This window comes from Barbus barbus, assembly GCF_936440315.1.
Source record: "Barbus barbus genome assembly, chromosome: 37".
NCBI lineage: Eukaryota > Metazoa > Chordata > Actinopteri > Cypriniformes > Cyprinidae > Barbus > Barbus barbus.
The window spans coordinates 2,677,898-2,822,076 of NC_136715.1; the positions used below are offsets into that span (position 1 = coordinate 2,677,898).

Here is a 144,179-nt window from a genome sequence, read left to right on the forward strand (position 1 = left end):
TTTGATCATTTTTAACTTTACAGGGGCAAGAGCATAACGTAAGTGTCTAAATGAATGTGCAGTTGAACCTACTTTACAAAGCAAACTTTCTGCTAAAATAAGAGTGCGTGGTCTTTCAATCAGATGTGTGTGGAAGTTGTTTTCATTTCTACATCAACGTTAGGTTAGCAGTTTTCTTTCAGAATCATTGACACGTAAAAAAACTAACAGATTTCTCAACTATTTACGGTAGGCCTTATTTTGAGTGTGAAAAATCCATCAAAAGAAGGAGATGTGACAAAAATCTTCTACAGCTGTACTGTCTCACTCTCCGTCTGCTTTTGACATGAAAGGATGAAAGGAAGACAGTTTTCAGGAGCAGCATCAGTTTATACACTTCAGTCAGTCAGACAAAAGAACAGAGATGCTGATCAGCCATCAAATAACAGAGTCAAACAAGAAATAAGTTAAATAGGGAATCAAACCATAATGATGTATTTAGTAGGGGAGAGTCTAAACAACAGAAATATGGAAAAATATGAGAGAAATACAGAAACACGAGCGGTTGATATCTCTGTAAAGGGTGAAAATCGTATTAAATGGAGTATTTCATTTTTCTTATTGTAGTGGAAAGGAACTGAATGAATAATGAAAAGTGGGTGATATATATCAGAATGGTGCCAGTCTCTTTGTCTGAATATGCCCACTTCACTATGTAGTAGACAAAAAACCAACAAACAAAAACAATAGGCAACATTAACATTAGTATGTCTGAATTCACAGTATTCATATATTCACAATATTAGTCAAAAAGTACTTGGATAACATACTACTACCTGCAATATTTTGAAGTAAAGGAGGATTTACTATCCCATGAGGCCTTGGGAGAGGATTCATAAATTATGATGATCCATACTATTATAGGACACATACTTTTTATTGGTCACAAACTATGGTAAGTTCTTCTTAAAATGGAGTACATTGACTCAGATGTCAGCCGAATCAAAAAGTAGAAACATTCTGATTTCGGCATCCAATGTATCAAACAAAATGACTAAAAATAATGAATGGACTATATATTTTACAAAGCTTGCAATATTCCTGTTATAAAAATGTTCCTGTTGAGTAAAATGTTTTTAATTGCTGAATTCACTGAAATTATCTGAATTTATAAAAAAAATTCAAATAACTGAAAATGGCCTGGATATTATAATGACCACAATACACTATTTCTAAACAACACTTTTGAATTGTTACAGGTTATGTGTTACTGGTTCAGAAATCATTCTATTATGCTGATTTGCTGCTCACAAAACATTTCTGACTATTATCCATGTTAAAAAATAATTGCGCTGCTTCATATTTTTGTGAAAACTGCAATTTAAATATTTGAAGTAAGATTTTAAATAATAATGATTATTCAAGGATGCATTAAATAAAAAAAAGTGACAGTAGAGACATGTATAATGTTACAAAATATTTGTATTTCAAATAAATGTCCTTCTTTTGAACTTTCTATTCTTCAAAGAATCCTGAAATATTAAACTTATACCGTTTCCAAAAAATATGAAGCCATTTTCAATGGCTTAACTGGATGCACTTTTTTTTTCTTTTTTTAACAGAACTATAATAATATTTTATATAGGAATCCATTTTATATATATTAATGACAGTGTCGGTTCATCACTGGAAGTAATTAGACAATATTCATTTATCAGTAAGTGTAGTAAAGTATATGAAGTGTAATTTTTCCTGAAGATCACTGTTATCATGTTTCCCATAAACTTCAGGGTGTTGCAGAAAGTCCCTATACATTTCTTAAGTCTAAATGTCATAGAATGCCCACTGACATTTAGAAATGCAAATACAAGCAGAAAATGTCTTCCTCTTTTTTGTTTCTTTTTTCTTTTAACCAAGTTTTTTCTTTGCCTTTTTTGGCATCTGATCGTACCAACATATGAACAACAGAACACAGAAAATTACCCTAAAATTGCCAAACTGACATGACTTTAAAACGAAATGTGTTTCATGCTCCCCCATTATACAGCTCTGGGAAAAAATAAGATACGATGATTCATTTTACTTTGATGTTCCTTTGTAAAAATGTCAACCTATTTTACTGCATGTTTACACTAAAAAACAATTAAAAAGCAGCATCAACTCCATCAGAATATTATGACTCGTCCAAAGATTTCTTATTCTTATGCATTACATCCAGACTTCATTTGTGCTGTGATGGACTCTTAAGAATAAAGGTTTTTATTGCCATTAATGGTTTAATGAGGAACCTTTAACATCTATGTGTAACGAGTGTAAAAAGCAGAAGCGGTGTAAAGAATAAATGGATGGATGGATGTTTAGATGCCGTAGCACCAAAATGCTAATTTACTAGTAATTTCTCGTCCCAGAAAACTGCAGTTTACTGGCAATATTCCAGAAATCCCCGAATGACGCAGAGAGACTAAACACTCACACCTTGAGTCTGGGAATCAAAGCAAACGCTAGTTTCGAGATGAACTGGCCTTTTCAAGATTTTGCAGGAGATCCTCTTTCAAGTAAAGAAGAGCGTGTGACTTCTGCAAACACTTTTTAAGGCTGCATGGAAAGGTTTCTCATGGAACCATTGATGCAAATAAAGAATTTTAATTTTTAAGAGTGTGTGTGTTGGATTTATTGTCAGGGTCTGAAGGGATGATCAAACTAGACTATATTTTTCAGACAGGATATGATGTGATCCTCCAGGGCTTCAGTTTTAATAAATAACAGGAACAAATAATACTAGTCATAGTTTACCTGTTCATTATACAACACTTCCGTTTGTACATTTCTTTTAAGTGACAATGGCCTCCATATGGGATGGAAAGTGATCAAGGACTTGGTCTTCAATTGAACCTACTGCAGGACTTCTCGTTTTTGGCTTTCCCTTTCAGTTGCTGCTCCATACAGTATATATAGAGAGCAGCGGTACTGAGCGAGACACAACGACACTCCACCAAAGACTTTCTGAGATTGAGAGCCCGTTGCACACAAAAATGTCAAAAGAACAACAGTTAAGCCTCCATGGACATGGTGTAAATGGTAAGTGCATTTTAATATAAAGCTTGTTGTTTTTCTACACATCTGTGTCTATTTGCACTGCATTAAAGCTGATTTGTTTTATTTGCAGATGAAGATTGTGATATACGCGCTACCAAACATTTCCACCGTGGAGATGAGGAAAGTGGTAAGTGTACTGTAATAGTTGATCTATATTACTAACACTGACTTTGCACAAACTCTACATTTTAGTGTTATTTGCTTATTTATTTTATTTTGTGTATTTATGTACTTCTTCATTTTCTGAATGGAGTTTGTTATACAGTAGCCTGTGTGTTTCTGAATATTCCCAAATGCTGAAGGTCAAAGAAAAAGATTGTTGCAGTCATTTTTCAAATAAAAACTGAAATATGTCTTTATTAAATGAAAAATATATGTAAAATTTACTATCACTAACACTCTATGAAGATGCATGCAAATCAAATCTCAGACTGAATCACACCAAATACAGAAATATTAGCTTGCAAGGTTCACTAAAAGCAACTCAGTCACATTTACAGTGTTCTAATGTTCAGCACAAAATGGCATAAATTTATATAAATCTTGTTGTTTCTCTAAACATCCATGTCTATTTGCACTGCACTGAATCTCATCTGTTTCATTTGCAGATGAAGAGAACGCTGTCATAAATGAAATCGACGAGGTTACCATAAAAAAGTCAAGGGCGCAAGATACATCAAGTGAACTCATACGCATGATTGACACGTATGACAGAGACGCGAGTGCCAAAACAGAAGGTGGTTATGCTAAACAAGGCTTTTATGCCTCAGGTTTTGAAAACAAACCAGGACAGAGGATCCCCAAGGCTGGATACATTGCAGAAGCAGGAATTGGACGAGCTCGTGCTGAAGCCAGTATATTTGAGGCAGAAGCCAAAGGCCCAAACGCCTCAGCTGCTGCTGAAGTCAGTGTGGTTAAAGTCGGAGCAATGGCTCGAGCTGAAATCGCCAGTGCATCAGCTAAAGCTGGTCCAGTTGGAGTGAAAGTGGGAGTTGGATTTGACACGGGTGCATCTGTTGGAGTGGATGGGGTGGAGGTCAAGTTCCTGGGAACTGGAATCTCAATTGGTTCAAAAACCAGTATATCTGTTCTGGGTTCAGAAGCTTCATGTTCAGTCATGTAGTCACAGACAGAGGCGTCATGCCCATTCAAAGTGATTTTTGAGCCAAATTAATTTTAATGCAGCTTCCAAAAGACAAAAACAATTGCCGAATATTTTTTATATTTGATACAATCACACCAGCGTGATTAAATCGTTCAGCGCTTCATATCATCAGCTGCTAAATTCAAATCTGCATTCATTGAGCCAGAGACAGACGCATTTTTACAACACTGCGCATTATAACCAATCACACACCATGCTGTTGAGCTTATGAATGCAATGACCAATCAGAGGCGTTCAGATGAGTCTTTGCTAAAATGCCGGTGTTTTCTTCACTCTCTCGCTGACTGAATACCTCTTTCTGGCGAATTCTCTCGTCAGAAACAAAGTGCAGATGTGCGTATGAATCTGTAAGTAAGATACTCATTTCACAGTGTAAACAGCTTCAGTGATTTTAATGGGAGTTTTTGAGAGCGCTTGAACTCCAGACTGTCAGTGAAAATGTTCTTTCAGTCATTCTTGAGACATGGGACAAAACATGTCCAGCAATTGTAACTGCTATCAGGTTTAAAAAATAAAAATATTTTCAATTGTAAATGTTATGGGGATTAATAATAGAATGTATTTAACACAGTTATCCCCTTCAATTTAATTGTATCATTATTATGTGAACTCTATGACACTTATTGGCTTCTCACTACTTCTATAACAGTGTGTCCACAGAGAAGGGTTCATATGCTATAACATGGATACAAATGTTGTTTAATGATAAAAAAGAGCTTGTTTTATCAAAAGCAGCACTTAATAATAACTCATATCAAAGCAAGGTTGTTTTTTCAGTGACACATGCATGTTTCATAAGGTTTCAAAGTTGTGTCTCCACTTTTTGTCAACAGTGTCAGACATTCATTAAAATATAATAAAATCAGGGAATATCAGGGGCAGCTGTCACTCTAAAGGACCCCCTCGACACAATACTCAGATAGACTCTGGCCAGTTTTACAGTTTTAGAATATTTTAAATCCTAATATTAATATTTCCTGGTCACAACCATGATACGTCAACACCATCTTCCAATTTCTGAGGAAATTATTGGAAATATTTAGATCATTTTATTCTCCTGAAGCAGGTTCCTTTAGCATCTATATCAACAGAAAAAAAGGCTACATGAACTCCATTTGTTTTGTGAAAGAAATATCAAATTTGTTAACACCGTCTGATTTTGTGTTCCAATAATATATCAAAATACTTAAATGTGACTCTTGAATAAAAGCTTTATAAACAATAACATACTGTTTGTTGTGTTTGTTTTAATACAGTAATTGATTGATTCAATGTATTGATAAAATACTTTGATAAAATACCGTCAGAGGAATATTTTGGTAATATTTCATTATGATATTTTATATTTGTTGAGGAATTGTTGGTCACATGTGAAAGTGTAATCTGTTGATAACATGAGAATGTGTTTTGAAATGTTAAAAATATTTTGTATGCTGTTAAAGATAAAGTTGAGATTATATTACACAGTCCAAGGTAAAAAGCACATTTGTTAAAAAAAGTGAAAAGTTGGGAGGTTGTATCAAAGCATAGCTCAGTAGCTTAGTACATATAAGATACATAAATATAGATTCATTTGTCTGAGTACAAGGTTTAAACACCCACACATTGAGTCTGGGAACCAAAGCAAACGCTGACGTGTCGATATATGAGGATGAACTGTGGCCCTTTCAATTTCATATTTTATATACACACTTCTGCAAACACACATGCCAACAGGGGCGTAGCCATCATTTCAGAAGTGAGGGGGACAGAAATTTGCTAAAAAGTCAAATACATTGATAGACAATTACAAATAATTTGTATTCTGTAATATTTTTTTTAATGGCAATCTTGAGATTTGTTTATACTACTTTTTTTTTCTTTAATTTTTTATCACAGAATAGGGTAGAAAATATATTTGATAGTTTCTATAGGCCACTGTTAAAAATGCTCTCAGTTTGCACTGCATTAATCAGATACTTTATTTATTACGTGGAGATGACATGAAAAACACACGGAAACTATATATTGTCGCAGTTGTGTATGTATTGACTTCATGTTTTTATTCAGCTTAGCTACAGCAATAGCTGGATACTTTTGTCCATATTAGGGAAAAACGTATCTAAAGAACCTGTACATGGAATTTTTTAATTCCACAAAAGGGTCTTTAGAGTGGAAAAAGTGTCTTTTTAAAAGGGTTTTTAAAAGTTCTAAGCTGTTCACTGGCATGAGCGAGATCTTAACAACCAAAACGTAGCATAAAAATGCTAATTTACTGGTAATGTTACAACTTCTCATCCCAGAAAATTGCAAGGACTGATTAAAACTGTAATTTACTGGCAATATTCCAGAAATCCCCTAATGACGCAGAGAGACTAAACACTCACACCTTGAGTCTGGGAATCAAAGCAAACGCTAGTTTCGAGATGAACTGGCCGTTTCAAGATCTTGCAGGAGATCCTCTTTCAAGTAAAGAAGAGCGTGTGACTTCTGCAAACACTTTTTAAGGCTGCATGGAAAGGTTTCTCATGGAACCATTGATGCAAATAAAGAATTTTAATTTTTAAGAGTGTGTGTGTTGGATTTATTGTCAGGGTCTGAAGGGATGATCAAACTAGACTATATTTTCAGACAGGATATGATGTGATCCTCTAGGGCTTCAGTTTTAATAAATAACAGGAACAAATAATACTAGTCATAGTTTACCTGTTCATCATACAACACTTCCGTTTGTACATTTCTTTTAAGTGACAATGGCCTCCATATGGGATGGAAAGTGATCAAGGACTTGGTCTTCAATTGAACCTACTGCAGGACTTCTCGTTTTTGGCTTTCCCTTTCAGTTGCTGCCTCATACAGTATATATAGAGAGCAGCGGTACTGAGCGAGACACAACGACACTCCACCAAAGACTTTCTGAGATTGAGAGCCCGTTGCACACAAAAATGTCAAAAGAACAACAGTTAAGCCTCCATGGACATGCTGGAAATGGTAAGTGCATTTTAATATAAAGCTTGTTGTTTTTCTACACATCTGTGTCTATTTGCACTGCATTAAAGCTGTTTTATTTGCAGATGAAGATTGTGATATACGCGCTACCAAACATTTACACCGTGGAGATGAGGAAAGTGGTAAATGTACTGTAATAGTTGGTCTATATTTACTAACACAGACTTTGCATAAACTATTTATTTTATTTAGTGTATTATGTAATTCTTCATTTTCTCAATGTAGTTTGTTATACAGTAGCCATGTATAAGTGTATTAATCATTGGTCTAAAACTCAATTCCTGGAGGGCCACAGCTCTACACAGTTTTGCTCCAACCCTAATCAAACACACCTGATCCAGCTAATCAAGGACTTCAGGATTACTAGAAACTTCCAAGCAGGTGTGAGTTGGAGTTGGTTGGAGCAAAGGAATTGAGTTTGAGACCACTGGTATAAATAGTGTGTGTTCCCCAATTATTGCCAATTATAGGCAATCCATCTCATGAACACTTGACAATAATTGGGGAACACACACTATTTATACACTTATACACTTATTTATCTAACACACATATTTAGTCTACATTTCAATTTGCACATACTGTAATATACCTGTACATACAAAACTGTCTATTGTAATAAACCTGTACATACATTTATCAATTTGTGTATTGCTATTCCCTATTTACTTGTTCTATTTTTTGGAAATTTTGAAAATTACTCCCATGTATTTTCATTTAAAGCAATCAACAATATTCTGAAATACACTGCTCTAAACTTATTTCCTTTTCTTTTACTGGGCACTTGACTGTCAATTTGACACATTTGGTCTGCTTGTCTAATCTTTTTCCTTTCATGTCTTCATCTGTTGTTCTAAATAGGTAATCAATATTGAATTAAGTACTAGTATCTAATGAACAAGAACTGCTATCTAATAAGTAGTAGTACCTTAAAGGCACTAGCGCCTGAAGAATAAGAACTAGTAGCTTGAATAAATAGGCCTAATGGAATATAGGCCTACTATTAATTAAGTAGTTCACTAGTAGCATGGAAATATATGCTAGTTCATTAAAAGTAGTGCTGTCAAACGATTAATCGCATCCAAAATAAAAGTTTTTGTTTACATTATATGTGTACTGTGTATATTTGTTATGTATATATAAATACACACACATACAATATATATTTTGAAAATATTTACTTTTATACATTTATATATTCATAATATAATATTTTATATTATATATATAAATATGTTTAATATATAAATATAACATATTTTCTTAAATATATACATGCATGTGTTTGTATTTATATGTACATAATAAATACACACAGTATACACATATATATTATGTAAGCAAAAACGTATATTTTGGATGCGATTAATCGTTTGACAGCACTAATTATAAGGAATAAATGTTAAAACAGCTTGCCATAAACACACTGCAGGTCTTCTCCCTCTTCTGTTTCACTTTCAGTTGATGGCCTAGTCTGCATAGATAGGGAGTGGCAGGAATGACCCAGACACAGCTCCTTCTTTGAAAACCCCTTGAGTGAGATAATAATCAGTAATATGAGCTATCAAGGGTGCACCATTCCATTTCCCAACATCTTTATGAGTCATGAATCTGAAACAGTATCCTCCAGTTTCACATCTACGTTCACGCTGCAGGTAAATGTGGCCCAAATCGGATTTTTATTTTGCTCATATGTGACTCACATCTGTTTTGTCATGACAGTGTGAACAGCACAAACAGCATGGAATCCGACCTTTTCAACTCTGATTTGTGCTACTTCCATATGTGGTACTAAATCCAATCCATGTCACATGTTTTGCAACGTGACCGTGTGTGTATGTAAGTTTTATTTTTCCAGTAAAAAAAAGAAAACAATTCCTGTAGATTTTTTTTTCAGTGTACATTATCATCGCTGATGAGCACACCAATCAAAGTTCTGAATAAATAGATTTGTTATGGCAATAGATAAATAAAATCAGAGTCAGGTTTGCATCAACAGAATCTTAAGAGACAGTCAAAGTAGACGAGTATTTCTGGACACGGTACCAAACAGGATATGATGTCATGCTCTAGGGCTTCTGATTTTAATGAATAACAGGATATAACAAACAATACAAGTAATAATGTGTGTTTATTGTACCATTGACACTTTTGTCTGTCCACATTGTAAATGCCTGCACAGTGGATTCAGTGTGATCAAGGTCAAAACCCAGTGCACTTTCACTTTCAGTTGGTGTCTTATTTTACATAGCCTCTATAAATAGCAGCAGAACAGACCGAGACACAAATTCCACCAAAGCCCTGTTGAGAACTTCTGACACCAAAATGTCTGAAAGACAAAATATAACCTATCCTGGACATGACACATATGGCAAGTGCCTTTACATTTTGGTCTATATTTAATCAAATTTAAAAACTATACATTTGGGGGTTATTTGTTCATTTATGTATTTTATTTGTCTATTTATTTACTTCTAACCTTTTATTTTCTAACTGTATATGTTTTATGTGTGTCCAAATATTTCCAAACACTCTGAGGGTGCAATCTCCATACATGGAATTGGTCATTGTTGTCATATTTTGAATAAATCTGATATATGTGCGGAAAAAATATATTGAGCTAAAATAAAAAAAATATTATGTAAAACATATTATTACACACATTATATCACAGAATATCACTTCACTTTTTATGAGTTCTTTTGAGCAGTTTTTGAACAGCTATTTTGTGTAGATTGTGTGGCCAAACCAAATCTCTGACTAAATCACACCAAATACAGAACTTACAGTTCGAAAGGTTGAGTAAAACTAACTTGTCAAATTCACAGTGTTTGAATGTTGAATGTAAAATGGCATAAATTTATACAAAGCTTGTTGTTTTTCTGAATGTCTGTGTCTGTTTGCATTTTATTTATCTGCAGATGAAGAAAGTGACACACTTTATACCAAGCAGCTCTGGAAAGGCAAAGAAAACACAGTGTAGACTTGAATGTTTCAAGCGACATAAGAATTTATTAAAAAACGAAACATAGAAAACTAACAAATCCAACTGCGCAACTCACATCAGCTCATGCTGATATTATAGATACCGTAAACATAATTGACACATTTGACCGACCTGCAGATGCCAATGCAGAAGGCACCTATGCTCGAGCTAGAACATATGCAGTAAGACCTGAAAATGAACCAGGAAAGAGGATCCCCAAGGCTGGAGCCTTCGCAGGAGCAGGAGTTGGACGAGCTCGTGCTGAATGCAGTGTATTTGAGGCTGAAGCCAAAGGTCCAAACGCCTCAGCTGGAGCTGAAGCCAGTTTGTCTAGATTAGGGGCCGGAGCAATTGCTTGAGCTGAAATTACCAGTGTTTCAGCTACAGCCGGTCCAGTTAGTGATAAATTGGGTCTTGGATTTGACACGGGTGCATCTATTGATGCGGGTGGGTTAGAGGCCAAAATACTTGGAACTGGAATCTCAATTGGTCCAAAAACCAGCATTTCTCTTCTGGGTTCAGAAGTGTCATGTTCAGTCATGTAGCCATGGAGGTACGTATTACTAACAAAGACAAAAACAGAAACAGGAAAAGAAAAAAGCTTTTTTAAAGCTTTATTCAGTTTTAAAGCAGAACTGTTGTTGAGTTATAAATACACAGAATTACATTTTAACAATATTACAATATATAGTTATATTTTACATTCCTACAATTGTTGAGACTCTTGCTTTCATTTAAGAATACTTTTTTTGTTCTTGTATTTGGTTATGCAGGTGTGTTTAATTAGATTACGCCGACAGCAGTTTGGATCCAACCTTTGCAAAGATTTCAGATGACGCCAACTTTAGATCGACGTACAGAACTGTCAAATATTATCCTTATATTGTAAAACACAATGTTTCAAATGCAGTAAACAGCACAAATATTCGCTGTTTGCTATGGTGGATCGATTTGATCCATGATCGACAAGAAAGCAGCTGTGTTTGTTTTTCCATGAATTTCCTGAATATATGCATTTAAGTGGATTCGGGGGATTCAATCTGAAGAAGGTTATTCATATGAGAGAAATTAATTTTTCACAAAACTTCAAATAAACCAATTATGCTTTGGAAAGAAGAACACTTTAATTATCTAAAGGACATTTTTCTGCTATATAGAATTTAATGTAAAAGGTTCTTCATGGAACCATATAGATGCAAATAAATAACCTTTATTTTTTGAGAGTGCTTGTGTGTTAGATTTTTTATTTTTTTTGTCAGCTTTGTATCAACAGGGTCTTAAGGGACGATCATACAAGAGTTGCATATATGGCTTAAGCTGTTCCAATTCAACGCAAACCGCTTTTAATGGCCGCTTTAATTATCTGAAAGGCACTAGCACCTGAAGAATAAGCACTCGTAGCCAGTGATACTAGTACCTGATGGAATATTAGTATTCTAGTAGAAATTAAGTAGTTTACGAGTAGCATGAAAATATATATTAGTACATTTTAAGGATTTAAATGTTAAAACAGCTTGCCATAAAATGCACTGCAGATCTTTTCCCTTTTCTGTTTCACTTTCAGTTGATTCCCTATAGTCTGCATATTTAGGGAGTGGCAGTAGTGACCAGACACAGATCCTTGTCCATTAATAATATAGGCTATCAAGAGTCACTCAGGGTGTACCAGTCCATTTCCCAACATCTTTATGAGTCATGAATCTGAAACAGTATCTTTCAGTTTCACATGTAATGTTGCAGAAATGCTGTTTATCTCACTGAGCCTGAATCCTCTGACTGTATTCAGAGTCCTCAGACAGATCTGTAACATTGGTTATAATGAACAAGTTTAAATTCTGCAATCACCAACGTTATAAAACACATACATTTTACTATAAAGGAGGCTATATTGAGCTTAATTATTATAAGTAATTACACAATATTTATTTATGAACAAGTGTGTGTGTTATTTTTTTTTTTCACTATAATCAGTGTCATCTTTTGCATTGACGGTCTTAAGGGACGTTCACAGACTTGTATTTTTCAGACAATTCTGTTCAGGGCTTCTCTGTTAATACAAATAATAAAAATAATAACTAGTATCTTAAAGGCACTAGCACCTAAAGAATAAGCACTAGTAGCCAGTGATACTAGTACCTGATGGAATACTAGTATTCTAGTAGTAATTAAGTAGTTTACTAGTAGCATGAAAATATATACTAGTGCATTTTAATGATTTAAATGTTAAAACAGCTTCTCTTTTAAGCTGCATGCTCAGATATAAGGCTGGAGTATTTGTTTCAGTTGAAACCACGACACATGACAAATGTGCACTGTATATAATCTTGTAAAATGCATGAGTAAAAAATAAGTAAATAAAAAAAAGCTTTTCATAAACCTTGCTTTGTTATTTAATATAATTATTTTGACTTCACTTCACAAGATCACTAATTGAGATTTTCCATCCTCAAGTGCAGTATTCTTTGATGTGAATTATTTAATAATGAAACAGGAAGGCAGGGTGAGACATTAGTGTTTAGTTAATGTCTAGTAGTAAATAAATTTGATTTAAAATTGAACTACATCCTTCCAGCTCTTTCCCCACGACACTTCTTACTGTGAGCAATCAGCAATTGCCAATGAACTTATTCAAATCATAGCTGCCTCTATGCATACAATAATAATCTGCACCTCTCGAACATCAAAAGGAAACAAGGTTTTACCAAAATACTTACAGCAGAAAATGATTTAGCACTTTAGCATCTTCAGTATCTTGGCATTATGTTGAACACACAAAAATCAAAATGGCCTACTTCTGTAATGGAACGGGTCTGACACAGATGGTAAGTGGAGTAACAAGGTGTTTATTTACAGCGTGCAATTGTGAATAGCAAACGTGAGGAGTCTTCGGAAGTGGTGAGTGTCTCTTCGTGAGGTTTCAGGTGAGCGGAATGTCAATAGTAATCAGTCTTTCTGATCTTACAGATCCTGGGGGTTCGCCGCGGCTGAGCGGCTGAGAGATGCGGGGATCCGATCGAGCCAACGGAACAGACGAGGAAGAGGACTGGAATGGAGAAGACAGAAGGTAAGTAGGGACAGGCAAGTAATCGCAGGTAGTAATACTCAGCTTCGTAAGGTAGCAGAGATGGTCCATGTGGTAATCCGGAGATCGGACAACTGGTGACTTTGGTGACTGTGGTTATATGTGGTTGGTGATAATGAGGTGCAGGTGATTAAAATTCAGGTGAGGTGGATCGGGGTAACTGGCTCTGGGAGGAGCCTGGTCCTTCTGTTACAGTACCCCCCCCTCCACGGCCCACTCCTGGGGGCCGACCTCGGCGTCGTGGTGGTCTGCCTCGGCCTCGAGGTGCAGGATGAGCCGGATGGGAGGCGTGGAAATCATCCAGAAGGCTGGGATCGAGAACATCATCTCTGGGGATCCAGGAGCGCTCCTCAGGCCCGTACCCCTCCCAGTCCACGAGGTATTCTAGTCTCCCACCACGACGCCTGGAGTTTAGGATGTCTTGGACCTTGTAGATGGCTCCATCTTCAATGATGAGTGGGAGAGGGGGTTCCTCGGTTGGACCAGGCTCTGGGGAAACAGAAGGGTAATATGGTTTGAGTAATGATACGTGAAAAGTGGGGTGAATCTTGTATTGTGCAGGGAGCTGAAGCTTGAAAGTGACCGGGTTGACCTGTTCCAGAATGGTAAAGGGGCCAACGAACCTGGGACTCAGCTTACGGCTGGGCAGGCGTAGCCGAATGTCTCGTGTGGAGAGCCATACCTTCTGTCCAGGCAGATAGGTGGGTGTTGCTGAACGACGAGCATCGGCGGCGATCTTCTGCCTGCGTACTGCCCGTTGCAGGTGGTGATGTGCTGAGTCCCAGACTCCCTCGCTTTCTCGGAACCAGTGGTCGACCGCAGGCACATCGGAAGGTTCTCCGGACCAGGGAAATAATGGAGGCTGGAAACTGAGTACGCACTGGAAGGGAGAGAGTCCAGTAGAAGATTGACGGAGTGAGTTCTGGGCGTACTCGGCCCAGCCTAGGAACTGGTTCCAAGAATTCTGGCGGCGATGGCAGAAGGTTCTCAGGAAGCGCCCAATTTCCTGGATTTTGCGTTCAGTCTGCCCATTAGATTGAGGGTAATAACCGGAAGTCAAACTGATGGTCACACCTAGGAGAGCGAAGAAGGCCTTCCAAACACAGGAGATGAATTGTGGACCTCTGTCCGAGACTATATCTTCAGGGAGGCCGTAGTAACGGAATACATGATTAAATAATAGTTCTGCTGTTTGCATGGCAGTGGGGAGTCCAGGTAGAGGAACGAGACGGGTGAATTTAGAAAATCTGTCGATGATGACGAGAATGCAGGTATTATGGTCGGAGGGTGGAAGATCCGTGATGAAGTCCACTCCTAGGTGTGACCACGGGCGGTTGGGAATGGGTAATGGCACCAGCTTGCCGGAAGGGAGATGACGGGAACTCTTGGATATGGCGCAGTCTGGGCAGCCCTGAACGAACCTTCTCACATCCCTGGCCATGTTCGGCCACCAGAAGCGATCGCTTAGCAGCGAGAGAGTAGCGTTGGCCCCTGGGTGACCAGTACCAAGTGAAGTGTGAGAGGAGTGGATGAGGGAAGTGCGTTGTGTCCTGGGAACATACTGACGATCAGGTGGGCAGCCCGGCGGATTGGCAGGAGGAGTATCGGAGGAAACTGGTGGAGAGGACCAAGCAATGGGACTTACGATAATGTTGGAGGGCAAGATACCTTCGGGCTCCTCGAGAGAATCCTCCTTGGTGTGAAGACGAGATAAAGCGTCCGCCTTGGCGTTACGGGAACCTGGACGATAGGAGATTTGGAAATTGAAACGGGTGAAAAACAATGCCCATCTTGCTTGGCGTGGATTTAATCTTTTGGCGTCTCGTAGATATTCGAGGTTCTTGTGATCGGTAAGCACGAGAAATGGTTGAGCTGCCCCCTCCAACCAGTGTCTCCACTCCTCCAGGGCAAGCTTGATGGCCAGAAGCTCCCTGTTGCCGATGTCGTAGTTCTTCTCCGCCGGGCTGAGCTTCTTGGAGAAGAAGGCACATGGATGGAGCTTGGGAGGCTTCCCCTGCTGCTGCGATAATACCGCACCTACTCCAGTTGTTGATGCGTCCACCTCTACGACGAAGGGCAGTTCTGGATCGGGGTGGACGAGGAGTGGTGCGGTAGTGAAGGCTTCCTTGAGACGGTTGAAGGCATTGGTGGCATTCACATCCCAAGCAAGGGACTTCTTACCTCCTCGTAGGAGGTCAGTGAGGGGGCTTGTGATAGAACTATAGTTGGCAACGAATCTTCTGTAAAAGTTTGAGAAACCCAGGAAGCGCTGCAATTCCTTGATCGTGGTGGGTCGAGGCCAGGATGTAATTGCTTCCACCTTCCCCTTGTCCATGCGGATGCCACCGTGACTAATGATGTATCCAAGGAAGTGGACGGATGGTTGGTGGAATAGACATTTTTCTGCCTTGAGGTAGAGCTGGTGTTTCCGTAACTGTTGAAGGACCTCCGCAACGTGGTGGCGATGTTCGGCCAGGCTCCGGGAGTAGATCAAAATGTCATCAATGTAGACTATTACAGAGTGATGAAGAAACTCCCGGAGCACCTCATGCATGAAGCTTTGGAAGACAGAGGGGGCGTTGACAAGCCCATAGGGCATGACCCGGTACTCATAGTGCCCTGTAGGGGTTACAAAGGCGGTCTTCCACTCGTCCCCCTCTCTGATGCGGATGAGGTTGTACGCGCTGCGGAGGTCCAGTTTGGTGAATATGGTGGCACCGCGAAGCTGTTCCAACGCTGCAGGGACAAGAGGAAGTGGATAGCGATATTTAACCGTGATGAGGTTTAATTTACGATAGTCTATACATGGACGGAGTCCTCCGTCCTTCTTGGCCACGAAGAAGAAACTTGAAGCAGCAGGGGAGATGGAAGGGACGATGTAACCCTGTTTGAGTGCCTCCTCAATATACTCCTCCATCGCCTTCTGCTCGGGAAGAGAGAGGGGATAAATCTTTCCCCGTGGTACTGGTTCACCCGGAACGAGGTCGATCGCGCAGTCCCATGGCCGATGAGGTGGTAACCGCGATGCCCTCTTGGGGCAGAACACGTCCCTGAAAGCCTCGTAGTCCGGTGGAACCTCCACTGATTGTTTCTCCACAGGGCTCTCCACGGACGTGGCCTGCACAGACAAATTAACCACTGGACGTGGAGATGGTTTAGGCATATGTGGGAAACACTTCAGCACTTCTCCAGAGGCCCAGGACAAAACTGGATTGTGCTGAACCAGCCAGGGTCGACCCAAAACAATGTCTACTGTAGATTCTTCTAAAATTAGTAAATGAATACTTTCTTGATGGAGCTGCCCCATTCTCAGCACTAGGGGACCGACACACTATTTGACTAACCGACGAGTGAGTGGAGTACCTGTTATGGCTTGGATCTGGTAAGTGGTTTCGGTGGTAATGGGTGTGAGGTGGAGTTGCCGGCTGAGTTTCCCCGAGATGAAGTTCCCCGCTGATCCGGAGTCCAAGAGGACTGTGACTGGCATCAGGTGGTTTACAAGAACAATATTAGCACAAGTGGTTAAGGGGTTCAATTTAGGGATGTGAGGGTGCATACCACTCACCCAAAGCCTGGACGGACGAAGGGTGCAGGATTGAATTCGGTGGTCAGAACTCCCACAATACAGGCATAAACCATTGTTAATTCGCCTCTGTCGTTCTGTTGGTGATAGATGGAAGGTGTCAGTTTGCATCGGTTCGGAGATGGGTCTAACCTCTGGCTGGTGGCTTGGAGGAGTGTCAATGGCGGTAACGGTTGTGGTTTCTAATGTACAGGCCCGCATCCGGTTGGAGCAACGAATGGCAAGTTGAATGAACTTCTCTAGCCCAAAGGTGTCATCGTAGGCTGCCAGCTGAATTTTCAGGCGGGTATTCAAGCCTTGCCGGAAAGCAGTTATCAATGATGGTTCCTTCCATCCACTCGCGGCCGCGAGGGTGCGAAACTTCAGGGCATATTGATGAATGGTCTGATTCCCCTGACGAAGTTTATATAACTGTTCCCCCACTGAAGAATCACCTGGAGAGCTGCTAAATACCTCCTTAAAGTGAGCGAGAAATTGGGCAAACGAATGCGTGGCAGGTCCAGCTTGATTTAAAATTGTCTCCGCCCATCTTAATGCGGGTCCTGTGAGTGACGTGATCACAAAGGCGATCTTCGCCTGATCGGTCAGGAACATCTGAGGATGTAAATCAATAGTTAGGGTACATTGGAGAAGAAAGCCATTGCACTCCTCTGGATCACCTGAGTAGGGCGCTGGTCGGGCCATGGGACTGGCGTACATTATCGCCGAAGAAATGGTTGAGGCGGAAGTGACGGGTGTGGTAACAGAGGCCGGTGGTGATGGTGAAGCCGGACGGGCTAATACCCGTTTCAAGGTGTCGACCAGTTCCTGGAATGGGTCGTTTACACTCATGGTGTAGCCGTCTTGGTCCGATCTTCTGTAATGGAACGGGTCTGACACAGATGGTAAGTGGAGTAACAAGGTGTTTATTTACAGCGTGCAATTGTGAATAGCAAACGTGAGGAGTCTTCGGAAGTGGTGAGTGTCTCTTCGTGAGGTTTCAGGTGAGCGGAATGTCAATAGTAATCAGTCTTTCTGATCTTACAGGTCCTGGGGGTTCGCCGCGGCTGAGCGGCTGAGAGATGCGGGGATCCGATCGAGCCAACGGAACAGACGAGGAAGAGGACTGGAATGGAGAAGACAGAAGGCAAGTAGGGACAGGTAAGTAATCGCAGGTAGTAATACTCAGCTTCGTAAGGTAGCAGAGATGGTCCATGTGGTAATCCGGAGATCGGACAACTGGTGACTTTGGTGACTGTGGTTATATGTGGTTGGTGATAATGAGGTGCAGGTGCCGGTGATTAAAATTCAGGTGAGGTGGATCGGGGTAACTGGCTCTGGGAGGAGCCTGGTCCTTCTGTTACAACTTCCTGTTGAGTGCAGCTATAGACTTTCACTTTAACTTGATAAGAACAAAACAAGAATGACATTTTGGTACATACAGTTTGTACTGTATCATACGTACTACATATGCATTTACAATGTTTAACATAAAAGGAGGCACTACACTAATAGTCGAATGTCTATGTCTAAATACTTTTAAATAGCCATCTTCATTTTTTCATTTATATCAAAATCAGTGTGTATTATTCATGGTAAATCTCTTAAAACACATCAGCTAAGTCACACATCTCAGAGCCTGATCACAGGGATGTTGAATCCTGAACTGACAAACACAGCATCTTCAGCAGTTAGACTAAAGCTTCCTTCACTCGCATTCAATTCTACTTCCTACTGAAGCTACAATGGAGTTAATTAATGCGCAACAGACTGCAGTATTCAGTAAAACGCTTCCAGATCAGCTCTTTTATATCTGCTCCGTTAAATATGGAGACGATTTATTAAAGATGCCTTAAATAAGATACCAAAGATGATCATAACCGATGCCCATCACATATGCAGATTGATAGCCTATAAGTTTTAATCTTTTAATCTAAATCGAATAAAACTCCAATATAAACAACAACTAGCTAGGTTAGCTGATTACCTACCTTATAATTTATAGCCCATCATTATAGAGGTCCATAGAACAGATATCGCCATCAGTTCATTCTGCTGTAAAGTTTCTCTGACAAACGGATGCGATGAGACCTGTTTTCCTGAAATCGGGGACCAGGGGTCACTGTTTAGCAAATGTTCTCACGGGAGCGCGCACACATTAGAGCTGCTGATGAAGCGCAATGATCAGAGCCCACAGCTGCTTTAAACTGTTTCATGTCTTCATATAGAGAAGAAATTAAACATTAATGCTGCTATTGTTGTCTACTAATGTGTAAAATACATTTTGATGCATCTTTGTCCAACGCTGATTACAGTAGGCTTAGGGGTCAAATTTCATAGATATCAAAATACAATACTCCTCTTTAATTGTTTCATAATATCATCATCATAACATCAATTTTCACAATGTTTTATAAAGTAACTTGTGATGTGTGAGCTCCTCTTCATTCTTTAATAAAGCATATTGACTACTGTCATCTCCAGTATAGCCTATGTGTTCACAGAACTTTCTGAAGACTTTTAACTTCTCCATCAGTCCTTTATCCATTTATATTGTGCAAGAAACTGCTAACAGATTTACAGCATTATTACCTGTAATCCAGAGCCTCAGGAAAATATTTTTCTTCTTTGACATTTTTATATGGGCAGCAAACCCACTTTTGGTGCCAGACAGTTCGTTTCACTAGTTTGTTTACGTAATCACCCAATAATGATGTGAAACGTGGATGTTTTACATGTCTAAAGCATATCAAGTCAACAAACTAGTCACATTTTAGCTCTAGCTCACATTTTTACGTAAACCATGAGAAACCATAAAAACATTCCTTTGGCCCCTTCAAGTGCTCAGTTCACACACGCTCATATCAGTACAACTGTTACCTTTATTGAGCAAACAAATCAAATCCACAAAATCTGGAATTATAACTGTTAAAAGCTTTGCTACAAACAAAATACCAGACAATAGGAAGAAAAAACTGAGCGAATATATACACAACAAGCAACTAAACAAGACACGAGTGGTGAAAATGAGCAAGAAAACTAAATCTGGGTACTGGAACAAAGGAAACACGAACTAAGACTCAGGAAAACTGAAGCAAACTAAAGCTCATAAAAATGAAACTGAAACTAAACGTGACTGTGCAGTCATCCAAATTACTTTAAATTTTCATGAAATTATAATATTAAATGATATAGTTTTAGATATACAAAAATATCAATTATTAATTAGAAATGTTAACACATAGGCTACTCCTCAGATAATTATTACATGCATTCAAAACAAAAGTTTGTAAACTGCATGTGTATAAAACATGTTTAAAAAGTGCTTAATTCTGCAAACTGTTCTCTACAACTTTTTATGCCTCTGGGCTCTAGGTCTTCAAGACTGTTGATGTTGGAGCTTGTTCCACAATCACTTGAGCTGTATTCATCAAATGTTGGAAGCCACCTCAACACCTTCTCATGTGAATCTGTGAATATGAAAATGTGAGGGGAAGAAAATGTGATCTCTAATAAGAAAACTAGTTCAGGACAATTACACTATATAAAAGTTAAGAATAATGCATTCTTCAAGCAATAAATATCCAGATAAAGAAAACATATATTCTTAAAAATCTAAATTCACCCAATGATGCTTCAGGATTCTGAATGTCCATGTATGCATCCATTAAAATTAATTCCCATCTGCTTCCTTCTCTCCTTATCTTCTCCATGAGTTTCTCATCAGCTGAGACTGAAAGAGCAAAGAGTGCACAGAGAGGAAAAATTTTGCATGTCAGGAAAAAAAAACTATCAATAGCCAATCAATACACATGAGCTGTAATAAGGATGTATTGCTTGGTCCAAAATGCTGCTTACAGCTATATTATCAGTATTACACATAAATTGCAAGTTATTTTAATAGTGACTTACATTCTGGAGGCTCTGGCATGCTACTGTGACTTCTGGTCTCTAAACATCCAGTGAAATCCATCCCTAAGTGTTTTAGTTTACTTTCAACCTCCTTAAACCTGTTGATAAACTCCTGCTGTAGTAACTGCAGCACACGGTCAGCATCAGGACTTATTTCTTCATCTTGTTGTGTGTCAGCATCATGAATGTTTTCTTCTGCAGAAGATTGAGGGTTGAGGCAAAACAGACTGTTTTCTGCCACCATCTCATCAATCTTCTGGAGCAACTCTGTGACTTGATCTCGGTTATTCTTGTTTGAGTTGTCAAAGACGTGATATCTGTTCCTGCATTTCTGAATAACCCACTGGAGGGCATCTCCTTCACTCTCAATGTGCTGCTCGATTGAGATGTCTGGAAATCTGTCGGCCCATGTGAACAGAACTATGGTGTGTTTCCAGACGTCTTCTCCAAGAGTGGCCATGTACTCTTTAACGATTCTTTTCTGTTCAGTCTTGAATGAAGTTTCACCAGGAAACACTAAGATCATGGCGTGAGGGAACTGCATATGTCGTGATTGACCTACACGCTTCAGGATTGCAGCCCGTGTGTTTATTTCTGGGTCGAAGAAATACTTCCACCAGCCCGGAGTATCCAACACAGTTACTGATCTACCATTCACTACACCAGTATGGCTTGTGCACTTTCGTGTTCTTCCTATCGGAAATATTTCATGATTGAAGATGGTGTTTCCGGTTGAACTCTTCCCAGACAGAATCCAACCCAGCAGAACAATTCTCAGTTCTGAGAGCGGAGCAACAGCATCTTCAACAAGAAACAAACATATACAAATAAAAATAATATAATGATAATATAATAATAATAATAAAATAATATAAAAAGAAATAAAAGCTACAAATAATTTGTAGGTATTTGCATGTTTTCAACTCACACTACCAGTCAGAAATTGACACTTTTACTCATTCTTTATTATGACAGTCATGTAAAAAACTCTAAAAACTGTAAAAAAAAACTCTAAAATAAAATGGAAGTGTGGGAATTATGTAGTAATTAAAACGTGAGACACTCTCTTAGCTTTGAGCTTTTTTTTCTAGACTTCAACATTCATGAACCAATATACATTTAGTCCAAAGCTTTAACTGATAATACGCAAGTCTGTACGTACTTATTTCTTTCAGCAGGTTTCTTTTGTCTTGCAAACTTTTTTGTCTGGATTCTGCATTTTCTTTGTTTGTTTTTCTCTTTCTCTGAATGTCAAGCAGCCCATCATCACGTGTTTCAAAATGCTTGCCATTGTTTGCTGCCACAACATCATCAATCTTGACAAGTAGTTCTTTGACTGCATCACTTTTGTTTCTGAAATCAAAGGCATGATATCCTCCTCCACATCTCTGGATGATCAGCTGAAGATCTTCTCCTTGATTCTGTATGTGCTCCTCAGTGGATTCTTCTTTCAGTGAATCAGCTCCTGTAAAGATCACTATGGCGTGTTTCCAGATTTTCTCACCAAAGAGACCAAGGTGCTTCTCGATGCTGAGTCTGTTTTCTTCAGTAAAAGGCAAACTGAAGTTAATGACTATGAGAAAGACGTGAGGTCCTGGTTCACACAGGAAGACACTGCAAACCAGTTCCTGTTTGACAACCTCTGGTGAGTCTTTCAAACCAAAATGCTCCCACCAACATACAGTGCTGATCAGAGATATCTTCCTTCCATTCACTTCACCATCTTTCCTCACTGATTTCACAAAGTACTTGTCAGGCTCAACTTCATCACCTAAAATGCTCTTTATCACAGAGTCTTTGTCAGATTTCTGCCACCCCAAAACAACAGCTCTTATTTCTGTTTGGAAAAAAAAAACAGGACATTGAAAAGACAAACACAATTATTTTAATAAAGCAAAGTCTGAAGAGATCATTTTGCAAGTAACAATATTTTACAAAGCACACTATGTGGCTTGAAATATCATTCAAATCAGTTTTGGAAATGTGTTTTTAAACAAATCAGATTTTAAGTTGTTCTGCCGTTCTGGGCATGACATGCAAGTAACACATAAAAAAACAGTTGTGCACAAGATAAATGTTCAAAAAGTTCAGTACTCTGTCTTGCTTACAGAATACATTAAGATGGTTGTATCAATCAAAAGCAAAATACATTTGACATCTTATCAAATTGTCAGTAAGCTTTACCTTGTCCCATTTTCCTTGCTTTCTTATGGGTTATCCAATCGAAACCTTTAAGAAGGAACAACAAAAATCTAGCATGAAATAAAATAATAACAACAAAACTTACTAGACTGACACCCAGGATGAATGCATATACACTTCTGCAGGAGTATCTTAACCTGTATTTTTACAACTAGACTACAACTAGACCAGGGACGTGCACAGGGGGGTTGCTCAGGTTGCCCTGGCAACTGACCATATGCCCTTTTCGACTCAAGTTGCCCTTCCGAGAAAAAAACAACAACATCGTACAATGGATGCAGATTTTCACGTAGGCCTAGATTAATAATAATAATAAAAAATAAAAAAAATCGAAAAGCCTCATTCACTTCTATTCGGGCACCGAAAGTGAAAGTCAGTAGGGGAAGGGCAAACTTATGGGATGATATTAGACTCAAAATGATTAATAGATGCACGCACAATTATCCATGTACCGCATCAATTGTATGCATGTATCTTACTAACCACAAACAAATGTCTTTCAATTTGAGTCTGTGGAATTCAGGATTAAATGATTGTGCAGCGATTTGAACAAATAAAGACATGTTAACGTATAAAAATGTTCTGATCTGCATTAATACATCATAAATTGCTCATGCAAAAAGGAATCTGTTCATTTGTGGATCAGGTGACACACGTGCATTTATTGACATCTTGTTCACGTTAATCTTGTTCGGTTCATTTGGATTTTGAGACTTCATTTTCGCAGTTTGCAGTATTTCACGACGCACACAAACACAGCTACCAATGAACAAAGCCCAGTGCAATTCATTAATGTGTACACGATTTGAAAAATTCTCAAATGTGCGTCACTACACTTAAACAAATGCTTTTCAATCAGTGTCTACAGTTCAGTTAAGAATTACATTAATATGCAGCATTTTGTACAAATAGAGACTTATTTTTGAATACAAATGTTAGTTTGTATTAAACTATCATAATTTGTTAATGTAGAGATTAAAATGTGCATTTGTGGATCAGGCGACGCACGTGCATTCATTCACATCTCTTCTGAGTCGATTCTATTTGATTCATTTAATTTTGAGACTTTCCTTCCGCCCGTTTAGCCTTGCCCAATCCACACACACACAGCTCGCGATCCACACGCAGCTGAGCCGAAGAACATCAGCGACCACTAGATGGCACTAGCCCCAGTCACATGTGTGCATTCCATTGTGTACGCTTTTATGAATGTTACATTGTGTTTTCTTTGTTTCCTTTTGGTTTGGCTATTCTACTCTGCCCGTAGAAATATAATACAAATGTTTTATTGAACTTGTTCTAACTTAACTAGTCTTAGGACACAGAACCTTTTTTTTCTGCAATTCAACGGCACGTTGTCAGTTATTCCTTCCATGTAGTATTATTATTATTATTATTAACATCATCATCATTAAAGGGCTATTATAGTCGCTCATTTAAGCCATTAGTAATTGCACATTTATATAATTAATTAAACTATTAAATTAACTTTATTCTATACTATATTAAACCAATGAGCCTTTTATAGCCTAGGCTATAGCCTATAGGCCTACTGTGCTCAAGCGAACACATAAAGCTTGCTGGCTAAAGGAATGACAATGAATGTCTGGGGAAAAAATAACTACAACTTACTACTATATTGCCAAACGTATTGGGTCACCCCCTTCTAATGAACATGTTTGGCTACTTTAGTAATTTCTATGAGTACAAATTATTGATTCACTGACTGAATCAATCATGTCTTTTTGAACCTTGCCTTATACACAGAGGCACTGTCATGTTAGAATAGAAAAGGGTCCTATCCAAACTGTTGCTATAAACTTAGAAGCACACAATTCCATAGAGTATCTCTATATGTGTCCTGTCCTGTTGCTGTATTTCTGTTGCACTGTGGAGCTTCTGTCACTACAACAAATTCCTTGTATGTGTAAACATACTTGGCCAATAAAGCTCATCTGATTCTGATATGCTTAAACATTACAATTTTCCAAAATTGAGAATAATGCATCATCTGAAAACTGAATAAATAAGCTTTCCATTGATGTTTCTTAGGATAGGACAATATTTGGCCGATATAGAACTAGCTATTTGAAAATCTGCAATCTGAGTGTGCAAAAATCGCCTTTAAAGTTGTCCAAATTAAGTTCTTAGAAATGCATATTACTAACCAAAAATTACGTTTTGATATATTTACATAGGAAATTGACTAAATATCTTCATGGAACATGATCTTTACTTAATGTCCTAATGATTTGTGGCATAAAATTAAAATAAATAATTTTGACCCATACAATCTATTTTTGGCTATTGCTACAAAATATATCCCAGCGACTGGTTTTGTGGTCCATATTTTATTTACTTATTACTAAACTGTTTTCTGAGTCAGTGTTGGCTGCAAAGATGAAGTTGACTATGCTGATTTGCCATCTCCGCAGTACGAGAGAAACGCACCTTTCATACACTTACAGTAGCATATATAATGAGAGAGTGTTTGTTTTGGATTTGAATCAGTTCTTTTAAAGTAGACATTTCAAGCTTTCTATAACCTAGAAAGGCTATATTTCTCTTGTCTTTGAGGTAAGATAGCTTGAGTTTCTCTTCATTTTTGTTCCACGCTCCAGTTCGACCGAGACAGAACGCAGCCTGTTTTCTTTATTTTACAAAAGCACAAATTTGTTGATATTGTAAGTGCACACAAATAAAAGCAGACTATACAGTTTCGAATGGTTTGTATGACCAAAAATGTCAGCGTATTTTATTTCCGGTATTCGATTGCGCACAGTCAACAAAACATATAGATACACTAGAGTCTAGATACACTGGTTAACTAAAATAGTTCATAGTACAATCCATGCTGATAAACCTGAGCTCGGGCCAAGCATCATGTGAAAAGGATGATTTTTCCGAATGAGAGATTTTTGACAAATGAGGGAGTAAGAAAGAGGAGTGTAGGGCCAAACAATAAAAAACAAACACATCTCCAGAATAAAGTCATTATAATGCAAGACTAAACTCATTAAATATCCAAAAAAATGTTGAAATAAAATGCTGAGAATAAAAATAAAATTTCGAGAATAAAGCCGTTGTATTTCGAGAAAAACTGGCTACTTTAGGATCATTGATGGTTGTGTACGCCTCCATCCATAGAAAGGACTGTAACTGTACAGCCGTTAATGGCAATGCCGTATGGTTTTAGTGTATGACAGCAGCTATTTGCACTAAGTGAAAATAGCAATAGATGCTGTTTACACTATTATAAGTGCAAATATCCATAGATGCTTTACACTAAGTGAAAATATGATATATTCTATTTACACTAAGTAACAAAAGCAGCATTTTTAGAGATTTGTTGTTCATACTTAGTGAAAATAACCATTCTATACATGCTGTAAAAGTAGCAGATCTTTGCAATAAGTTTAATTAGACGCTATTTATAGGCTACTTATAAACAGATGACGAATCAGCATTGTCAACTTCATCTTTGCAGCCAACACTGACTCAGAAAACAGTTTAGTAATAAGTAGGCCTAAATAAAATATGTTCTATCTATTTTTCCCTAAACATTCATTGTCATTCCTTTAACCAGCAGGCTTTATGCTATAGCCTATAAAAGGCTCATTGTTTTAATATAGTACAGTTTAAGTTAATGTAATAATTTAATTAATTGAATATAAACGTGGAATTACTAATGGCTAAAAAATTAGTGACTAATAGCCCTTTAATGATAATAATAATAATAATAATAATAATAATAATAATAATAATACAAGGAAGGAATAACTGACAACGTGCCGTTGAATTACAGAAAAAAAAACGGAGTGTCTATTTACACTAAGTGCAAATAGCCCATCTTGTTGGCAAAGACTATTTACACTAACTCCGCCCACTAACGTGTGATTAGGTTAGTCAACAATAAAAAAAGAAGCTAGGTTAACATCAGTTTCAGTGGGGCAGATGGTAAGACGCGTGCTTTTTGACACGATCGACCCGAGTTTGAGTCCACCTTTTGCCAAACATTTTTTCAAATCTCATATCGCATCAGAAAGGCATTTATTTTCAATAAAAAATTTATTTTCTTAATTAAAAAGTTGAAAATAAAGTATCGGGTAGGGTTAGGGTAGGTGTAGGGAGGGCTTTATTGTCCCAATAAGGTGGCATCCATTTAAAAATTTGAATTAAAATTATAATTTACACTCAGTACGTTATTATTGCATACTGTTTTATAATGTACTACAATACTGAGGTGCAGATAATTGCCACTATTTGCAACAAGTAGTATAAATAGCAGAAAATCTTTCTATTTTAACATAGTGTAAATAGAATCTATAGCTATTTGCACTTAGTGTAAATAGCCGCTGCCAAAAAAAACCCCAAGGTACAATCACAACGTTCTTGTTTGGCAAAATTAATATAAGCTATTCTGTGTCCTAAGACTAGTTAAGTTAGAACAAGTTCAATAAAACATTTGTATTATATTTCTACGGGCAGAGTAGAATAGCCAAACCAAAAGGAAACAAAGAAAACACAATGTAACATTCATAAAAGCGTACACAATGGAATGCACACATGTGACTGGGGCTAGTGCCATCTAGTGGTCGCTGATGTTCTTAGGCTCAGCTGCGTGTGGATCGCGAGCTGTGTGTGTGTGGATTGGGCAAGGCTAAACGGGCGGAAGGAAAGTCTCAAAATTAAATGAATCAAATAGAATCGACTCAGAAGAGATGTGAATGAATGCACGTGCGTCGCCTGATCCACAAATGCACATTTTAATCTCTACATTAACAAATTATGATAGTTTAATACAAACTAACATTTGTATTCAAAAATAAGTCTCTATTTGTACAAAATGCTGCATATTAATGTAATTCTTAACTGAACTGTAGACACTGATTGAAAAGCATTTGTTTAAGTGTAGTGACGCACATTTGAGAATTTTTCAAATCGTGTACACATTAATGAATTGCACTGGGCTTTGTTCATTGGTAGCTGTGTTTGTGTGCGTCGTGAAATACTGCAAACTGCGAAAATGAAGTCTCAAAATCCAAATGAACCGAACAAGATTAACGTGAACAAGATGTCAATAAATGCACGTGTGTCACCTGATCCACAAATGAACAGATTCCTTTTTGCATGAGCAATTTATGATGTATTAATGCAGATCAGAACATTTTTATACGTTAACATGTCTTTATTTGTTCAAATCGCTGCACAATCATTTAATCCTGAATTCCACAGACTCAAATTGAAAGACATTTGTTTGTGGTTAGTAAGATACATGCATAAAATTGATGCGGTACATGGATAATTGTGCGTGCATCTATTAATCATTTTGAGTCTAATATCATCCCATACAAACTCTGCTGCAGTGCTGCACGTGACGGGCACCTGAGCTGAGCCTGCATGAGCGGGCGCGAGATTGTCGCGGTTGTCGGGTGAGGCGTCTCATATGGAGCGATTTTTGTGCCGATATTTATCAAACAAATCCAGTGTTTTGCAAATAAACACAATCTGCTTTGCAAAGAAAAACTCAACTTTCAAACAAACGCAAAGTGATTTTCAAATACAAAACTCTATTTGAGAGAAAATGCAGAGGTATGTACAAATATATGTATTGTGTGTTACAACTGTGAGACTCATTTGCCTTTTTATGAGGAAACTTGGCTTGATTTTCTCACAAATGCGACAGGCTGATTTTCTCACACGTGTGCGGGCAGATTTTCTCACATATGCAATTGAGCAAATTTCTTTTCCAAAACAGCAGATGGCGCTGTCGGTCAATTTATGCTAGTCTCCCGAGACCTGAAACACCTCTTTACCTTTTCAGACCAGTATGAGTGGGGAACAGGTGAGTTTCTGTCTTACTAGATCTATAATTAACCATTTAGATTTTCACAAAGTGACCCTACTACAGTGCCAGTGAAATTCACAACAAGTTCTGTAAAGTTGTTAACATGATTGATTAGCTCAAAAATCAGAGGTGAGGAGGCACATAGGGCAAGTAGGCCTAAGTGATGATCACCAAATATGAGATGAGAGGACCATGCTAGAAAGTATAGGGTTAAAGAGCTGCATGCTAAATAATTGTAATCTAAAAAAACAATGGCTATTTTAGAGGTCATTTCAAAGATCTTGCCTGAGCAGAACATAATGGCTATTGGCTATTTATTGTTATTTTGTTTCATTACCTGTGTCCTGTCCTGTTACTGTCTTTCTGTTGCACTGTGGAGCTTCTGTCACTACAACAAATTCCTTGTATGTGTAAACATACTTGGCCAATAAAGCTCATTCTGATAATGACTTGATAGGATATTGATGTAGGGATTTTCATGACTCAAGTCATGTTTTTCTGTGTTATTATTAGTAGTAGTTAAGGTGATTAAATGCTGTATTTCAGTGTTTTACCTCTGTGTATATATATTTTAATAAAGACCCTGTCATTCTCAGTCCTTCATATAGCCCGTGAGGGTTTTTTTTTTTGGGGGGGGGTGCCCTTTTTCCAGGTCAGAGCAACTGCCCCTCAAAATTCCTGTGCACGTCCCTGAACTAGACTACTAATGTGAAATGTGTTGAATACATGAGTAAAACAATTCTATACATTTCTACAAATGTGTGTGTGTGTACATATATATAAACATTTTACAGACCTTAATTTATGTCACTAATTTGAGTTAAGCTTTAGATTTACCGCCCCTTGAACAGTGGTTCTTTGTGAAGTAGAACAGATACTTGTTTCCTGTTTTTACCATAAATTTCACCTCATCACAAACAAACCGTTTAAAATATCAAACATTCATTCACAATTTAACATATTCAATGTTTTGGCAAATTCAACATGGTATGGCGGGAATAAAAGTAACAAGTTTGGTACATATAGGCACACACATGTGTAATGTTTATTTAAATTAAAAGGGGCACAACAGGACCCCCACCACACCCATATCTAAAAGACGACATGTTTTTCAATCAAGGAAGACCATCCAAAACATTGAAAATAATAATAATAATCCTTGAAGAACAATAGTGCTTTTTACACTTTCAGTGCCCTAATGATACAGTATCAAAAAAACTGCCATTTACAACAAATTTAAAAAATCTGATTTTAAACACTGCTTTTCTTATTTAAATGACAAGTATTGCATAATAAAGCTAAATGCTGTAAAACACATAAGTCTCACATCTCACCTGACGTGTTGAAACCTCTCCTGATACGAGCAACACAGCATCTGACGGACAGCAGCTAAACTCACTGCTTCAGAGTGAAAGTGAACTTCACTCATTACAAAATAAAAGTCATGGAAGAGAAGTGTCACTGCGTCATTTTAAAAGAAATAGTTCATCCAGAAATTAATATGATATCATCATTTCTCACCTCATGTCTTCCTTAACCATAAACAAGTCTTTTTGAAATGCCAACAATTTCTGTATTATTAAAATACAAATATATTAAATCACTAAAACACAGTTAAAGAAACCAAAAGATTCAAGGATTACAATTCATATACTTATTTATTTTTTGACACAAGACTAAATCCACGTGACTCAAAGAGCTAGAAATACAGGCTATTAAGTATTTAAATTACAGCTTATGAAATGCTTCAAAAATATATGTAAGATACTGACAGTTATGCATATTAATTTGCCACAAAGTATATAATGAGGCACATTAACAAAGCACGTATTGCTGACAACATTTCACCATTAGAAATCATCTCCAGCATAATTTTCAGGCACAATGATGTGACAGCAGTCGTTTGGGGATATAATCATTTCCTGGCACCGCAATGACAGAGAAGGAACAGGTCATGACCTGAGAAAACACACAAACAAGACAGCATCAATGAAAACACTCAGCAGCTCTCAAGTACATTATTTGTTAGGAAATATGCGTATATAGTATGTATTTTATATATTCACATTACAATAAAAATGTAAAAATTGGATTAGTTAAATTCATTTAAAGTTTTCAATAGCATGCAAATCATTTTATTTTATTAGACAATATGCAAATAGTTTATATTAGTATTTATACTAAGTGCAAACTGCATATGCCTAAAATATGTGCATAACCAGAATTTCATAGTTGTAAGAACTCTGTGAATATAGATATATCTATTTATATATTCATATTTAACTAAAATAAAAATGCAAAAAAAGCATGTAAATTCAATTCAAAATATTTTTTATATATACACACAAACACTTCACCTGGGGTGCAAACTACATACACCTAACGTATACATGCAGAACCAGAAAATTATAGATATATATACACACACTAGTACTCTTCACTCATCTAAAAATATAATTAAATGCATCACTCACAATACATAAGAAAATACCAACTCTGAACTCAAATGCATTTCTCACCTCTGCATTAGACTGTACAGCACAGTCTGTCACATTCACACTGGCGTGATTCTCGCAGACCGTCTGCGCAGCTTGTATCTGTAGCATGTATTTAACCCGTGCAGGAGGATAGAGCTGCAACAGACACAATATCATATTAGATACATCAGATTAAAGGAGCTGTATGTTATTTGTTGTATGATTAACAAGATACATGTTACCTGAGCTGTGTCTGATAAGATATCCACCACTTTAAAGGCGAACGGATAGCTACTCATGCGATTGTGGAAATCCATGGCAAAGTCTGCCACATTCATGACATTATGGTTGTAATTTAGCTCCACACTGTCTCCTGAGACAATAAAAGCTGAGAAAACGGATGCAAAAAGAGTCATTATGCAAACCATCTCGGCAGCTTGTGGATCTGTGGGAACAAAAGCAAAGGCAAAAATCATCTGGGTGTATCAGTATAAGGGTGGAAACGTTAAATTCCTGACCTTTTAACACACCTCTATTTATCTGCTGCATAAGAGCTTCTCGGGTTTCTGCATCCTGCTGACAGACAGACGCTCACGCTTCAGTTAGATTCACAGACTCATCAAAAAACTAGAAGAGATGCAAAGCTTTTCCATCGCAAACCATCCTAGAAAATCCATGTCATGTTCTTCACTGCAGCTGCATTGATGTGTTTACATCATCTGCCATGTCACATGACCAGACCAGCTGCATGCACCAGGACCCAATGCTGAGCAGTCCATAATATCTCCTGCTGAAAAAGACTTGAGGAATGATTCCTGCTGGAGAAAAAACAGCTTGCTGGTTTCTGACGGTGTAAGCTGGTTCTGAGTGCCCGCAACTAGCAATCTAGACCAATTCTGATGAGTCCAAGCGGTGTGGACACATAACATCAGGCAAGTTTGAAGAGCAGAAGAGACTGTAGATGGTTCGCACTCTGAAAAACTAGACAAAGTCTTTTACAAAAAGAATCGAATATTTTAATAGAGCAAGAGCAGACGTTTCAGCCATCCAGCTATTCTCAATTCTCATAATGAATCAACACCAGACATGCAGTCAATTAGTACTCAGTAGGTAATCAGGGAACAAGTAACATGTGCAATGGGAGGGGCTTCAGCCCAGACCCAGAGAGCAGGTAGAAACACAATCCCTTTTATAAAAAAGTTAACAATGTTTATCTCTTAAAAAGGAAATATTTACAGAAAACATGAATAGTTTATCTCTTCATTCATCCCTTTCGGGAAAAGACTGTTGAGTTCAAAAATCCAAAAAGATTCTATCTGTAACAGTTTTTTATCTAAATCACCACCTCTCCTTTTAGGCAAAACTCTTTCAATGCCCAGGAATTTCAGGTCAGAAACTGCATGCTTAGCTAGTTGAAAATGTTGGGAAACAGACGAAGTTGCATCACATCTCCTAATTGCACTCAAATGTTCCAAAATTCTCGTTCGTAAAGCCCTGATGGTTTTGCCTACATACAACAAAGGGCAAGGGCAGATCAAAATGTACACCACGTGGGTAGATTTACATGTAATCAATTGCTTGATTTTATATATCTTACATGTGTGCAGATGTGTGAAAGACTGGAGTTTAAGGTAATGTGAACAAGAAGTGCATCTTTTGCATGGGAAATTACCCTGGGCATTAGAAAGAGTACTAGAGGGAGGCGTGGCAATATCAGCATGGACCAGCCTATCTCTGTGTCACACGCTCACGCCTAAGAAGACGCGCCGAGGTCGACGAGGCAGCAAGACCAGGCTGCAAACCCATATCTATGGTGAGGAAGCAGAGCCAGAAAAAGATAACTTAATCTTCAACCTCACAGGCAACACCCTACATCCAGACGAAGTAAGCCTTCTCAATAAGGGTTTGAGTTTTGTCCCTAGTAAACCTGCTGATTCTTTTGTTACCAAAATAGAACTGTTTAAATTTTTTCGCAATCTGAGATTGAAGACCTATTATAAGGACACTACCACTACTTCTTCTCAGATTTATAACAAACAGGAGCGAGGTAAATTTAAACCAACAAGTACTTTTTGCCCTTCCACCTTTAACCCCTCATTGGATACTTTCTGTAGACTTGTTGAACGTGATGTTGAGCAGCTTTTTAGCAATCCTCATCCTCACTATGGTATTAATAATTTGACATTTTCTGAAAGACAGGCCCTTGACAAACTTTGTAAAGATAAAAACATTTGTGGTAAAGCCAGCTGATAAGGGAGGTGGTCTAGTAATTATGCCTAAAACTCTGTACGATCAGGAGGTTCTAAGACAATTACAAGATCTGACTTATTATAGAACTTTGCTCACTGATCCTACTAGTAGATTTCAAAAGGAAATAGAACTATTCCTCCAGCAAGCTCACTCCTCTTCTCTTATCTCTGAACGAGAATTCCAATACTTGTTCAATCGTACCCCAACTAGACCAGCTTTCTATATTTTGCCTAAGGTTCATAAAAATTTATCTAATCCACCAGGTCGCCCAATTGTTGCAGGTAATAATAGTCTTACTGAACCTCTTTCTAACTATGTAGACTTTATTCTCAGACCTTTGGTTACTTTACTTCCTAGTTATCTCTCAAGGACACATCTGACTTTCTTAAATGTCTGTCTCAGATTGGTCATCTAGGTCAGGATGTTTTGCTTGCTACTATGGATGTAACTTCTTTGTATACTAACATTCCTCACACTGATGGTTTGACTGCCTTAAAGTATTTTCTTGATCTTCGGACTAATGATGATGGTCTACCTACTAAATTCATTGTAGATATGTCTGAATTAGTGCTCACTAAAAACTATTTCTTGTTTGAACATCAATATTACCTTCAGATCAGTGGCACAGCTATGGGTGCCATTATGGCCCCTGACTATGCCAATCTATACCTTGTTTTTTTGGAAGAACAGTATGTGTTCAATAACAATCCTTTCTTGGAGAAGATAATTTTGTTCAAGAGATGCATTGATGACTGTTTTGTGATTTTTCATGGTTCTTTATCTGAATTTGAACTTTTTGTCTTATATACATGAATTGCTTAAGACCTTCTATTAAGTACACCTATACAGTGAGTGCCACTAGTGTGAACTTTTTAGACACCTGTATTTCTGTTATTGATGGACATATTGTTTCTTCTTTATATAGGAAAGACACAGAGAAAAACAGCTTACTTTATGCCACAAGTGCTCACCCTACATCTCTGAAACGTGGTCTGCCTTTCAGTCAGTTCACCAGATTGCATCGTATCTGCTCTGACAAAAATGACTTTGAGTTAAAAGCAAGACTTCTATACAGAGATTTTAACTCTAGGGGATATCCCAACAGTTGGCTTGATACAGCACTAAACAAAGTACGTGCCTCTGGTACACATTCGTCCAATGTGGTTTCCAAACAAAATGAGAACCGCTGCATTCTAAAACTGACCTATAGTGCTTTGAGCAGAGAAATTAGAAATATTGTTAATTCTCATTGGCATATAATTAAAAGTGATTATCAACTGAATGGGCTTTTTCAAAATTTGCCTCTTTGTGTCTTTTCTAGAAGCCCAAACCTTAGAGATAGGCTGGTCCATGCTGATATTGCCACGCCTCCCTCTAGTACTCTTTCTAATGCCCAGGGTAATTTCCCATGCAAAAGATGCACTTCTTGTTCACATTACCTTAAACTCCAGTCTTTCACACATCCGCACACATGTAAGATATATAAAATCAAGCAATTGATTACATGTAAATCTACCCACGTGGTGTACATTTTGATCTGCCCTTGCCCTTTGTTGTATGTAGGCAAAACCATCAGGGCTTTACGAACGAGAATTTTGGAACATTTGAGTGCAATTAGGAGATGTGATGCAACTTCGTCTGTTTCCCAACATTTTCAACTAGCTAAGCATGCAGTTTCTGACCTGAAATTCCTGGGCATTGAAAGAGTTTTGCCTAAAAGGAGAGGTGGTGATTTAGATAAAAAACTGTTACAGATAGAATCTTTTTGGATTTTTGAACTCAACAGTCTTTTCCCGAAAGGGATGAATGAAGAGATAAACTATTCATGTTTTCTGTAAATATTTCCTTTTTAAGAGATAAACATTGTTAACTTTTCTATAAAAGGGATTGTGTTTCTACCTGCTCTCTGGGTCTGGGCTGAAGCCCCTCCCATTGCACATGTTACTTGTTCCCTGATTACCTACTGAGTACTAATTGACTGCATGTCTGGTGTTGATTCATTATGAGAATTGAGAATAGCTGGATGGCTGAAACGTCTGCTCTTGCTCTATTAAAATATTCGATTCTTTTTGTAAAAGACTTTGTCTAGTTTTTCAGAGTGCGAACCATCTACAGTCTCTTCTTTATTGGTTTCCACGCACCTGGACTTACCATTAGCCTTCATCTGAGCGCAACAGTATTTCCTTGTCTTCTAAGTTTGAAGAGCAGGAAAATGTTCATATTTAACAGAAATTGTCCACTTTTGCATTCTGCGTTAACATAAGCTGTCTATTTTACTGTTATAGCTTGTGAAACTGAAATGCATGGCTGTTGCGTCTTTGAAAACAACTTCCTTGACTTTGCACTCAGCATTGAGAGTTTTTGTTAACCCTTTGTTGGTCATCTGATTTCCGTGAGTGGCTTATGTGCACAACATGATCATTCTTGGGACCGAGGAGCTCAAACAGGCTGAAAGCATTTTGAAGCAGAGTTTTCCCGAGTCCATCAAGGTGTGACGATTCTAGGAAGGTTTCAGAAAGTTTGAGGTTTAACCTATTGGAATACCACAGCTTTTATTTTCACTTGCTTAAGAGGAGCAGCTGGTTAATATTCACTTGTTTTCCAGGTTTATGGCTGTATATTCAACATAAACAGAGGAAAGCCTCACAATCTGGAGGTTTGTATTTAACCCGTGCAGGAGGATAGAGCTGCAACAAAGACAATACCATATTAGATACATCAGATTAAAGGAGCTGTATGTTATTTGTTGTATGATTAACAAGATATGTTGAAGCCATTTCTATGGAAGTAATAATATTTTGAGTTTATTTAGTAAAATATGAGAAAAAACCTGTGTTGCAAATGAAACGTAGAAATTGGAATGTAAGCAGTTAGCCAGTGATGTAGCATAACGTAATTTGATTGGCTGTTAGGTTTAGTATGAAAGAAATAGAACCCTGCAAAACAGTCAGAAGCCACTGGACTTTTGAGCAACACAGTCTTTTGACCTATGCAATACTGCAGTTAATTTGTAAGAAAAGTAAATATCCTAAGTTTTTTATGTTTTAAGATTTATAATTAAACAGTCAAACGAAGAACTTTGGATTCAAGACTTTTATTCACTGACGTTTTGTGTTGAGTACAAAAGAACTCTGAAGTCCTAAGCTAGTGAGTCGGCTTATTGCGCTCACAACCAAGTCAAAAGACTGCTCGACATAGTCAAAATATCGAGTGAATTCGGAAGATTGTTCGACGAAGCCGAAAGACGAGCCGCGTGAGAAGATCGCTAAAGAAAAAAGACACTCGTGATGACGGCGAGCTAATCGAACGGGCGGATCTGAGGAAAACCTGCTTGCGGCTGCTAACAAATACAATAGACCAATACGGACGGAAACTACGTTGCAGCAAAAGAATACAGAAAGAAAGCCAGAGGTAGCCTAACTGGAGTGAGTCGTCGGCTAAATGAGACATTCCCTGGCACAGGTCTGATATTTTCTTCATGACTCTATTAAGCCATCGTCTAAAAGTGACAGTAAGTGTTCACTGGATATTGCATCCTGAAAGTCATAGAGCTTGACATAGATAAATCCTGCACATCAGTGACTCTTTTAAACGAGTGTTTATAAGAAGACTAGAAGCTGAGAATTGGAGAATTGTGACAGTTTTTGTGTGAAGATTTTAAAGTTACATGACATGGCAGATGAAAGCGCAGCAGCGTGTGTTGACCAAAAGAGGGCGCCAAAGCCCACAGAAAAGGCTGTAGAGGAGAAAATACGCAGGCTGAAAGGAGAACGCAAGGGAAAGTTGGCACAAATAACCAAACAGAAGAATGATTTAGCCAAATTGAAGGAAAATGAACACAACGTTAATTTCATTAAAGATGAAGAGTTGCTACGGTTCGAAAGATGCTTAAAACAGTATGAACGGATTAATGAAGAGTTGTGTGAGTTAATAGACGAAGATGATAAGAAAGCGGATCAAGCTGCTTATGAGAACAGATTATCGGAATTTCAGCAGTTTATAGAAGACACAAACAAATGGATTGCAGATGTTCTAGAAGATGAGGAAGATGATATTAGGCCGCATGACAGTGTATCCAAAGCTAACTCTGTGGTAAGCCAGACTTCCAGGACTACTTCTACAATACTGAGAATTAAAGCTGAACGTGAAGCACTGTTAGCAAAAGCTGCAGCAATGAAAAAGAGAGAAGCAATAGAACAAGAAGAAACACGCTTGAGAATTAGAAAAGAGCAATTGGAGCTTGAAACTGAGCTTGCTGCTTCAGACGCCAAACTGAAGGTGTACGAAGAATTTGAAGATTTTCATGGATTTAAACGTGATGTATCAGAGCTACCTTCAGGACCCAGATTCGAACCCTTGATGTGTAGACAAGAAAAACACGGTGTAGACGATCATGTACGTCGTGGAGCTGGTAAGACATCCCTTAAATTCAATTCAAAGCCAGCCACTGAAGTTGGTGCTTCAGTTAGAAGAAAGTCATCGTCAAGGTTTGATGCTGTCAGCAGCACGCCACATCTTAATCATCATGATCACACTGATATTTCTACAGATAGCCTGCACGAAGTGTTACAGCGTCAAAACGAAGTCACTGAGATGCTCATTAAACAACAGAATTTGTCTCAACTCCCTCAAAGAGACATATTCACATTTACAGGAGATCCTCTGACTTATAGATCTTTTATAAGGGCATTCGAGCATGCTATTGACAGTAAAACAGACAGTCATCAGGACCGGCTGTACTACCTCGAACAGTTCACGAGTGGAGAGCCACTTGATCTCATTCGAAGCTGTGAGCACATGAAACCCGACAGAGCTTATAAAGAAGCCAGAGAACTGCTTGATCGTCACTATGGAGATGAAATGACCATCGCTACAGCTTATATCAAGAAGGCTATGGAATGGCCTCAGATAAGGCCGGAAGACAGAAAAGGATTGAACGCCTTTGCTTTGTTCTTGGTTGGATGTTGTAACACAATACATGATGTGGATTACATGGACGAAATGAACAATCCTACCAACATGAAGTCCATTTTATCCAAACTTCCATTCAAACTGAAAGAAAGATGGAGAAGTTATGCTTATGACATTCAAGAAAGAACAAGAAAAAGAGCCAGATTTCCTAATTTAGTGGAATATGTGTACAGACAAGCAAAGGTTGCCAATGACCCGCTGTTTGGAGATATCCTTGACTCCACTTCAAGTAGTCAGAACAGCTCAAAAGGGCAACCAAGCATTAGAAAAAGTGAGTCTAAAAGAAGCAGCTTTGCTGTGAATGTCTCTGCTACCGAAAATAATGTCAGTAAAAGCCAACCTGAGAAGAAACCTTTTGCAGCCAAGTCAGCAAGTGTATTTCAAAGTCCTTGTCTTTACTGTCAGAAGAATCATGCACTGAATGCATGCAACAAGATTCGAGAGCAGCCTCTGAAAGAAAGAATTCAGTTCTTGAAAACGAACGGCCTTTGTTTTGGGTGTCTGACAGCAGGTCATATGTCCAAGGACTGTAAAAAAAGGGCCTCTTGTCCAGATTGTTCATTCAAGCACCCAGCTATCTTGCATGTTGTTAAGGAAGATGCTTCATCAAAGAACAACAGTGCGGACGACAGGTCACAAAGTACGAGTGAAGTCACAAGTGCTCTTGTGTCTGCAGGGTGCAGAAAAGGTGACCATACTGGGGCCGGGAACAATCAGTGTATTCTTCCCATCGTACCTGTGCAGATAAAACACAAGAAAGACACAAAGATAATCAAGACCTATGCTTTCCTGGATCAAGGAAGTACAGCGACTTTCTGCACTGAAGAACTGGCGAAGAAGTTGAATATACGGGGCAGAAAGACAGAGTTCCTGCTTCGTACTCTTTCGCAAGAACAGAAAGTGAATAGCTGTGAACTTACAGATCTGGAGGTGTGTGGCTTAGAGGAGCAAGATTACATTCAGCTTCCCAATGTGTATACTCAGCCAGATATACCTGCAAAAAAGGCCAACATCCCACAGAAAAGAGATTTGGAGAAGTGGTCTTACCTGAGTCGAGTCCATCTCCCAACACTTGAAGCAGAAGTTGGTCTGCTCATCGGTGTCAACGCGCACAAAGCCATGGAGCCATGGGAGATTATTAATAGCCAGAACAACGGACCATATGCTGTGAAGACAGCTCTTGGCTGGGTTGTCAATGGGCCAATCAGCAGATGCCAAGAAAAGGAATCAGATGATGACAAAAGACAAAGTTTCCTTGTCAATCGTATTTCTGTGATAAGCATCGAAGACATGCTGATGAAGCACTACAATGCAGATTTTCCAGAAAGAAGATGTGACGACAGACGAGAACAGTCGCAACATGACAAACAGTTCATGCATACGGTGACAACATCAGCTCAACTCGTGGATGGTCACTTCTGCATTAAGTTGCCTTTGAAGGATGACAAGGTGAAGATGCCATGCAACCGTGGTATTGCTGAACAGAGGCTTAACTCTTTGAAGAGGAAGTTCAGTAGGAATACAGATTTCTTTCAAGAGTACAAGGCTTTTATGGACAACATACTGGAAAAAGGCTACGCAGTAAGGATTCCAGAAGAACAGTTGATTCGCAGTGATGGAAGAGTATGGTTCATTCCACACCATGGGGTTTACCATCCAAAAAAGAAGAAACTCAGAGTCGTTTTTGACTGTGCGGCAACTTACCAAGGTGTGTTGCTAAATGACCAGTTGTTGCAAGGCCCTGACTTAACTAACACCCTCATCGGAGTATTGTTGAGATTCAGACAGGAGTCTGTAGCCATGATGGCAGATATAGAGTCCATGTTTTACCAGGTGCAAATTCCAGACACGGACGCGGATATGCTACGCTTTCTCTGGTGGCCAGGTGGTAATCTGAATGTGGAAGCAGAAGAGTACAGAATGTGTGTGCATTTGTTCGGTGCTACATCATCTCCTAGTTGTGCGTCATATGCATTAAGAAGAACAGCGGAAGATGCAGCATCAAAGAGTACCCCAGAAGCCACACAGACAGTCCTCAAGAACTTCTATGTGGACGACTGTTTGAAGTCAGTAGCCACAGAAGATAAAGCCGTTGCTCTTGTGAGGGAGCTGATGACGTTGTGCGCCAGTGGTGGTTTCCATTTGACCAAGTGGGTCAGCAACAGCAGAGCCCTGCTGGGCTCCATTCCTGACCACGAACGAGCAGCTGAAGTCAAAGATCTCGTTTTGGAGCATGATGAGTTACCAGTGGAACGGGCATTAGGCATGCAGTGGTGCACAAGTTCTGACAGCTTCAGGTTCAAAATAAATCTGCCGGACAAGCCATGCACAAGACGGGGCATTTTATCTGTAGTCAGTTCGGTGTATGACCCAATGGGTTTTTTGGCACCACTCCTACTACCCATCGAGCTCATTTTAAGAGATCTCTGTCAAGAGAAGAAAGGTTGGGACGAAGAGATCCATGAAAAGGAATATCGGACATGGATGAAATGGCTGACAGACTTAGACAAGCTTTCAGAACTCCGTCTGAACAGATGTTTCAAACCTCCTGCGTTTGGTCCCACAAATGCTGCTCAGATTCACAATTTCTCAGACGCTAGTCAAGATGGATATGGCGTTGTGTCGTATCTCTTGCTGACAAATGACCGGGGTGAGAAACATGTATCATTCTTGATGGGAAAGTCCAGAGTCGCTCCACTCAAACAGATCACAATCCCGAGAATGGAGTTGACAGCAGCAATGGTTGCAGTCAAGATCGATCAGATGTTGAAAGAAGAACTTGAAGTTCCCCTGATGGAGTCGGTCTTCTGGACGGATAGTACAACAGTACTAAAGTACATTGTAAACGATGTCCTTCGTTTCAAGACATTTGTAGCCAACCGTGTCTCTTTCATTAGAGAAGCGACTACATCTTCTCAGTGGAGGTATGTCAACACCTCACAAAATCCAGCAGATCAGGCTTCCAGAGGTTTGAAGATCCAGAGCTTCATGGAAAGTAAGAGCTGGTTTCAGGGACCTAGTTTCCTGCAAAAAGAAGTTGAATGGCCGAAACAACCTGAACAGTGGCCTTACCTGACTGAAGAAGATGTTGAGGTGAAGACATCCTCTGCAGTGTCATGCACAAACTCAAATGAGTGCACAGATCCACTGAATCAGTTCTTTGAGTATTACTCCAGTTGGCATAAGTTAAAAAAGGCGGCAGCCTGGATTTTGCAATTGAGAAGGACGTTGAGGCACCTGAGCGAAAAGAGAAAAGAGTTTGAGGAGAACATACAGCAGAATGAGAATGATCCAGAGAAACGCAGATCTATTGTTGAACAGCAAATGGTGATGTACAAGAAAAACCTGGAAAAAAGAATACTTACCATGAAAGATCTATCCGAAGCTGAAATTGAACTGGTTAAATACAGTCAGAGACAAACTTACATGGAGGAGATACAAGCTTTGCAGTTGGCAGGCTCCCGTGTGAAAAAGAACAGTTCTATCTTCAAATTGGATCCATACTTGCAAGAGGATGTGTTGAGAGTAGGAGGACGTTTGAACAGATCGGCGATGCCTGAAGAGGCCAAGCATCCTGCCATTCTGCATAAACAGCACAGAATAGCTCACCTCATTCTTCACCACATTCATCAAGAGGGTGGACATGGAGGTAGGAACCACGTCTTAGCCATATTGCGACAGCGGTATTGGATACCAAGAGCCAATGCAGCAGCAAGAAAAGTGATTTCAGAGTGCAACCTCTGCAGAAGACTGCATGCCAAGGCAGGAGAACAGAAAATGGCAGATCTGCCTCAAGACCGTCTGCACCCTGACAAACCACCCTTCACCAATACGGGTGTAGACTATTTTGGACCTTTCGAGGTCAGAAGAGGATGTGCAAAGGTTAAGCGTTACGGAGTGCTCTTCACATGTTTAACTGTCAGGGCAGTGCATATAGAAGTAGCCCATTCTCTTGACACTGATTCATGTATCAATGCCATACGGCGCTTTCAAGCCAGAAGAGGTCAAGTGTCAATTATTCGTTCCGACAATGGCACCAACTTTGTCGGTGCTGAACGAGAGCTGCGTGAGGCATTGGCAAAGCTGGATCAGCCTCGCATCAATGAAGTCATGATGAGAAAGGGTGTGCAATGGATTTTTAACCCACCTGCTGCATCTCACCACGGCGGTATCTGGGAGCGGCAAATTCGTACAGTGAGAAAAGTGCTGAACTCTGTTGTGAAGCAACAGCTCTTAGGAGATGAAGGACTACACACTCTCTTATGCGAAGTTGAGAGCATCATCAATGGGAGACCTTTAACCACGAACACAGATCACCCCAATGACCTCGAGCCGCTGACGCCGAACCATCTGCTCACATTGAAAACACAGCCTAGTTTTCCACCTGGTGTGTTCACTAAGGATGATGTCTATGCTCACCGGCGCTGGAGACAAATACAATATATGGCGGATCTGTTCTGGCGAAGGTGGACTCACGAATACCTACCGCTTCTGCAAGAACGACAAAAATGGCTCAGCTTAAAGAGAAGTTTCAAGGTTGGAGATGTTGTCCTCGTCGCAGATTCGTTCCTGCCAAGAAACTCCTGGATGTTAGGCAGAATTATGAGGGTGATGCCCGACTCCAAAGGCATTGTCAGAAGTGCCGAAGTTCGGACGAAGACCAGCATCATTCAAAGACCCATAACTAAACTTTGTTTGTTGCAGGGAGAAGACTGAAGATAGAAGAGAAAGACTTGAATAGAATAGAAACTATCAGTTGAATAGTCTGTGAGAAGTATTTAGTTGTTAATACTTACCAGTTAATGTTTACCTTTAAATACTTTCCTGTGAAGAGAAGAAGGTTCTTGCTAAAAGGAATTAAGAAAGTGTTAAATGTAAGAGTGTAAATGACTTCAGGTTAAATTTAAGTTGATAATTGATATGTTAAGGCCTAGTCAATTAGGGACCGGGATATGTTGAAGCCATTTCTATGGAAGTAATAATATTTTGAGTTTATTTAGTAAAATATGAGAAAAAACCTGTGTTGCAAATGAAACGTAGAAATTGGAATGTAAGCAGTTAGCCAGTGATGTAGCATAACGTAATTTGATTGGCTGTTAGGTTTAGTATGAAAGAAATAGAACCCTGCAAAACAGTCAGAAGCCACTGGACTTTTGAGCAACACAGTCTTTTGACCTATGCAATCAGGGCCGGCGCTCCGCACACGCACATCACGCACTGCGCGTAGGGCACCAAGTGCTTGGGGGGGGGGCACCAAAAAATCTGGGTCGTGAAAATATCATCACAATATAGGCTACTAGTATAAATAACAAATAAAATATTTCTAGCATGTTAATATACAAAAGCAATACAAAAGTAATATAGGCCTAGACCAAATTAGTCGAGAAAAAGGTGAATCTCTGTGCCAGTCTCCCTCTGGTGCCCCCCCTTCCCCACCTCCCAGTGGTCTGTTCAATTATGCTTCAATCAATTTCAAATTTGGCCGACACCGACCTCAGACATGGCCTCGAAAAGGCACCAAGAGTCGGGGGCGGAAAAAAGAAAAAAGAAGAGACAGCGGGATGATGCTCGCGCGTCGCTTGCAGGTAAGACAACGTTTTAAATAAAAATGTTAGTTTTGTGCGTGTAGTATGCATGTCCAGGGGCGTCGGCGCGTCCGCGTCGCTAGTAGTGCAAAAGATCCGGGGCTTTAGCCCTGCATGTTGAGTCTTTTATTTTAACGGGGTCCGGGGGTTTCTCCCCCGGGAAATTTTGAAACTTGGGCTGTTAAAGATGCAGTTTGTTTGAGAAGGAAAGGAAGGCCAATCGTTGGGGTCCTCATCATCATATTTGAATGACAAATAAAGCTAATTTTCCCCCTAGGTAGGCTATACGTTACAGATGTGTGTGCATATAGCTATTAGTGCAGAACGTTCCCTATTGTAATTTCTTCGCTTCAATATAATGCCTATCTGCCTCTTGGTAAGGTGAACTTTAGAAAAACCCTGCAACTGAACGTGATGTGATTTTGCCAAATTAGACCGCTTAGATAAAGTTTTTTCGTTGTTGTTCTATGCGGGCATTTTCAAGAGGTTCGGCCAAGGGCGACATCTGTTGGTGAAACTGAAATTAGAAAAAAAAAAACCACAATCTCAGTGTTTGTATATTTTCATATTCACAGAGTTGTCAAATTATTAGGGCTGGGAAAAGATTAATCTCGATTAATCGCATCCAAAATAAAAGTTTGTGTCTACATGATATATGTGCGTGTACTGTGTATAATTATTTTGTATATAGAAATTATATATACAAAATTATATATACAAAATAATTATACAAATTATATAAATTATATATACAAAATAATTATACACAGTACACGCACATATATCATGTAGACACAAACTTTTATTTTGGATGTGATTAATCGCGATTAATCTTTTCCCAGCCCTACAAATTATGTACAGAATTATTATATTGTGCCTCATCAGACCTCTTTTAAAGGTAAAATTTCTTTGGTGGTTCTTTGGTGGTGGTGGGGGGGGGGGGGGCACCGCCAAGCGTTTGTGCTTAGGGCACCCAAATGGCTAGCGCCGGCCCTGTATGCAATACTGCAGTTAATTTGTAAGAAAAGTAAATATCCTAAGTTTTTTATGTTTTAAGATTTATAATTAAACAGTCAAACGAAGAACTTTGGATTCAAGACTTTTATTCACTGACGTTTTGTGTTGAGTACAAAAGAACTCTGAAGTCCTAAGCTAGTGAGTCGGCTTATTGCGCTCACAAGATACATGTTACCTGAGCTGTGTCTGATAAGATATCCACCACTTTAAAGGCAAACGGATAGCTACTCATGCGATTGTGGACATCCATGGCAAAGTCTGCCACATTCATGACATCATGGTTGTAATTTACCTCCACACTGTCTCCTGAGACAATAAAAGCTGAGAAAACGGATGCAAAAAGAGTCATTATGCAAACCATCTCGGCAGCTTGTGGATCTGTGGGAACAAAAGCAAAGGCAAAAATCATCTGGGTGTATCAGTATAAGGGTGGAAACGTTAAATTCCTGACCTTTTAACACACCTCTATTTATCTGCTGCATAAGAGCTTCTAGGGTTTCTGCATCCTGCTGACAGACAGACGCTCACGCTTCAGTTAGATTCACAGACTCATCAAAAAACTAGAAGAGATGCAAAGCTTTTCCATCGCAAACCATCCTAGAAAATCCATGTCATGTTCTCATGTTCTTCACTGCAGCTGCATTGATGTGTTTACATCATCTGCCATGTCACATGACCAGACCAGCTGCATGCACTAGGACCCAATGCTGAGCGGTCCATAATATCTCCTGCTGAAAAAGACTTGAGGAATGATTCCTGCTGGAGAAAAAATAGCTTGCTGGTTTCAGACGGTGTAAGCTTGTTCTGAGTGCCCGAAACTAGCAATCCTGACCAGTCTGATGAGTTCAAGCGGTGTGGACACATAACATCAGGCAAGTTTGAAGAGCAGGAAAATGTTCATATTTAACAGAAATTGTCCACTTTTGCATTCTGTGTTAACATAAGCTGTCTATTTTACTGTTATAGCTTTTGAAACTGAAATGCATGGCTGTTGCGTCTTTGAAAACAACTTCCTTGACTTTGCACTCAGCATTGAGAGTTTTTGTTAACCCTTTGTTGGTCATCTGATTTCCGTGAGTGGCTTATGTGCACAAAATGATCATTCTTGGGACCGAGGAGCTCAAACAGGCTGAAAGCATTTTGAAGCAGAGTTTTCCCGAGTCCATCAAGGTGTGACGATTCTAGGAAGGTTTCAGAAAGTTTGAGGTTTAACCTATTGGAATACCACAGCTTTTATTTTCACTTGCTTAAGCGGAGCAGCTGGTTAATATTCACTTGTTTTCCAGGTTTATGGCTGTATATTCAACATAAACAGAGGAAAGCCTCACAATCTGGAGGTTATTGCGGACCAGTGGCCAGATTTCACTGTCATTATTTGCAAACCCAAAGTTCAGGTAACATTATTTTACAGATCCAGACATTTATGATTTGTTTAAAAAACTAGTCAACCGTAAGCAACCGTAGTTTAACTGTAGTATTTGTAGTAAACCAAAGCATACACAAAACTATACTTTATAGATAGTGTTTAGTGCTGTTATTGTAAACTAAAACTACAAAAAATCATTTTTGTTGACTGAAATAAATCTGAAATAAAATAAAACATTAATATTAGATGAAAAACTTCATCTTAAATTAAATGAAAACTAAAATTTGGCAACAAACTGAAATAAAATTACTTAAAAAAATAAAGGTTGAATTTGAAGTAATGCAATTATTAAAAAACTAAAACTAAAAAAACAATTAAAGCTAAATATATATATATATATATATATATATATATATATATATATATATATATATATATAAACATACAACTATTATAACAAATTAAAATAACTGAAAATATACAAATAAAAGCTATTTGAAAATATTTATATACAGTACAATAACAAAAAATAAAAAATACTAGAATAACACTTATTTAGCTCTTATTTGTCTTAGTATTTTTTTAACTTTATATATTTACATATAAGTTTTACTTATGTATTTAAAAGGTCTAATGCATTCTACTTTAAAATCCAAGTGCAGATTTTATTTTATTTTTATTTTTTTTTAAACAGGGAACAAATGATCGAGAAGGAGATTTCAACATATACAGCATCTACTCAAAGAACAAAGACAGCCTGAAAAACTTTCTGGACACACCTGGTGTGATCAATAAACATGCATTCACATTATTAGCAGGTACACACTCTATCCATAATCAAATTAATTGCCTGAAATAACTAGTTTTGTGACTGTGACACAATAAAACATGCAAAGAACCTGTTGGTTGCCATAAAGGGGTTGACATCAGGCATTTAGAAGCAGTTCAGGAGTTTGCGGATCAACATGGACTTCCCTGGAAAGTTCAAGCAGTGATGAATGTGTTACTGCTGCGGGATGAAGGACAGCTGCAGTTTAAAGAGAGGTGCTATCATTATCATACTCTTAAATGTTAAATGTTAGGCTTAAAGCAACTGTATGCAATTGATTGTACCTTTAAATATCAGTGTCAAATTCCTTCTGATGATACATTGACTTCAAATAAGGCGAATGGCTTGTGTTTCTTTCACAAACGCGTAAGTTCGCCGAGCGGGTACGAAATACCGCGAAAACGGCGGATTGCTTTATGGCAGCAACAAATGCACATCTACAGCCAAAGCTGCTTTAAGATGAGGAGGATAGGTTTCACTTTGCTGAATAAACAACTTATGTTTAATGAATCTACAGCTTATTGGCTAATCTTCATAATGTCTGCCATTAAATTTTAGTTTTTGATTTATCTATTGTTAAAGCTTACACACAAAAATACGAACAATTTTCATTCATTTCTATGGTATCTAGAAACAGCTATTGACTTACGCACAACTCTGATAGAAATTGAGTGATATCAAGGATATGATATGATTGGTTATCAAAGCACACATGATCCAAAGTTGGCCTTTACTCTGCGGGTATCTCTCAATAATAAGCAGCTCTGGTACCGCAAGCACTGTTATTAAGACAGGGAATATATTTACGACAGTGAATTACACCCACTGAACTGCAGGGGGCTGCAAAAATACACAGAACTGCTACATACAGTTGCTTTAATCTTCCAAAATATGTCCATCCAGCACAAACACAAATGTTCAATTATTTATGAGTTTTGCCATTTTTGCAGGGTTTGAAAAAAAAATGAAAAACACATTTGACCTTATTTCATCTAACAAACAGGCCTACCTTCTTGAATATTCCTTGTTTTTATTATAGTTGACATTTTCTTATATTTAATGTTTTCAGTTATGCTGGACTCAGATTGGCTCCGCTCAGTGCAGCTCATGCTCATCTAGTAAACAGCACGTGGAAATATGGCGGAGACCGTAACAGCTATAACTCTGTGCTGAACTACATTACCCACAATCCTTCACTGTGCGTGATAGAGGAGGGGGGCAGCGAGCCCGTCTCCTGGCTGCTTGTGTACCAACACGCTGCTCTTGGTTTGCTCTACACGTTCCCACAACACAGACGGAAAGGTTACGCAAAGTTACTGGTGTCTATGATGGCCAAAAACCTCCTGGAGCAAGGACACCCTGTGTACTGTTTTGTGGAAAAGGAAAATGACTCTTCCTACAAACTTTTCGCATCACTTGGGTTCCAGAATTCACCAGATTACAGGGCTGTGTGGTTTGACCTGAATAAACGACAATAAATACAAATATAAATCACCTAAAAAAAACATTATGGTGTTTTTAATCACCTCGTCATTATTTGTATTTGTATATAGCCTATATATAAGCTGTATATACAGTATATAGCCTATATATAAGCTGTATATACAGTATATAGGCTATATGTGACCCTGGACCACAAAACCAGTCATAAGTGTCAATTCTTCGAAATTGAGATTTATACATTCTCTGAAAGCTGAATAAATACTCTTTCCATTGATGTATGGTTTGTTAGGATATAGGCCAATATTTGGCGGAGACTCAACTATTTGAAAATCTGGAATCTGAGGGTGCAAAAAAAATAATAATACTGAGAAAATTGCCTTTAAAGTTGTCCAAATTAAGTTCTTAGCAATGCATATTACTAATCAAAAAATAAGTTTTGATATATATATATATATATATATATATATATATATATATGGTAGGAAATTTACTAAATATCTTCATGGAACATGATCTTTACTTAATGTCCTAATGATTTTTGGCATAAAAGAAAAATCAATCATTTTGACCCATACAATGTATTTTTGGCTATTGCTACAAATATGTGAATGTGTAGGTATATATATATATATATATATAACCTAATTAAGTGATTCATATTTGCATATGTGCAGATTTGTCTGATAGAAATGTGCAAAATAAACAAAAAATACAAATAATGAAGAGATAATTAAAATGTATGTATATTTCTAGCAAAAATAAAAAATCCACCTATGTCTATATGAAAATATAAATATATAAATATAAATATTTTTATTTATTTATATGCACATTTCTAGCATACAAAAAAAATGTATGCAAATATAAATAATTTAAAAATGTCACTCTGGAGTGTTTAATCACCTCTTCATCATTTGTAATATTTTATACATTTTATTGTATATGCATATGTCTAGCACACAAAATAATCTGAATATATGCAAATAAAAATCACTTAAAATGTTATTGAGGAATTTGTAACCACCTCGTTACTTGTAATATTATATATAGTTTTAATTTTTATATTCCTAGCATACAAAAAACCCCGGAATATATGTAAACAAAAATTACTCAAAATGTTACTGGTATTTTTAAACACCACCTTCATTATTTTTTTTGTTTTGTTTTATATTTTATTTTTAGCTTAAAATAACTGATTGTATATTGTATTTTATAATATGTCACGTATAATTTTTAATCACGTCTTATTATATGCATATTTTTGGCATACAAAAATTTGAACGGATTTTTCAGGCATGTGTATTTTTGCACTTCAAATACAGGAAATGTCACAAATAACTCAGTCACAATGCATATAAATCTTAGTTTTATTAAGTCGTATCTCCTACATTAGAGTACTATAAAACAGTACAAAGTTTAATGTAGAAATCACTTCTAATATTCTAAAAAAAAAAAACTGTACAAAACCTGGATAAACAAAGTACACAAATAAAACTCATAAAGTTAATAGAATGGCACATCTCACTTGATTAGCTTGTACTTCCCTTTGTCATAAACATTAGACCTATTCTAATCTATTTATGCTGCTGTCAACATTTTTTTACTTTTTTAAGTTCCATTTAAAACAAATAAAGGCCTAAAATCATTAAAAAGCTCTTGATATGCTTCTAAAATCGAGTGTTACCTCCAAACCGCTTCAGTGAAACGATCCCGGGCTAATGTGAAAAACTGTTGCTTTTCATGTTATACCACAACTGAAGCACGTTAATGCAATAAATAAAAGTGAAGTTAGATGTTAAAACGACTGATATTCAGCACAACACACTTGTGTCCACAGCTTCAAGGCACTTTTAAAGCAAGTAGGTCTGAATGACATGGGGTTTGTAGTAACACACAACTGTAAGACCACATACTCGGCTGCATACTAAGCAGTGGTGGAAAGAGTACTGAAAAAATATACTCAAGTAAAATTACCATTACCTTCCAAAAAATGTAGTTTGGGTAGAGTAAAACTACTTGAGTAAGAGTAAAAGAGTAGCCTATTTAAAAGTACTCATGAGTATTGAGTAGTGAGTACTGAGCTGTGGATTCTACCCCTTCATAATAACCGCTGTACACTGCAATTTATACATTTGTGACCCTGGACCACAAAACCAGTCATAAGCAGCACAGGTATATTTGTAGCAATAGCCAAAAATACACTGTATGGGTCAAAATTATTGATTTTTCTTTTATGCCAAAAATCATTAGGACATTAAATAAAGATCATGTTCCATAAAGATATTTTGTAAATGTCCTACTGTAAATATATCAAAACTTAATTTTTGATTAGTAATATGCATTGCTAAGAACTTAATTTGAACAACTTTTCTCAATATTTAGATTTTTTTGCACCCTCAGATTCCAGATTTTCAAATAGTTGTATCTCAGACAAATATTGTCCTATCCTAACAAACCATACAACTATGGAAAGATTATTTATTCAGTATAGATCTCAATTTTGAAAAATTGACACGTTTTGTAGTCCATGGTCACATTTAAAAAACCGTTGTACATTCTGTAATTCACATTACCTTGTTTGTCATCCAACAGTTTTATTTGTGACTGCCAACTCTTTAAAACGCATCAAAGCAGCACAGAAGCAGTATTCCGTTCAAGAAAAGATGAAAGTTATTCTCAGTACAGTTATCACCATTTAAATCATAAAGTTTGAAAAATAGGTTTAAAATCATGTGTAAAGCCAATGAGACAGCATGCTCGTGTTGCACTTAAAATATAATAATGTTTAGAACCATACAAATACAAACACCATTAGAAACTCATAGTTCAGCATCACACACCATGATATGGATTAAAATGAGAGCCCATTTCTCTCCAAAACGGAGCCACTTTTAGCATTTTTGCAATAAAGAAATAAGAATAACTAAACTTGATAATTTATGTTACAATTTTAACATAAATGCATATTGTTCTAGAAGGATGGCATCATGCCATAACTTTTACACATTTACTCGAATTGTTATGTTAAAAAAACAATTTGTAAGGAAAAATGCATTATTATTGTCTCGACCCAAAATTTCCATGTATAGATTTGTTCAATTTATGTTTGTTTCTGTTTAAACGTTTGTCTGAATGATTTGGGGAGATGCTGGGCTGAGAAACTGCTCTATATTAAATCAAAAGCTGGGAAAACTGTTAAACACATCAGTTCTCCGAGACTGTATCGTTGCCAGCATTCTTGTCTGTCTGAGATGTTTTAGGCCATAAAACATGCTTGGAAGCCTATGTCTTTAGAATGGCTTTTAAACGCACACACATACACCACAAAAAAAAAAAAAAATTATAAAGATTATAAATAAAAAACATTAGCAAATAACGTGCAAAAGGCTAATCTAGCAGATTTGCTCTTCTCCCATCTACAAGTGAGCAGAATGGCTTGGCACAGGTACATGCCTTCATTTACTCGTTAATTATATGAGTGCTGTGTTAGCCTTTGTTATGCCTGTGGCTCTGGGTTAAAATTGCATCTTGTTGCACTGCTTTTCTTGGCAGTCTTGTTGTTTGGTTGAGTCTTTGATAGAGAGGAAAAGGGCCCAAAGGTTACTTTATTATATTTATTCCCCATCTAACTGATCCTCTTGCTTGCAATAATTACCCTGATGAATACAAATGTATTGTTCTGCGTAGCATCTCTGTAGTTAAAGTACAAAATGTCTACTGAAATTAAGAAGTGCATTTTATGGGAACACATAGCTGAAAAAATAATCAGCTTCTGAACAGGGTGCATAAAACATGAAAGTCTACAGTAGCCTTAAACCTATAGCTGTAAGGTAAAGAATATGACACTTTACATTTACATGGCAGTCCTGTCCCACAGCAGTTTAAGGAAAATGTGGCACTCTCTTTCAAGAATACACAACTTGGATTAAGCTTACACAGTGTTCTATAACCAGACACAATGCAATGCTGCAAGGTTTTCCATGTTAATCAGAGTATTGTCCTAACCTGCCTTGATGGCAATCATGATATGATATGCGACGAGTGACATAAGGTTCTTTTTTAGAAACGGTTTCTATTTCTGTCAATATCTATTTCTATTTTTGGGTCTTCCCCCAGCCAAGACAAAGAACCAGACTGAAATTCCTTCCAAACCCCTTTTGACCTTCTTATTCTCCATACAACTACACAGAGACAGAGTCTTTTCCATATGCACCAAAAATCATCTTAAAAGGACTTATGAATCATTTCTATGCAGAATCCCATATTATGTATGTAACCCACACAATAGACTATCATGTTTTAATCAAATATTATGTATTTTAATCATTATTGAATAGCTGAAGGATTCATATACGTGTTTGGTATGTATGAGTTTGAAAAATCATGCTTTAAATGTTTCTTCCAATCAATTCTTTGTCAAATGTATCATAGTCTTGTTATAGAAATCATGTTCAAAAGTATACTTTGCAAGAGCCTGTAAAGTTCGGACATGCGACTGACCAGATAACATGTTGATTTATTGATTGAGTTGAGAAACAGAGCAACACCCCTAGCTAAGATCATTTCTAATTGGTCAAGACATGCATAGGGACGTCTCAAAAAGCAGAGTTTAAAAACCCAGTACCCAGTCTCCTTTTTTTTGCTTCAACTTTTGCCTCTGCATTTTGACGCTGCTCTTTGAGCGCCACTTTAAATTGCGCCAAATTAAATCTTTTACTCTGTTATGGGTTTCGGTTTGCAAAATGCACCCGCTACCTTCCAGAGGTTAATGAATAAAGTGGTATTCAGCCTGGAAGTTTGTGCAGTGTATTTGGATGATGTGATTGTATTCAGTGACACCTGGGAACAACATTTGGTATGTCTTCATCCTTTGTTAATGCGTTTAGCGGAGGCACATCTTACAGTTAACCTAGCAAAGTGTGAGTTTGCTAAGGCTACGGTAAGATATTTGGCAAAATAAGTTGGACAAGGTGAGACGGCAGAACTAACGTTAAGCTTGATTTCTGTGTTGTTGGTATGGAAGTATATGAGAAGTCCATAAATGTCAAAACACTTCTCCACGTCATATATTTACCGCAAAATCTGTTTTTCTCAGTTGATTGCAAAAGAGAACATGTTGTAAATTCTTTTAAGGCTTAGTCATTCAAAGTTACCCACCCCCTCCAAACACACAAACACACCTTTTTTTAATGAACAGTCAAACACATATGGAAATGAAGGGGTTTGAAACTCCTGGAAATACCATTGAGAAAAATTAATCAAGCAACGGATCTGCCAAAAAAAAGAAAAAAATCTATGATCAAGTATATGTTTTATCTTTTCCTTTTTTCTATGAATATGTTCAAAAAACGTTAGAGGAAATATTAGGATCTGAGGAAACATTTTCATTTTGCACTTATTGGATAAGTCATAAATGATCTTCATTTCTCAAATACAGGGAGAAAACCAGACAGACTTTATGATCCCTTTGGTATCCTCAGTAAGGTCTAAAATGATTCTTAGTCTGAGTAAGAAATGTTGGCTAATGTGTGTGTGTGTGTGTTTGGAAACAATGTTCCTCCAAGGGCTTCAAATTCCCAAGATTTGACATGAGAAGAAGAAGGTATATCTTTCTCAGGTCTCAGAAGCCTCATGGATCCAATTTCAATCTAGTGAGGTGTCTTGGACTGAATGAAATATTGTACATTCTGAAAGCAACATATCAACCCTTCTTCTATCCAATTAAATGGGACAATCAAGCCCATTTAAATGAATGAATGAATAGTCACGTCCTGCATTTAAGTACTTCCTGTTGAAAATTTTGATCATTTTAAAATATCCATTTGGATGAAGTTCAGGTTGTAGCCTGGCAAGAGCACATTCGACAGCTTGTATATGAATCAAAGTAATCAAGACACTTTACCATATACCTTCACCTATGACATTTATATTTACACTATTAGGCAAACACTTTTATTCAAAGTAACTCATTTACTTGTATAAAATGTAGGGTGAGGACATTATCAATCCAGAAGACATTATTTGGACAAAAATTACATCACCTTTTAAGACATTTTTATGATATATTTATACATATATATATTTTTGTGTAAAAGGTAATACACAAAAATGAAAGAAAATTTGACATTTATTTAATTTTTTTCATTGGCATACATGTGAATGTGTTAAAACAGGAAACAATAATTGACAGTTCAGATTAATAAAAACAAATTAACAAAAAGAACTGTTTCAAAACCTTGCCAGTAAAGTGTTCTTTAAATGATGAACATTTTCACGTTAAGATAAGCATCACTGAGTAAAGATTACATATATCAAGTGCTCAGCACCCTGTTTGCAATTATACAACGCATTAGAAACTAATACAAAACTTGTAATTATTACATTGGAATCAAAAATTGGAATCAAATGTAAAAAGGAAAGCTGATCCCAAAACAACAGAGTTATCATGTAGATTGACTCTTAAGGTTATATTTTAGCCATAAAAGGTCAAATAAGACTTTACATATGGAAACAATTCTACACAAAATCTCAACACCAGATTTTTTGGGTCTGTCTTGCACTCGACAGTAAATGTTTCTTGGAGTTTAATGCTGAAAGACTTCTATAGTAACGGGAAAAGGGTGATTATTTTCAAAAAATTATGTACAGTCATGGCCAAAAATATCGGCACCCTTGCAGTTCTGTCAGAAAATGCAACACTTCTCTCAGAAAATTGCAAATGTTTTGGTATTCACATGCTTATTGTTTTTGTTTGCACTGCAGCAACACAAAAAAAAAAAAAAACAGAGAAGAACAGTCAAATTTCACACAGAACTCAAAAATGGACTGGACAAAATTATTGGCACCTTGTCAAAATTGTAAGAAATAATTGCTTTTCGAGCATGTGATGCTCCTGCAATTTGTAGTTAGACACACCTGTGGCAAGTAACAGGTGTGGGCAATATAGTAATCACACTTTCAACCAGTTAAAATGGAGACAAGTTGACTCAACCTTTGTGTTGTGTGTCACACTGAGCATGGAGGAAAGAAAGAAGTGTAAAGAGTTGTCTGTGGGTTTGAAAGAATTTTTTTTTTGGAAAAACATGAACAATCTCCAGGCTACAAGTCCATCTCCAGAGATCTTAATGTTCCTGTGTCCACTGTGTGCAGTATCATCAAGAGGTTTACAGCCCATGGCACTGTAGCTAACCTCCCTGGACGTGGACGGAAGAGCAAAATTAATGAAAAATTACAACAAAGGATTGGTTGAATGGTGGATAAAGAACCCCGATTAACTTCCAAACAAATTCAAGCTGATCTCCAGACACAGGGAAAAGCAGTGTCAGCTTGCACTATCCGTCGCCATCTGAATGAAAAGGGACGCCATGGTAGGAGACCCAGGAGGACACCACTGCTGACACAAAGGCATAAAAAAGCAAGACCGGAGTTTGCCAAAACTTATGTGACAAAACCACAATCCTTGCGGGAGAACGTACTGTGGACAGATGAGATAAAAGTAGATCTTTTTGGTAAAGGACATCATGGCACTGTTTACAGAAAAAGAAATGAGGCCTTCAAAGAAAAGAGCACAGTCCCTACAGTCAAACATGGTGGAGGTTAAAAGATATTTTGGGGTTGCTTTGCTACTTCTGGCACTGGAGTGTGTGAACGGTAACATGAAATCTGAATATTACCAAAGAATTTTGGGGCGCAACGTGGCCGGTGTCAGAAAGCTTCGTCTCCACCAGAGATCATGGGTCTTCCAGCAGGACAATGACCCAAAACACACTTCAAAAAGCACTCAGAAATGGGGGGATCATGTGACGCTTTCATGAGCCAAGACACACATTAGCTGAGGTCCGTGTATATAACCCGTCTTTTACTGTTGTTCGTCTTCTTTTCTTACATTTGGGGTAGTTTTTTCATTTGCCAGTTATCTGGAGATGTCACACTGTCAGAAACTTGCTTATCTTTCACCATCATCCTCGCCAAGTAAGAAGAAAACAAAACCAGCGGCCACGGCAGGCAGAGAAGACAATATGGTGATCACTATAAAGTGATTTAAGGACATTTTGAAGGCTGAATTAGCAGCAATGCGCACCGAATTCACCTCTCACATGACTACAATCCAGAATATATGCGCAAAAGTTGACTTTTTAATCGGGGAACAGAGAGAGCAGAAAAAAGTGATAGGCGAACAAACTATGCATCTGGATGCCCTCGAGCAACAAGTGACTGATTTGCAAGACCGCAGCAGACGCAGTAATCTCCGCCTGCTGGGATTACCTGAAGGGGCTGAGAAGGGGGCGACCCGATTGGCTTTCTGAAACGATCAGTGCCGATCTGGATCCCATTACTTGCGGACAGAGATATCGAGATTGAACATGTGTATCAAGTTTATTTCAGAGCTTCAACGGATCACTCCAAACCACGAGTGTTTCTCTTCAAACTGTTACGCTACAACAACAGGAATTTAATTCTGAATGAAGCAAGACGCCGCGGTCCTGTAAAAGTGGGTGACGGTGCGACGTTGAGCTTTTTCCCTGACTTCTCTCCTGCAACGGCAAAAAAGCGGAGCTCCTTCAGTACAATATGGAAGGAATTGAAAGAGGCAGGTCTGCAAACCTTTCTTCAGTATCCATCAACTCTGAAGATCGTCATGAAACACAGCAAGACCAAACTAATGCACTCACTGGACGAAGCGCGTCAATTCCTGAGCTTCATTCCTGCTCCTCATTCTCCCGGGATAGACGTGGCATAAAGGTTTGATAATACCAAGTGACTAAAATTCGAATTTACTGATCTAGAACTTCATGTGACAATCTGCTACTGGCAGTTTGTCATGTAAGCTAGGAAACTTGGTATCACTAATGTACAGTTTTCAGTGTACATAATGCATTTATTTATGTTTGTTTCCTTGTTATAGAGAGTATACATGCACTTTTTTTTTTTTTTTACCCCACTTTATTACTCGTATGAATTCGAAGTTATTCTGTTCTCTTATAAAAGGGCTAATGGCGGTATTCTAAAGAATGGTACTGGCTGTCATGTTACTGTCACTGACTAAGACAGGGGAGGGCGGCAGCCTGGGGTTTTCACCCCTGATCTGAATCCCATAGAACACCTGGGGAGAGATCTCAAAACAGCAGTTGGGAGAAGGCATCCTTCAAATCTGAATGACCTGGAGCAGTTTGCAAAAGAAGAGTGGTCCAAAATTCCAGTAGAGAGGTGTAAGAAACTCATTCATGGTTACAGGAAGCGATTGATTTCAGTTATTTTTTTTCAAAGGGGGTGCTACCAAATATTAAGTTAAGGGTGCCAATAATTTTGTCCAGTGAATTTTTTTTGAGTTCTGTGTGGAATTGTATCAGATTGGACTTTTCCTTTTTTATGTGTTGTTCCAATGCAAACAAAAAAATACACATGTGAGTACCAAAGCATTTACAACTGCAACAATTTTCTGAGAGAAGGGTTGCATTTTCTGACAGAATTGCAAGGGTGCCGATAGTTTTGGCCATGACTACATGTATGTATGTATTTATTTATTTAGAATACTGAAGATCAGTGTTGCTACATTGTGTCAAAATGTATTTCCATATAAACACCTGTCCAAATAAATTCAAAACACTGTGCTGTATCTTGTCAGGCTCTGCCTGATTAACAACAATATCTGCTTCTAGTCAGAATGATTTTTTCACAAAAAAAAAAAATGTGGATTTTATTGGCTTTAACCTCATGTTGTGGTTGAAAATTGCAATGTATCAATATTTTCACATTTTGATAAAGGATCAAAACATTTTTTTTTTTTTTTCTGTTGTAGCTTTTATTGATATTATTCAGCCAGTTATATTAAAAAGCTGTTTGTCTAAACCATCTGAAGTTTGCAATACACTGCAATCTTCTATAATCCAATTTTTTCAATTGCAGGATTGGCTTTTAGTTCTTAAGCTTTTTTGGGCAGGATTTTCCTGAGAGTGGGTTTTTGATCCTGGGCGGTGTCCTGTTGTGGATGTGGTAACTCTGGTTCAGCTTCGTGAAGCTGTTTGAAGCTTTGAACCGGCTCTTTGGTCTCACGTTTGGCCTGCCTCAAGAGACGTTTCATGTTCTTCACCTTGTCCCTAAGGTGATTGTTGGCTTTCTCCAGGACCTTTACTTTCTGAGAGAGGTTTTTGACTTTCTCTTCCTCCTCAAATAAGGCCTTCTGCACGTTGGAGCACCATAGCTGAAGGAATTGAAGTAAACATGAAGTCAATAGAGGTAAGTCAAAAATATATAAAGCGTCTGTTTGGCTCCCATTCTTGGACTAAACTGGTGTTAAACTACAGAAGAATACAGAATGTTTTGAGGCAATTTAAAGTAAGTACAAACAATCATGAACTTCTCACATTTTTTCAATAATAATTAGTTTTTACCAGAAGAAAAATGCTTTAGTATAGGGACCAATTCTGACTACTAACTACCTGCTTATTAGCATGCCTATTATTAACATGTTGGCTGATTATTAGTGCTTATAAAGCACATATTCTGCATGACCATATTATATATCCCTAATCGTACCCATTACCTAAACTTAAAAACAACCTTACTATTCACAAGCAGCAAATTAGGAGTTTATTGAAGCAAAAGTTGTAGTTAATGGTTTATTAATTATGAGAATTGGACCTTAAAATATAGTGTGACAGAAAAATGTTGCGAAACAAAATCACAGGCATTCAAAACATATCTATTTAATGTTTCATTTACAGCTATATGTTTGTGCATGTGTTTTTTTCTTTATTTTTATCTTTGCAGCTTGGTGTAAATTCCTTGCTTTGACCTACGTGAGGCATGTGGTTTAAAATATAAGGAGTATGATGTAGTGAGAAAAAGTCCCAGTTATGTATGTAACCCTCGTTCCCTGAAGGAGGATATGGAGATGTCACGTTGGTGACATTTACATTTATTCATTTAGCTTACGCTTTTATCCAAAGCGACTTACAATTGCTATATATGTCAGAGGTCGCACGCCTCTGGAGCAACTAGGGGTTAAGTGTCTTGCTCAGGGACACATTGGTGTCTCACAGTGGATTCGAACCCAGGTCTCTCACACCAAAGGCATGTGTCTTATCCACTGCGCCATCACCACCCGACATCGAGTTGCATCCAGCTGCCACTGATCACAGCACGAGTATAATTAGGCAGCAGATGCAATGCATACTCAGGTTTTTGCTGAGGAGCCGAGCCGGTGACCCGGCCATTCGGCGGTGGTACAGCAGCTCTAACGACAGGATGTGACATCTCAGCTCCCATCCTTCCCGAAGGAGGTTTCGGGAACCCTTACACATATGGATAACCATTTAGGGACATATGGATGATTTAGAGGTGGTTGTAACCCTCTTGGGAAATGGCAGAAAGTCTGCCGGGGAAACACAGGCTCTAAGCTATACCATGGAATTTACACATATGGGATCCACTTAGGTCAATACATATGGAACCCAGCCCTCTAACGGTTCTCACAGATTCATTGAGTGAGGACCTGGCGCCGGACGCTCCACCACATCTGGCTGAAAAGGGGATGGAGGAGCTTGACAGTAGTTCTGCACACAGCACCATATTAGAGGCATTGTTGTGTACAACTGCTACCCTCTTTTCTCCTGGTATCTTGTATTGCTCCATCACTTCACTGAGTCGCTCTGATATGTTGGCAGCTGTGTGGCTCACCTCCAACACTTTTGTTTCCAACACAAATTCATTCAGTCACCAGTCTTCAGAAATAAAGTGTGCAGTGAAGGTCATGTAAGCTTCCTTCTAGCTAGAGGTCCATATGTCGGTTGTGAAGCTGAGTGCTGTTCAACTTTTAATTTCCTTGAGGACAAATTATTTTGTTGTGTTGAACTTGCTTGTTATGACATGCATGACTGCTTCACATTTGGTAACACTGTAGCCAGTTTCAAGGAATATCACTTGTTTGAAACCCTCATCGCCGACTATGTTGACTGGTCTCATGTCAAGTGCAATGAAGTCAGCTATTTTGTCCGTAATGTCTCTTTTTCATTTCTCTGTAAGACGGGGTTTCATGACAAGAGTTTGCTGAGTCAGGGTCGGCTGCGAAGTTGAAGCTAACAACGCATCATCTTCGTAGTATAGCGGATAAACCTAGAGAAATGCACGTTAAGTTAAACATTTAACTTTCACACTCTGTCTGCACAAATACTTGGCTACGCGCCTATACATATTGGCGCATATTACCATTAAAATGAGTGGCTATGTTAAGTGGCTAACGTTAGCCTGCTAGTCTACTTACATGTTTTAAATGATAAGTCATGTTTGATGTCGACGAATGGTATAAAAATGTTTGCCTGCAGAGTTTGCAGACAACCTTTTTGGGGTCATCTTTTATCCTTTCAAAATGATCCCACACTTTCAAATTTCTTCCCGAAATGATTATTAGCAGGTTGATTTTCCATGCCCGCTGTGTTAACAAGCTCTCTGTCGCTGACTGCGACACTTCCTGTGGATTTTTTTTTTTTAACTAACGACCAACAAAAATTTTGTCTACCAAGCCTGTTCTGGTCAACTATTGATTAGTCGACTATTAGGGGGCAGCCCTAGTCAGGCCCCAAGAGGGTATAGAGGGAGGATTCAACCTTCTCACCCCCTAAGGAACCTGATGACCAGGTCATGCTTCCCTACCGACTTCCTTTCCATGGGGTCGTGGTTAGCAGCAACATAAACTTCAAAGGTGGAGGGAGACAACCCCTGCTGCAAAAAGGAAAGCATGACTCTGATTGGGCATCTTCGGGGGGTCTTCTCTGTGAAAAGAACACCACTCGATGAATAGGTTCTACTTCAAGGCATAAGTGTGCCTCGTAGATGGTGCTCGCGCCTAAGTATGGTGTCTTCTACCTCTTGGGGTAGGTCACCTAGAACTTCCGCGTTCCGTCCAGGGACCAGGCATGAAGTTTCCAGAGGTCTGGACGTGTCAGGGTGAGTCAGTAGATCCTTCCTCAGAGGAATCTGCCAGAGAGGGGCTGTCACAAGGAGCATTAATTCTGGGAACCAGGTCCGAGTGAGTAAGGCACCACAAGCAGGACCTGCTCCTCGTCCTCCCTGAACTTGTACAGCGTCTATGCAAAAAAGCTCACTGAGGGAAATGCATACTTGTGCAGGCTCCTCGGTCAGCTGTGTGCCAGTACGTCCGTGCTGAGTGTTCCCTCAGTCAGGGAGTAAAACAACTGGCAGTGAGAGGTCTCTGGAAAGGCAAACAGGTCTACCTGAGTGGCTCCGAATCATTTCCAAAACAGCTGGACCGTCTGGGGATGGAGTCTCCATTTTTTGGGGAGCGCAGCTCGAGACAGCTCATCGGCTGTATGGTTGTGCAGACCCAGAATATGAACAGCACGAAGCGACTTCAGATGTTTCTGACTCCAGAGGAGGAGGTGGCGGGCAAGTTACAACACGCGACTGGGGTGAAGACCACCTACGTGGCCCCCCAGCCAGTGGTAGAGGCATCAGTGTAAACCACAGCATGCCTGGAGGTCAGTGCCGCATTCGTGAAGACACGAAGAACCACAGGAATGGTCTATGGCATGGAAGGACCGAAACATGAAAGTACACGTCCTTCAGGTCGAATGCTGCAAACCAATCTCGGGGACGGATGCATCTGAACATGCATGTCTGTGTGAGCATCTTGAACGGTAGCTTGTGAAGGGCCCAGTGCAAGACATGCAAGACCAAGGTTCGTCATAACCCACCGCCTTTCTTGGGTGCAATGAAGTAAGGGCTGTAAAACCCAATCACCCAATCAAAGTGAGGTGGAATGCAGGGACCCAGCTCGGGCAGCTCGTAGGCGGACTGAAGAGGGGTCTGAGTGTGCAGTGCAATGCTTAACTGCTTCCATGGCTGCGCAGAGGGTGCGTAGGGCCTTTGCTCAATGAAAGGTGCTTATCAGAGATGGGACAGAGCAGAGCAGTGTAGAATAAAGGTAAATTATGTGAAAATATATATTTTTTTAATAATTTTTTTTTATACAAAACAAAGCATGGACACGTTTGACTGCACCCCATAAACACAATCAAGCCTAGAAAAGAAAAAAAAAATCAGTCAACCACTCCTTTAAAGAATTGTACTAGAAATAATTTGTTTAATTGTATTGAAAGAGAGAGGGAGAGAGAGCAGCATATATTTCTATTTTTTTTTTAACTTTTATGTTCCACAGGGGAAAAAAGGAATTCATAGAGGCTTGAAGAAGAGTAAATATGGTGAATTATTCATTTCAGAATTTAATTTAATTAATTGTTATTATTATTTTTTTGGTCAACTGTCTGTTAAAGACGAAAGTGTTTAAAACTTATTTTTTTTTAAACATGTTTTGTTTGAATACCTCTAAGTAATATGAACAAATCATAAAGGAGCCTTACGAATGCCTTGCACTGATTACTAATACAATTAGATATATGGCAATTATCCATTATGATTGCATTACTAGAAATTAAACATTTAATGTGAAGTTAACAAAGATCATTAAAAAGTACAGTGCACTGTAAAACAGACAATTGAAAACAATGAAATGAGTTAATTTAGTTAATTGGACTTAACTGAAAAAAAAAAAAGTTACTGTGAGCTCAAAATATCTTTGTAGTAAGCCGAACTTAAAAGGATTGAGTTTTAACTGGATATATATCAAGTTAAATATATAAACCCGATTCCAAAAAAGTTGGGACACTGTACAAATTGTGAATAAAAACAGAATGCAATGATGTGGAAGTTTCAAATTTCAATATTTTATTCAGAATACAACATAGATGACATATCAAATGTTTAAACTGAGAAAAATGTATCATTTTAAGGGAAAAATAAGTTTTTTAAATTTCATGGCATCAACACATCTCAAAAAAGTTGGGACAAAGCCATGTTTACCACTGTGTGGCATCCCCTCTTCTTTTTATAACAGTCTGCAAACGTCTGGGGACTGAGGAGACAAGTTGCTCAAGTTTAGGAATAGGAATGTTGTCCCATTCTTGTCTAATACGGGCTTCTAGTTGCTCAACTGTCTTAGGTCTTCTTTGTCGCATCTTCCTCTTTATGATGCGCCAAATGTTTTCTATGGGTGAAAGATCTGGACTGCAGGCTGGCCATTTCAGTACCGGATCCTCCTCCTACGCAGCCATGATGTTGTAATTGATGCAGTATGTGGTCTGGCATTGTCATGTTGGAAAATGCATGGTATTCCCTGAAAGAGACAACGTCTGGATGGGAGCATATGTTATTCTAGAACTTGGATATACCTTTCAGCATTGATGGTGCCTTTCCAGATGTGTAAGCTGCCCATGCCACACGCACTCATGCAACCCCATACCATCAGAGATGCAGGCTTCTGAACTGAGCGCTGATAATAACTTGGGTTGCCCTTGTCCTCTTTAGTCCGGATGACATGGCGTCCCAATTTTCCAAAAAGAACTTCAAATTTTGATTCGTCTGACCACAGAACAGTTTTCCACTTTGCCACAGTCCATTTTAAATAAGCCTTGGCCCAGAGAAAACGCCGGCGCTTCTGGATCATGTTTAGATATGGCTTCTTTTTTGACCTATAGAGTTTTAGCCGGCATCCAGTATGGTTTTCCGGCCTTGACCCTTACGCACAGAGATTGTTCCAGATTCTCTGAGTCTTTGGATGATATTATGCACTGTAGATGATGATAACTTCAAACTCTTTGCCATTTTTCTCTGAGAAACTCCTTTCTGATATTGCTCCACTATTTTGATGATCCTCTTGCCATCTTGACTTCTGAGAGACACTGCCACTCTGAGAGGCTCTTTTTATACCCAATCATGTTGCCAATTGACCTAATAAGTTGCAAATTGGTCCTCCAGCTGTTCCTTATATGTACATTTAACTTTTCTGGCCTCTTATTGCTACCTGTCCCAACTTTTTTCGAATGTGTAGCTCTCATGAAATCTAAAATGAGCCAATATTTGGCATGACATTTCAAAATGTCTCACTTTCAACATTTGATATGTTATCTATATTCTATTGTGAATAAAATATAAGTTTATGAGATTTGTAAATTATTGCATTCCTTTTTTATTCGTAATTTGTACAGTGTCCCAACTTTTTTGGAATCGGGTTTGTATATAATCCATATATACTGTATATAGTTATGGCCAGAATTATTGAACATAATCCTGCATTATTAATCCTTTTGATCTTTTATTTTTGATAAAAAAAAATCACAAAAATCGAACCTTTCATTGTGCTGAAATTACTGAAATTTGGGGAAAATCGCATTATGATATAAATGTTTTTCTCAAACACGTTTTACACATTTATTGATATCCCTAAAAATTCTTATGAGTAAAATATCTCTGAAGCATATTCCCATTCATATTTACAATTTTGAGCATTAGGATTAATGCTCAAATTATGAACATGAAATTATCCAGCCATGGCTTCCTGTTTCACAGAAATATAAATAGGAGGGAAAACAAAGTCCAAATTCCCATCACAATGAGAAAAACCAAAGAATATATTTTTGATGTGCAGCAAAAGATAACTGAGCTTCACAAATTAGTGAAGTGGCTTTACGAAAAGAGCAGTGAAAATTCCCATTTCCACCCTCAGGGCAATAATTAAGAATTTCCAATCAACAGAAAATGTTATGAATCTGCCTGGAAGAGGACATGTGTCTACATCGTCCTAAGGCACGGTGAGGAGGAGAATTTGAGTGGCCAAAGACTCTTCAAGGACCACAGATGGAGAATTGTAGAGAAAGGTTGAGTTTCGGGGTCAGAAAACCTTAAAAAAAAACTTGTCAAACAGCCCCTACATCACCACATGTTGTTCGAGAGGGTTTCAAGAAAAATTCTTCTCACTCATCCAAAAACAATCTCCAGCATATTCAGTTGTATCTACAAGTGACTGACTCTGTTAGAAATCTCATAATGGGACAAAACCAAGCTTCTGCTATGGCAATTCCAGTCCTCTGACCCGAACCCTGTAGAAAATGAGTGAGGTGAACTGAAGAGAAGAAGCACCATCACGGAGCTGTGAATCTGAATGATCTGGAGAGATTCTGGATGAAGGAATGGTCTCTGATTTTTTGTCAGGTGTTCTCTAACCTCATCAGGCATTATAGGAGAAAATTTAGAGCTGTTAAACTGACAAATGGAGGTTTCAAAAAGTATTGGATAAAAGGTTGCTGTTAATTGTGGCTAATGTGTATTAGAGAAAAACATTTATTTCATAATGATATTTCCTCCCATTTTAAATTCTTATTCTCCAATGAAAGGTTAGATTTTTGTGAATTTTTTAAAAATAAAAGATCAAAAGGATCAACAATGCATATTCATTTTCACAGCCTTCTTTGATCATATTTACCAAGGGTGCCAATAATTCTGACCACGACTATATATATATATATATATATATATATATTAAAACTATACAATCAGTAAGAATATTTTCTTAGAAATCCCTTACAACCCAATGCAGAGTTCTGATTCAAGGCTGAGAACCTCTGGTTTAGAGTTTAAACATATAACAATATAAGAAACATGTTCTCCCAAGGCAAATTCAAAAGTAAAGAAGTACAGATGTCCAGAGATGAATGTTAATATCCCAGCAATCATTTCCCTTAATTCTCTTGAGATTTGGACCCAGACATAAACTACACTTAATGGTGAGCACCAATTCACAGTAAAATATAGGTTTGAAAATGTCTGTAGGTTTAGATTCTCAAAATAGTTTTCCTACTTATTCTTGCAAGATTTCTGTGGAAGACTAGTTGATTTTTAGGCACATCTTCTGCTGCTATGTTGAATTTTGTGTTCAACATGCAATAGCCACCAAAAAAGTCCCTTATCCTTTTTTCATAAGCCAAGAGAACCACAAACAGACATGCAAGACCCAAACAAGCAAGATTTTCACACTTCTTTGCTCACTATGAAGTGTCTGCCTCACTAGTACTATCCATTATGCATATGCACACAGACAAGCACACAGCAAGCAAGGACAGTACATGATTGGAAATGAGTCATGCATCAGAGTCAGAACAGGTGGCGGTTACATCCACTGTTTATTATTATTATTATTATTGTTGTTGTTGCTGTTGTTCTTACTGTATTAATACATTAAAAGTAGCTCACTCTGTTGTCCTCCTGTACCTCCCAGTCTGGGGTGTACATGTGAACCTGTGTGCCAGCTGTGCAATTGGAAAACTGGAACAAGCTGGCAAACATGCGATGGTTCTCCGGCGTGTCAGGGAAGACGGGGTCCTGGAAGTTGACTCCGTGTGGAATGATGCTGTAGTTTTCATCCATCCTGAGAAGAAATGCAACAAAAACTACATTACTATGATAAATAATTGTTATGCCTGGAATATTATATGATTTGAACACACGCCAATAACTTCCCACATGGTCTATACTATGGACATAGATGATAAATTATCATACTTATTAAATGGTGTGGCTTACAATTGTAAGTGGATGATATATTATCCTACAATTGTATGAAGTGCATGATAAATTAGCAAAAAAAAAAAAAAAGATAAAAAATACAATTAAGGTGACATCCAAACCCCAGAATATCACAGAGCTTTGGGTGGTCTTTTGACTAATTTGAGACAGCAACCAACCAACTAGTAGAAACTACTTTCACAACCTTAGTCTAAGCCCTCCGGTTCTACTCCCCTTACTCACTCTGAGTGGCATTCGAACTGGCATTTCCAGCATAGGAAGCAGGCACACTAACAAGGACGCTAAAGACCACAGCCTCTAACATCATAGTGCACCTCTTGAAATGAGGGTAGTGAGGTTTACCTTCGCACCTCTTACCAGCTGGTCATTACATTAGCATGCTCAAAACAATTCTGAACACCTTAGGAACCTCATAACAACACCTTAGCAGAAAAATCTTACTTTATAATGTATAATTTCAGCCTGTTGTAATGTTCATGCATGCCATAGGGTGTGTATCAAACATGAGATACAATATTACCACTACAAAATCATACTACATCACAAAATTCGCACACTCGTTATGTATTTTTGTTTCTGCTGTGTGGGCCTCAGCAATGTAATAGTTCATGACCACTTGGGACACTTAATGTCAATGACCCATATATTTTTGGGCAGGCAAGCGGCCAAGGAGAGGGGAGGTACCAATAAAGGGTATGCTGGGACAGCTCTATTTGTGTTCTTTGCATGTGTGTGTTTGCATTTGGGCTGCCTTTATTTTTTTATATTTATTAAAGCATTAGCAAACATATTATGTTTAAAGAAAAATATTAAGGAGTAAAAATATATGTAATCAACATAAGAGGTTAATTTTACAGTGTGTGGTGTCTCAGGAATTATACGCATAGCTTAGTGAGGTCTATTTTTTTTCTCTTTGTTCTTTCTCTTGTCTCTGTAGCTGTGTGAGCAAAGAATTCATTACTTGTGATTGGCGTACAACGCTGTTCTTTGGCTGGTCTCTTGCTGTTTCAGCCTACAGTCTTGCAAACTTTCACACATGAGCACACACACACACAAACACACACACACACACACGCACACACACACATGTTGGTTTTTGTGGTTTATGGGGACTCTCCATAGGCGTAATGGTTTTTATACTGAACAAACTGTGTGCTATTGCCCTACACCAACCCTACACCTAAACTTAGCCCTCACAGGAGACTTTGTGCATTTTTAGATTTTCAAAAAAACACCATTTAGTATGTTTTTTAAGACTTTTGAATTACGGGGACATAGGCAGTGTCCTCATAAACCACCTTCATATTGTAATACCTCTGTCATACCCATGTCATTATACAAATTTGTGTCCTCATAAACCACATAAACATGCACACACACACACACACACACACCTCCCAGCAGAGAGGAAAAGAGGAAAGTCTGTTATCAAAGTTTTAAGGGTGGTTTTCAAAATATTAATACAAAAACCATGGTTACATTGGCACAATGTGAGGAAATGAGACACTCTCTTCATACGGACTCTCCACTACACTTCTCCTCCTACATTTGATGTTTGATTCAACCACAATCAGCCTGCAGGAAAATCTATTTTTTGCAAGCTGAATGGTTTGCAGCACTCACTTGTAATCATCAATGTATATTTTTTTAGTATATTTTAATTTTTTTTTAATTTTAGTTTGGGAAAAGAAAAACACAGTTACTCCAAACAAATGACAAGTTAATGCATGTGTGTATGTTAGCGAGCCAGAATTCCCAAGAGGCATTTGTTGCACTTTTTAACAGTTTAATGAACAGTCTGGAAAATTACTACTTGTTTGACACACACATATATATATATATATATATATATATATATATATATATAAACATATGTAAACTTTGTTCATAAGTTTGTTGGCTTCAAAACACTGTCGCTCACAGTGAGGGAGACGGTTTTGAGGTGAATAGTTTTCCACCTGGCTTCCATATCCCCTTTTCCCTGACGGAAACATTGGCTTTGGACCTTGACAGCAGAGAGTCCCTCCATCTGGATGTAATTTAGCCTCTTTAGACGGGCATCAGAAGCTCAGGGGCTTTTACAGAACCTATGCTCAATGCCAGACTTGGAATATCTAGATCCAAAAAGAGTTCCAGAATTCTCTGATGGATTTCAGCTGAGCTCCAGAATATTTGGACTCAAGTGTCTAGGTCTGGAAGGCCATTTCAACTTGAGTTTCAGCTTCAGAAAACTGGTTTGCGGTTAGTTTTCTATGAAGATATATTTTGAAGAATGTAAACGCTTTTTCATACACTGACAGTTCATAGTGACCATGGGTCTTGAGCACCGTAAAGAGCATTAAAGGCATACAAATAACTGTAATGCATTAGAAAGGCTATTATTTTGAAGCTTGACATGGTAATTGTGAACAATAGTTTAAGAGTGTGTAGATCCTTCAAATTTTCTTATTTCATATTCTTTGGTGTTTTAAGAAAGACGTGATGGTGAGAAAATGATTACGTAATTTTCATTCCTAGCAGAACTATTCCTTAAAGTAAAATGAAGGCAAGGAAAGGAGAGATTTCATTTTCTAAACACATTCCAAAAGACAGAGTGTTACACTTTTCTGAGCATCTAAAAAGAGGATCTATGAGTAAGAGATAAATATTTAGTAAACACATTCTTACTGGCAAGGCCTTGAATATTTGCTAAATGAAAATGCCTGTTTTTGTTATAACGTTCCGGTGTACTATGGGATGTGAGGTGGTATAAAGTTTGTGTAGTTTATGCAATATAATACATTTCTCAAAATGTGGTAAATGTGGTAAAAACATGTGGTAAAAAACATCTCCCTACATTTTTTTTCTTCAGAAACTCTGCTGGAAATACCATAATGCTAACTAATAACCAATAACTTCCAGATGGGTTCCTCCTTGTATCCTACACATTTTCATGCGTCTTCAGGATATAACTTTTTTAATTCACTGACCACCCTAAAATAGAGAGCCTCTCAAGGAAACCTTAATGTAGTTGTTCTGTGCGCCATATTGAATGAATTATTGTTTCCATGCAGAGTGTATCCAGTTTCTCAGGCTTTTGATGGCTTGACTGGTGAGAATTGTCTTGCCAAACTGGAACCAGCTGTCTGATTGGTTCATGGCTTAGACTCATGACATATGGGACATTAAAAGGAAGAGAAGAAAAGTTGTGCATGTGTACTGAAGCAAATTTTTCTGTTGGAACACCAAAAGAAAGCGCTTAATGTCTTAAATGTAATTTTAATACAATGAAAGTGCAATGAGTGATTTTTGAGCTTCAAAAATGATATCATAAATCATAAAAGTAACATAAACATGGTCCAAACGACTCATTAATTTAGGACTCGTGGAATATAGCCTAATTAAAATCAATAGTTGAAATGCAATTATTCATTTTCATACCCTGACACCTTGGTTTGACATTATTGACAGTGATATTTGTTCATAAGAAAAAAAGAAAAAAAAACATGATGTGCCAGTTTAAAAATGTAGAACATAACAAGATTTGTATGTAAGTTCATAACATGAATAATATCTTAAATGTTAGCCTGTTCATAGACTGTTCCTCAAACAAAGCCATTGTATTAAATGTCAGTGTTCTCTTGCAGCACTCTAAGTGGACATGTCGTGGACATGATGGAGAGTAACAGGAATAGTAACCCATGCACCCTATGTGAATATGTCCACGGAATGACATTATGGCATGTTTCAAATGTTTTACTGTAAATGTAAGAGACCAAAAAATTAGAGATAATCCAACGTCTTTAAACAGTGTTTCCGAAATCCAGATTAGTAAGAATTTAGCATCAAATTCACAAAAGCATTGGTCATCCAAGCATGGGCTCGCCACTGATAGTAATTTAAAAACAAAGCCCTGAAATGAGTTTACAATTCAATGTCAGTGACGAGATGAAACAAAGGAACAGTGGTGTAATGGAAACTGGACTAAACCTGTATCCACAAGCTCAAGCACTTTAAGATCCTGGCTAATGTAGAAACCGTTGAGGTTAGGTCAGAGCCTATACCTGCTATCAATATTTTTTTTTTTTTTTTCCGATGAATATTATTTTAGATAATAAGTGACAAAAACTGTAAGCATGTAGAGTAAGCAATTCCCAAAGACTTGATAAAATGCCAAAACAGCCTGTTAGCACTTGATTGGACCTATAACCTGCTGCCCTTAGGTCACTCGAGCACTTGGGCACTGTGTGTTCTGTGTAATTAAGTCAAATGGATGGAATTCCAGGGTTGTTTTAACTGCTCTGTCTCTGAGACTGGGAGAATTATTAGTAACCCATCTATTTGCTTTCTCATAGATTGGGAAAAGCAGCATTTTATGTTCATGTTCGGCAGCAAGATTTTTAATGAGCCAAAAATAATGCACGTCACACCTCTGTTTATCAGTTTGCACTGGCTACCAATAGCTGCTCGCATAAAATTCAAGGCATTAATATTTGCCTATAAAACCACAAAAGTTATACAATTAACAAAATAAAAAAGGCCTCTAACATTAGCTTGCTCTATTATTTTTCGATTCTGTTTTCTTTTTATTACATAATAAAAAAAATAGAAAAAACCTTGCTACGTGTACTGCATTAAGCTAAGTAAAACTTATTATAGCACTTCCATTTCATTGCTCTTTTATTGATTTAGATTGCTTCCATTGTCCACATTTGTAAGTCGCTTTGGATAAAAGTGTCTGGTAAATGACTAAATGTAAATGCAAAATGTTTATAGCACAGTACTGTCACTAAGAATAAGAAGCAGTTATTCAACTACAATTTATTATAGTGCTAGTTCACCAGAAAATGAAAATTCTGTCATTAATTACTCACCGTTACAAAAACGTACGTTGAAGACTGACGTGGAAGAGAAGAAATGGTTGAATAAAGTAAGTATTTTTGTTTTCTTTGCACCCAAAAGTATCATTGTAGCTTCATAAAATTCAGGTTGAACCACTGATGTCACATGGGCTGTTTTAACAATGTCCTTACTACCTTTCTGGGCCTTTAACGTGGTAATTGCGTTGCTGTCTATGGAGGGTCAAAAAGCTCTCGGATTTCATCAAAAATATCCTAATTTGTGTTCCAAAATTTCAACGAAGGTCTTATGGGTTTGGAACGACAGGAGTGAGTAATAAATGACAGAATTTAAATTTTTGGGTGAACTAACCCTTTAATATGGTTTATTTCATGGCATTGTTAAATTCTTTATTCTGACTAGTTGACGTATGCTTAATTTGCTATAAACTGGATGGTTATGCATTTTCAAAATTCCTAAATTCAGATGAGTGTAACTCATCCTGCGCTATTTGTGCTACAATCATTAATCATACTTATAGTCATGTGTCCTCAATTATTCTTGAATTGTTTCTTACGCTTTATGTTGGGTCATGTGACAGACATAAAAGTTATTTCCAGAGAATTAATGTCAGGTAATTTTAGAATAGCATGAAATCAATCAGCTGCCTTCACTCTTTCTTTCTGTTAATAGCTATTACTCCAGTTACACTGACCTAGTTTGACCCTATTGCCACATGTAGTTGAAGAAGAAGAAGAAAAAGACACTTTGCCATATGTTGCTGTATGCTTATTAGTGTTATCGGATAAAACTGTAAACAAACAAACAAGTAAACAAATAAATAAATTTCCCAAGCAAACAGTGCATTAATCATAAACTATTTCAGTAATTATCATGCAAAAAATTACTTATGCACTTTTACTGTCACTCAGCTGTGGTTTATTTTTTCACCATGACCAACAAATTGTGTAATTTTTAAGGAAAATGTGTGAAAATATTATTTAAAGGTGAGTGTTCATGATACATGTAATGCTATGAAAATAACCAAACACTTTTGAGTTTCAAAAGTATTTTTAAAGAGAGTTGCATTTCAAAAGAGCATAAGACCAAAAGTGCCCATAGTTCAAGAACCAACCTCATATGCCTGCTGGTTTTCTCTGTGTATATTGTTTATGTATTTTTTGTAAACTATTAGTTACAGCTGTTTCATGGTCCCAACAAGCAAGATTGCTTTGGTAAAACAGGTTATCAGGTTACATTATGCATGTGAGGTGCTGCCTATCACAGTAAACCACTTGGTCAGAAAAGTGTGATAAATCCAGTACAGCACTCTTCTTCAGTTTAACTGATCGGACCCATAGGCTGTAAAAAAAGATGGTCGACGGCGAGTATCCAATTCCTTCCACTATAGAGTGAGACAGGAAATGCAAGTAAAAAAGAAAAAGAAAAGGTCAAGAGATTTAAGCCTTGTGCTATTACTATGATTCAGTCTTTGAGAAAAAGTGAAATCACAACAATACTGAATCATATACTGAATAATCTCTATCCAAATGGGCTGTATTCTGTTGTTTGTTAACTACCTCATCCTTTGTAAATTCATCTGAAAATATGACTTCATCTCCACTATAAACACAGAAACAAAGACAAGCCAGAGCTAATTAAGTTTGACAAATGTTTTGATGATTTTATACGGGATTCATTATACACAATGTTAACCATTTTCCATTCATTATGAAAGAAAATAGAGGGATATCTTGGTTGTTTGGCACTGTACTCATTCTTTGTGAATATCCCTGGCGGACCATGCATTAGCGTAACCCAACCAAGGGCAAATAGAAGCACAATGAGCACAGATGTCAGACAGTTGTGCACAGTTGTAGCCAAGCCAATGTGCTGATAGTGAGCTCCTATGCTCATGGGAAATGCATGTTTGAAACCAGCTCATATCTACTTCCATGCCAATGTCACAAACCAACTTTTGTTAATTCAAAATTAACAACAAATCCCACAAACATTCTATGATCTAAAATGTAAAACATCATCGTTAATAAGCCAACCGATGCCATACATAAGTGCTCTCAAATAGTAGTGACTCATGTTAAACTTTATAAGTTCAACTTTAAAGTATTTTTACTAATATCACTTCACACTAAACCTGTTTATTAGTTGTGAGTGTGTGTGTACAGCATGTGAGTATATATAGGTGTGTTATGTTAATGTTATGTATGGGATCTTCAGCTCTTCATCTTAGTCCGATTCTTTATTTTATTTAGCATTTTTAACCTTATTATTATTTTTAAAGCAACATATTACTAAGTGCACCTTTAACACGAGCAAATCCTTACTGCCATTTAATCTTACCTTAAAAATAAATAGTATGAGTTGTTCTCCATGACACTGTAGGTGTAGCAGGGGAAATATCCCAACCCGCTGACATTGAACCTGGACCCGGCTGGCACTTCCAGCATGCTGCCCCATGCCTGATCGCATAGCAGCTCGATCTCCGCGGAGAAGAATAGATCCGTGTCGTACTGCCACGGCAGGTAGTTGTACACGCTGTAAGACTCCTTATGGAGAGCGAGCACCTTGGCAAAGACTATGATCTCCGCCAGCTCTGCGCGGCACGCTTCCGTCTGAGGTCTCCAGTCGTGGGGCAGTTGGCATCCCCATGATGCGCTCAGGGAGAGCGCTAATATTAATGCCAGTAGAGTGCCCATGATACCCAACCTTACCTTACTCGTGCAAACTGCCTAAACTAAAAGCAATTCCGCTCGGTTCACTCTGATATTCCTCTAGAAAAAAAGAGGCATGCAGGTCAGCGTAAAATGCAGACAAGTAATATCTAAACTCTCAAATGCAGTAAAAGATACGCGTTGATAATAAAGGCAGTTTAAAATTGTTTTTCTCTACTTTGGGTATAATTAATATCTGTGAATTTAGAGCGATCTATAGGTCTTATTCCTTTCCATTGTTCCCTGTGCGCTCTGCGCATTACGCTGCGCGGTAAATGAAGAACATGTCAGTGACGCACAGCTGTATTACATCTGCAGCAGAAAACAATCGCAAGAGCTATGATTAAATATGTTACATTATATAATGTCCATATTAAATAATTTCCACCACATAATGAACTGGAAAAATTCTTAATGTAAAGCAAATAAATATTATGAAACCATTCATATACTACATTTATTATAAAATGTTACCAGATTAAACACATACTCAGCCCTTACGTCATGCATCTTTAACTCATTCCACATCTTTAACTCATTTTGTTGCCAGTTTGGCTTTGCTGTGAGGAAACAAATAGTGACAGACACTGATATGCCAGACAGACCCATTAATCTTTCCATATTTAGCCATTTTCAAATTATCCTCATATCATTGCAAATAATCATAAACACTTGGATGGCTAAGAGATGTGTCAGTTTCAAAATGTACTGAGAGTTTTGTCAAAGGATACTGCACATTTTCTGTTCCCCCCAAATATATATATATATATTAAACTTTTGTTACATAATACATCATCTGTTTTCTAAGTATTGGCGTCGGTATTGCTGTCAGTTGAATTAGATATTGGTTGACCTCTAAAAATAGCTATGAGAACATCCACAATATAAAAGATGTTATGTATACAGTAGTCAACATTTGAAGTGGATCAAGATAGTTGTTCTAAGACAAGAACGCATTTTGGTTTTAGGTTTTAGGACAACTTTGATGAAAGGTTTTAATCCTCTTCAAATGTTGACTAGGGTATTCATTATATGAGCTTGAAGTAGTTTAATCAGATCAGTTGCACAAATATCCATATACAACTGTCTTAAAAATTATTTGCAGCATTACAATATTTTATAATCCGTTTTATATATCGCTAATAAAATAGATAAAAAAAGAAAAACTTATTCATGTCTGTTTGTTTGTTTGTTTTAAACAAATGCAATTTTGATTTTAAGTGTATTTTTGTACATATCTTGATGTACAGTTCAAGATTTGACCAAATCCAAAGAGGATTTTTGGAGCAAATGATAAAATCCCATTTTTGTTTATGTAGGAAATAGTCCTGACACACATTTAAGTCATTTGTTTACTTGCAGAAATAAGGATAATAAACCATTTTCTCATTACATGAGGTTTAAGGTTAAGAATAAATATCTGTCAGGTAAGCGTACCTTCAAGCAAATCATTAATGCATGACATGTAATGACATGCTGAACATTTATCACTCTACAGGACAGCACAAACCCAGAGGGATCACATTTCTAAATTACCCCATTAGGGCTTACTAAGGTCTGTGCTTGCAGGAACGCTGAGGAGGTGTAGATGTTTTTAACTATCAAAAAAATGTCAAATATGTAATTCCTTCTTCTAGTAGACTGTACCAATCTGTACCAAAAAAAAAAAAAAAAAGAAAAAAAAAGTGGATAATTTCTGAATGAAGAATGCATGTGATATTTCCACAAATTATCGTCTTTTTTAGTCACCTATGATGTGTTTCTAGGCTGCTTAGTATATTTTGAGACACAGCAACTGTAGGAAGTAAAGGTGTTTTGCAAGATGACCTTCAGTGTTTTAATTGACTTGTCTAGTTAGATGAAAATAAAAATTAATCTTTGTGCTAAAAATTAAAAATTGAGCATAAAGCCAAGGCCAAATAACAGTTTTTGGATAATCCACTGTTAACTCTTGTGTCACGATGGTAAAGTACATTGTTTGTTCATGTCTAATCCAATCTGCTCAGGCTCGAAAGGGATTTAGATTCCTGAAGCTCAGATCTAATGCACAAAATAGACATTCACGCTGGACCAAGATACCCAGACTTTGATCAGCCACACGGCTCATTCATCGGATCTAGCTGCAGATATACACACTGCTGTGATGCTTTTAGTTCTGTTTGAATGCACAGTCTAACTCCTGGCTGAAGGAACCAACATCATCTCAAATTATCTGCACAAAATTTCAGCACATTTGTTTTCAATTGCAAAAAAGATCTAATTTAGAAAATGACTCATTGTATTTGTGGATTTAGAATGTGGAATTATATGTTAGTGTTTATCCTGCGCTTTACTGCCACCTGTAGGTGTTTCACCATTATGTCAACCTAACAAAATTTAAAATAATGTGAAAAACAAACAAACAATATCAGTATCATTCTAACACAATGCATACTGCATAAATGTTTGTTTCACCAACCAAAAAAGTCTGGTTTATTCAGATTTTGAAGAGAGCTAGCATTCTGCTTACAACATACTGCACAGGACTATTATCACACTATTATTTAACCCTTGTACCATGCTAAAAATTATTTACCTAATTTGGTGTTTCTGGTCAAAAATAAAATGATTTGTAAATCTCTCATTATACTACACTATCACCAAATATCAGGTTCAGTCTTTTTGTCAACTTGTTTTCTTTTAATCAGCAAACGTTTTGTATGACTTGTTTTTTTTTTTTTTAATGATTGGTCAGAAGCCTCATTGATCTGAATATATGCACTTTCGATTTGGACTGAGGAAGAAAAAATAATAATAATAACTTGTGGATCATTTTGGCAATGATTAGTCAAAATCTGAGGTGCATAAACAATCCCAAAAATGAAGACAAGTACAAAAATCAGTTTTTATTATAAAAAATGTGTTGTATGTGCTGTAGTCCAATGTACGTGTATATATATATATATATATATATAGAGAGAGAGAGAGAGAGAGAGAGTACATTACACATCATGCAAGCACAACATTTTAAACAATAGTTGAATATATGTTTATAACAGACTAGCATAGAACTAGTGAACTAGTATAATTTATGTAAAAATGTCTATTTGTTAATGTTCTTATTGTCAAAAATTTTACTGCATGTAAAAATATGTTTAAATATATTTATAAGTGCAATAAACTAGAACAAGGAAAAACTAAATTAGGGATTGTGTTATTTAAATGTAAAAATGTCTAAACTTTCTTGATGTCAAAAATTTTACTGCATGCAAAATGTTTTATTATATTTATAAGAGCAATAATTTAGATTAGGGAAAATGGTACAGTGTGGTGGTTTAAAACAGACTAGCACAGACCTAACAACATTTGCACTTAATTTCTAGCGATTATCGTCAATTTGATTTCACAGATACTATTTAAACTAAACTGAGCTAGATAATGACATCTCTGAATTCAATAATGAAATGCCTTTAACTGAACATTGAGTGTTTAATCTTATTATTATATATTACTGACACTCTATCCTCCAGTTTGATACTGTTAAGTGCTTTGACACAATCTGTATTGTTAAAAGCACTATATATATAAAGGGGACTTGACTTGACTAACATGGTGGATTTACCAACATCTGTCAAACATTGTAGCATGCTTATGTTTGGAAAGCTGTACCTTCATGGGCCATTTATTGGAACAAATAGCATCCAGGTGGATTAATATTTTTATTTCAGGTTTTGCATTGTTTCTTATTTCGTAATTCACTTTACAATGTCAGAATATTGTTTTTGTATCATAAAACTATTCTTACAAACTTTTTAATTTTGTTTCTGTTTCTTCACATAGACCTAACAACCCACATCTGTTGTAGTATATACTCAATGTTTCCTTTTAGCATGTCATATTTCAGCATTTGTGTAATTTGGCAGAAGGCTAGCACACAGAAATGTCTGTGCAGAGTTTGTATTGCTCTTTTATTGGGGGCTCCAGGGTGTTCCATTTCCTCCTGAAATTCATTTATTTGGCCCCGGCTTGCCCTCCTGCCTTTTGGTTCTGTCTCCCACGGTATAGCTGACACCTCACCATGTTTACATGCCTGGCATCGCCTAGCAACCTGCCACCAGGGACGCCACACACAGTCACAGGACATGGTGTCAGGTGTGCCGAGGTACTCTAAGGTGTTCCTGTGAACGAAAAGCTTTACCTGTCGACATCCTTAAAACATTCCTACTCAGGCACGAGAAGAAAGTATCCACGTTTGTCACATAGAGCAGATAAAGATACCAAAAATGGCAATTAGCACGGCATTGCAATGGTTACCATATGAATTACAGCCAGCAGTTGACAGCAGAAACAAAGTTAATAGTAAAGTTATATCAAGATTTACATTACTGCTACATGATACATTTGATACAGTTTTTTGAATTAAATATTAAGGCAAAAACATGAACTCATGTTAGCATTTCAGCCTACTTTTGTATTGGGCCTTTGTAGATATCAAAACGAGGATAGAAAGCATGAGAATATTTCTAAGCAGTACTCTTTATTTCCATTACAATAGGACATCATATATCATCTGCATGAAAAATAAATCAAAATAAAGCAGATTTAAGAAAAGAAATCTGGTAAAATAGTCAGCATTGATTTTATTCTATACACTGTAAGAAAACCATTATCACTAATACTAGGTTGTGTTTTACGTGTTTTGACATGATCAACAACACTGACCTAAACATGAGTCTATTGGATTGCAATACCTTGGTACTATGACATATATTATGGTACAGAATGATTATCATGATCATATACCATGGTAAGGCATTTCAGAGATGATCATTGCATTGTCTTCATGGTAGTGAAAAAAAAAGAAAAATAAATATTTTTTCATGTTATACTTTATGTTATAAAGGAAGTTAAAAGATAGTTTGTGGGACTTTTTTTGCATTTGAATATAAGTTGTATGTAACATGGTAGCATTGAGGTACCTTTTGATAGTGAAGGTATATTGTGTACATTGAGGTTCATTCTTTATATTTGTGTAGTATCTAAACACTGTTCAATGTCAGTTTAGCACCATGACTATAGTGTCATAAAAGGTAAAGGCTTTCAGCAGCATTCTTTAAAAAGCACCAAAGTTGGCATCACCATCTATGTTAGAATTATATGAGAAACGTATCCATCTCAACGACTTTATATATGCAAAATTCAGCATCCAAATCACTTCAGGACTCTATTCTCTATACACACTCTATGATATTATTATAGTATCTGACATTATTCCATGTTCTGAGCACCTGTGCTTGTATCCAGTGATGCAATAGAGTGGAGTTTCCCCCAGGCTTTCTTCGTCTTTCCCACTATGTGGACTCTGACAGCCCTGAGGCCATGAACCGCAGGGCTACATACCTGAGCCCTCTCCCTGTGGCTCACTGTCAGGCCTCTGAGAGGTGGGCAAAGAGAAAAGCAAGAAGTTCAGAGAAGCCCCATAATGGATGGATTGTGTTACATTCCACTTTACATGTTAGTAATTGAGACATGTGAGCAAGCACTAGAAATACAGTACTGTCATTCTTCCAGGGAGCATTGTCCATTCTTATGGAATTGTAATGATTACATATAGCAAATAATATCAGTTACAGTAAATAGTCAAGTGCATATTTTTAGAATATTACAGCAAAAGATCACACATTACGCATTATACTTAATAAGCATTTCATCTTGTTTCCCAAAATATCTAAACGTCCTTATAGTTTGATACATTTAGATTTTAAGACTTCTTTTAAAAGAATATCTTGAATTAAGTATATTTACCAACTGCAGAAAATAAACATAATTCAAAGTATTCCTTTATTTATAGTGCACCGTGTCTGACAGATTGGAGTCTTACCGTGTGCACCTCCACTTGTGATCCAACATTAAAGAACATCTTTGAGTTGTCCTGCTCCTGATAAAAAAAATAGATCAGCAGTTTGATGAGGTGCTTTTCAGTCCCATATGCAACAAACATGTGCTTACATTATATAGCAGGTACAACAGGGTCCAAGCATTTAAGTTTATGTATAACTTAAATATATACACCTTTATTATGCTTTTAAAAGGCTTATATACAAAGTGATGCTAAATACTGTCCAAGATAGCTGCTGTGGGCTTTTGCACATTTGTACTCAACTCACGTAATCTGAGTTGGCCTCAAGTAGTTCTTCTGCCTCACTGTCTTCAGAGCTACAGCCTCCTTGTTGACATCTCACTGCCCGCCTCTCTCGCCCAGACCTCAGAAAGCCCTCTGCAGAAGACTTCCGGAGAAGTGCTAAAGTACGTTAATAAGGAAATAGTCAGTTTATCATACGGAGCCTTCTACAATCTTTGATGGAGGGAAACTAGACATGGAGTTTACTTGCATATTAAAAAATTCAGAAAAATATTTTTCACTGATTATTCTACTGATAATTAAAAAGCTAACTGTGTATGTCGTCTTTTTTGCAGTACTATTAATCATAATTAGTTTAATAAGATTGTTAATAACAATTACTGAAAGCAACAGATTAAATAGTATGGTTAATAGATTAATATTCTGCAAAAAATGTTCAAATATAATATTCAATAATCTAATATAAATAATTAATATACATTCATATATTTTATTATTAATATACATTAATAGATATACTTAATATACATAAAAAATTGCAATATAATTGTATAAAATATTATATATATACAAATCTACCATTATTAAGGAAAAAACTGTCAATTCATTATCAGTGAATGAACGAATGAAAAAGGAAAATTCAGCAGCACAAGCTTCTCATACCTGCTTCACAGATGTAGGTCATAAATGCCAGGACGAGCAGCGTTAGGATCATCTGTCTGTGTGGCCCCATGTCTGATCTCAGCTCTGAGCTCAGAGTCCTGCTGCTTTGTACTTCACCTGAGAATTAAGCCCCACCCACAGCAGCATCAGCAGCCACAGTATTCGTCTCAGAGGGGTGTGGCCTTCAGCATCTGCCCCAGCAAAACAGGAATGCACATTTACATAAACCAAAGCACTGTTGAGCCAACACTGGGCACACTGTGCATCTTAAGATGTTATCAGAAACTATGAAATGTAAACACTGGTCTCAGGCCAAGCCAGCGAGAGACAGACACAAGGTTTTATCTAAATGTGTCTCTGAATGTTATGCTGCTTACAATCTTGCAAGCAGCATAACTTGTACACTTGTGAGTTGGTAAATCAATAATATACAAATATTCCATCATATCTATTTAAATATTACATACAGGCTTAAATTGGTTTCTGTCTAGGCTTGTTTATACTGGTTATAATTGATTCAACACTTTATATGGTAGCCTACAGAGCTAGTTGTCAAATGAGGAAGTTGTCATGGGGGCTATATATATATTTTTTTAATAGCTGCTGAACAAACATGAGAATACAATAAAACCACTGAGGGATACATTAAGCCAATCCTTTGAGCTATGAGGTATGTCAGTGTTTTAAATATTATAATTTTATACATGCTTTAATTAATTATTTTCACTAGCCAGTGTGATATTTTTGTATGCTATCTTTCACATTTTTGTGTTATGGATTGTTTGTATTCATACCAGTTGTATTGCCTGTATTTTATTAAATCCTGTAATAGGCAGTTTAATGGTCCATTTTGACAGCTAGTGTGACAATATGCATTGCTATTTTTTATGGTTCCTGGGCAAACATAATGTCATGTTTTTTTTTTTTTTTTACTTACACCATTTAAACCTATAGATAGATAGATAGATAGCTAGATAGATAGTTTTTAGTTTACATGTCATATTCAATAATTCAATAATTAGTATCACATTTACACATTTACAATCACATTTTTAATTAAAACCAAATGATTCATAGCAAATGCATAGTGTGTTGGCGTGGTTTGTATTTACACCTGTAGCGTCTCCCTGAAAGGCTGTGTTCATGTTCAGGCTGTTGTGTGCCATTGTTCAGTTCAGGTTCGCAACTGCCTCACGTCAAACAATTTAGCCCTTGTTTACTAGAGCACAACAAATCGGATCCTGAAGATTCTTAGGGATTAAACAGATTAGAAGTGGATAGTGTGTTTTTGTGGACAAAGGGTCTTGTGATTCAGGGTATAGTGTTACCTGTCCCTCTAATTAAGAAGCTATCGAGAAGCTGGATGAAGGGCGAGATGGAGACTTTCCATCAGTGGAAAAAAAAACTCAGAAGACCCATTAAAGTGAAACCGAGCATGATAACCCCAAACCAGGCCCTGTGACCTCCTGTATCATCACACCACTTCACTTTTATACCTTCTACTTAAAATTCACAGCACACACACACACATTATTCTCTACTGTTTCACTTTAGAAGTTTGTGCCATTCCACAACTGGGAAGTCTGGACGCCTGGCCCTGCAGACACAGAGCTGGCAGTATCTAAATAGCACAGGGCTAAACTTGATAGCTTATTGTTAACTTATTGGTGCATGTAGATGGATCAAATGGTTTTCTTTGCATGTGTGTATTTTGCAAAAGCAGAATTTCTTGTACTGTTTTTAATAAATGAATGAATTCCAACTAATTCGTTACTGACAGGAAAATGGGGCACACAATGAAAGTAACATTAATATCTTTATTCACATGAAGCATGTGTACTTTTTCTTTATTGTGCAAGTTCTCTGTTTATAACAATCAAAAGGGTCACAGCTACAAAAAATGTAAGTAGCCAACTCTTATATTTGTTTTATGATTTTGACTGCAACAACATGAGAATTAAATTATCATTAAACTAAAGTAACACATTGATTGTTGTATTATCCAATGACTTCAGGAGCCAAAAAAGGCATGTTTCAATTTTACTTTGTGCTTTGAAAACCCAAACAATGTAAAACAGTTTTATTAGGGAACATTTCATAAAGATATGACTATGAACACAATTATATGCAACATACATTGGACCACAGTAACAGTCAGGCAGCCTATCCTGTTGCATTATTTTAACAAAGGCACTGGAGTAAGAACAAACCAGAAACGTCCCTATTTTTATACTGGTTTAACTCTATGACGAGTCAAATTATGAGCATTATCATTTTAGCCATCACTGCAATGATGATCTATGTTTAATGGTTGTTGTTGTTTTTTAATGGTTTAATGGTTGTTGTTCTTAGGAGTAAAATAAATTTTGTGTGCACACATGCAAGGTGTTATACTGCAAATCAAGGGCGATGAAAGCTGAAAATAATCATAGTTCTTATATTTTCATTTAAAAGTGACAAGTGCTGATTGTTAAGTATAAGAGACGATGTTTAAAATTAGGCAATGAACAAATATTTGGCGGTTTAATAAAAAACTATTTGCCTATAATACTGATACTGTTTATCCAATTGCCGCCTTATACATGTTCTGCCTGTCATTAGAGAGGCATAGCCTGTTTTTTTTTGTTTTGTTTTTCACTCTGAAACTAATCCCTGTACCTTGTTTTCACTTTTTCATCTAATATGGCAGAACCAGACCATAGCTGTCCAACCATGCATACACACAAACTCATAAGCATCCTGAGCAGTTAATCTTTAACCCATCAAGTCTGACCCACAGCAGAAAAAAACACTCTTTTTCTCTTTGCAGTCTCCTGAAACTTCTTAAGCATCAACCTCCTTATAATGTGAAGGTGTTGCAGAGGTCCTTTGCGTCTTGTCCTTATCTCTGACCTCTCTGAACTTCCTACAGAGAGAGGTGAGTGCATTGTTGGTGTGAGACAAGAAGTAGAGAAGCAGTGTCGTGTGGGTGGTGTTTAGGAGCTGCAGCAGCTCTATGTTACTGGCTGTGCACAAATACACATGGATCCAATCTTTGTTTACGCCCCTACACATCCTTCTCTCCAGAACTTGTAAACGATGTTCGTCTCAGGTTTTCCTTCACTTTTATGAATTCTGGAGCACTGCAGTTGTTGTCCTCCAATCTTGCTTGCTCCTTCTCCAGCTATAGAAGAACAGATATATACATTTTTTGGTGCATATTTGGTTGCTGGTTTGCCAATAAATATATGTAAGCATAATAAAATGTGTTTCCTTTGTTAGATACATGAAATAATAAAAGAGGATATTGACCCTCATTAGTTCAGGTCCGTATCACACACTCTATGATTGTATGTTCTCTACCTCCTCTAGTTTCTGCTGTCTCTTGAGAAGCTCCTGTTCCAATGGAGAGATTTTCCTCCCGGCCTCCTCCTCCTGCTTTCTTTGTTTTATCATCTGCTCTCTCTTCCGTTGCTCCAACACACGTTGCAATTCTGGCTTGGTCTCCACACCAATACCTCTGAATATAATAGAATAAAATGGATTGGTATGAGGTAATTAGATTAGAATGAAACAGGAAGAAAATGAAAACAAAACACTGAGAAATGAAACAAACAATAGAATAGAATAGAATAGAATAGACTAGACAACAGAGACTACATCACATCATTAGCAGAAGCAGTCCATCAGTCATCCAGGAGGTGGCACTATTGTCATGTTTAATCAGTAATTAAACGTCTCTGTGTGTGTGTGTGTGTGTGTGTGTGTGTGTGTGTGTGTGTGTGTACTTGTTTATGCTACATTGTGGGGAACAAATGTGCCCATAAGGATAGTAAAACCTGAAATTTTTTGACATTGTGGGGACTGGTCTGCAGTCCCCACAAGGATGTATATATATTTTTTTAAAAAAATACTAAATGATGTTTATCTGAAATGCAAATAGACTTTCTGTAAGGAGTAGGGTTAGGGTTAGGGTTGGGTAAGTGGATAGAAAATATAATATGCTCTATATAAAAGTAATAGAAGTCTATGGAAAGTCCCCACAATTGCAGAAACAAATGTGTGTGTGTGTGTGTGTGTCTGGAAATCTGTTATAGCCTGTGAAATTAGTGCTCAGTTTTTTTATGTAATGCAGAATATCCATTCGTTTCCTGTTGTTCTTATCCTTCAGTGTTATGACTTCCCATCTTAGTCATGGCTGAGGCACATCCCATTGATAATGGGCTCATTTTGACAGACAAAATAAACACACAATTCATATGTCATGGGCTAAGTGCAGTTTAACTGAATGAATATGAGCCTTCCATCTATTACCAAAAGTGGATGAGTTCTCATGACTGTTCTCAAGGTGCCAAGCTCCTGCTAACACGAGTGATAATTATTAACTATAGTGCCAGGATAGACATATGCATACACACACACACACACACACACACACACACACACACACAGAGACTGGTAATTAAATTATGTGTGAGATTGTTCTCTCCACAGGGAGGTGGCGCCACATGTGCTGAGAGAACGGAAAGGAAAGAGAAGTGTGTGTGGAGTTCAGCACATGTGGGAGTTCCAATTAGTATTCTTGCTAATTTAGATGGGGTCCTTCAAACTGAAGAGACAGCCAGACAACAACAAATAAACACAAGGGGCAGTTAATGAAGATAACAAGAGAGAGTCAGCCCCCAAACAGCTCCTGAGAGCCCTCATAATAATAGCATGCAGCTCTTTAGTCCTATCTCAGCTCTCGGCTATGAATAGTCACTTGCTAAACCTTGTTCAGATCGCTGGCATCGATCTGTTCCTGAAATGATCCATAGATGGTGTCTTTTTTCCTGTCATGGCTATCAGTGACATCTGAGACAAATTTGTCTCTCCCCCTTTAGTGTCTTCTTTTAGCATCACTTTCCTTGAGTGATGTCGTCGGCGTTTAGCGTAGCTCTTTTAGTAAAGAGTTCTGCAACATCACTGGCACATAAAAAGCTTATCTTGAAAAGGCTTGATAAAAGAGGCACTGTTCTGAGAGTGACCTATTTCCTCCGCCACCCTTGTGCCTACTGTGCCACCTTTGATGCCCACTGCTATATGTGTGCATGCGAGATCCACATCTCTTTTTCTCTCTTCCGCAGCGTCTCTGAGCACCAAAGAGGTGCAAGTGCCAACAGTGACTAAAAGATACCCGCTTAATGGCTGACAAGGCACTGTGCCAGTAAGCTCTCTGTGGCTTACAGTGTTTTGTAGTGGTACAGAGGGCACAAACTAACAAATGTACCCACACAAACAGTGTCTTCTTCTCTGCAATGAACGCCTCTAATAAATAGGCCCTCTGCTCATGCTGTCTGCAACTACAATGGTTTGTATTAGCCTCAGCACATGAGATTGAGTAATACTGGTAACTACACAGCAAAATCCCCAGAGTTAAATCAACTCTGCTCAGAGTACATATTGTCCCAATCTACAGAGTGTTAAAGTAACACTGAAGTAGAGTTAAAGTTAATGGGATAATTAAGTGATTCATTAAGTGATGAGTGAGCATTAGAAAAGAAAACCCGTTGTTAACAATGTTGAAGATGAACAACTACTGCTCTGGCTTTTAGACATGAAAATTTATCTCATAATCCTCAACAGTGGTAACTCTACTTCAGTGTTACTTTAACACTCTGTAGATTGGGACAATATGTACTCTGAGCAGAGTTGATTTAACTCTGGAGATTTTGCTGTGTACATATTGGTAAAGGTCAAGGATGTCTGGCAATCTTGCTCCTAAAGGGAAGTTCCATTCCTGGAGAGCCACACATGTAGTTTCAGCCCTAATTAAACACATTAGAACCAGCTGTACAGTATAACAATCATTAGAGTAAGAACTAAACTCTGGTAATGGTCCTGCAAGAACAGTATAGTCCTGCCATAAGGTGTCCTGTTTGTCATTTTAGATTTTAGATGGGTGCTCATGAGAATTACGTTATCTGCCCTCAGTGCACACTTCTGAGTGGCATCACATCATGAAAATGTGGACTCAGAGGAAGACCACACAAGACACTTTGATGTATCTTTGTACATTGAAATCATTAGGGAGACACCAGTAGGTAAATTTGGCTAGGATGCAGATCAAGAGGCAAAAATATAGTGCCTTTTTACAATATTATGTCCTCATCACCACATGGGCCATTAGGACCCATACAAAGCACAGGCTGGGCACCCCCTGGCCCTTAACTGAAAACAAAAAATTTGACATTCCACAATTAACTCTTAAGTCACAGTCTCTGTATTACATGTGCTGTGAGTCCCTTTGAATAAAAGTGTTTGCTAATTGACTTCTTACAGGTAAATGCTTTGTTCACAATGTTTACAGTTCAATCACTGTTGTACAATTTGCTAAATAGGACATGTTGATCCTGTAAAAACATTCCTATCAACCAATCAAGGCTTAGGAGTAAAGGATAAGTTTAGAGATGGCACTAAAATTTGAAGAACAATCATACATCTTACTTTTCCTTCTAGTTCTAGATCTATTAATAGCTAGGTTTGCAGTTGATGATATGTTGAGGACTATGTTTGTTTGACAGGACAAACATGTTGATCCTGGAATCATGGTCACCACTCAGCTACTTTGATATACAGTGCCCTCCATAAGTATTGGAACAGTAAAGACAAAATTGCTCTGTTGGCTGTGGAGTCAAGACATTTGCAAATATGATTAAAAGATGAATATGAGACAAAACTACAGAATGTCACATTTTATTATTGGCCATTTCAACACATACATGTTTTACCAAATAAAAAGAACAGCACTTTTAGAGTTCATCCCACTCATTGATGTGAGCATAAGTATTGGGACAGTTGAACATAAGGCAGATATAAAAGATTAAAAGCTATTATTTAGTTGCAGATCCCTTGCGCACAATCACAGCAGTGAGTCTGTGACCCATAGACATTATCAGACTCTTGGTCTCATCCTTTGAAATACTTTTACCAGCCTTGCAGCCAATTCCAATTGTTGTTTGTTTTGGGGAGTTTCTGCCTTTACTCTCCTCTTCAGCTGGTGAAATTCATGTTCAATCAGATTTAAATCTGGAGATTGACTTGGGCAATCTAAGACTTTCTATTTCTTTGCCCTTATAAATTCCTTGACTGAACTGGCAGGGTGTTTTTGGGTCATTGTCCTGATGCAATATGAAGCACTTCCCAATGAATCTGGTGGCATTTTCTTGAATATTGGTAGGCAAGATGGTTTTGTACCCTTCCAAATTCATTCTGCTACTGTCATCATACATTAAGTCATCAGTAAAGTTGAGAGGGCCTGTTCCAGAGACAGCCATGCATGCCCATGCCATGACACCACCTCCACCATGCTTTACAGATGAGGCTGTATGCTTGGGATCATTGCAGTTCCCTTTTTTTCTCCACATTTTTGCTTTCCCATCACTTAGATAAAGGTTCATCTTTGTCTCATCGGTCCATAAACACAGTTCCAAAACTCTTCTGGCTCACCTTTGTGCTTTTTTGCAAACTCTAATCTTTCTATTTTTGGTGCTGGTCAGAGGTTTGCATCTTGCTGTGTAGCATCTGTAATTCTGTGTCAAAGTCTCCTGAGGACAGTAGATTGTTAGAGCATCACCCCAGCTTTCTGGAAGTTGTTGGTGATTTTACAGACACGTCTTTTAGGGTTCATTTTCACAGCTTTTATGATTTGTCTGTCATCAACTACTGTTGTTTTCTCAGCTGATCAGGTAGTTGTTGGTCGCTGGTGGTTTCCAAACTCTTGATTTCTCCATGCCCTTTGTTTTTGCTATAGCTCTAATTGACTTCCTCTTTTCTTTTCTTTTAGCATCCAAATTGCTTGCTTTTCTCAAAAAAGTCAGCTCCCTCATCTTCATCCTGGTTTGTGTGTGTCATCATCGAATGCAAGATTCAGAATACAGAAGTAATGGATATAACTGATACGACACATTCCCTGCTTTTAATATCTGAAGAATTAATGCAACAGGACACAGCTGATCACTTAGAAAGACCTGTGAGGCAACTGCTCCAATACTTATGCTCACATCAGATAGAGGGATGAAACTCTAAAAGTGCTGAACTTCTTAGCTGGTAAAACATCTATGTGTTGAATCATCCAATTACTATTCACCCAATTAATAAGCACCCACTGTTTATATATATATATATAATATTTAAACACCCCCTATATAATCTCAAACTTACTAAATGTCTTTTCATGTATATGTCATTAGTATATTTATGTCTCTAAAAAGTTCCCAGCAACAATGAATCATATAAATAAACAAACAAACAAATAAACCTAAGTCTACAAAGTACTGAATGGGAAAGCTTTCAGTTTCTCCTCAAGTCCCATGCTCTCATTGCTAGTACTTTGATTAGCATTGTGCAGTTGCTTGGTAGCAACACACCACAATGCCACCCCCTTCTTCTGTCATACCAGTAAATGTGGTAAAGGTGAACACACTCTCTGTCTAAGCAAAGGGGTCTAAAGCCCTCAGGAGTGGGCAAAAGAAGCCCCTTTATCCTTACCTCTCTCTCCATTCTTTTTTTTCTCCCCTAGACACTTTAAGAGGTTTAAAATTTAAAGAATGCAAGTCTCAGCCAATAAAGACCAATTAGAGATATAGTGTTCACATCCCACTCGGGTACTGCCTTGTGTTTTCACACAAGGGATATGAGCACTTATCTAAAGTGGCCAACAATAGAGTTTTACTGTTTATGCTGCAGATCCTGTGGCACAGAACTCAAGTATGCTCTTGAGTGCACTGTCATGTCCAGCAGTGAGATTTTAGACAGAAACAGGTATGTAGTGTACAGTTATTGGAAAGTAACTAACTACAACCATGTACACATTGTGGCTAAATATGCTCTTCTTAATCTTGTTCTGTACACACAGATTTTTGTTATTCATTCAGGTGGCAACTGAATTCTACAACTCACAAACTATGAAGTATGTAGCCTAAAAGTAGTGTCTCTTATTTATAGTGCAATAAAACATCACATTGCATTGTAGTCTATCTTCAAAATTGTCTTACATCAGAGAGAGAGAGTGAGCTGTGGCAAAATTCAAACACACTATCATCCCACTTAAGTACACATTGATTCATTTTAGTATTTATTTATTTAAATTCATGTTGGCGTGATTGTATTTATTGTTGGAGTTGATTGCAAATGAAGACATCCTCCTAATTCTTAGTGGGAACCTCTTTTAGTCCCTGAATATCTCAGTTAATATCTCAGAAAAAATAAAAATGTTTGATTTATCTTGGTGTATTCTAATTGTGAATGTTCATGTGATCACTTATATTGTATACATTTTGGAATAAAGCTAGCCAGAAATATATTGAATATAAATATGAAATTGTTTATCAAATCCATTTGATCCACTTGCCAAAATCACCCGAATGCCTTCCGTATCATGGTTACAATTTCACTTAACTCTTAAGTAGGAACTTTCCAGGTAAATTTAAATGTCTTGCTTAGGAGCACAGAGATGATAACTTATGGCTCAGATTTGGTTAGGATCAAAATTGTGTTAGAAATATTTAAAGAAATGTTCCTCACTCTGAATGTGAGTATTATTTTCCATTTAGCAGATGATTTACATGGACTTGCATGTACTAAATTTACAGGAGCGTGAACAGGAAAACGCCAATCAGTCTATTTGAACTCATTACCAGATTGCAATGTATGATCACAGAAGCCATCATGGACAGTCTGCAATGCATTTGTCATCATTGCAAGATTGTTTATATGTACTGTAAACTTGTGTATCCTCATACCGTTTCTGGTTCATAAGCAGCTCCCGATGAAGCTCCTGGTGGCTTTTAGAGGCTTTCACTGGATTAATCAGCTTTTTAGGCTTGATGAGATCATCATCCCCTGTCATGTAATCAGGCTGAGGAGCATAACTGGCCAATGGGGGGATCTCACGATGAGGGTAACCAAATGGATCCCTGTCCGGGTTTCTCGGCTGATGAGGCTGTTCCCATTGGATATCTGCATATGCTGAGGCTGAGGACAGAGAGAAAACAATGTGAGAGGAAGGAAGGAAGTAGCTTTTTTTTTCCTTTTGACATCTTTTTACTGGGAGCAGAAAGGCAAAGAATGACGCAAAAGGAAAACATAATAAACAGCAGGAAGAGGGATGGTACAGCATAAACTACCCACATCAGAGAACCAGCATTTACATTTACACTACTACATACAGCTTGTCTCTGCCAAGTTTAATTGATTCCGTGTGAGCTGAAACGGGTTTCCTGAAGGTAGCAGGTGGACAGGTGTTGTTTTTAAACTAAATTTAACCTCTAACCAAGACACACAGTTAACGTGCAATGACTGCATATTTCTGACCATAATGGATCATTTTAATATAATTATCTTATAGTATATTCAGTACAACTGTTATATAGATATATTTTGAGAAATAATTTATACTAAATTGGGTTTTTGTTACCCAGTGCAATTTAATAAAGAATACATCCAGTCATTTTTCACCCCCAAAAAATAAAAAAATAAACAGTATTTATCTTAAAGGAAATTAGGCTTATTTCAGGGCTATTAAGTTGTTGTTGTTTGTTTATTTATTAGTTTGTTTGTTTGTAATGACAATTAAGCATATGCTCATGATGATTTTGTTTTTCAAATTATTATCCAGTAATTGTGAAATACAGAGGTTATGAAATACTGGTTCTGACACATTTGTACTTCATCACCAATTAAGGACAAACTTGTATCCAGATCCGTAATGAAATCCAGCCCAATTGTATCATGGATAGAGCCACTCCTCTAGGACAGATTAAAAGTGCAGTGATCTGTGCTAAAGTGACAGCAGATCAGATGTCATATGCACTGAAGCTTGCTTAGAACAATGCTATGCTTGGAGGAGGAACCAGAGACAGTCTTCACCATTAAATATTAAAAAAGCTGAGCTCAATTCTTAGCACTTCTCAATCTGAGTGCATGAGAAGAGGACAGGGATGAAATGATGATGATGATGATGATGAAAGGCAAGATGGTGAAGGGAATTCATGCATGTGAAAGTATTTGTGACCCAGGGTTTAGTATCAGAGGTTAGCACGTTCACAACACATTCCTGAGTTTTAATTAATGTGTGTGTGTGATGGCTTTCCGTGCTGATGGCCTGCACCCCAGCAGAGTCGGAGAGGAACTTCTGTCGGACAACATCTCCAGGACGCTACGCTCCATATGACTAGTAAGCCAATTCTCAAATAACTGCTATGATGACTTTTGTTCTACCCACTTAAAAGATAGAAGTACTTGCGTTGTCCAATCTATAGACTGTGTCTGTTCCCCGAATAGCGAGGTCAAAATATATATTGAATGCATGATCTAGAAAAAATCTGACCGTGATTAAACCAGAAAAGCACAAAATAAAATGAACAAAAACAATTTTTAAAGCTTGGGCTCCTAAACATTAGATCACGCGCACCCAAAGCAGTTATTGTAAATGAAATTATCACAGATACTAATTTTGATGTACTCTGTCTGACTGAAACCTGGTTTAAACTAAATGAATATTTTGGTCTAAATGAGTCTACTCCACCGAGCTACTGTTATAAACATGAGCCCCGTCAGACTGGTCGTGGCGGCGGTGTTGCAACAATATATAGTGATATTCTCAATGTTACTCAGAAAACAGGATACAGGAGGTTTAACTCATTCGAAATACTTCTGCTTAATGTTACACTGTTAGATATTCAAAATAAATCTCTCTTATCTCTTGCTCTGGCTACTGTGTATAGATCGCCAGGGCCATATACAGATTTTCTAAAAGAATTTGCAGATTTCTTCTCAGATCTATTGGTCAATGTTGATGAAGTGCTAATTGTCGGAGATTTTAACATTAACGTAATTCACATAAATACAAATGATGCGTTAGTACTTGCGTTTACTGACCTAATAAACTCTTTTGGAGTAAAGCAAAATGTCACCGGGCCCACTCATCGTTTTAATCAAACGCTATTTAATTATATCACATGGAATTGATCTTGACGATATAGATATCGTACCTCAAAGTGATGATGTTACTGATAATTTCCTTGTATCGTACATGCTGCGTACTAATGATATTAATTATATGGCTCCGCGTTATCGTCCGGGCAGAACTATTGTTCCAGCCACCAAAGACAGATTCACAAATAACCTGCCTGGTTTATCTCAACTGGTCTGTGTACCCATAAATACACATGAACTAGACGAAATGACTAGCAACATGGGCACTATCTTCTCTAATACATTAGAAGCTGTTGCACCCCTCAAATTGAAAAAGGTTAGAGAAAAACGTACTGCGCCATGGTACACCAGTTATACCCATTCTCTCAAGAAAGAAACTCGTAATCTTGAGCGCAAATGGAGAAAAACTAACTTGGAAGTTTTTAGAATTGCGTGGAAAAACAGTATGTCCAGCTATAGACAGGCTCTAAAAGCTGCCAGGGTAGAGCATATCCGCAAACTCATAGATAATAACCAAAACAATCCAAGGTTCTTATTTAGCACAGTGGCTAGACTAACAAATAAACAGACGCCACCCAATCTAAATATTCCCTCACAGTTTAATAGTAATGACTTTATGAATTTCTTTACTGATAAAATAGATAACATTGTTTCTTAAGCTTCAGTCTGGATCCAACCCTTAAATGATCTGAGATGACTGAACACCTGAGTATATAATAATAATGCCAACCCCTCAGAGGATGCCAATGCTCAGACAACATACATAATTAAATATTAAATATTAAAGTTAAATATATTAAGGTTCTGCAATATATAAATATATTGTGGAAACTTAATTCCCTGAAGAGTTGCTTTGCAACGATTTGTATCGAAAAAGCACTATACAAATACACTTGCAACTTTAACATTGCTATTATCCCTTTCCCTTGATGTGGCTCTTTGAAAGATAAACAAAATTTTGACATATGAAAATACTAAATTCATCCGAAAAATAAAGATAAGGAAATCTGTCACAGTCCACAGACCATGTTTATAAGGATAATGAATCCATGATCACTGGTTGGACAGAGTTGTGTTGTAACAAGCGGGTCAGACAGTTTACATATTGTCTTTTGAATATAAAAAATAATAGAATGTAATTAGAAATATAATTTTTGCTAAAAAAATTTTAAATAAATATAACTATGTTCATTTAAAAACAAGTCTACATATAAGTGTGTCTGTGTAAATGAGAGTTAAGTATATGCGGACACCAGGGTTAAAGTGTTTATTTCATGTTTGTATGTGCAAAGTCTTTTTTAGTAACGACAAATGAATGTGTTGCAATGCTTGCTTGCTTTTAACTGAATAAACTATGTGAGCATGTAGCCAACATGAATATTATGTGAAGGGAGAGTGTTGCATCATGGTTATGAAATACAAAAGATTTTGTGTGCTACTTCAGAGCTTACAGATATAATTCAATATGAGATAGAAGTACTTATACATACACATACACACAAGCGCCACAGTACTGTATTTTCTTAAATGGGTGTGTATAGAGTATTTACAGAGTGTTAGCTTTTAGTTTTAGTTACTTTTTCTTATTTGTAAGTCGCTTTGGATAAACGCGTCTGCTAAATGACTAAAAGTAAAGTAAGTAAGTAAGTACGTTTTGTATTGCTAATTGTAATCTGGTGCTCTGGAAGACTGTCCTTGATCTCATTGATTAGAGATCAGTAACATGGTGAAGAGCAGCAGAGGATGGACTTTGTCTGCTCTGAAAGTGAATATCCTTCTATTATGGGCATAATGTATTTATCAACATCCCCCACAAACCCAGGAGTTACACAGACAGGGAAGTCATGGGTTTCTGCCGATCAGATCTGAGCCCATTTCCAAGAATTGCAGATGATAAGCAATGAGGTTAATTAGATTTGTTTGGTGTCTGTTTGTGTTGGGCTACAGCAGGTGTTTCCTTATATACTCAGCATAACCGAAAAGGATTCAATAAGCCTATAAATAGAACGTATGCTAATATGCTTTGAGGGACAATATATGTTAACCCTTACAAAAAAGTACAGAATATGCTTCAAAGATGGTATCAGATGGTAATAGGACATTTCAGTAAGACATTTTGATATGTAATGGACCTAAAAATATAGTATATGTAAATGTAAAGTTGTCCTAAAAAGGAAGTGATACTGAAGTCACATTCAATATATCAGAATTGGACTGCTTTATATTTCAAAAGATCAAAAGAAGTGACAAATAAATGATGCTCTCAGAACTTTTCTTTTATTTGTATTTGAATTATGAAGCCCCCTCAGCTTCTCATTGAAAAAAAATATATATTTCATCATATTATCCATGCACATTTTCCATTAATGGTAGAAAAAAAACAACAACAACAAAACAAACACACGTTGTCTCTGTTTTAAAAAGCATTTGTATTATTTTAGATTTTAAAAGTAACAAACTTTCATAGTTTCAGATAAATGACATTCACACATTTTAAATGTGCTTTAAGAATCCAAATTAAAATTAAAACGTGCTATCATGAAATACATACATACATACATACATAAATAAAGGCACCTTTTTGAAAGGAAAACTAAAGCATGCTAACTTCATATTAGGTAGGACAATTTAGATTCCTCTGCGTCACTGAACTGTCCCTTTGACTACCAGGTATTCAGCATTAGAAAAAAAAAATTTGTTTATACAAAAATCCTCTGTTATATAAGAAGTTTGTTCCCAGAATGGATTGTATACAAACAGAATGCTGACAGTTGTCATGGCGATATCAGCATTCTCAGAGGATGCCCTGGGATCCCATTCTCCCATGGGTGTGTGTGTGTGTGTGTGTGGAGTGCAGTGCTATTTCCCATAATCCCCACTGAATACTGGCCCTTGGCAAGCCATAAAATTTAGGCACAGCTCTCAGACAGGGAATTTGCATTATAAAAGTGCCCAGCAAGAAGCAAAGCAGCAGTCTCTAAGGGCAATAACACAATATAACCTATTTCAAGCATAAACTAAATGTAGTCTGGATGAATAAATAAAAAGAGATTTTAACATGCAGTTTTGTAACTCTGTGTAACTAGGATCATTTATTTTTTTCCTTTGCTAGGTAGCTATTTATTGATTTATTTGATTTATTTTTAATTTTACTCATATTAGATGAATATAATAGAATAGAATAGAATATAAAATCAAGACTGCATACTTGAAAGGATAGTTTGCTTAAAACAAAAAAAAATCTACCATCAAATTTTCTTATGTAATTCCAATCCTGCATGCATTTCTTTATTTTGTAGAACAATTACAACTTAAACATTTTCAGAAAATATTTTATGTTCCAGAGAAGAAGAATGAAAAGGTTTGATTTCAAGTAAAAGATGACATAATATTATTTTTTGGTGACTATACCTTTAAGATTTAATTCACAAAGAAACTGCTTAATAGACTTCCAAGATATGTTGATGAAAGGCGTGTATGTTTAAAAGCTGGGCATTCAGAGAGGGGTGATTTAAGATAACTGTTCAAATACACAAAGCAGAGTTTATTGGTGTCGATCATGGTCAGGCAGAAATACATTGTGGACCTTGTGCTTTTCGGCTAAAACAAACACACAGATACTGCTGGTGAAACATTACAAAAAACTAAATAGTGAAAGATGATCCTGCTTGTCACTAAGATGCAAGGACTGATTTATCCTATGAAACTGACACCTAAAAATTGCTACATCTTTATCACTAGCCGACAAAAATGTATCAAGTAAATGACAATGGGTGACTTTCTAATGACTACCAAAGAGTTTTTAGAGTCTGTTGCCTCACTTTACAGCAAAACACCATGAGTAACAAGTTGGGCACTATGCCCAGAGCAAGCATGGTTCCCTGTTTCTCATTGAACTGATTTGTTCAAGTGTCTTCATTCTTTTGCCTTATTAGTTTGTCTTGTATTTGCTACAGCAACTTCTTCTCAAAAACATTATACACCTGTAATTACTACACTGTCACTGAGTTATTACATTGTAATAATACAATGTGCACTACTGAAACTGGAACTTGTTTAAATCAAATTAAAATAAATATATCCTATGATAAGAGTGAACATGTTCTAAACATTGGCATTCTAATAATACCATTGAATCTGGCAACGTTTCACTGCATAGCACGGCATCATTATATCAGCATCCTGTCATCTCAGCCGAAGTCTGTTGATTCTGTCTTACCTGACTTAACAAGCACATCTCTGGGTCTGCTGGGCTGGCCCTCAGGAGGATAAAAACTGTGTTCAACTCTCTGGTCCATTCTGCTGTTTCCTGTGTGTGCGTGTATGTGTGTGTAAGATATCCTACATGTTTATGTAAGGGCCGTTTCTCCTGAGTTTCTGCTGTTCTGAGTTCACCCACATGCCTCCTCTCTCACAGTGTAAACAGTCATGTGACCACTGGGCATCAAAGCCACACCCCTCCTGCTCCCCCCAACTTTATTTTTCACACACACACACACTCTCTCTCTTTCTCAGGGGTCTGATAGGATTAGTAGAGGGCTTAATCCCTCTCTTTTGCTCTTCTGCTAAATCTCACACTAACCATTAGACGACCAAGAAGCTTTCATCCTTCACAAATTCATACACTGAGCAATATGAAATAAATACACATACCGAGCATTATCTTATTGTCACATATTCTTCATGTCTACATTAAAGATTACATGCTGTATACAATAAAATAACATCTCTAGACATGATCATCAGGTCAGGCTCATCTGAACTTGTTTATCCGCAGAATTATTATTATTATTTTTTCTCTCTCTGGAAATAGGGCTTCTATGGGTATTTGTTGACTACATAAGACAAGAATGACACTATGACATGAACAGAATTGTATTATTATTTTATTTATTTGTTTGTTTGTTTTATTTTTTGCCATAAAGAGATACTACATAGTAAATCAGTAAATATGATTTATTTGATTTGATTATTTCTTTGCAAAATTTAACTATATCATCACCAAGCTCTTATATAATGTTGGATATATAAGCATGTCCAACCATGTCTGCATAGATACAGTATACTTGTGTAGGCAGGGCGATATATATTATGTAGCATATCTCACCTGCTTGATTGCTTGAATCGCAAAACGTAAACTATTTTATCACTCACCTCTAACCTGCTAAATTCAACTATAAGGCATAATGGTATTATGATATTATATTCAATAATATCATGATTTTCCCTTAAAGCTGCTTTGAAACAATGAAAATTGTGAAAAGCGCTATACAAGTAAATTTGACTTGACTTGATTGCAGCTCTACTGTATATTAATGCAGCAAGTTTGATGTTTCCTACCAAACAACTAAACTTTGCATTTCTTTAAGCCTAAGATTTATAAAAAAAACAAAAAAAAAACAGAATCTTTCTTGTCTTCTCAGTGATGAACATTTCATTTTTGAATCTTTTTAGGGTCAGTGGCACATGACAAATTTAAAAGCCTTTATCATTATTTCATGTCAGGAAGCATGTCTTTTTGACCCAGTCATGACGTGTCGAAAAACAAGGTCAAATACATTCTCAGGGAACAGAAGGAGCCTTGGCAACACTGCATTGTTCCCCTGCAGGACACTGGACGGCTTTCATTGTTCTCAAGGATGCGTAAGTGTAGACTTACCCACTCCATTCAGGTGCTTTCCATTTTTCACACTCTCCTGCTTAATGTTGTATGCCTTCTGCTGTGCGAGAGAAAGAGAGAGAGGAGAGAAGAAAAAAATAGGCTTATCAGCTTACAAATATTCACATCAATCTCATCAATCACAGCATTACTGACTTTCTGTCTGCTCGCACTTTTCTCCAATTGATTTAGGATGTATTATGAGAGTCTTCAGTGGTCATGAATGCTGGAAAGGTGGAGGCACATTAAATATGCTTCTGTCACTGTAACATGAAGCCAGCTGTTCCATTTCTTGCTGTGCAATGCTTGCAAGGAGAAGCATTCTATGCTCTATAAAATGAAGGCATAATCTTGGGGTCAGCAAAGAAACTTCTTCCTTGTTAACTACTATATACTTACATTTAAATTAATCACTTGGTACAATGTACTTATTACATGTTTTTACATTGTAAAAACATAAATGAATGAATGAATACATTTAATTATAATTACACTGTTGACCCATCCCGTACACCTTAACCAACCCTTAAACCTACCCATACCACCAAACCTGTCCCTAACCTTACCCGTATCCCACCTCAATAGCAGCAAAAGTATTTTGCTATACAATATGACCACAATAATACATTGTACTTATTATTATTATTATTATTTATTTATTTATTGTGTAAGTGGATAGTAGTTAAGGCCACTTAATATAAACTTTTTCTTTTTTTCTTTTGATAGTTCCTAGTTGGATTGTTCTTGAATAGTTCATCCCAAAAATAACTTGCTCATCCTTGTGCTGTTCCAAACCTACAGTATATGAATCACTTCCTTTTGTAGAACACAAAATGAGATGTTTAGCAATGTTCATGCTGCACTTTGATGTACGACAAAACCAAAGACTAGGGACTTTCCATGTCAATCAATCAAATCAATCAATTAATGAGAAATGGAGAAAAATAACCATAACATCACCATAAGTAGTCTGCAATACTTACATGCTAAATTAAATGGGTCAGTGATTTAGTGAATTCAGTGGATCCAGCCACATGACTTCCCTGACATAAAACCCTTTGTGTTCGACAGAAGAAATGTTATATAGTTTTCAGAATTCTATGAGGGTGAATTAATGTATACATATTTACATTTTTTGGATACATCAAGTTTTCTGTGTTCTTTAGATTAGCACATGGGCTTCCAAGTGCTCCGACTGATCTTAAACTTAACAAGGTTGTCCTGTTGTATCATTCCACAAAACGGATTAATATCTTTTAAAACCATTTTCAAAAGGACAGTTCACCCAAACATTACTCAACCCAAAAGACCTTTGATCAACAAACACAGATGAAGACATTTTAAATAACATTTCTGCCCCTCCAATTAAAAAATCAATTCCAACAAAATTGCAATGCTTCGGAAAATTGATAAAGACATTATAAAACATAATCCAAGTGAATTTAACAGTTATTCCACGTCTTCTGAAGAGACACCCTCTAAGTCTATATGTTAATAAATGTTTATTTGTGAAAAAAAGCCTAAATTAAATCTGTTCTTTTAGTGGAGGGAAATATATTGCATATTTCATTGAAATATCTTCATTGTGTTTCAAAGATAAACATAAGTCTTGTGAGGTTGAACAACATAAGGGTGAGTAAATTATGACAATTTCAATTTATGCATGAACAATCAGTATACAAGCACTGAATTTTGATTTGAAAATCGCTATTAGTAACAAAATCTAAAGGTGCTTTACCATATTTCCACAGAATAATCACTGCTTTCAAGTCAAACAGTTTTCATATGTAACCCCAGTATTTACACTCAGTGTGCATGAAACCACTTTGTCTCAAATGTAAAAGTTTGGAGGGAAAACAAAACCTCTCTTCTTTTAAGTGGACCTCACATCACCCAGCTTTTCTACAGCCTGCATTTACAAATTAATGCCTGAGGACTTTTCTGAGCTATATTCAAAGCAGGACACTCCAGCTGGATGAATGGATATTGTTGCTGCAGTTGCTAGGAGAGGCCTGCTCAGGCTTGGTGTCTTCACAAGAGCCTCAGTGTCTTATAGTTCACAGCGAAGACATGGAGGTCTAAGGAAGAAACAAATCTCTTTAATTTCAGCCTTACACACACCTAGAAGGAAAATCCTGAGTGTGCAATAATTTCTGTTAACTGTTCCTTACACACCCTTTGCAAACAAAACCAACAGTGGGTTTTTTTGTTCACCTGCACAAATATGAATGTTTCCTCTGAATGAGCCCTCAGGCCTGACATAAAAAGAAAGCTTTATTGAGATGTAATTAATTTGCTTGTATTTAAAGAGGATTTGTTTTCTCTCATTGGGAGAGAGGTTTTAAATAGTATTATATTCAACAAAGACTTACTTAGAGGCTGAGAGATGCAAAGCCTCCTCAAGTAACAATGGAATCAGGTTGAAGTAAGCTTATGCTCACTAAGAGTCGATCCATATTTGGAGCAGTGTTCCGTGAATGGTAGAGTGGTGTTTAATAGTATGAATGAGATCTGAATTGGATTTATTCAGCACTGAATGCTCTCCCTTAATTATGGAATGGCCCTCAGTCCATTAAGCTGTGGAACTGGGCTTCATATATCTTGATTCTGTGGTGAGATGTTTCTTAAGCCAATCAATATGTGTCAGTGTGCCTGTGATTATTCAGACAATACAGGCACAAATAAACCAATTAAATGCCAAACAATACACACAACATCTCTAGAACTGTGAATGAACAAAACAGCATACGGCAGTATGTAGTATAGTATATTATAGGACATTATAGGAGTGAGGATATCATAATGATTAGAATCACCTGAAAGCTAATAGGAATGGAAGCCCCCCCCCCTTTCATCTAAAACGCCAATGATCTTTTCGATAGGAACACTATTACTGTCTAATAGTTTACAATCTACCCAGTGGGCAAGTGATGTTGAAAAGACATTAAATTGACATCAAACTGATGTCAATAATTCAACATGACGTTGATTTGATGTAAACTGAATGTCAATCACATTGGCCTATACAATTTCAGTGTGGCAGTAACTTCCTATTTTCATCCAATTATGGAAGAAGCTGTCATGCAAACTGAATTTAAAATGTTACAGCATCTTAATCTAGTCTTGACTAATATATGACGTCAGATTGATATCAAGGTGCAGACAGTGAACTTGTCTGATGTAAATGTACAATATACTGTAGAATGAATATTAAATGTATGTGCACTTGTTTCACACAATAGCAATGTTTTATTTATAATTTATTGATTCTCTGCAATTCCTCTTTTTCATATTTTAAATGTTCCTTTCTATAACAGCCTTCCACTTATATACATTCACCCAAAGATGATCACTAATCAGGTGTTTACTGTTGCATGTTCTCTGTGCCCTGTCTGGACTTTTATGTTGAAGTGTTTCATGTGCGTTGTTTGTAGTCTGTTTGTAGTCCGTTTGTGTATAGATTCCCCATTGTAAGATTCCCCAGCTGTTTCCCATTTACCACGCTCCCTTGTTATCCAACCCGGTCTCATCCCAAGTCGTCACATATTGACGCTTTGGTTTTGGCGTCGCTTTTTGACGCTCAAGGTACCCCTTTAGCGTCACTTTTCGAAGTGAAGGGAAGCATAATTTTTCGGCGTCGATATGCTAACGCGCTATTCGGAATTTTATCGTCATAATAAGGTTGCCATTATTGCATATATGTAGAGGTGTGATTTTTGAATGTAAACAGTCAAAATAGTGACTTACCCAACCCCAACCCCTGCCCCTAAACCTACCATCTGTGAAGAAAACACAAGATATAGGAGGCAGATGCTTTAAAAATGATTAATATACGCTAAGAGTTTCCTATTTAAAAAAATTACCTTCCCTTCACGTCGAAAAGTGACGCGAAAGGGGTACCTTGAGCGTCAAAAAGCGACGCAAAAACCAAGCGTCAATATGTGACGAGTTGGGATGAGACTGTGTTACGTTATCTTGTTAAGTTTGTTCTCGTGTATAAATAGTGCATGTGTTCCACTTGTTGTTTATCAGTCAATGTTTGTTTTCATCTGTCTTTTGTGTTCCCTGGTCCTCAGTGTTCTGTATGTTTTGCAGTGTTTTCATGAAATACTCCCTGCACTTAGATCCTCGCCTCTGCCCCTTCATTCGTCTCGTAAGCGATTGACTGACCGCCATGGATCTAGCGGGAGCTAATCAGGACCCTTTAAGTGTGCTTTGCTCCCTCTCTCAAGAAGGCCAGCCCATTAAATCCTACATGGAGGAGTTCCTGAAATACAGACATCTCGTGTCCCTTGATGACGTCAGGCTGATGGACTGTTTGGTGCAGGCTGGTTCATTTCTATAATAGCTTACCATTTATATACATTCAGCCAAAGACGAGTCACTAATCAGGTGGCTACTGTTGCATGCTCTCTGTTTTTGGGGGGGCTTAATGGCAACATTGCCCAACTGATGACGGGGGGGAAATTCTGGCTGGACCCTGACACATTTACATCGACCTTGCCCTGCGACTCTGTGGATCCCCTCTAACTGTGGGGGAAGTAGAGGAGGATTCGGCGCCTAAACTTTTTTGTGGGGGAGCTATATGGCCAAAGCGCCGTTGGCTGCGGAGCCTGGCACAGTGCAAGCTGCGTCTGCAACCAGTAACAGCTTGGTCACTGGACCCATCACACGGCAGAGAGGTTTGGCATCCAGTGTGGCAGATCCGATGCTGACAACTGCCCGAGCAACCAGCATCCAAGGCCTTCGCTGGCTGCTATGCACTCTAGCCCGCTGGTCTCAGCACTCTCAAGCCTGCCGCCATCAGCTCCCTCTAGCCCACCACCCGCTACGCACTCTAGCCCACTGGTCTCGGCACTCTGAAGCCTGTCGGCTTCAGCTCTCTCTAGCCCGCCAATCGCTGCGCTCTCTAGTTTGATGGCCGCATCGCCACCTGTCTCGGAGCTTTCCATGCTCCCTATAATGGCTATGGCCATTTTGTGCGTTTGGCCTTTTCACGCCTTGCCAGTTTCTCCCGAGACAGTGACGGCTTCCTCTTCCAAACTCTCTGTGTTCCCTGTGGCCTCTATTGCGGCTGTAGACTCTCTTTCTGAACTTTCTGTGTTCCCTGATGCCACTGTTAAGGTAGTGTATGCCATTTCTGAACTTTTTGTGTTCACTGACTTCGCCATTATGACTGCTGACACTGTTTCTGAACTCTCTGTCTGCCATGTTTTTGCCAAGAAGGCCATCTATGAACTCTCTGCCAGTTTAGCCACGGCCAAGGAGGCTGCCGGTGAACCCTCTGCCTACACTGTTATGGCCGAAAAGGCCGTTGTTGACTTAGCAGTGATTTCTGCTCTCGTTCCACCTGATTTGCCTTGGTGGTCACCTGCCTCATTGGTGGTTGGTTGTTCTCTGTTCTGCTGTGGTGGTCATCTGCTCCACCGGGGGAATCTTTGCTCCCATCTGCTCTGCTGTGGTGGTCATCTGCTCCTCCGTGGGGACCTGCGGACCCGTCTGTTCTGCTGTGGTGGTCATTTGCTCCGCCCTGGTGCTCGTCAGCGCAGCCTGCTCCACCCTGGTGGTCTTCTGCTCTGCCTTGGTGCACTTCAGCTCCGCCAGTTCTGCCCTGGCCTCCCGCTCTGCATGCTCCACCCTGGCCTTTGGCTCTGCCTGCTCCACCTTGGCCTCCGGCCCTGCCGGCTCCACCCTGGCCTCCGGCTTTGACTGGTCCACCCTAGTCACTTGATCCACTTCAGTCTCCATGCCCTTTTCCACTCCATGGGCCTGGCCCACCATCCCACCCCCTGTTCCACCTCCGCTCCACCTCCCTCCTGGACTTTTTGTTCTGTTTTCTGTTTTGGAGTGTCTGGAATCCGCTCCTTAGGTGGGGGGCTATTATATGTTCTCTGTGCCCTGTCTGGACTTTTATGTTGATGTCCTGTGCGTTGTTTGTAGTCTATTTGTAGTCCGTTTGTGTATTTGTTCCCTGTGCTAATGTTCCCCAGGTGTTTCCCATTTACCACACATCCTTGTTATCTTGTTAAGTTTTTCTCGTGTGTATACATAGTGCTTGTGTTCAACTCGTGGTCATTCAGTGTTCGTGTTCATCCGTCTTTTGTGTTCCCTGGCTCCCAGTCTTCTGTATGTTTTGCCGTCTTTTCATTAAATACTCCCAACACTTAGATCCTCACCTCTGCCTGCTCATTCATCATGTAACAGCTACACAGCAATTTACCACTGGATTTACAAAAATTATTTCAGGTTTAAGAAGTATTTCAACATTGTATGAACTACTGATGAACACATTATTATTATTATTTATCACTCGGTAGATTATTTATTTTCCCGGGCCCCGCAACAATGGCTGCCCACTGCTCTGGGTGTATGTTCACTACTGTGTGTACACTTGGATGGGTTAAATGCAGAGCACAAATTCTGAGTATGGGTCACCATACTTGGCCACACACCACTTCCCTTTCCCTTCCTTAAGCATGTATTACTATGTCTTTGTTTTTAAGTTTTTATCTTTCAAACACTTTAAAATGCACAATTTAATATTTCACATTTCTTATTTACATATAATGCAGGCATTCCCAAGCATTTTTCATCTGAACCTCTTTCATCTAATATATTTACTTGAAGTTTAAAATAAATATTTTAATAATTAGGTATCACATTTGCATGTTCATGGTTCTCTGAAGTTGGTTAATGGTCACATGACATGCACAATTTTCCCAATTAAATCAATGTGATGAACAATTTTGGTCAAAAGTCATCTAAAAGTAATCAAAAAGTATAGTTTGATTATGTTTGATTATGTGCAATGTAATGGATTACATTACTAACTACAATTTTTGTCCTGTAATTTGGAATCAGTAACAGACTACAATTTATAAGCTATCTACCCAGCACTGTATATTGTTTAATGAAATATAAAGATTGTAAAATTGTAAAATATACAGGCACCAATATGCCATCTCGTAATAACAGAAAGCGTAAAACTGGGGAATCTCTGGCAACCAGTCTTTTACTGTAAATTGTATTGGACATTTTTAAAGTGAATAACATACTGAATCATGTTATGGATAAGTTTATATATGGTACAGTACTATAGTTTCATCCAGTGCAATATAATGTAGTAAGAGAACAACAATACGCTCTCTGAAATCAAAGTTGTCCTCTCGTCTATCACAAGGGACAGAATACAGGCCACAGCCAAAGCAATCTGGCATCACTAAACCTTGAGGAGAGCCAAGCGTGACCTCCTCTAGAATGCACCATTGTCCTCCAAGATGGGCTGGATGCCACGGTGCCTCACCTGCAGTGTCCAGTTACTGGCTGAAGTGATCGTTTGACCTTTCTGCTTGTGGCCCGTTCTGATCTCTCATGTTTTATTTACGCTGTTCAGAACGCGCCCCTGTACCAATGTACTGGAAAGTGATATTGCATCCTCACGCATAAGTCACAAACAAAAAGGGTGTTTTTAATAGATTTTGGCCCTGCTTTGCCACTCTGGTTTCAAGCTGAGGGTTCTCAGGTTTCCTAGACAACACAAACAATTAGCGGAGGCCATGGAGGGGAGAGGCAGCCTGCTAATTATCCACGGAACCTACTAGAGTACATGGGCATGGATCAACGCTCCAGTCTTCTGAAGGGACCTGCTGCGGCACCCAGACAAAAATTGAAACAGAATGTTTCTATCTATGATAAAACATTGTTTAATATTTTAGTATTCTGTTTACTGCATGTGACACAGTTCTTCAGATTTCCGTGGACTTGATCCATTGACTGGACCTGAATCTGAATCTAAATGTTGCAATTAAACAGGCATTTAGGGATCCCTAAAGGATTATTTCCTTACACAGTTAAACATTTTCCCTTCCCCTAATGGTCATTATGTGTTTTATTGGCAGCTAAGACCTGGTAAACTACACAAGATCAGAGTCCATCTTCTGGTTTCCTGTTGAGATGAAAGTAGGTGGAAATGGTAATAAATCTTGGGCTGCTTGGGGCCATTCTATTAAATAAGTGTATATGTGTGTAGTAAAGTGTGTGCACAGCTGCACATATAACTAGAATACGCTCATCCTTGTGCAAACCAACATCAATGGCACTTGCTCATCATAGTCATAACTCATAACAAACCAGAGCAGGTTTGAAAATATCCAAGTAGCAGTTCAGCATCTGACTTTTTCAGTTAGTGAGATTGACGAGTAAGTAATTTTTAGCTGCAATATTTTTTAGTGTGGTTTCCTAAAAAGGAACAAATTAGAGATGCAGGTAATCAGTTAAGACTTGTTGAACACTTGCAGAGAATTTGCATCTCTAAATTCATCTGTGAGTAACTGACTCTTTCATACATTTTCATTGAAAAGGACCCATTTTGAAAAGCAGTTCATTTCTTTAGCTTCGCACATCCTTAATCCAGGCTACAGCATCACTTAGCATTTACTATTTGACTGGAAATCACACTGAATATTAGCATTAGATCAACAGCTGTTAATACAGCCTGCTCATCTGTGGATTTAGAATGGATATTTTTCTATCACTTGATCATCAGGTGTGGTGATTTCTTGGCCAAATATATGTGAAATATGCACCACTGACACACAGCATGTAAACTGAATAAAAGTTTTGCCCTTCAGCCATTTATAAAATTAGCATCTTATATATTCAAACCTTATATGTTGGTCTTATGTCGTTACACAACATAGTTTTTATGGTAGACCACAGTTTTTAAATACAATTAAATATTTTTGTCCAGTATATCATATGATAGGTGTCAAATGCATTTTCACATTTGGGCTGATTGTGCCACCTGGTGAGGAATACAGTCCTACAAACAGAGCAGTACATATCCTCACATGCACAGTTTATGTCATGCCATAAATCCATTCCTTAATGGATAAAAAAAAAAAAGTCACACTTAACTACTAGGTGGCCTTAACTACTATGTACTTACATCAAAAAATAAAATTATTTTACACAAAATTTAATTGTTCTACCTTACTTTAAGTTATCGTTCTTATTTAATTTATTTTAGTTTTTGGTGCGTATTTGTGTGTCATATTCTCCCTTCTTATTTCCTGTCAAATTAAACAACTTCCAGTTCCTGTGACCTAGTGAATTCCTCTGGTTTAATGGGACGACAAGAATAATTCTTTAATAATTCCACAGTTTGTATGATGAGTGGTGAACCCTTTCCTTCACTTTTTTGTATTTGTAAAAATTCCTTCATTTGACCTAGTTTAGACACGTTGAAAGCAGAGAAAAACAGAATCTGTGATCAACACATTCTATTGCATGAATCATGTTTTTTTGTATGAAATTTTACATACCCAAAAAAACAAAAAAACAAAAAAAAAAGTTAATTCTTGGTTAATTATTTTTACATTTCATAAATAGCGTAAAGTCTAATTTAGTGAATCAAAATATCTAGTGTAAAAGCAAACATCCAAGCAGTCACTCTGTAACTTCAACATTCCAGAGTCTCAGATTAATCTCTATCTCTACCTACAGCCCACAATTTAGCCTTCAAATTGAAGTGTTGTTTCTTTTTTTCATGTTAATGGAGTGAAATGAGACCCGTACTAATACTGAAAGAGAGAGACAGTGAGAGAGAGAAGGAGAAAGGGATTTCGACTTTAAGAGTCCTGTTTAAAGTCCATTGATCAGAGACTCATTTGTTACCCAGGCTGAAGTGCACCGTGGACAGGTTCAGTTACTCGTCTCCAGGGTTCTTATACATTCTGGTGTCTGGACCCATCTTACATTGAATCTGACCCACTTTTTCTTGTACACATTCAATGTCTGACATCAGCCAACCAGTTTAACTCTGTATATTTTCAGCATAGGATCCATCTTCCATAACAAAACCAATAGTGATTTTTTAAATGAAAACACAAATTTAATAAAATTTACATTAAAATGGAACAAAAAACTAATATTAATGCTTTCCTTCATTTATGAAAACTCATATCGGGAGTATAATAGCCTACTACGATAAATAACCACAGTGTCACACAAACTTAGCAAAAAAAAAAAAAAAAGTTGTATCAGTGGAATTTACCCAGACAGGCCAGATGTGGGTTGGATCTGGGCAAAAACTATGTTGTTGTCCGGGTAATTTATCACAAAACAATTCAATCTGTCCTATAGCAAAGCATGCTGCACAATAATATTTGAGAAACATGTCATAAGTTAATAAATAATATAGCATTATATAATACTTTTTATATAGAAGTTATTATAAAATCAACCCAGTGTAACTTAAAGATGCACTAAGTAAGATTCAAAGACTATGCTCATATCAGTAGCCTACAAAAAGTAATATGTAAAGTGGGTCACCTCAGGGTACCCGCCATGTTGAGATCGCATGACCTGCCTCTCTTTTAATTGTGGAATAAATGAATAAAGGGTGACAAATACACCGTATTTGTAGGGCAATTCTACAGTGGCAGTGGTAACTGAAAACCCTTGTACTTTTGTGCTTCATCCACACCACTAGATGTCAGTCCAACATCACCACACGCAAGCAAAAATGACATTAAAAAAAGCACATTTAAACTATAAAACTAGATCAGTTTGTTGATTATAAAAACAGTAAATAGCACTTTAAATGCATTAGAGATCGGTGCTGTATCTAATAACCTTTCTGTGAATCAGAAACTGCCCATGTAGAACATAAACACCTGTTCTTTCAGAGTTGAATTCCTTCCCAGAGCATGTAATTATTTTTAGCTTGGATCATTTAGAAAGGATTTTGTCTGATTGGTCTAATCTTCCTCAGTAGGTCTCTGGCACAAGAGGCATATTAGCACAACTTGACATCCCATTTAGCAGTAGGGCAATCACATGCAAGTGTCTGCTCAGGAGTTGGCTGATGTAGCTGCATTAGTCCTGATCCTAGATCAGCTTTGTTGTTATTTATTATAATATATGAGCAGATATGTTCATCCAGTATGCATCATATTTGTTGTATACTGCATGTTTTGGCATATTAAATAGGTAAACCACGTATTCCATGCATAAATACACATACTTTTGCAATGCTAGGGCTAGTAGTGTTGTAGTATGCTATTACAAGCACTGCAAGGGTTAGCAGAGATTTCAATGGCTTGGATAGAAACCAGTCGTTCCATATTCACTCGTGATTGAGTGAGCTTTGTGCAGGTGCGTCTCATCTCACTCATGCATGAAATGCCACAGCGGAGATACACGCTCCAGTGAAATAAAGCTTGTAACAGGATGAACATGGAAATTTTTTTTAATGAAAACAATTGAGTTAACCAGACACAACAAAGCAGAGCACGGTGCTGTATTAGGTTGTATTAATAATCTCAAATGTTTGCATGATTTCCCTTACAGCTAGGCCTCAGTTCCTCAGACAATTTGAAAAAGTGAAAGAGGGGTCTTGTGATGTGAGGGTCTATAACTGCGGGGTCCAGTCGAGGTATTCAGCTCATGCTAAGTGACCCAGAAGCTGGCAAAGAGGATGAAATTACAGCTCTGACAAGCTGACATTTTCAGCCCTCTTACTGAGCACTGCTTTCTGTGCTGCACCTTAGACATTACTGAAGAACTCACATTCCAATAACTGCTGGACTATTGAAACAACAATCTGCTCAAGAGGTGTCACCGTTCTCGTTTTACTTCAAATATAAGTTGAACAGAATGAGGTGGCTGTGGACCCTAAAATAAGTCTATATTTTGAGCAATTACATGATGCTGAATTGGTCTACCAATTTGCATTTGGGACTTTTCTTGTCCTGGAGAGGAATTTGCAAGGCCATTGCAAGACTGTTACTTGTGAACCCTGTGGACATTTAGACAATTAACTACTTAATCTGAATCTGTAAGTTATATTATTATTATTATTCATTTCTGAAAGTTATGAACATTTTCATCACAGTGTCATGTCCACCACATCTCACATTATTACAGTATTTTAATTTAATTTAATTTTGACTTTAATTACTGTAAATGATACACAATAAAATGCTGTCTGCGAGTGATACTGATTTTTTTTTTCCTCCACACATCACAGGTTTCATATTTCATCTCAAGCTCAGTGAAACGGCTGTCTACTTACTATAGTAAACAAGTGTATATTACAAGAAAATTGTATTAGGGACAAAACTGCTGCTTATGGTGCAAGTTACACCAAACTGTGGGTCAGTAATTGTTAAAAAAGCCATCTATCTTCACATAAAATATTGAAATGGTTTATTATTATTTCACTCAGATTAAAAGTGTGGGTCTGGAAAATGGGAAAGACAAGACTACATTAAAGGGATATGAAAAGTAGCACAAATACTTAATACATTATATTGATAAAGTCACTTTTAAAGTGATTCTCAAACGAATGAATGAATGAATGAATGAATGAACGAACGGACAAATAAACAACTCCTGGTAACATAAAAGTGCCCAAAGATGTCGAAATACCCACAGACACAATATACCTATAACTGTTTTCTCAAGTAGAAAACAGCTGGTTATTGTACTGGATGCTCATGAGTCAATACAGTGCTAATTTACAAAACAGTTGTTCATAGCTACATGCCTATATGTCAGTGCAATACAGCACAGTTCCTTATCCATGAAGTAGATGAAAGGTTTGTTTAATTCTGACTGCGACTCCTCACCCTGATAAATCTGACACTTGATTGTGCAAGCAAATGGCTCAGACATGGGTAATCAGAAGAGGCTCCTGTATCCTATAATCCTTTAGTAACCCTCTCTACAGCAGCTGTCAGCTGTCACTAGCAGAACTGAGCAATGAGTCAACTTCAGTCACCACCACGCCCTCCATCCACACCTTCCCAGCATGCAGTTCTCCCCATAGCTCAAATATTTGTCAGTGTGACTACTCTAATACCTCACTGGATATTGCCCAAACATTCAAACACCAACAATGGGCTTTGGGGTTAATCCGAAACTTGTGGAAACTATAGCAATTGGGTTTTAAATTGTACAAAAGTTTAAAGTATACAATTTTATAAAGTATATGATGTAAAATGTCAACAGAATGTGTCCTGGATTCAAGTGCATATAACAAAATCAAACAAGTGTTAATTTAAAAGCATGAATGCTGACTTCTATAACAAAATAGCAAATGTTTCTAAAATGTGCATTCACAATTGAGTATATCTTCTGGAAAACACATGAATAATTGCATTAAAAGGTACTACTGTACATATTAAAATGGTTTAAAGGCACATCAGCAGTGCTTTGAATGTTTGGTGATGATTCTGATGTAAACGAAGCATAATGATCTCTTAAGAAGCATGTCATGTTCAAAACAAGCCATGGCCTGCGTCATCCACTCAACACTAACCCAGTTACCTAAACTGCTTAACAAAAATGACAAATGCACACTTACTTTCTTGCCATAGGACGCCCCCATGCTGACACTGTCTGTCCGCTAGGCCCAGACCCCAGAGATTTCCTTGTAATTTCCAAATTCTTCTCCTCTCCTCGACTCCGTGTACACTTCGGCTCCACCAAGGAGGGAAGGAGGGAGGGGGTGCAGACAGAAAAGCCCTCTCGCTCTCCCTAGCACCTTATCAGCTGTGGGGTAGTCCAGCAAAAGTGACTGGTCGGATTAGATTATAATAACTAAATCTCTATGAGATTCTTTGGCTTGAAAAAGGACCAGCTTGTAAGCATTAGGTAGCTATTTTGTCATCATGGGTTTCTTAGCTTTAAATAAACTGAAAACAAACTGAGCGTGTGAGTCATAGTAAACCAGACCATCCGTGGCACCTGTTACTCCGTTTTCCTTATAGGATTTATCCACTGCAATAAGATTACGCTAATTGCCAGTGACAGAGTAGGAAGTCTTGGGAAAATCTCATGGTGGGATGGCCTCAGAGTAGCTGTCAGGATTCTGATTTTTACTGGCAATATCAAGGCATGGGTGGTCTAGTTGCTGTATGTTTACTGTATATTACAGAAGAAATGTAGAGGTGAACAGTATTATGGACAGGATGTACTATGTACAATGTCCCCTACTTTGGGAGTCTGGCCACAAAAAGGACAGCTGCCTTACTTTGGCATGTGGCCCAGTCGTGATGACATCACAGTCATTTTCAGCTGATCGTCAATCACAGATGGTGAAACTATTATTTTTTTATTTGAGTTATTGAGCTATTTTTTTTAAGTGTATCTGTACAAATTTAATATTACAATGTGAGACATGCTAGAATATACATTAAATGCTGATTTTCTTTTCTTTACCCCCCCATGCAGTAAACAATAAACACACACACACACACACACACACACACACACACAATTGTATAAGCTTGACTGTTATTGTATAATATATTTTGAAATACAATTTATTCCTGTCATGGCAAAGTTACATCTTCAGCATTATTACTCCAGTCTCCAGTGTCACGTAATAGATATTATTATAATGTGTTTTTTTTTTTAATCAATGCTGATAATGTTGTTGTTTTTGTTTTTGTTGCCCAGTATCTTTTGATGATACATGATTAACCATGATACACTACCATTGAAAAGTTTGAGATAAGTAACATTAAAAATAACAATAATAATAATAATAATAATAATAATAATAATAATGTAAATAGACGAGTAGTCAAGTTCAAAGACAGCAAAACCAATGTAAACTCTGACAATTTTTCTGAAATGAGCAAACAGACAGACAGAAACATTTTTACAATTTACAGTATATAAGTTTATCTATCTAAGAACAAAAGTTCTAATCCATCTTCGACACTGCTCCTTGGGACCCACTGTCCTGCAAATTTCATTTCCAACCTTCTTCTGTACACTTGCCCAGTGATTTGTCAAGTGATCCTGAACATCTTGATTAGCTGGTTCAGGTGTGTTTGATTAGGGTGGCAGCTAATCTCTGCAGAGTGTGTCCGCAGGAGCAGGGTTGAAGATCAATGATATAAGCCAGTAATGCAAAAGGTCAAAGGTGATTTTGCCCAGTGCAAAAAACAAACGGAGCAGTACTGCCATCTGCTGGTGATGCAAAGGTTTCTATAGACAGTACTCCTAAATGTAATGTAGAAATTGTAGTTCCTCTTCAGGAACTCGAGCTGCGTCCTGAGAACGCTAGGGGAACACCTTCAGCGCGACCGGCTCTGAATACAAGTGTAATCTGTCCAAAGGATGGGCGAGACGTCACGGGCGAGGTGATGTAATGATCAGCTGGTATAAAAGCACGTGCGGTGAAACCGGCGTCAGCTTTCTGTTATTCAGCTATCGCTCTGTGTCTCAACTGTTTGTCTTATTTGGTGTTGTCTGTCGGCTCCTTTGCATTTCAGCATGTCAAAGAGCCAGTATAAGGCTAAGCACATCAAGGGTGAGAGCAGATCACAATACAAGCTGTGTGTTCCTCCCTGCAAACGCTACATGTCTGCAGGTGATTCACACAACGATACACAAAAGGCTCCCTTTTCGGAGGGCTCTTTCACCAGCGTTCCCCGCGGTGCTGGTCCTGCTGCTGCCAAGGTGGAGCGGCGTCGGCACTCGTGGGGTTCGCAGCTGGATCTGATGGAGGGATCGGAGACGAGCGAGTCTCTATCTCTGCCCTCACTCATCAGATCCGGTGACCGCTCCCTGAGATTGGAAGCCTGCCATGCGGATACTTCCCCTTCATCTCAAAAACTTGATGTATAAAGAACTTATTTTGGATGTATTTGTTGTGCATAGGTTTCATTTAGATTTGGTATGACCGCCTTCCATATTCTCAAATAAAAAAGATAAATAAACAAACAAACAAATAAATAGTTAAAAAAATAAATAAATAAATGTAATGACACATACAGTAAAACTCTGGGATATGTTTTGTAAAGATCAGTTGCAGTTTTAGGTCTATTAAAGCACATGGCTTTTAGCAGATTATATTAAGTCACCTATTTTCTCCTCTGTTCTCGCATCCCTTCTTGTCCTCAGATACATTTACAAAAGAAACAGCCCATAATTGGCTCTAACACGTCTTCGCTCCACTGATGAGCACACAAATCCTTTCCTTGCCTTTACTTTGCAACTTATGCTTGCCGCAATATGAGAAGTCTTTTGCTTTGTACTTCGGGGAGGAAAGATTTAAGAACAAACTCAAGTGCTATTTTTAACCAAAACAAGTCCTTTTAAATGAATAAAAAATAAAGTATCATTGAAAAAAGCAAAGCAAACGCACATGCATTGATTCTCCGTGTCTTTGCCAGTGAAAACGACACAAATGTTATTTTTCTCCCTAAGCAGTGTACTGCAGTTATTCATACGAGCTGCTTTTGGGATGGAAATCAAGCTAATTTATCACTCAGGGAAAAGCACAAGAATATGAGATGCACCAAGAACATGAACATCTTAAAAAATTTAAAGGCCACTAGAACATCATTCATTAATGTGTTATATCTATGAATCCTTCAGTATCCTTCGGTAATCCAGCTCAGACGAGCAGCCATCCGGACCTGCAGCCTCTCAGCGCTAATCACAGACCCGCTTGTCAGACTGCCGGTACAAAGCGGCAAAGGCGTTGGATGGTGGTTTGGGAGGTGAATGCATATCTGTATATATGTGCATATGTGTGTGTGTATGTGAGTTCGTATATTTGTAGGCCTGGAGATCCACCACGCTGATATTCAAAACAAGTTGTCACAGTCCGCAGATTGTGATAGCGACACAGCAATTGCCATGGAAACGGCCTTAATCGGAACCCAGACGAAGTCGACAATCACCAGTTGTCTCTGGGAGGGGTCAGGAAGCTAGAGCGTCTCACTGCAGTGCTCTTCCGGGGGGTTGTTTTCAGCACGACCTTGTCCGAGGCAGTTCTGGTTGTTTAGGGAAGCCGAAAGAAGATAAGATTGCAATTGTTTGGTCTTGGTGCGAGCAGCTGCATACCAATTTCACAGCTACTCTCTTTGTCCATTCTGGTCTCCAAATCCATCATTTTTTCTCAGCAAAGCCGTGAGCTTCTCCGTGATCGAATCCATATTGCGGTTGATAGTTTCAGTCTCAGTGCTGACCGCTCTGCCCACTGCTTCAATCATGATGGGCAGCCTTGTGAGGCTTTGGACAGCTGTTCCTGACTTCTGAATTCTCTGATAACCCAGGGCAAAGCCTAATCCAATCAGCAGAAAACCTGTTATCATGGTTCTGAATAGGTAGATGTCTTCAATGTCCTCCACGGAAAGAGCCGCCAGACACACGACCCGCCATCTCTCCCATGCGTCCATCGTGTAGCCAGTAGCGAACGTTCCGGCCGGACAATTGGGCTCCCCCGAACCCAGGGCTCTTGTAGAGAATTTGGTGTAAATTGCGTTGAGAGACCAGTTGATCAAATCCATGATTTTTCAGTTTGGAGAGCAGTGCAGAAGAGTCTCTCAATGTTAGACAATAGACGAGACGAGAAGCAAGCAGGGAAGATAAAGGGACCTTATAAAGAGTTCATATTTTGTTTTGCAATGCAATTCGTTTTTAGAATGCAATTAGACATCAGAAAGGCCATGACATTTGTCTGGTTTCATCTGAAGTTTTTTATTCTTCCTTTTGTAAAAGTGACTGCTCTTTACAAGTAAACTCAGTTGATCTGATCCGAGATTAATTTGATGTTCTTTGTCCTTGAACTAGCAGAAAGACAAGAAACTATATCCGTTTATCCTTTTCAGCAACCATTAATATATACTTACCTATTACACTGAAAAATGAAACACTGAGACGTACATTTTAGGTACTAACTCTCAAAATATTCAAATGCATTAGCAATTCAGTCTAAGTGTCTTCTTGAATTTGCCTGAGAATATTTGTGGTGAAATTCTTGTCATTTCCTGTTGACTTGCTGAAATAATCAGTTCCCTTGGTGCCAGCGGTGTCAGACTCACCTGGCCCTTTGAGACCATCTTAAACCTTGTACCGCTAGCAGGGCTATTTTTAACCCACTAGATAAATTCTCCTTCAAGGCTACAAGAAAAACCTTGTACACTTGGTAGCCGAACAATCCAAGAAAACTGCAGTCACACACATACGTACAGTATTTTGATTAAATGTATGTTTGGAAGACCACTAGAAATCTGAGTCCCCTTTATAACTAGTTTAACATGGTATACTGCAGATCAGGCCATTGACTCTGGTTCATCACGGTACACCGAGTGAATCAGATCTCATTAAAAATCCATCTGTTTTGCAAGTCGATGTGTTCTTAGAAGTATCTATATATCCTAGTCTTGTTGTAAAATTGTTGTTTTTCCCCCAGTCTCAGTGGTGTCTTGAATTGAACAAAGACAAAGGACTTAATATGATATTCTTCTATTTTGTCTTTCAGTACAGACATCAACAAATAAATAGGTTAGCTCAACCCAAAAATTTAAAATTTAATAAATTTTTATTCTTCTATGGAACAGAAAAGTAGTTGTTTTGTAGAACGTCTGGGCTGCTCTTTTCCATGCAGTGTAAGTGAATAGGGACTGGTGCTGTCTAGTGCAAAAAAAAAAAAAAAAAAAACTTATGAAGCTATATGCTACATTTGTGTGTGCAAATATGTTGCATCAAAGATGCATTATCAGATTTGACATCAAAGATCGGCCAAAGATATTAGAATTTTAACTTTCCCTTTAACTCACTCTCCCCTTGCTCACTACAACCCCCAACCCCGGACCCTCAACACACCCCATCAAATCCAAATAATCCTTTTTTGCAAAAAATAGGGATCAGTTAAAGTGAAAAGCTGGGATTATTGACAGGAGAATAGGATGGGGGAAATTTTAGAGTACAACAAGCCATAAATAGCCAGACAAACATAGAGGTTTTGATGGGTGCTTTCCAGATGTAATGGAAAACATCCAATCTAGAGAGGAAATAAAGCTATGAGAACCACCGTGATATGTAATTCAGCTAACAAAGCCCCTTTTCCACAGCTAGTGTGAGACACAGATATGACGCACACGAGAACAATGTGATCTCCACACATTTCCCTCAACTATCCCTTTTGTAGCATTACTGAGAATCAAAAGGAAGGCGAAATCAGGTGGGGGTTACTGGGGTTCAATGTGAAATCCAATGAAAATGTAAATGGATAATTTAAGGGCACTAACATGCTCCGCCAACCATTGTGTGCTGAATGACTTATCAGCTGGCTTGAAATGTTTGACTGAAAATGGTACTCAGTATTTTTGCTCAGAGCTGGACACAGGCCCAATTTAATCTAGCGTACCCACAGTAATTACGTGAAGATCCTCTTAGGACTCATGTGTGCGTGTGTGCGCTGATATAATGGATGGACCCTCATCACAGAGGCAGTGTGGGTAAATTAGACCATTCCCTTTGCGCTCTTTTTCACTATACTGAGAGAGAGAGAAAACAATTTGACAGTGTTTGCTAAATGTGCATTATGGTTCCTAGAACAGGAACATTTTGACAAGTCTGCCGCTTTGCTGTGCAAATCTCACCGAATCAATACGCTCCATCAACAGGCAAGGTTCAGAAGCGTCTTGATATGAACTTAAAGTGACAGGAAACTGATATGAGGACAGCAGGCTCCCAAGGTCATTACCGCTTCCTTCTTCAGGGAGCTGACATATGTTTTGAGGTCAGCCTCAGAAAGAAAAATTGCAACTGAGAACTGATGCACTCGATTCACTTGATTTGGCAAGAATGCAGAACATCTCACATTTTAGGGCCGTCATGTAATCTTTCATTCTAATACGCTGATGATTTGGTGCTCAAGAAACATTATCAATGTAAACAGCTGTGCTGCTTAATATTTTTGTGGGAAAAGTGATAATTTTCAGAACTCTTTAATGAATGAAAAAGTTCAAAAGAAAGCCATCGCTTTTGTTGTTGTAACATTACACGTTCACTTTCACTTTTGATCAATTTGATTCATCTTTGCAGAATAAAACTATTTTTGTTAGTATTTTCGTCTTGTGTTTAACAGTGCAAATATCTCAACATTATGTTTGTTTGTTTTTTCTTTCTGAATAAATGAAAGAATGTATAAATAAAAATTAATTGAAAAAATGTACCTGCTTAACTCAATTCAAAGAGAAAACAATATTGTTTTTCTTACCCCATTAGAAGATTGTCACGTGTTGATTTCTGTCTAGTTCCTGTTTGCCCTTATTTGGTTATGCTCCGGTTTCCTGTCATTAGTTATTCATCCATTCACCTGTTTTGTATTAATCATCTTGGCTGTTCCTTTGTATAAGGACAGGAAAATACCAAATAAGGACAAAACGGAACTAAATGGAAACCGACACGTGACAATATGTTCCTTGCACATTAATTTGATGGTATGGTATCAGATGGTATTCTAAACCAGATGATATTCTAACCAGAAAAAACTATGACCTTTTTTTGAAAGCAAATAAATCACTTTTTTTTTGTTTTTACCACCACCATTGAACACATCTCATAAAATGTGTTCTTTCAGAAAAAAAACTAAAACTATAACTTCTTATAACTATAACTTTACATGGACTTTGTAAAGGTGTTCTATCTGTTGCATTGGATGATAGAGGGATATAATAAAAAAAATAAAAATTGAAATGGAACACATGCTATATAAACAGACTCTCTCATTCAGTGACATAGCCTTTCACTCTCCTAAGCTGAATCTTTACATAGACATTCAGACAAATACAGAAAGAGCTAACCTTTTGTTTTCAAAAGCACATTGTGTGGGAAGCATAGCTCATGGGATGTGTAATTAGTCACATGGATAGTCATTATCAGATATTTCTCATGTGCTTGGAGCTCAGTGCATCGTCTCCCAGGAATATCCTCATTGCTTTGATGTAAAGGTTGTTCTTTCTCCATCTCCTCAGTATGCATTTCAGTCCCTCAGAAAACATGTCGAATACGTGCATGCCTATGGGCTTTACAAGTCGCTCTGAAATGGTCCAACAATTCGAATGATCCAAATGGATATCGCGTAGATTAGTCTCACATTTGTGATCAAATGTGTAATTAAAAGATAAAACCAATAAGATAAATATAGAATCTCATTTCTCACCTCCTTCTGTAATGTAATGGGTTGAGAAGGTATTTTTGGAGATGTAATTACAAAAACCACAAGTTCGAATCAGGAAGTGTGGTTCCGTGCGTTAAACTGAGAGAGTGCTGGCACTTTTGATATGCCTCAGCATTTCTAAAATATGCCTCGCTTGAACGGCAAACACATTTCTCCTGGCAAACATCGCTCTGATGATGTGTAATCTCTCACTGTCTCCTTCCCATCATGCTCTCTGTCAAAGAGGATCATTCTCACAGTCAGACACTGAAAATCCTGATGAAAATGAAGGTTTGGCTCGTTCAAAATGAATATCACGCACTGAATGTTGTTAGAAAGGTTTTTTGTTTGTTTGTTTGTTTTCAATATATATCACAAACTTATACTTTGAGATATGCATAGAAATATCCAAATTTAGCAAGTTAAAATGCAATAAAATAGTGTACAAATGTGGCCAAAAGAATGTGAATACCCCATTTGAATTGTGTTTTGTTTTGACACCTTAATTTTATTAAATAGTATTATTGTTATTATTATTAAAATTTAATTCAACCATTAAACATACATTAAAATATAATGTAAGCTACATGTCAAAAAGACGTGGACACCCCCTTTTATTTATTGCTTGATTATTCAATGGATAATTAATATTTTTATTACATATTTAATTTAAATTACATGTATATTTTAATGTAATATTAATATGGTTTATTCATGATAAATCAATATTTGAATTAAACTTCATTTAATTAGAATTTATATAATAATAATAATAAAGTCAGTGTTTAAATTTTAAGAATTATTTGGTTATTATTTGGTTAAACTTTTTTTTTTTTTTTATTATTATTATTTATTTGGTTACACTTTATTTTAAGGTACCCTTGTTACAGTGCAATTTAAGTACTGAGTAATGTTAATTAAATACATGTACTTACTAAATGGTTAAGGTTAGAATTAGGGTTTGGCTTATTGTTACCTGCATGCAATTATGCATAATTTATGGTTATCATAATAGTAAGTACATGTAACAAGGACACCTTAAAATACAGCGTTAGCATTTATTTATATGTATTATTAGTAGTAGTAGTAACAAAATCAACTACTCTGCCTGTACATCTCTATCCATTCAGCAGGGGGAGCCAATGAGCCATAATTCTCAACGCACAGCTGGAACGAGGACAAACTTCAATACAATACAAAATGATGCTTTTTGTTTCAGTCGCACTGCTGTGCTGCTCTCTCCGGTCATTTATTGAAAGCAAGGACATTAAGATGCAAAGAGATCTCTCACAACTCAGCGGCCCTTGCGGAGACACCCACACTGCTGTTCCTACACAAAAACACTATGCTAAATAACAATAGGCTGAAGAGAGGAAGAATGAATAGCAATAAGAGAAACAAATTCAGAGCGTTTGTGCTTTTTCAGACATGTCCTCTGCGACAAGTTTATTAAACAAGGTAGCAGTAAGTGGAAGTGTTAGTGTGAGTTTACACACACTGATACACGTCTCAGACGAACACGCTCTGGTGGCTCCAGAGGAGGGCTTCTCTCAGCATTAGGCATTGTGAGGAGATAACAGAATTCCCGCCACAGATAATAGTTCCTGCTGCAGCATTTTTAGAACATTTGAACCCTTGTGTAGCCGCCTGAGGCAGATTATAATTCATGGTGAGCTGAAAGCACCTGACGCTGAAAGAGAATACTTTCTGCCTTTGTAGACACAGGTAGAGACAGGCTCCTCATAAAGAAGCAAATGGGGTATTTATATCACACCGAAGCTCTGAAGCCTGAAGCCTCCCAGAAAGAGGCAAGCATCGAGTCTGTCGTGGTAGAAGAACATGGAAGCAGGCCGCTGATGAAACAATGAGAAGAGACACTCAGCCAGCATCATATAGTTTGTGAAACATTCAGTTATACCATTTTGAGATCTTCTGTTTAAATAGCTGGGATAAAAATAAATAAATACATGCAGTATTTCATATTTACTCAAAATGATAAATCAGACTGAAAATCATTTTTCACCTTTTGTCATTCTGATTCGTTCCATACATAATGGTTGCAACACAATTTTGCAAACTGATTTGCTGATTTTTCCTTCTTCGTAATGTGTCCAACCAAAATAAAAACCTTAATTATTATTATTATTATTATTAAATAGAAAATATAATTTATGACTTTGCAAAAACAAACAAATAAATAAATAAAAAATGACAGCCTATGAAAACTTTTTTATTTATTTACTCAAAGCAATACATACAAATATCAGACAAGTTGAATGAATATGCAAATTCACTGACAGTAAGTTGAATTTATAGAAAATAAATTCAGAGTTTTGTATTCGCCGTGGTGTTTATGAAACAACACTAAATGCAAGAATACAGAGGCAATGTTCTGGATTCTTCCTCTGCTATTCACAGTTGCTTAGCAAAATAGTCTGTTTGTGAACACCACCATTATGTAGTTTTATGTAACAGCAGCAGTTCTGGGTACGTAAACAAAAAAGTGCAAGTTATTAGTTGTCCAGATTTTTCACAATGTGACAGAAAAGAGATGAAAACACATTTACATAAAAAAATAAAATAAATAAAACATCTGTTGTACTGATGAGACACATTAACCATGCTGTTGACACGTACACAATACAAAATATTCATTGTCAGTGACTGTTATTTCTCTCCAAAAAGGATGAGTGTCTGTGCCATTTCTTTCCTGAAGATATCACTAATAAAAATGTATTTGTACTTGTCATAAAAACACTTGTCAGTATTGTTGACATCTTCATCATTAGATTGTTGTTGTTGTTTTCTGTCTCAAAGGTTTCTTTTTGACAATGAAGAAACGGGCCAGGCCAGTGTTGCCACCTTGTGGAAAAACTTATCGCCAAAAACAAAAAAGGCAATGGAAATAAATTTGCCTTGCACGCTCTGTGCATAGTAATATGCTTTGGTATATAAGTACTAAGTATGCAGTTTACCCCTACACCACAGGAGTGATAGGAGCAACTAATGGAGAAAGTTGTTGTTCAGTTTTGTTCAGTACAATCTATGTGGATACAAATGTAAATGCGGATTTCACTGCTGTAAATAATCAAACTTTGTGTGTACAGAACAAAATTAACCAGTCAGAAGAGTGAGAAATATATGTACTGTTCATTCATACCGTGAATTCCTTCTATTTTAAAGCCCTGATTGAATTTGTACAGCAATGCTGATTAGTTACCATGAGACTGACTCTTTCACCACTTGGTCCTCTATTAAAATAAACCTTCCTATAGCCGCTTTTACACTATTTCTGTTTTCTATATCTCTCTGCTCTCTCTTTGGATGTTTTTTTTTTCTTTGCAGATAACAGTTATTCTGTTCCTCTGCCAGTGCTGCTGCCAGTCTGTTTTCCTACTTTAAAATGAATAGAAACAACTTAATGGACCTTGTGGCAAGACTGTGCAAAACAGTGATGCAGTATACCATTAAACCAGCTGCAACTCCAAACAAATGATTCACAATGATTGAGGAGTCACTGGATCGTTCCAGAAATCACAATGTTTTCTTTAATGATCTTTTGTTTCTTTGTTTACGTGAAATTGAGAACTTACAATTCAATGTTTACATCATGAAGAAAGAAGTTACTATACATATATAGTAGTCTTTCTTCTCACCTGATATATATTACTAATAACTTGTGATTTATTACTTAGATAAAGACAGCAATAGGACAACATCTACACATACTTGCACAACAATGATGGTGAAGTGTTTATTCTCATCAGATCAGCAATGTACACGGTTGGGAGTAATGAGAGCTGGGAGAATGGACAGGGTAAGGTTATTAAGATAGCAACACAGATACAGGCTTTAGGATCCTTTATGTCCCATCAGTGTGACAAACAACACCAGCAAACAAGCTCAGGAAATGAACCTACTGTAGCAACATCCACAGAAAATATTAACCACTGTAGATAAAGCTACAGCCCTTGAATAGATGATGTGTTGTATATGTTTGTCTCATGAAAGTTATCAAGTTTAATCATGACTTTGTATATTAATTATATTTTCCATTTAATACAAATTTATTACGAGTTTTGTCTTCCTTTAAGAAGAAAGAAAAATCAGCAAATCAGTTATGAACATTATCTAACTTTAATTCATATTTATGCCCCAGACCAGGGCTGTCTTTATCGGGGTGAAACTGGTGCGGTCGTGCACTTGGAGGGGGGGCCCTACCTCGCACTGCATGGGCAATTAATTAATTCCATCAATTATGGCAAGTCATCCAGGTCCTGAAGCTGCAAAGCAGCCCCAGACCATCACACTACCACCATCATGTTTGACTGTTGGTATGATGTTCGTTTTATGAAATGCTGTGTTGGTTTTACGCCAGACACACACCTTCCAAAAAAAAGTCCACAGAATATTTGCCCAAAACTCTTGGGGATAATCAAGATATTTTTTTAGCAAATGTGAGACGAGCCTTTATGTTCTATTTGGCCAGCAGAGGCTTTTCGCTTGGAACTCTCCCATGGATCCCATTTTTGCCCAGTCTCTTTCTTATTGTTGAATCATGAACACTGACTTTAATTGAAGAAAGTGAGGCCTGCAGTCCTTTAGATGTTGTTCTGGGTTCTTTTATGACCTCCTGAATGAGTCGTTGTTGCGCTCTTGGAATAATTTTTGTTGGCCGGCCACTCCTGGGAAGGCTCACCACTGTTCCAAGTTTTCTCCATTTGTGGATAATGCTCTGACCGTGGTTCGCTGGAGTACCAAAGCCTTAGAAATTACTTTACATCCCTTTCCAGACTGATACATGTCAACTATTTTGTTTCTCATCTGTTATTCAATTTCTTTAAATCATGGCAAGATGTGTTGCTCTTTAAGCATGCTTTACTTTGTCAGACAGGTTCTATATAAGTGATTTCTTAACTCAACAGGTCTGGCAGTATTCAGGATGGAGTTTGGCTAGTGAAATTTAACTCAGCTTTCTAAAATAATGTGGTTAATCACAGTTTTTTACATTGTAAGTACACATTAATGCACGCTTAAAAAAAAAATCCTTTCTTCTGTGGAGGACGAGATGCAATATTTTGAAGACCATTTACCTCTGCTGTAGGGACAAAAAAACAAAACAAAAAAACTCTAGAATTCTGTTTTGGAACAACATGATGGTGAGTGAATAATGACAGAATTTTCATTTTGAATGAACTTTCTATGACTGTGCTTCAAAATATATTGCAACAATTGTTCCCATTTATTCTTGAGCGCACTGGCTGAACAATCTTTGAATCTGTGCAACAGCCATCTCTCTCTCTGCACAGGGTGCTGGACTCAGATAATCAAGTAAAGGTCACTCACATTTGATCAGCCATGATGTGGGGAAGAAACCGTTGGCTACGGTTTATTCATCAAACACGGTGATTGGTGGCTAATTAGCGAGGCTAAAGACTTCAGCGGAGGCGCTTTGACAGAATGGATACTTGGGATAGAGAAGGTGAAGCAATCAGGTGTGTAGACGCTGCTGGGAGTGAAACGGCATCAGGCTGCTGTCCTTCAAAGCCTGAAGCAAACGCAGGGTTAACCAAGCATTGCATGCTTGGAACGCAGTAGATCAGCTCCTGCCGAGTAAATGTATACTCGGCTGGAGTTGAATCCAAACAAGCGATTTTACCACCATACCTCTTGATATCATCAGCAAAGTCACTTGGGATGCGAGAGGCGAATGCCTAGTATTACAACACCAAAGGCAAGCAATTGTTCTTCATTTGAGACAGATAAAGGCAGACAGGGTGAAGAGGTCTGCTGTCCGATATCTGAGTAGTGTCCTCCAGATGTGAGTGAGTGTCTTTTAGCTTCAAAACTCTGTGACCGCATGGTGTTGTTGTGAAAGCAAGGCAATGCCTCCAGCTCTGGGCCTCGCAGAGCTGGATGAGGCTCTGAGCATTTGAGCCAGTGCCTGACATTTGGTGTGGTTTTCCTTCCTGCGGTTCAGCGAACTCTTGTTTGTCTGTCTTTTTGTTTTCAAAGCAGTCCCTCTCGTCTGATTTTGGCCTGCTCTCTAAATTATGGATCAGTGCGCGTTCCTCTCGCCTCGTCGGAAGCGCTGGAAAACAGTGGGCTACCGCAGCTAGCTCATCAGAGAAAGGTCAGATGCGTTCGGATGGCATGGATTTCCTCAACCACATTAATTTGAGCAAGGAAAAATATGTGAAAGAAATGCTCCTGCAAAATAGAACACGGATAGCCATTAAGCCTTGACATTCATTCGTTTGTTTCTATTTGTCTTTCATTTATTGCTTAATAAGATCATAGATAATTATTATATATAACAGTTTTTTTCTTTGTTTCTTTTTTTTCCCCTAATACAGTGAGTTTGAGATCTGAACAAACCTCTAAACCTAAATCCTAAATTTCAGGGTATAATTCATCCTAGAGGTCTTCACGGGTCCAAAAATTTGTACCTGAACCTGAAGAGTCCCTTAAATATGCTGCCCGGAACCCACCCGGACCCGTATTTTATTTGAAAGTGGGACCCGAACCCATGCAGACCCGAGAAATCCCTTAAATGTACTACCCGGTCCCGACGCGGACCCGACCATTATTTGAAAGTTGGACCCGGCTGGGAAGACACAGACCCGACTGCACCTGATCGGCACATATTGCATAGCAAATGCTACTAAGTGAATAAACAAGTTGCGAAAAAAAAACCTTTTTGCCTTAACTACTGTTAGTAGCCCTCTCCCTGAATGCAATGCACACAATTAAATGTTTGTTACACTTTACTGTGTGCGTGTTCAATAACAGGTGCGTCTCTTTCACAGGTCCGATTCATCCAACTATGTTTGTACATGACATCTCAACATTAATAAAATGCTAAAGATAGACTTGTTTAGACCGTTATAAAATATTATAAAAACTCTGACTTAAAAGCAAAAGGCAACACTGCAAAAAGATACATTTACATAATATAAACACAGGTTCTATTTATTCTGTCCATGTAAAAAAAAAAATATATATATATATATATGTATATTTATAAACAATTATTAATTTTATTTCTATTACTTTTTTAACTTATTAAAGCTTTGGTCCATTCGTTCGCTCGTTTTCTTCCACTTCACTTCTTTGATCTACTTATTTTTCAGTCTATTGAACCAAACCACACTTATACAGACAGGACTCAATTTTTCAGTTTGTAGCACTGTGACATTCAAATTTCAGTAACTCCAAGCTGCTGGCGACAAAGAAAGAGACATACAGAGGTAGACGGGCATTTGCTGTCTGTCAAAGAGTCTCTTCATGATTGACTGAATGAACATGTCCTATAATGTGAATCTCTTTCCATGCTTGAAGCCTCCAAACTCATTCCTCACGCCAGTTTGTGAAATTATGTTGTTACTGGATCAATGTTTCACACCAAAGTTAACTTAAAATACTTGTTATGCTGGCCTGAAAAAACTACCACACCACTGTTATTAATCAGCTTATTGTTTTGGGCTTGACATGCATGCAGTGCTTTCTTGTGAATATCTGTAAAGAATCTGTATATTGTTTCACTAGAGAATTCAGTACTAGAACTGCAATGATTTGCTGCTTATTATCAGTAAAATGGTTTGAATGGTTTATGATGCAATACCCCCCACCCCTCCACACAAACATACATGTTGTACTCAAATTTACATGCTGATTACAAATTTACAATTACTGATTCTCAAGAAGGCAACACAATGCATTAATAGCCAGAGGGTATAAGCTTTTGAACAGGATGATATGTACATTTTTCTTATTTTTTTAAAGATCTTTTTTACTGCACTTAAAAAGCTACATAAATACTTACATGTTTCCCAGAAGACAAAATAAATAGAATTTACCCTGATCATCCAATTCAAAACGTTTACACCCCCCAGCTCTTAATGCATTGTGTTGCCTTCTTTAGCATCAGTAAATGTTTTCACCTTATATAATATGTATGTATGAGTCCCCCAATTGTACTCCATATGAAAAGATGGATTTCAAAATCATACAGTCACTGGTGGAAAGGGATCAAATATGCGGAAAATGTTGGAAAACCAAAGAATGTGCAGGAGCTGGAGGATTTTTCTGAAGAACAGTAGGCAGTTGAACTGCTCAGGACCAACAAGGGACTCATGAACAACTATCACAAAACAAAAAAAGACCGTTGTGGATCATTCAGTAAACAACATACAGTCATGGTCAGAATTATTGGCACCCTTGGTAAATATGATCAAAGAAGGCTCTGAAAATGAACATGCATTATTAATCCTTTTGATCTTTTATTTAAAAAAAAAATCACAATAATCTAACCTTTCATTGAGCTAAAACAATTGAAAATGGGGAAAAATCCCATTATGAAATAAATGTTTTTCTCAAATACACATTGGACACAATTATTGGCACCCCTAGAAATTCTTATGAGTAAAATATCTCTGAAGTATATTCCCATTCATATTTACAATTTTGAGCACTCCAGGGTGATTATGAACATGAAATTATCCAGCCATGGCTTCCTGTTTCACAGAAATATAAATAGGAGGGAAAACAAAGCCCAAATTCCCTTAATCATCCATTAAGTTCAGGACCCCAAACTTTTGAACAGTAATGCATGTTGTAACAAAACATTTCTATTATAAATAAATGCTGTTCTTTTATTCAAAGAATACTAAAATTATCTCAGTTCATAAAGAAATATTAAGCAGCACGATTTTTTCCATCACTGATAATAAATCAGCATATTAGAATGATTTCTGAAGGATCATGTGACACTGAAGACTGGAATAATTATGTTGAAAATTCAGATTTGATCACAGAAATACATTATATTTTAAAGCATATTAAAATAGAAAACCCTTATTTTAAATTTTAATATTTCAAAATATTACTGTTTTTGTCTATAGTTTTGATCAAATAAATGCAGGCTTGATGAGCATTGGAGACTTATTTCAAAAACATTAATAGTGGCCACACTTTACGTGTGTTTACAGTAAATGTGCATAAGCAAACATACCCACATATATACTGTATGTAGTGTGTGTGTGCATTTATTAATCTCCATGTAGGCTATACTTTTATCTTAAAAAAAAAACTAATGTGTTTATGTAAAACACGGTAGCCAGCATTGAATTGCATTAATCGTGTTTATTTGTGACCACATGATGGCTCAGATAGAGCATTCAAATGCTTTCTAGCTCTGTTCCACAGCAACAAACTTGACCAAACTAAGCACACATTATAAAACGAATGAAATCCGTAATAATGGCATGAAGCGATTAGCTTACTAACATTCATTTAGCGTTGTAATAAACATACATGTTCTGTAAAGCTGCAGTGAAACGATATGTATTGTGAAAAGCGCTGTACAAATAAAAATGAATGCATACATATACAGACTGACCCAGCAATGCAAGTGAAATGTCCACCAAGAACCTCCCCGGTCATCTTAGCACAAACCATGATAAGATCATAAGTAACACTGTTTGTCTTGCTTCAGTTTAACCGAACATAAGACTGATGCACAAACAAATGATCCCAACTTTTCCGCTGAGGAGTTAATTGTAAGCATCCAGACTGCGATACGTGTTTACCGCCCTCTCTCGTGTACATGCACGCAGCATCAATCAGAGCCGTCCGAAACACTACTTTTAATGTTCTTTGTAAGTTTGCACCTCAGGGTAATTCAAATTTTTTTTTTTAAATACCTAACTTGTGTTTTCGCTAGACTTAAAAAGGATGCGCAGGTTTTGATAGATCTGAGATTTAAAAATGGCGCTACCGGAAATGCTTCAGGACCAGACATACGCAGTAGCGTTCCAACTTGCATTGAATAATTGCACTTACTGTGTAGCTTTACAGTGGAATTAGGATTTGCTTAATTTTTAAAGCATGCACAATTGATTCTGATACTATTCTGTCTATTATTGTGAAATGATTTGAAAGAAACTCTATTGCATAAAGCGTAAAAAAAAAAAAGGTGACTTGACTTTTTCCTCCTCTCTCTTTCCCCTTGTAAGTGTTTATCAAACATTTTTTGCGTGTGACATCTAATGCTTAATGTAGTACATTATCTAAACTCTCACTGGAGGAAGGAGAATGAGCAGCATACACCTTGGTTTACTCCGTTTGCACACATGGTACAAGAGATCAATAATTGTAATTATTATCATTATTTTCTCTTGGCCTTGGCTAATCCCCAGTTGAGGCAAGAGTTCGATTTTCGCATTGCATCAGGGGAGAGAGATTACACCATAGAGTCCCTGAATTTGATGTAGTGCATTTGTTCCTATTTCAGTGACACTCCCACGGTGCCAGACTACTAAGAAATGAACACCAACTGCCCCCCGCCCCAAATTTTTTTTTTTAACTAAACTAATTTAAACAAAAATTAACATATTTGGACACCGTATATCGACAGGATACTTAGGCAACTGAAATTGCTGAAACTGTCGTGCTGCATCACGCGATTCAGATAAACAGATAGACCTGAACCTTCAACCGGTCTGACAATTAAAATGGAGTGCAGAAGCTAATTAGAGTGGTCTTTATTTCGCTGAGACGGGATGGTGAACTTTAATTTATGCCGGCTGAAGAGGGAGCAGATTAATTTATTTGGGTAATTGAAGGTGCTGATTAGCTGTCTATGAGAGAAAGGGAACGGAGAATGATTGCTTGCAGACTCTAGCTGAGTAACAAACCTAATCTACCTTTCACAGTTCCCTCAGATAGTTCTTTAAATCTTGGCCAGACACCACATTTAAGAAGAGAAAGAGATAGCAAAAGGCCACCTGTTGGAAATGGGTCTTATGTTATTATCTTACTCATATTTACATTTGGATGTGCATTCAGAAAATGTCAGGAAATAAGTTTGAGATGACAGCTGTAACGTGAAGCTATCTGCAAATGAGGGACATGCAGATATGTTCACCAAAGAGGAAAATGAGAACATCCTGTTAAAGTGTGCTCACAACTAAAATTAACAACCGGTTATATAAATGCACCTTACATTTAAATGCAAGCAGGAGAGAACAGTTGTAACTGGAGGCAGCTGACCTTTTATCAAAAACGTGTTTGCGCTTTTCTAATGCAAGTCTATTTTATCAAAATGCTCCAAATGTTACCTACAAATGGGGAAATGCTGTTGTCAGGTCAGTTATAGTGACAGAAGTTATCCAGAGAACATGGATGTGTATATTAGGGGTATTCGGTCCATATAATCTGCGGCTATTTGACAGAATTAATTAATGGACTGGCTAATTAATATTAATTATGTAATACTAGTTATGAAATAAAAATTTGTTAGACCTTATTTTGATTCTACTAACTGTAAGTAACTACATGTTAGTTACTAACTCTCATTAGAGTATTAGTAGACTGACAGGTTAGGGTTAGAGTAAATACAATAAGTTATAGTTAGAACATTTGCTGGGGCCTATCAAAAATGTTATATGTTGACGATATTAATCAGACAGTCTATTATTACTGTAATAAGGTCGATAATTGACATGGAGTTGCAAAGTTACTTACAGTTAATAGAATGTCTAAAGTAGACTATCACAAATAAAGTGTACCTTAAAATGACATGAAATATATATATATATTATAATTATTAATTTTTTTAAATATAAGACTTTCAAAAAATGTTTTTTTATATATATTATTTATTTATTACAGTTTTGTCATATAACTTTTTTTAAGTATACTGTACTTTAGCTCAAACTTATACATTTTGTTCAGTCATTATTTCTGAGAGAACAATTATTCATATAATTGAAACTATGCTGTAATAAGTATAAAAACAATTATATAATTTTAGATACAATTTTATTAAATGTATTTTTGCATCTAGTAGTGGTACAGACACTTTAGGCAGCTGTAAATGTTTCTTATATAAAAAGATGGATGGTAGATTTGTAGCAAAATATGTCCCCAGTCTCCCCTACTGTACATCAGCTCATTAGAAATCAACACAACCAATGGTAAATATGTATGTCAATATCCAGGACAACGTGTCCATACTTCTTTTCAACGGCCTTAATATATCCACACATTTATGGATTTAAAGATCATATTTAATACTCGTGTCATTTGAGGAGATATTAATACGATATATTGGTGTACATAATGTATTTCATGTACAAACATGGCCCTGTGGATTATATTTCAAAGTGATATGTTATAAATTCATAGCCATCTCTCATCCAGTGGTGTCACTGTTGTCATGTCTTAGACGACAGGGTTGGATTTCCAGATTTTTGAACATACAGACCAACCAATTCAAAACATATTTTGTATATCTTAAACACACATACAATGACATACTGGAATTGTCAATGTATACAAAAAAAGTAATCAATGAGAATAATATTTAGGTGTCCTTGTGTTTTATTATAAGGCTACTGAGACGGAACAATCACAGTTACCACAGCAACAAAGTGGACAGCAACAAATATAACTTTCCTATTAGAGTAAAGACTTGTAGCTATCGCCTATGGTAGAAGTCGAAAGCTTTAAGAGCTCCAACTATGACTGCAAATATAATTCGTTTTTTTCTCCCTGGTTTCAGTATAACAGCTTGGTTAAATGGCACTGAATAGTTCCATAAATATGAGTTGAATAGAAAAAGCTGAATGCAAACTGGCAAAGCCAGAACCCGCTTTAGTCGCTCTATTATGCCCATAGCCCATTTTGTCCTTGTTTTTAATTCAGATACACCGAATGCCAGATAATCAGTGCCAAATAAAGCATACTCCATTCACCATTTCCCAGAGCAAATTCTAAGGAGACAGAATATGACAATTTGAGCCCAAATTTTAAGCACAATGTGTGTATTCTTTCAATCTGCAAGTAGAGTTTATCTCATTGAAAATGCTAACCGCCCCACAATTTGGTGAAGTCTTGTTGTGCCACAGAAAAAAAATGATTTGGAAAACTTGATGAGATCTATTTTAAGTCCCCCATGCTCATATCTTCCCTACTCTTGTCGGATATCTGGGGCCATATCCTCAGGGAAGAGCTATAAAACTTATCAGTGGATTCCATCTCGGGTACTCTGTCTGGACTGATGAGATTCTGACTGTCCTTACTGAGACACTCATAAAAGCTCTGGTGCAGTTTAAAAGCCATAGAGGTCTGGGACCCAGAACACGGTAGTGATAACCAAGACACACCCAGCCTCTAATAACTTTACTGATGCGGCTGGCAGTTAAGAGTGATACCCTCCTGGAAATTGTTGGAAAGTGTTCTGAGACTAAGTTTGGTTCACTATGTGTTTTTGATGTATTTTCTTTCGTTATTTAATTACAAACTTGAATTATTAGTTTAGTGAACTGTTTTGACCTGGTTTGGAACAACTTTCTCTGTAATTACTGTGATCGGATTTATGTTTTTCAACCGGTGGATGATAAAACACATTAGAAAATTTAATTTCATTTAAGAGGGACTCTAAACATATCAAGGAACCAGAATGTTCACATTCACACAGGCGATGAACTGAATTCACTAATTGGTGTGACTCCAGTGCCGTGAAAGAAAGACTGAAATCAAGCAGCTTTTCTCTTCTGTAAATAACAGCTATAATCATAGTGAATAAAAAAAGATAATTTTGTTAACAATAGAAAGCCTTCACAATTGATACAAAATAAATAAATAAATTATGTACAAATGATGTGGAAGTTCATCAGTCAGTAAGTGTTATTTATTTTACATATACATGTAAAGAGTATCGTTTGATCACAAAATTCATGAGATCAGCTCTCATGGGACAATAGGACAGCTACAATATCTAAAACCATCAAATGACTGAGTGCAGTGCAGAATAGGTATTGTACTCTGACTGTGGTTTTATTCACACATCACAGGTTCACCAAATTCACATTAAAATTCAGCAGGGAGTCCTGAACGTTTAAGGAGTCATTTCAGTTTTAGAATCTGGGTATGGAATCATGTAAATGTAAAGTCAGGCTAGTCTGACTTGAACTAATAAGCAACCACCTCAGTACAACACCCTAAAAACCACATAGCAACACTCTAGCATCCACATGTGTGTGAACAACACCATATTTAGTCCTTTGATTCTCAAGGCCAAAACAGACATCAACAAATCGACATCAAAGAACTAGCAGCAAAAAAACTGCGCTTGCATACAAGTTGATTGCTTTCGTCACACGATCCATTTTTCTCATTGTGCACTGGTTCACTAAACACAACACAGAATACAGCAAACCAGGAAACAGAACTAAGTAAAAGCCATAGAATAGAAAATGTCATAGAAAAGGTAATTTCTAAAACTAAGTTTAAGTAAAAACCTGTTCTATAACAAAAAAGAACAACATTTTAACTCTAATTTCATAATGTCAGTCAAGTGTTTGAAATAACTTCCGTTTGTGATCTGATGTGGCTTCTTATCACAGAATGAGGCAGAAATATTACTATTCTACACTGTAATAAAGGCCTGTAATAAATGTCGATTAGTATTTTGGTTTATAAATATACTTTATTATTATGAAAAGACTCTCATTCATCAGTATTGTCTTTGTTTAATCAGTCAAAGTGAACGTCATTGTATTACTTCTGTGAGGCGTATTTGGAGTTTCTGCGCAAGGGCACCCTCTGGCTTCCAGTATGAATGAAACAGACATTACTTGTGTTCAGACAATAATAAGGGTAAGAAGTCACAGGTGAGAACTAATTAAGGAGCAATGAAGGAATCACAGAAAACAGAAACTGAACTAAACTAAATCCAACAATGAGCACGAACTAAGAACATGATAGTCGACTTGGTATGTCATCATGACCTTAAAGCAGAGCTGACATTTGATTTCTACTGCTGTGCAAACTTTAGAATGGCTGCTTTGACTTGAGTTTTGAAATTGAGGTTGCTCTAAAAACATATAGCATTGATCAAAGCAGCCATCTAAAGCACCCTTGCAACATGTACCATGCTAAAGTACCATGTAGTTATGCCCTGGCCATGCATGTTCTCATAAACTGTTTCATACAGTATCCATGCTTTTCATATGAATTCATTTGTCTGGTATTTAATTTCATATACATTTACGTTCAAAAGAGTTCCTTGTATGTGTGAATACGAGAAAATAGAATATTCTTACATTTATAATTACATGCTCAAGTGACAATATATCTTGCTTTTGGTTCATGCTTCTGCCAAGAACATATATGTAAATAAATAAATAATATCACATCATGAATAGATACTGACTATTTCATATTCCACCAGTCGAGGTGAACATCACCCCACCGGATTCGCTGTAAACAAATTCCAATGCACCATCCATGGAAAGAGCGGGAGAGTACTTTTACTCAAAAGGACAAAACACAGTGTTGTCGCATAATGTATAAATCCTTTCGTGCATATAAATAGATAACAAGAATCTATTTAATCACATCCGATGTGCCAAAACACTAGCGGCCAAAGCTAAAAAACACAGTGCAGATAAAAACTTGACACATTCAAAAACAATGAGGCCGTAATCATGAACAAAGGAGGCAGAAGCGACCCGACAGCCCATTACACGTGGTTGATCTAGCTCTAGACCCACAAGAGAGAAATCAGGTGGAGATTACATGCTTTCAGAGGAAATAGAATGAGTGATTGTAGAGGACAGACGTCTGAATGATAGAGTTATTTCTTTGTTTTAGTCACTGCACAGCCTGTGCGTCCTTCCCTTAGACGTCACCTGATGTTACGTGAAGTCATCTACTGTTTGTACAGCTGAAGAATTACAAACAGACAGTCTGCCACTTAGGAGCAACTATCGTTTTAAACCATGGCAAGTGCACTACACGCTTAAGGACACTTCGCTGTTGTTTTTAGATGAAATTTTTAGAGAGCGGTGGCCCTGTCTTCGCCAGCAATGCACACTTAATTACTGTCAGCTTTGCTCTTTGTCAAGAGGACCTTTTTGCCGCCTGCACGGTAAGACTCGTTAAAAGCCCCTTTTCAAGTGCTTCTCTCGCAATCTGACGTTAATTACTGTATCAGTGCTGTTTGTTAGGTCAGTATGAAGCTCCTCTTCGCAGAGAGGAATCGGTCATTATGATGATCTCATTATTCAAAGATGTGCTTCATTCCTCTATTCTATCTGCTTATTTTTCTGCCTCATTTATACTCAGCTGTCATGTATAGCGCACGCAGCACCACCTATGCAGGGGTTGTCATACTGGGGTGAGGCCTGTTGTTTGCAAACTGTCAGAGGCATTATCTGCATCACAAATCACATTTTTGGCATCCAGCAAAAGTTTGGACACATACTTGCAACTTGTAGTTAATTACTAAATTTGCCACATTTTAGAATAATAGTAAAACCATGAAAATGGTACAGATTACAGATTCCGGTGGCAAGATGAAAACGTGTGCATTTAAAGTGTTCTGGTGATAAAACAATAATGTTGTTTCATCTCTGTTTTTATCTGCTAGGCTTGTATATGTAAGCGAGGGTTACTGGTATTTCAGCAGAATCATTCTGATGTGAAGAAGGAATTGTATTTAAATATTTATGACTTATAGTTTCACATTTGATTTTTCAGATAACATATTTCACGCATTTCAAGTCTCAGTGAAACAATATAACAAGATAATGTGGGCTTTGAATTCAATAAGCAATCTGATTGTCTGAAATCCCCAGAATACACCACGAAATTTCGATTTTGTCATAAGCTATTTGCAGATAGACCGGTTGAATTCCATCTTTTGATTCATTATGTTCAGTATGTCCATAAGGAGCACCTCAGACCCAGAGGTGCCCTGTCCTCTCCAGTGGCTCTGAGACACAAACTCTGGCTAATCAGAGTGATTGGAGCAGCTGGCATGGTCGTGGGGGCTGAGGGACACCTTGTGACTCCGTCAGACCTGCCAGAGGCACACCTGGAATACACCACCAGGGTGACTTTGAGAATTCAGAGAGACAGAGAAGGAAGGAAATGCCAATAAGGCCTTGCAGCGCCAAGATGAAGAAAGTACCATCTCCTGGTCAGCCAGTTCTGAGACCAGCACTGATTAATAGCACTAAACTAAATCTGTTAAAGGAATAATTCTACCAAAAATGAAAATTGGGCTGATTTGGATCATTACTGTACATCACTTGCTCATCAGTAAATCCTCTGCAGTGAGTGGGTGCCATCAGAAGTCCAAAAAGCTAATAAAAAAATTACGATAATCCACAAGTAATCCACACAACTTCATTCCATCAGTTAAAGATATATGAAGTGAAAAGCTGTGTTTTTTTAGAAATAACAAAATTTCTTTCTTACAAACATGAAGCTTTTTGCTTCAAAAGATGTTAACTGATAGACTGGAATTTTGTGGATTATTGTGATTTATCAGCTGTTTGGACTCTCACTCTGACGGCACCCATCCACAGAAGAGGATGCATTGGTGAGCAAGTGATGTAATGCTACGTTTCTCCAAATCTGATGAAGAAACAAACTCATCTACATCTTGGACAGCCTGATGGTGAGTACATTTTCAGAAAATGTATGTTTTTTTTTTTTTGAGTGAACTATTCCTTTAAGCTGCTTAGCTCAAAAGCACTTTAGGGCACCATAGCTTGGCTGTTTCAAAAGATAGGCAGTAACACTAGGCAGACTTCAAAGATAACCAGGCCTGATTTTGGTCAATTTCATTTGTAGATACGTTGAAAATGCACATTGGAGCATATTTATACAGTGCATTATAATAGCTACTTGGTACCCAGTCAACAAATGAAACTGACAAATTCAGTCTTCTAAGATAAAACCGTTAATGCAGACACATTGCTGTGTAGCGAGCGAATAGGCTTGGCCGCTGCATGCAATGCAAACTGAGAGCTACCTTCATGAGGTGTACTTAGCAAGCACCATATGGCTACAGGGCCTGATAGGCACAGAATCATGGCTTGCTGCAGGAAGAATTAATGTGCCGGCAGTGGGGAAGGCACAATAATGCCAGAGCCTCACCTCACAAATGTGTGAAACACAGTCATATCTGTGATAAATTCCTCACCAACAATAACCATAAATGCCATCAATTTGGCAACTTACCAAAAGCTGAAAAGCTTCCATTTTCAGATGGGAGGAAAACAAGCCCAACAGCAGGTGATAAAGATTCTGTTTGCCAGCCATCATTATGTACTTGCTTTCCTAGAGCCTCTCAAGCCAAGAGTAATTTCTTTCACAGCTAATACTACTGGACAAAGTCATATTCCATTACAGCACAAGCATATCACACATGCATGGCCGTTATTATCACCATATGCATGCAAGTTATTAGACACTACCACTTTAGCAACCATATTATGCTGTTGCAAGCAACTAGTTATTTGACATTCTTTGAAGAAAATATGCGTGAGTGAAATTCAACATTTTGGAAAAATCTTCACATAGGTCTGTTCCATACAATGACAGTTCATAGTGACAGGGTTCATAATCGTCCCCGTAAAAAATAAATAATTACTGTACATAAAACAAAATCACACTAATTATTCAGCATTACACAGTAAATGATAAGCTATTTTGTTTGTTTCACTTAAAAGAACTGTCATTTTGGCATGTCAGTCAAGAATCAATTGTATAGATTGTGCTGAATTTACTAAAAAGGGCAAAAGATACGGCTACAAGTTGGTCAAGAATTAGCAGCATTGACCAACAGAACAGTGACCTCTGTGTGAATGGTGCTTTACACATCACTACATTATTGGACCATTTTTGCCCACAAAATTTTGCAAATGTTACCACACCTTTACAGTTCATTGGAAGAGAAGATGATCATTGATTAATAATTTGATATTTGGCTTCAGAAGACAAAGCATGTTACATGGACTACTTATGATACCTGTTTGAAGATTCTAGAAAGCATCTAAATCTGTGTTCTACAGAAGAAAGCCATACTGTTTTGATCCACATGATAGCGAGTTAGTAATAACAGTGTAATTATTTGTCTTTTCAAGCTGCACTACTAATGTGAAAGATATATGTTATGTCTGGGTTTGGATAGTCTAATGTGAACTTCACAAAATGAGCTAATAATTTGTCTTTGGGAGTGACTGAGGAAAAATCATTGCAAGGTTCAGTGACTTCGCCTTCTGCAGGGAGTTAAGGAAGTTTGACATCTGAATAATTGATTCCCTGCTTCAAATTTAGGACCAGCGGATAAATCTAGTTTCAGTAGTTTACTTTATTTTTAATTAATCAGAGTCCTGAGCGCTTTTGTGATATTATCAATATCATTTCATTTGGTGGCTGGTAATCGATTCTTAATGAGCTTTAAGTAATATCCCCTTTATCTTGCAAAAGGCAATTTGGCAAATCCAGGGGGCTCTATAGTGTAAACAGCATTTAAATCATGTTAAATATATGGGTGGTATCATCTGCATATGTAACTGTCAATTTATCAAAAGCTCAGGAGACATCTTCATGTTTTTAAATGTTCAAATGCATTTCTGATATTTCCTTCCTCGTCCTCTATATGTCTCTCTCTTTGCACATGCAACAGAGGAAATGACACATTCTGTTCCTAACTAGACAAACACATTTTCTTAGCGCAGTGAAGGATGCAAATTCACTTGTGGCATGACATCACTCCGGTGTCCTTCCTTCAGCTGTATGTGTCTAATATTCTGCGATTTGACATTGTCTCCGTCACAGAGAAAGTTCTCATCAGTTCTTTCCTGCGTCAGTGGTGCTTATCGCAGAGGAAACGCCCCTCAGTCACTTGCCCTTATTGCCCAGTATTTTTGCATCAGTGCTTTTTAATTTCGCAAGCATACTTTGGCTCGCCTCAGTCGGATGGTTTCTTAAAACATAACAAGGCCATACTTCTGTGGTAAACAGACTAAATATCAGCGTTCATTTATGCAAGGGCTCAGTTACCACACATGCTCAAAGCAGATGTAAGATTGTGCAAAATCCAGAAAACTGAGGCTGGAACCCCAGTAGGAGTTCAGGGATCTGTGGTGTATTATTCTGTTTCACTGTATCATTCTCCTGACCTTATCGGATGCGACATGCTCTCTTACAAGTTGTTTGAACTGAAATGTGTGTTGGCAGTGTGTGTACACAACTAACCTATAATGATTAATATTAATTAATCTTGTTAAATAATTTCCCCTTTCTCATATCAAGCCATTCTCAGATGCCTGTCTGTGTGACATCACACAGACCCAGGCCCCTCCCACGATAGTTGATTGACACTAGGCGTTTTACCTTAGACCTGCCGACACTGTTTGGATGCTGGTGCAGGAGTAGACAAGAATGGCTCCTAAACAGATGAGGAGTTCTGTTGTTGGATGTAATAATGAACATAGCAGTCATCATATACTGCTGACATCTGAGCCGCTGAAGACGCATTGCCTTTGTTTTTTTGAAGGGAATGCCCCTTCAGTTATGTCAAACCGTAGTTTCACAGGGTTCATACCAGAGTTCTTCATCACCCAAGTGCAAAGCCATATTGCATGAGCTACTCAGCAAACCTGCTGAATTAGGAAACTCATGCATATGAAGCTGTATATGTGATGAGAACGTTCAAAAGTATCAGTTTTCAAGTGGAGAATGGTAACATTGTTTTGAACTTATAATATTCTGCAAGCAATTGTGTGAAAATTAGCTTTTATGAATCAAAACTCTTTACCTTTAAATCATACTTTGTGTGAAAAAGAATAAAAGTGGTCAGAGTTATACTGCCTCTAGTGTTAATTTCAGCTGGAAACTGCAGTGAATCGTACCTCTAGGTATGTTTTTTTTTTTTTTTTCTCAGTTTTGCGGAAATGTATGTAGAGGCACGTATTTCCAATGAGCCTATGTTGGATCTGTAATGGGGAAGCTGCAATATAGCATGGTAGAGACTATACACTAACAAACAGAAGCTTTTTTCATGCTGGAATATGCTGGATTAATTATTTTTTATTTTTTTTAATTGAGATGCTGGGTTCAGCCAGTTGGGTCATTTTATTGGGTTATTTGTAATATTTTTAGGTGCTGGGTCGTTTTTTTTATTTTTACTGTGAACAAATGATGAACCCCGGGCCTGGGTGAGTTACAACTGGATACATTTATCAACATTAATTCCTGTGTTCTGTTCTGAGAGAAATCTTGACTGATGGGAAACTTCCTGAATGAAATTAAGGTATACATTGCAATTTTCAATTTAATTTCAATTTATTTATAGAGCACCACTAAACACAACTGCTGTTGGCCAGTGTGCTGTACAAAGAAAGTAACCACTAACAGAATTAAAAACAAAGACAGTTCACACATAAAACTACAAGACATAGGGCAGAGCAGAAGCAAATCACGAATAATAAGCCAGCTCAAATAAAAAAGTTTTTAACCTGGATTTAAAAATTGATAGTGTAGGAGCGGTTTTGATTTCTGTAGGAAGATTATTCCAAAGTCTTGGAGCAGATACTGCGACATCCTGTCAAATTATTACACTATAAAAAGGAAAACAATTGTAGTCTCACATTTCATCTTTTTTGTTTAAATGTATGTTGCAGATAATGTCTGCTTGGAAACCTAGCCTTACAAATGCAGCATTCACCGAACCTACACAAACTATCTAATGTTTTTTTTGAGTATTTTATGATTTTAACGTACTGTCTTGCCATTGAATAATAAAAAAATTGTGTAAATTAACGGTCCCAGTCATTTATAGCCTATGTGTGTGTGTGTGCGCGTATCTTTTTTGTGGTGTATTATTTGTATAATGACATGGGTATGACATTGTTATTACTACGTGAAGGTGATTTATGAGAACACTTTCGGTATCCCCGCAATTCAAAAGGCTTATAATTCATTCAGAATGAGTTTTTCTTTTTTTTTCTTTTTTAAATCTGAAAATGTATAAAGTTTCTTCTGAGGGGTAGGTTTAGGTGTAGGGTTGGAGTAGGGTGATAGGAAAAAAAAACAAAAAAAAAACGATTTGCACAGTTTAAAAACCATTACGCCTATGGAGAGTCCCCATAAACCATAAAAACCATGTGTGTGAGTGTGTTCATGTATGTATGTATACACTCACACAGAACACATTTGTGGTGAGGCAGATTAAAAGGGTAAAAGGGTAGGGCAAACCTTGAAACTTGCTCATTCTACCAGCATAAATCAAATTAATTTAAACTATTCTATGAGTCTACTCTTCTTTGAAGAACCCTTGAGGAGATTGAAATTTTTTTGCACAAAATGTTGAGTTCATGAGTGGTTTTAATTGATTTCTGTACTTGTTTTATATGTTTCTAAGCTGAGTGGTACCAAGTGGCAGAGCCCCTTTAAGACCCTCAAGGTTAGCAGAAAAAGTAACATAGCAGTACACTGAAAATGGGACAAAAAGCAGCTTTTTGAATGGTTGTCAAAGGACATGAAGCCTTAGTACACTGAATAAACTACTTTTGTGAAGAAACGGCTTATTGCCTAATGAACTGACAGCCTGTTCGCTAATCTGCAACATGCTTGGTATTAAATATTTATTTTGGAGTAAGCCATATTTGTTGTTTAAATGCCGAAAAATCACCGACAAATTTTGCATCATGTAGTATTTTATCTCTAAGGTGTCCGCAAAGAGTGACTGACAGTTGTAAAATTTAAAGTGGCATCATGTATGAGGCACATGTGATCTAGGCTGAAGCCTCCTCCAATGGTAGAGCTGCAGAGATTGGTATCTACTTAAGGTCTAACTGGATGTTGCTACTGTAGATGGTTGCAGACAGACAGATTATCAATGGAAATCTATGAGATTTCACATACTTGTGTCAGCTAATCATCAGCTATGTCGAAGGAATGATGGAGTGAGTTTGGTGGATGTAACTTTACCTAGAACTTAGAGTTAGACATTTACTAACTTCTATATTAAAGGAATATTCTGGGTTCAGTACAAGTTAACTTTGATTGACAGCATTTGTGGTATAATGTTGATTATAACAAATGCATGTTCTTATATTTAAAGTAATAACCAACTTTACAGCTTTGTTGACATGACAATAAATGAAAGACCATTAAATGATTGTAAATATGATTTAAACAAATTATAAAGTCTGAATAATAATAATAATAATAATAATAATAATGTTTTAACAGATAAATTAATGTAAGTTTTCAAAAAGAAATTAGCTTCATATTTCTCCTTTTAAATCCTTTCAAAAGTATATGTCGGCTTTTATTGTTGTGATTATTTTATATGATAATTTTATGAATTGCCATTGTGTTTAAAATGTGCTATACATAAACTTGCTTTGCCTTAATTGTATTGAATGTGCACTTCTAGTGTCCTTTAAATCGTATATTAAATTAAAGCAACAACAAACTTGCCAATAATATAATATTAATGATACAAATAAATTAAGTATAATAAATAGAGCATGCTGCAGTTTCTTAAAAAGTACTTTATTTTACTTTTTTTTACAAGGGAATGCATGTACGATGCCTGGTTGAACTGGTCAGAAGGGCACAAAGACTTGCAAATTACATCATTTCAGCAAACAAGGGGAAAGAAAAGTGACACAAAATGATGAGGCATATCAGAGGAAGATGTACAGGTTTGATGTATGGAAGATTCAAACTGCATATGACAGGCGTAATGCACCACGTGTATTTACCCTCACAAGGTCTTAATTAAAGCAATACAGCTCTGATTAAAAGACAGCTGGCTTTTTATGTGGCAAATTTGGAGTAGATGTTGGTCATTAACTGTCTATATTTATATCTCTATCTCCTCCCTCTCTTTCTCTCTTTTATCTAGAGAAGTATCAATGCCTAGCAAGTACCAACGTCAATACAATTTCTCTTTGTTTGATGACTGAAGGACACAAACACAAAAGGCATCAGATGTTTGAAAAGACCACACACACACACACACACATCCTGGGATTTCAAAATAGACAGATTTGAATCTATGTGACACAGTATGGACTGGAAAAAAATAAAAATAAAAAATAAATAAAACTTCTATCAAAGTCACAGCTGCATGATGCGCCTCTACCAGCTGCAGGCATCTCCTACCAACTTTTATTTGTTAATTCCAGATCTGTAGAAGTTTACCTTGAAGCAAACATGAAAAAATCATAACAGTTCACGGTGACAA

The 144,179-nt window shown here is 37.5% G+C and overlaps 8 protein-coding genes across 11 annotated transcripts; 3 read left to right on the forward strand and 5 right to left on the reverse strand.

Moving 5' to 3' along the window:
• Nucleotides 1-2,960: 2,960 nt before the first annotated feature.
• LOC306856571 (uncharacterized protein) lies at nucleotides 2,961-5,456 on the forward strand. The gene is made up of 3 exons (XM_079395930.1): nucleotides 2,961-3,057; nucleotides 3,146-3,202; nucleotides 3,684-5,456. The coding sequence occupies exons 1-3, from the start codon at nucleotides 3,012-3,014 to the stop codon at nucleotides 4,196-4,198; spliced, it is 618 nt and encodes a 205-aa protein (XP_079252056.1). The 5' UTR covers nucleotides 2,961-3,011; the 3' UTR covers nucleotides 4,199-5,456.
• Nucleotides 5,457-19,271: 13,815 nt separating this feature from the next.
• LOC306856931 (GTPase IMAP family member 8-like) lies at nucleotides 19,272-30,247 on the reverse strand. Of its 2 annotated transcripts, none has more exons than XM_079396487.1 (6): nucleotides 30,155-30,247; nucleotides 22,955-22,999; nucleotides 21,933-22,607; nucleotides 20,771-21,571; nucleotides 20,484-20,591; nucleotides 19,272-20,328 (listed from the first exon to the last, which is right to left on the reverse strand). In XM_079396487.1, exons 2-6 carry the CDS (start codon nucleotides 22,962-22,964, stop codon nucleotides 20,174-20,176), a joined length of 1,749 nt encoding a protein of 582 aa, XP_079252613.1. In that variant the 5' UTR covers nucleotides 22,965-22,999; nucleotides 30,155-30,247; the 3' UTR covers nucleotides 19,272-20,173. The 2 variants fall into 2 exon arrangements, with proteins under 2 accessions (XP_079252613.1, XP_079252614.1); XM_079396488.1 differs by having other exon boundaries at nucleotides 19,722-20,328; nucleotides 30,148-30,236.
• Nucleotides 29,836-45,782, reverse strand: LOC306856933 (uncharacterized protein). Of its 2 annotated transcripts, none has more exons than XM_079396491.1 (4): nucleotides 45,584-45,782; nucleotides 31,540-31,742; nucleotides 31,340-31,453; nucleotides 29,836-30,779 (listed from the first exon to the last, which is right to left on the reverse strand). In XM_079396491.1, the coding sequence occupies exons 1-4, from the start codon at nucleotides 45,600-45,602 to the stop codon at nucleotides 30,696-30,698; spliced, it is 420 nt and encodes a 139-aa protein (XP_079252617.1). In that variant the 5' UTR covers nucleotides 45,603-45,782; the 3' UTR covers nucleotides 29,836-30,695. The 2 variants fall into 2 exon arrangements, with proteins under 2 accessions (XP_079252617.1, XP_079252616.1); XM_079396490.1 differs by lacking the exon at nucleotides 45,584-45,782 and adding an exon at nucleotides 31,828-32,484.
• LOC306856930 (uncharacterized protein) lies at nucleotides 33,055-43,513 on the forward strand. The gene is made up of 2 exons (XM_079396486.1): nucleotides 33,055-33,181; nucleotides 36,153-43,513. Exon 2 carries the CDS (start codon nucleotides 37,220-37,222, stop codon nucleotides 43,232-43,234), a length of 6,015 nt encoding a protein of 2,004 aa, XP_079252612.1. The 5' UTR covers nucleotides 33,055-33,181; nucleotides 36,153-37,219; the 3' UTR covers nucleotides 43,235-43,513.
• A 58-nt stretch (nucleotides 45,783-45,840) lies between the features above and the next one.
• On the forward strand, nucleotides 45,841-49,182 carry LOC306856932 (glycine N-acyltransferase-like protein 3). Its single transcript, XM_079396489.1, has 6 exons — nucleotides 45,841-45,992; nucleotides 46,087-46,290; nucleotides 46,407-46,514; nucleotides 47,181-47,304; nucleotides 47,404-47,530; nucleotides 48,385-49,182. The coding sequence occupies exons 2-6, from the start codon at nucleotides 46,216-46,218 to the stop codon at nucleotides 48,791-48,793; spliced, it is 843 nt and encodes a 280-aa protein (XP_079252615.1). The 5' UTR covers nucleotides 45,841-45,992; nucleotides 46,087-46,215; the 3' UTR covers nucleotides 48,794-49,182.
• Nucleotides 49,183-57,706: 8,524 nt separating this feature from the next.
• LOC306856934 (coiled-coil domain-containing protein 3-like) lies at nucleotides 57,707-75,057 on the reverse strand. Its single transcript, XM_079396492.1, has 3 exons — nucleotides 74,373-75,057; nucleotides 66,861-67,035; nucleotides 57,707-58,959 (listed from the first exon to the last, which is right to left on the reverse strand). The coding sequence occupies exons 1-3, from the start codon at nucleotides 74,726-74,728 to the stop codon at nucleotides 58,681-58,683; spliced, it is 810 nt and encodes a 269-aa protein (XP_079252618.1). The 5' UTR covers nucleotides 74,729-75,057; the 3' UTR covers nucleotides 57,707-58,680.
• Nucleotides 75,058-79,245: 4,188 nt separating this feature from the next.
• Nucleotides 79,246-81,601, reverse strand: LOC306856726 (uncharacterized protein). The gene is made up of 4 exons (XM_079396143.1): nucleotides 81,528-81,601; nucleotides 80,890-81,023; nucleotides 80,604-80,660; nucleotides 79,246-80,156 (listed from the first exon to the last, which is right to left on the reverse strand). Exons 1-4 carry the CDS (start codon nucleotides 81,595-81,597, stop codon nucleotides 80,115-80,117), a joined length of 303 nt encoding a protein of 100 aa, XP_079252269.1. The 5' UTR covers nucleotides 81,598-81,601; the 3' UTR covers nucleotides 79,246-80,114.
• A 1,724-nt stretch (nucleotides 81,602-83,325) lies between these two features.
• Nucleotides 83,326-112,930, reverse strand: LOC306857150 (protein FAM107B-like). 2 transcript variants are annotated; one of them, XM_079396888.1, is made up of 5 exons: nucleotides 112,511-112,930; nucleotides 99,142-99,202; nucleotides 91,289-91,520; nucleotides 84,870-85,026; nucleotides 83,326-84,690 (listed from the first exon to the last, which is right to left on the reverse strand). In XM_079396888.1, exons 1-5 carry the CDS (start codon nucleotides 112,532-112,534, stop codon nucleotides 84,574-84,576), a joined length of 591 nt encoding a protein of 196 aa, XP_079253014.1. In that variant the 5' UTR covers nucleotides 112,535-112,930; the 3' UTR covers nucleotides 83,326-84,573. The 2 variants fall into 2 exon arrangements, with proteins under 2 accessions (XP_079253014.1, XP_079253015.1); XM_079396889.1 differs by lacking the exons at nucleotides 99,142-99,202; nucleotides 112,511-112,930 and adding an exon at nucleotides 97,702-97,945.
• Between the last annotated feature and the right edge of the window lie 31,249 nt (nucleotides 112,931-144,179).

Bases quoted from the DNA above. Each gene is read 5' to 3' on its own strand.
- LOC306856571 (XM_079395930.1), top strand. From the start codon at position 3,012: ATGTCAAAAGAACAACAGTTAAGCCTCCATGGACATGGTGTAAATG. The intron at 3,058-3,145 runs GTAAGTGCATTT...TTTTATTTGCAG, and splicing joins CCATGGACATGGTGTAAATG to ATGAAGATTGTGATATACGC. The intron at 3,203-3,683 runs GTAAGTGTACTG...TTTCATTTGCAG, and splicing joins CCGTGGAGATGAGGAAAGTG to ATGAAGAGAACGCTGTCATA.
- LOC306856931 (XM_079396487.1), bottom strand. The intron at 21,572-21,932 runs GTACGTACAGAC...TTCTTGTTGAAG, and splicing joins AAACCTGCTGAAAGAAATAA to ATGCTGTTGCTCCGCTCTCA. The intron at 20,592-20,770 runs GTAAGTCACTAT...TTGCTCTTTCAG, and splicing joins CATGCCAGAGCCTCCAGAAT to TCTCAGCTGATGAGAAACTC.
- LOC306856930 (XM_079396486.1), top strand. From the start codon at position 37,220: ATGGCAGATGAAAGCGCAGCAGCGTGTGTTGACCAAAAGAGGGCGCCA.
- LOC306856933 (XM_079396491.1), bottom strand. The intron at 31,454-31,539 runs GTAACATGTATC...TGTCTGTTGCAG, and splicing joins TCTTATCAGACACAGCTCAG to CTCTATCCTCCTGCACGGGT. The intron at 30,780-31,339 runs GTGAGAAATGCA...GTGTTTTCTCAG, and splicing joins CTGTACAGTCTAATGCAGAG to GTCATGACCTGTTCCTTCTC.
- LOC306856932 (XM_079396489.1), top strand. From the start codon at position 46,216: ATGATCATTCTTGGGACCGAGGAGCTCAAACAGGCTGAAAGCATTTTG. The intron at 46,291-46,406 runs GTGTGACGATTC...CTTGTTTTCCAG, and splicing joins GTTTTCCCGAGTCCATCAAG to GTTTATGGCTGTATATTCAA. The intron at 47,305-47,403 runs GTACACACTCTA...GTTGCCATAAAG, and splicing joins TGCATTCACATTATTAGCAG to GGGTTGACATCAGGCATTTA.
- LOC306856934 (XM_079396492.1), bottom strand. From the start codon at position 74,728: ATGGGCACTCTACTGGCATTAATATTAGCGCTCTCCCTGAGCGCATCA. The intron at 67,036-74,372 runs GTAAGATTAAAT...ATTTCTTCTCAG, and splicing joins TCATACTATTTATTTTTAAG to GATGGATGAAAACTACAGCA. The intron at 58,960-66,860 runs GTGAGCTACTTT...CAATTCCTTCAG, and splicing joins AGGTACAGGAGGACAACAGA to CTATGGTGCTCCAACGTGCA.
- LOC306856726 (XM_079396143.1), bottom strand. From the start codon at position 81,597: ATGGGGCCACACAGACAGATGATCCTAACGCTGCTCGTCCTGGCATTT. The intron at 80,661-80,889 runs GTGAGTTGAGTA...TTTTTTTATCAG, and splicing joins TTGAGGCCAACTCAGATTAC to GAGCAGGACAACTCAAAGAT. The intron at 80,157-80,603 runs GTAAGACTCCAA...CCCACCTCTCAG, and splicing joins CACAAGTGGAGGTGCACACG to AGGCCTGACAGTGAGCCACA.
- LOC306857150 (XM_079396888.1), bottom strand. From the start codon at position 112,534: ATGGGGGCGTCCTATGGCAAGAAA. The intron at 99,203-112,510 runs GTAAGTGTGCAT...TCTCTCGCACAG, and splicing joins GGGCGTCCTATGGCAAGAAA to CAGAAGGCATACAACATTAA. The intron at 84,691-84,869 runs GTAGAGAACATA...GTTCTTCTATAG, and splicing joins GACAGCAGAAACTAGAGGAG to CTGGAGAAGGAGCAAGCAAG.